At 32.0% G+C, this 133,044-nt stretch overlaps 17 protein-coding genes, 2 long non-coding RNA genes, 2 other non-coding genes and 1 pseudogene across 33 annotated transcripts; 9 read left to right on the plus strand and 13 right to left on the minus strand.

Moving 5' to 3' along the window:
* Positions 1–380: 380 nt before the first annotated feature.
* BNAA08G02240D lies at positions 381–5,146 on the minus strand. The gene is made up of 13 exons (XM_013880390.3): positions 4,734–5,146; positions 4,291–4,660; positions 3,692–3,769; positions 3,404–3,561; positions 2,561–2,636; positions 2,334–2,401; positions 1,952–2,198; positions 1,516–1,632; positions 1,291–1,397; positions 1,162–1,212; positions 982–1,065; positions 718–881; positions 381–640 (listed from the first exon to the last, which is right to left on the minus strand). Exons 2-13 carry the CDS (start codon positions 4,598–4,600, stop codon positions 490–492), a joined length of 1,611 nt encoding a protein of 536 aa, XP_013735844.1. The 5' UTR covers positions 4,601–4,660; positions 4,734–5,146; the 3' UTR covers positions 381–489.
* A 5,199-nt stretch (positions 5,147–10,345) lies between these two features.
* LOC106439047 (receptor-like protein 30) lies at positions 10,346–12,699 on the minus strand. The gene has a single exon (XM_013880391.3). The coding sequence runs from the start codon at positions 12,661–12,663 to the stop codon at positions 10,471–10,473; it is 2,193 nt and encodes a 730-aa protein (XP_013735845.1). The 5' UTR covers positions 12,664–12,699; the 3' UTR covers positions 10,346–10,470.
* A 4,706-nt stretch (positions 12,700–17,405) lies between these two features.
* Positions 17,406–23,450, minus strand: LOC106352146. 8 transcript variants are annotated; one of them, XR_007315292.1, is made up of 13 exons: positions 23,110–23,450; positions 22,893–22,977; positions 22,536–22,716; positions 22,287–22,464; positions 22,028–22,204; positions 21,833–21,900; positions 19,295–21,722; positions 19,073–19,209; positions 18,857–18,991; positions 18,321–18,565; positions 18,053–18,116; positions 17,808–17,961; positions 17,406–17,704 (listed from the first exon to the last, which is right to left on the minus strand). It is a non-coding gene; the product is annotated as an uncharacterized LOC106352146 (long non-coding RNA). The 8 variants fall into 8 exon arrangements; XR_007315295.1 differs by having other exon boundaries at positions 22,887–22,977; XR_007315297.1 differs by having other exon boundaries at positions 23,105–23,450.
* Positions 23,451–32,412: 8,962 nt separating this feature from the next.
* Positions 32,413–35,484, plus strand: LOC106442104 (branched-chain-amino-acid aminotransferase 6-like). Of its 2 annotated transcripts, XR_007315298.1 has the most exons (4): positions 32,413–33,568; positions 33,674–33,805; positions 33,892–34,289; positions 34,371–35,484. XR_007315298.1 is itself a non-coding variant. In XM_048737550.1 (3 exons), the coding sequence occupies exons 1-3, from the start codon at positions 33,473–33,475 to the stop codon at positions 34,006–34,008; spliced, it is 345 nt and encodes a 114-aa protein (XP_048593507.1). In that variant the 5' UTR covers positions 32,413–33,472; the 3' UTR covers positions 34,009–35,484. The 2 variants fall into 2 exon arrangements, 1 of the variants encoding a protein (XP_048593507.1); XM_048737550.1 differs by having other exon boundaries at positions 33,892–35,484.
* TRNAL-UAG lies at positions 34,754–34,833 on the minus strand. The gene has a single exon. It is a non-coding gene; the product is annotated as a tRNA-Gln (tRNA).
* A 1,689-nt stretch (positions 35,485–37,173) lies between the features above and the next one.
* On the plus strand, positions 37,174–41,815 carry LOC106443896 (putative branched-chain-amino-acid aminotransferase 7). The gene is made up of 9 exons (XM_013885445.3): positions 37,174–37,899; positions 38,062–38,239; positions 38,453–38,629; positions 38,717–38,848; positions 40,669–40,764; positions 40,872–40,988; positions 41,103–41,198; positions 41,286–41,398; positions 41,512–41,815. The coding sequence occupies exons 1-9, from the start codon at positions 37,697–37,699 to the stop codon at positions 41,636–41,638; spliced, it is 1,239 nt and encodes a 412-aa protein (XP_013740899.2). The 5' UTR covers positions 37,174–37,696; the 3' UTR covers positions 41,639–41,815.
* Positions 41,816–41,985: 170 nt separating this feature from the next.
* TRNAL-UAG lies at positions 41,986–42,065 on the minus strand. Its single transcript has one exon. It is a non-coding gene; the product is annotated as a tRNA-Leu (tRNA).
* A 1,545-nt stretch (positions 42,066–43,610) lies between these two features.
* On the plus strand, positions 43,611–45,281 carry BNAA08G02310D. The gene is made up of 4 exons (XM_013880393.3): positions 43,611–44,211; positions 44,356–44,582; positions 44,676–44,783; positions 45,007–45,281. The coding sequence occupies exons 1-4, from the start codon at positions 44,022–44,024 to the stop codon at positions 45,127–45,129; spliced, it is 648 nt and encodes a 215-aa protein (XP_013735847.1). The 5' UTR covers positions 43,611–44,021; the 3' UTR covers positions 45,130–45,281.
* A 223-nt stretch (positions 45,282–45,504) lies between these two features.
* Positions 45,505–47,797, minus strand: LOC106439050 (tubulin alpha-2 chain). 2 transcript variants are annotated; one of them, XM_048737552.1, is made up of 5 exons: positions 47,519–47,797; positions 46,863–47,097; positions 46,400–46,770; positions 45,867–46,325; positions 45,505–45,781 (listed from the first exon to the last, which is right to left on the minus strand). In XM_048737552.1, exons 1-5 carry the CDS (start codon positions 47,609–47,611, stop codon positions 45,602–45,604), a joined length of 1,338 nt encoding a protein of 445 aa, XP_048593509.1. In that variant the 5' UTR covers positions 47,612–47,797; the 3' UTR covers positions 45,505–45,601. The 2 variants fall into 2 exon arrangements, with proteins under 2 accessions (XP_048593509.1, XP_013735846.1); XM_013880392.3 differs by having other exon boundaries at positions 45,505–46,325.
* Positions 47,798–50,524: 2,727 nt separating this feature from the next.
* On the minus strand, positions 50,525–53,754 carry LOC125577435 (annotated as a pseudogene).
* A 4,255-nt stretch (positions 53,755–58,009) lies between these two features.
* LOC106442107 (jacalin-related lectin 34-like) lies at positions 58,010–60,005 on the minus strand. Its single transcript, XM_048737553.1, has 3 exons — positions 59,274–60,005; positions 58,688–59,161; positions 58,010–58,601 (listed from the first exon to the last, which is right to left on the minus strand). Exons 1-3 carry the CDS (start codon positions 59,343–59,345, stop codon positions 58,158–58,160), a joined length of 990 nt encoding a protein of 329 aa, XP_048593510.1. The 5' UTR covers positions 59,346–60,005; the 3' UTR covers positions 58,010–58,157.
* Positions 60,006–67,510: 7,505 nt separating this feature from the next.
* Positions 67,511–69,331, plus strand: LOC106439052. Of its 2 annotated transcripts, XR_007315300.1 has the most exons (5): positions 67,513–67,715; positions 67,841–67,961; positions 68,316–68,437; positions 68,522–68,664; positions 68,945–69,331. It is a non-coding gene; the product is annotated as an uncharacterized LOC106439052 (long non-coding RNA). The 2 variants fall into 2 exon arrangements; XR_007315299.1 differs by having other exon boundaries at positions 67,511–67,715; positions 68,316–68,664.
* A 1,451-nt stretch (positions 69,332–70,782) lies between these two features.
* Positions 70,783–73,628, plus strand: LOC106439053 (ATP-dependent Clp protease proteolytic subunit-related protein 1, chloroplastic). The gene is made up of 9 exons (XM_013880395.2): positions 70,783–71,096; positions 71,782–71,897; positions 72,007–72,216; positions 72,302–72,406; positions 72,492–72,554; positions 72,654–72,765; positions 73,004–73,065; positions 73,149–73,331; positions 73,427–73,628. Exons 1-9 carry the CDS (start codon positions 70,862–70,864, stop codon positions 73,505–73,507), a joined length of 1,167 nt encoding a protein of 388 aa, XP_013735849.1. The 5' UTR covers positions 70,783–70,861; the 3' UTR covers positions 73,508–73,628.
* Positions 73,522–77,175, minus strand: LOC106439054 (nucleobase-ascorbate transporter 4). 2 transcript variants are annotated; one of them, XM_048737555.1, is made up of 13 exons: positions 76,526–77,168; positions 76,150–76,247; positions 75,882–76,058; positions 75,703–75,803; positions 75,537–75,612; positions 75,380–75,439; positions 75,098–75,282; positions 74,918–75,014; positions 74,683–74,828; positions 74,508–74,599; positions 74,252–74,329; positions 74,000–74,160; positions 73,522–73,927 (listed from the first exon to the last, which is right to left on the minus strand). In XM_048737555.1, the coding sequence occupies exons 1-13, from the start codon at positions 76,611–76,613 to the stop codon at positions 73,709–73,711; spliced, it is 1,578 nt and encodes a 525-aa protein (XP_048593512.1). In that variant the 5' UTR covers positions 76,614–77,168; the 3' UTR covers positions 73,522–73,708. The 2 variants fall into 2 exon arrangements, with proteins under 2 accessions (XP_048593512.1, XP_048593511.1); XM_048737554.1 differs by having other exon boundaries at positions 73,522–74,160; positions 76,526–77,175.
* A 2,378-nt stretch (positions 77,176–79,553) lies between these two features.
* LOC106439056 (telomere repeat-binding factor 1) lies at positions 79,554–81,578 on the plus strand. 2 transcript variants are annotated; one of them, XM_013880401.3, is made up of 7 exons: positions 79,554–79,718; positions 80,024–80,194; positions 80,277–80,455; positions 80,597–80,681; positions 80,763–80,852; positions 80,948–81,269; positions 81,346–81,578. In XM_013880401.3, the coding sequence occupies exons 2-7, from the start codon at positions 80,045–80,047 to the stop codon at positions 81,366–81,368; spliced, it is 849 nt and encodes a 282-aa protein (XP_013735855.2). In that variant the 5' UTR covers positions 79,554–79,718; positions 80,024–80,044; the 3' UTR covers positions 81,369–81,578. The 2 variants fall into 2 exon arrangements, with proteins under 2 accessions (XP_013735855.2, XP_013735856.2); XM_013880402.3 differs by having other exon boundaries at positions 81,349–81,578.
* Positions 81,579–81,630: 52 nt separating this feature from the next.
* Positions 81,631–84,116, minus strand: LOC106439055 (mitotic checkpoint protein BUB3.2). Its single transcript, XM_013880398.3, has 9 exons — positions 83,889–84,116; positions 83,691–83,821; positions 83,392–83,474; positions 82,968–83,234; positions 82,800–82,875; positions 82,631–82,711; positions 82,228–82,306; positions 82,036–82,136; positions 81,631–81,940 (listed from the first exon to the last, which is right to left on the minus strand). Exons 1-9 carry the CDS (start codon positions 84,000–84,002, stop codon positions 81,853–81,855), a joined length of 1,020 nt encoding a protein of 339 aa, XP_013735852.2. The 5' UTR covers positions 84,003–84,116; the 3' UTR covers positions 81,631–81,852.
* Positions 84,117–90,106: 5,990 nt separating this feature from the next.
* LOC125576983 (UDP-glycosyltransferase 79B5-like) lies at positions 90,107–92,209 on the plus strand. The gene has a single exon (XM_048737556.1). It carries the CDS (start codon positions 90,760–90,762, stop codon positions 92,113–92,115), a length of 1,356 nt encoding a protein of 451 aa, XP_048593513.1. The 5' UTR covers positions 90,107–90,759; the 3' UTR covers positions 92,116–92,209.
* A 975-nt stretch (positions 92,210–93,184) lies between these two features.
* LOC106439058 (QWRF motif-containing protein 2) lies at positions 93,185–96,587 on the minus strand. The gene is made up of 6 exons (XM_013880403.3): positions 95,177–96,587; positions 94,701–94,820; positions 94,129–94,245; positions 93,956–94,045; positions 93,694–93,801; positions 93,185–93,598 (listed from the first exon to the last, which is right to left on the minus strand). The coding sequence occupies exons 1-6, from the start codon at positions 96,341–96,343 to the stop codon at positions 93,530–93,532; spliced, it is 1,671 nt and encodes a 556-aa protein (XP_013735857.2). The 5' UTR covers positions 96,344–96,587; the 3' UTR covers positions 93,185–93,529.
* A 5,725-nt stretch (positions 96,588–102,312) lies between these two features.
* Positions 102,313–105,668, plus strand: LOC106453334. Its single transcript, XM_048738949.1, has 6 exons — positions 102,313–103,152; positions 103,232–103,921; positions 104,202–104,509; positions 104,592–104,673; positions 104,973–104,985; positions 105,085–105,668. Exons 1-6 carry the CDS (start codon positions 102,313–102,315, stop codon positions 105,666–105,668), a joined length of 2,517 nt encoding a protein of 838 aa, XP_048594906.1.
* Positions 105,669–116,182: 10,514 nt separating this feature from the next.
* LOC106443899 (FAD-linked sulfhydryl oxidase ERV1) lies at positions 116,183–118,034 on the minus strand. Its single transcript, XM_013885450.3, has 6 exons — positions 117,763–118,034; positions 117,327–117,404; positions 116,965–117,012; positions 116,707–116,771; positions 116,546–116,623; positions 116,183–116,415 (listed from the first exon to the last, which is right to left on the minus strand). The coding sequence occupies exons 1-6, from the start codon at positions 117,955–117,957 to the stop codon at positions 116,310–116,312; spliced, it is 570 nt and encodes a 189-aa protein (XP_013740904.2). The 5' UTR covers positions 117,958–118,034; the 3' UTR covers positions 116,183–116,309.
* Positions 118,035–123,548: 5,514 nt separating this feature from the next.
* Positions 123,549–126,875, minus strand: LOC106439059. The gene is made up of 5 exons (XM_013880404.3): positions 126,640–126,875; positions 126,224–126,364; positions 125,968–126,143; positions 123,901–125,884; positions 123,549–123,797 (listed from the first exon to the last, which is right to left on the minus strand). Exons 1-5 carry the CDS (start codon positions 126,754–126,756, stop codon positions 123,750–123,752), a joined length of 2,466 nt encoding a protein of 821 aa, XP_013735858.2. The 5' UTR covers positions 126,757–126,875; the 3' UTR covers positions 123,549–123,749.
* A 1,561-nt stretch (positions 126,876–128,436) lies between these two features.
* Positions 128,437–132,438, plus strand: LOC125577436 (meiosis-specific protein ASY3-like). Its single transcript, XM_048738950.1, has 4 exons — positions 128,437–128,448; positions 128,553–128,909; positions 130,302–130,658; positions 132,046–132,438. Exons 1-4 carry the CDS (start codon positions 128,437–128,439, stop codon positions 132,436–132,438), a joined length of 1,119 nt encoding a protein of 372 aa, XP_048594907.1.
* The last annotated feature ends 606 nt before the right edge of the window (positions 132,439–133,044 follow it).

A 133,044-nucleotide genomic window follows, 5' to 3' on the forward strand; every position in this document is an offset into this window, starting at 1 on the left:
GTTAGTTATGATTGGTGAATTAATATGCACGATTGTAATTAGGCAATAGCAGAAGGTTGTAATTATTTTGAAAAAGCAGGGGCAAAATCTCTGCTGAGATTCTGCTTAAATAGCATACATTTCTTTTAACACTCGAAAAGAAGAAGATAATTGATAGAAATAATAATTAGCGAATTGATAAATAAAATACTTGAAAATTAAAAAAACTAATGTAAACCAAAAAAGTCAACTAAATCAAATTTTCTGCATGAACCGCTAACACCTATGTTATTCATTTTCTCGACTAGTTTTAGAAAAAAAAACACTTATTTCAGATTCTGCCTGAAATTGATGAAATATTGTAGTTTATGCATTTGTGTTCATAACCTTGCTCTCAAACCAGACGAAGATGGTTTTTTATTTATCAACTAGTATATAAAATGAAAAACAAAAGTTTGTGGTAAATATTCGAAAAGAGAATTAAAAGAAAATCACATTGCATGAAGTGGTTTAGCTGCGTATCCAAGAAGGCTCCAAACCATATAGCTTATCGCCTCGGTTTTGAGCAGGTGATGATGTTCTGGGTGGTGGTGCATGTACCGTTATCGGAAGAACCCATTCGCTTTTTTCCCTTTCCGGGACTAACAACGGATGTTCATACCTGTGTATTCAAACACAACCAAAAGAAACTGACTTCAACACCTTGATCACTTCAAAAGACTGAAAGAGAATTAATACCTGCTCAAGTCTACATCCTTCGGGGTGATTAGGAACTCGAACCGAAGAATCCATTGCACAGAAACACGGGGTGTAGTAAACGACATTGGACCATCCGTGGGAATCGAGAAAAGAAAGCTTGTCTGAATAAGGTCTGCCACCACTTCATGGTGATCGCTTTGGACCTATTGTTGAGAGAAGACACAACATTATGCAATGTAGTAGCAAAGCTCTTCTTTGCAGAAACGAAGTCAATCACCAGAGTAAACTCTGTTGTATTTGTACCTTAGTATGCGTTGGAGAACTTCTCCTCGACGGATGAACAAATTTCCTGTTTATCGTCTCTGAAGTTTCTAGTGTAACCGAGACCTGAAATCGGATACCGATAATCAAAATCAACAGACCTTGATATGGCCTCATCAGATTCAGATTATACACCAGAAAATAAATACTTTGTGGATTTACCTCAAGGCATCTTCTAGCTCCTTCATGGAAGAAAGTAAGAGTTCCACCAATCTACAAACAATTTTACCACTGGAAGTTAGTAAGGTAGGATTATGAAAGAAATGTGAAATGACATGAAAATGCCATTACGTTATCGCTGAAGTAATAAGTAGAGTCTGCATTCTTCGGAGAAAATCTAAGTAGGACTTGGTCATCCATTCTGATGTTGTAAGATCTTCCTCGTGTGAATCTTTCTGCTGCAAGAAAATGATTGCACTGGATAAGTTGCTATTTGCAGAATCCACAGTCAAATGAAGCCTACAACATGTGAAATATTTAAAACTTCGAGAAGGTTGAGAGAGTAGACTAGTTTACATGGAATTGGTTCTCCAGCTCCAGCTTCAGGTGAGTTTGATTCTCCTGGGCCATTTGTCTGCTTGAGTTGCTGGCTTGGAATCACGGAATTTGATGATTTACCAGGAGAAAAGCCATCTATTAGGAAAAAGATGGAAACATTCTTTAGTAATCCTCTCCTTGCTCACCAGTTATAGAGCTAATAAACAAAATGGATAACGGGGAATATTCCGAAGTAGCATCAATCAGTTATTATTGTTATTTGAGAACGATAATATTTTCAGATTATCTTTGAAATCAGCCTTCTACTGAAGACAGAAACACTTGTGTTAGTGAAGTAATCCTTTCACTTCTTTTTCAGCACACAACAGAGGTGTTACATGAAGTGGTTGACATTCTCAGTGACCCAACAAAAGAAATTGATGTTTCAGGCAATTACGTGCACAGTAACACTTACCAGGTCCAGAGTCGTAAGACACCACAGCAGCTGATAACTGAGAGACCAGTTCTTTTGGAGATGATCCAACACCTTCAATATATGACGTGGCATTCAAAGATAATCTTGGTCCAGAATTCAAGGACACTGAACTACCAAAAGCTCTGTTTAGATTTCCTTTGTTAGGATAGGAAGAAACAGAGGAGATCTCATCGCGTGAACTGTCATATCCATCCTCGCCATTATCATATGCGTCATTTGCCCTAGTCTGCATTAAATGCAGTTCGTTAAGTGTTTTTATGTTGACCGGCATGCAAATGAAACCAGTAGGTATGCAAAAAGCTGTACAAGCAGTAGTAAAGTCGATTAACAGTAATATGATACAACTGTGAGCATGACATACCCATTCCGAGTCCCCATCCATCCCTTTCCAGTATATTTCTGTCTGGATGGTACTGGTTGGAACAATCCCTGAAAGAAAACGTAAGAGTCTCATCAGGTTGCACTGCTAATGCCGTCCAAAAATAAGGAAAAAAAACTTGCAAAGTTATGTAATTTATTGGCTTATGAATAAACATTTTTGAAGCCTAAACTAAAATTCCTCATTAGAAACTTGAGAACAAAGCTTACCATCGGTTTGACTTTCCTCTAAAAGTAACCCGTTGTTCTTCTGAATTGCCCATACTTGTATCGGGACTCGAGTCTCCTGTTGATATATCAAACAGGACCACGGGTCAATATTATGCCAAATTCGAATAGAAAAATCCAATTACAAAAGGGGGAAATAACGATATTCAGAAAAACAAGAGTCCTAAGACCAAATGCATCCACTTAAATATTTTCTATAAAGCATCATGACGCATAATTATATAAGGCATGTAGATTGAATTTCATTGAGCCATAACTACTCGTACTCCCACTTCAGAAACATGGCATCCAATTTTTGGGACAAAGTTTTATTAGGATGCCAAATCAAAAAAGCGACACAATTCTTCTTGATTAAAAGGATATTACAATTAGTTGACCGAACTACTAAACTTACTCCGGTGACAAATCGGCCAAAGATAACAAGTAGGCTCATGTGAGACCTATTTTTTTTTCCAAGAACATCTAGACTAGCCTAGGCTTTATACCTCATGCTTCAACCTCTTTGTTTGAACATAAACCCTGGTGCATCGCCATTCGATTGTCACAGAGAAACAACAAGTAGATGATTTAAGAATGTTGAATTACTCATACAAAGTTCTTTGATTGTCTTATCAATTAGGCATCAAGGAGGCTAGAAACCAAAGGACGCCTAGCTAGCACTATACTAAGAAACATTATGTTCCAATCTCATACTCTCGTCTACGAAATCAAGTTTTCACAAGAAAGGTACAAATTTTTGGGTTTACCCCAGTTTAGTCTTCTAATAAAACACAATGTATTTCTCCTATAGCACCTAAGAGAACAGGGAAAGTCAAGTAAACTAACCACTTCGATGAAATCTTTTGTCGAGTCTTTGTAGAATTGGCTGTTTTCTAATGCCATCAATCTTCCGCTTAATGTGCTCTTGATATAGTAATGGTAACGTAAAGTAGCGCCCTTATATGAAGGTGGTATAATCTGTGGGAGTGCAGCTCGAACCATTACTGTAGATGGAATTACAAACAAAGATGGCTGTGAGCTCAAAGATTGACATTGTGAGCCCTAACTGTCGCCATCCAGCATAGTCTACGTTATTATTCAATAGTATTAAAGAAAGGGATCAGGAAAGATTACATGTCATCTTAGCACCGGGAGATAGGAGTTGATTAGAGATCAAGGATGGTGTTGAACTGTCTAGGAAGATGTGTTCACCTGAAAACTCCAAAAAAATACACGATTAGCACATCATCACAAAGGTACACACATACAAGGCACATAACCTAGTATCATTTTCTTTCCTCAAACTTGTGAGGATCAAGAACATGAAGCACATCATTTTTTGTAATATAATACTGACGCAAGTACAGCTATAGTATATACATCTAGAGGCAATTAAGTTCCATAAATGCTATAAAGGTGCAATGAACATCATTTCTTGAATACAATATGCAATGTTTCTAAAGAAAGAACCATGAAGGCTGAAAGTCTAGGAAGTTAAAGAAACACAAAAAGAAATATCACATACTTTCAATGCTTAGTTTGATAGCCGTTTCCCCTTGGATATATTTTTCTTCATTTTTCTTAACTATTTCATTTTTATTCCATAGTTATCCTCACGGGATAGACCACATACGTTAACAACACACAAGCCTACTTTCCAGAGTGTGATAATCTCCACAAACTGATATAATAACATATAATAGTTTCAGTTTAAAAAAAAACTCCTTCAGTACCTCTTCTTCCTTTGCTTCCTGGTGATGGCTTTTGAGCAGAAAACCACTGAACGTCCAGTTTCTCAACTCCCTTAACCTCAAAACTAAGCTTGTCAACCAAAACCGAGGGGCTAGCCCCGTTCTCATGATCCCTCACAGCAGAATAGCCAACCTCAAGAGTTACAAAAACGAAATCTCCAGGCCTGTACACATCTTTATCCGTCTGCACACTTAGAGATGGCTTAATCTTGGTCCCAGAATCACCCAAAGAGTCATTAACCTCGCTGGAACTACTGCCGATCCCCAAAAATGAAAACCGTGACGATAACATCGCTTCAACGGCTCTGTGTACAACTATTCAGCCAGAGGCACCAAGCAATGCATAGAAACCCTGAGAGCAAGTAAAAACAATCATAAGGTACAAAGAAAGGCTATGAAATCCACAATGCGTGTTGATGACTTACGCGTGACTTGAATGGAGCTGGAGCAGCGAGAAACCCCCGATTCGAGGTTTCACAGATCAATTACGTCAAATCAAAACTCAGATCCAGAGAGAAGACGACGCGGATCGGGCAGATCACAGAACCAATTCGCGAGAATTTCACAGATCTCGTTGACAGTCAGATTCAGCAGAGAGACTGAGCTTCTGCCTTGTGTTCGTGACGGCAGAGAAACAGAGATGTACGGAGGACGACAACGCCGGGGGGTAAGTCCTTCGGAGCCGAAAGTCCGGCGATAGAATCCTCCTCCGTCGCTAGAATCGAGAGAATGTGGAGGAAGGCAGCATTAAGGTTGAGATTTCTTCTAAACCGGGAATGATCAATTCAGCTCCTGATCTGATTTTTCTCGTTTATTTCCCCCATTTGTTTAATATTTTATTTAACGTTTAATACTTACAATTTTCAGAAAAAAATACTCTAGGATAATCTTTATAAAAATTACAAATATAGCATATAGATATCGAAATGACCAAAATATATTTTATTAAGTACGTAAAAAACATTTATACTCGTATAATTAACTTATTTAAATTTGGGATTTAGATTTAAAGAAGAAGTTAGAGGAGAGTAGGCTTACGATTCAATATACATATATATATATATATAATTAACATTTCAAATAATAATTTTAAAAATGCTTTCAAAAAAGGTTTTGGATTTTAAAACAAAATTTCAAAAAAGGTTCGAACAAACAATGCTGACAAGAAAAAAAAAACAAAAAGTTTTGAATTGAATAAATGTTTTTTGAAAATAAAAATATCCTAGGTAGTCCTAAAAATGTTTTACAGCAGATAAAACACACAAAAATTAAAATAACCAATATAAGTTTTTATTTATATATATTTATATATTTATAGAGTAGTATAGGTGTCATTTAGTTCTTTAATAGAACTTTTTTGTGTGTTCTTTTGGTCAAAAACCATTTTAGATTTTTTTTGAGAAATTTATGTTTATTTTCATTTTATAAAAAATTTCCATGGTGTAGAGAAACTAAATAAAAAATAATAAAAATAAAATTATTTATGAAAAATATTTTTTTTTGTTTGTTTCATGTATTGGTTCAATATTTATAAAAATATGTCTAATATTGATGCTTCGCGCATGATATTATTTTATTATTGTTAAATATAATTTTTAGATGATGTAATTATGTGATCAATCTTTATTTGTAAAGAGCATTATTTAGTGTTCTATTGTATCATGTAGTAGTAGGTAATATGTTAATATATTATGTGTTTGTTTTTTTTCAATAATATATTGTGTATATAATAGTATTTGCTAGTGGTGAATTGAGTTTCTGATGTAAAGCATATTGAATTTCAATAATTTTTCACTTAGGCATCTGTTGATCCTAAGATTGACGTTTCAGCGTCAAATTTCTATTTTATTTTTTTTTACATTTTTTTATCATTACTCTTTTAAGATGTGTTTTGCCATCTCGCCATATTTTGACCTTAAACTGCCAACATCTATGTATTTTGTTTTTTTTTCCGGTGTACAGTGTTTTTTATTATCACTGGGAAAATACTCACATTCGTGCTCTTGTTTTTTCCTACATTTTTTTCTTGTTAGATTATCTGGTATTTGTTATAAATCAAGCTTATAAATTTTCAGTTGTGCGGCTGTTTCTCACGGTGTTGTAGGCTGTTTCGGTTAATATTTGACATTTTCTTCTTTAGATTTTGGCTAATGTTAGAAACTACATCTCGTTGGATTGTGTCAGAGTTTAGTTGTTTTTGATATTATCTTCCTCATCGTTGGCTTGTCGTCGATAGTCTTTGCTCGTCTTGGTTTTCAAAATCTGATTTTTGGTGATTTGATGCTTTTCTCTGGTGGCTCTTCCTTTCGTCATATTTGCTACTCAAGATTTGGATAGTGCATTTCTCTGTGTATGCTATATGGACTTGGAAAGTTGTTTCTGGTCTCAATCTTGAGCTCTAGTTTCTCGGTGATGGTTGGCTTTCATTCTCCCTTCCTCAGTTTTTTTTTTTCTCTTTTTCTCTTCATCTCTTGGTGTAATTGTCTGGAATTAGTCTTTTGGAGCCTTGGTCCCTTTTTATTCAGAGTTTTGTAGTTCTTCGCTGGCATAAGCACCTTGTATGTGTTTGTTTAGTTTTTTTTAGGTGCTTTTTACCTTTTAACTAGTGGTTGTACTTCTTGTTTTATGGTCCGATGATTATTATTCCTTTAACCCATTTTATTGGTTTTTTGAGTTGGTGTTTGATCGCCTTCCTTTTTGTTTGGGAAATTGATTTGTCTCAAATTTTATCTTTTTAATTATTTCTGACATCTTTTTGTTCTAGCTAGGGTATTCTATGATAAGGTAAGTTAGTCTTTTTTGTTGATATTTTTCCAGCTCAAAACGTTTATTGAGTTAGTGTAATTATGGTATTTTTTTTTCTGTGATTGTGGAAGTTTTAGGTTAAGATTATTGTACTCTACCTTTTTTATTTGTTTGGTTATATTATGATTTTTATAGTAAAATAAATATATAATTTGTAAATAAAATTAAAAAATTGTAAAAACAAAAAATAAAAAAAAATAAGTTTGTCAATGTTATTGGTTTACAGGTATTGTCTCAGCTAGGGGCAGACACGGATAGAATTTTACCATAATTTCCAGTAAATATAATTTATTTCGTATTTAACGGATATCTAATTTCTGATTTGGTTTGAATACCGGGTTTTTTAGATATCTGAAATTTTATTAGATATTTATGGATATCTCATTTACTTTATTCAATACAAAAAATGTAGAAATAAATTTACGAGACTATTTTAAAAAAATATATTATTTTACATAATATAAAAAAATTATTTAAATTATTTAAATTTCTTTATAAAACATTAAATTTTAGAAAAATTATAATCTTATAAATATTTTATGCTCATTTCTTAATTTAGTACTCTTATAAGTAATATTATAAATAACATTAACAAAATTATATGTTAATAATAATTATATAAAATAATACATTTAAAATTATATATTTAATTATAGATATATATTTCGGGGCGGTGTATTTTTTTTCCTTTTTAACGGATATTAGTTTTTAATATTTATAAACGAGTAACAAATCAAATCAAAATTAACAGATAACGAATCAAATCAAAAATTTTAATTTCAAATCAAATTGAAACGAAGAATGAATCAAATAAAATTTAATGGATAAAATGTCCAATCCTAGTCTCAACCACCTTTGAATTTTAGTCCTATGTTTCATATGTCATTCTATTTACTTATTAATGTATGGTATTATGTAATGTTGTATGCAAGTGATAAAATTTATTCCCTCCATTTTCAAATATCAGATATTTTTGAGCATTTTTGATGTTTCAATGTATAAAATATTTTTATATTTCTAGATAACATTTAATTTTATTAAAAACTCTATAACCACTGATAATTTATTGTTTATATTATAATTTGGTTTTAATATATGTTTTAATGATGATGTTTTGGTAAAAGAACTTGTGAATATTTCTGTATATATCTATACTATTATTTGCGAAGTAAATTTTTGGAATCGAGCTCTCACGTTAAAAGTTAGAGCGGTTAATATCGTTTATACCCTTAATGAATATACTATCTAAATTAATCAAAAATTAAAAACGAATTTCAAATATATCTGAATAAAAAGTGATTAAAATTAATGATAAATAGTTTATACCCTTAATAAATAAATTAAATAAATTAGTCAAAAATAAAAACAAATTATCTGATTAAATAAGTGATTAAAATTAATAACAATAAGAATTATCTAAAAATTAATAACAATAATAATTATCTAAAATATAAATAATTATAAACGAATTTCTATTAATAATATTATATTTATATATTATATTAGATAATTGACTATAAATAAATATAATAAATTTTCAAAAATAAAAACATGTTTTAAAACATAAGATAATTCTTAGATATATTATGTTGTTATCTGAAAATAATATTTTATTATAAAATTTATAGTTAGATATAAAACAATTTATAATTAAATGCTAATGATTTTCTAAAATAATTCTAATATGTGAATGTTTTTAAAATTTAACACAACAATAACCATTTATATATTTTGATAAAAACTAATGAATATATATTAATAATATTTTACTTATATGTTATATTAGATAATTGACTATACGTAAATATAATAAAATTCTAAAAAATAAAATATATTTTTAAAACATAAGATAATTCTTAACTAAGTTGTGTTTTTATCTGAAAATATTTATTTTTATTATAAAATATAAATTTTAGTCTTTGATTTATCTTTTAAAAAACATAATTAATAATTTATTATGTTGGTTTTGATTTAATAGTTATAAATAGATAAATATTTATAAGAATACCATGCCCGCATATGTGGGCAGTACACCTAGTATGTTTAAAATATCATCTATTTTTGAACAAAAGAAATATCCTTTATTTTTGGATTAGTAAGTGTAATTTTTTTTTATTGTTGGGCATTTGTGTTATTTTAAAATATTTTTGGGCTTAATGAATATGTTGGCAGAATTTACAAAAAACAAAAATTGTTATAAAATTAAAAAAATAAAGTTTTAAGTATGAAAAATCAATAATTGTTCATTTATATATTTATAAGTCTATTATCACTATATATCCACAATAGTTATATAAACTAACGATTTTTTTTTATTATAAACACACTACTATTATATAAATATATTACATCAGAAATATTTTCTAGTATTTGATTTTTAGTATCATTTACTATGGATATAAACTAATTTTTATTTATCAATATGATCAATTATATTTATATTATAACATTTTTGGTTTTACCAACCGTTCACTAGCTATTTCACCTAATTACTCGGAAATTAATGGCCAGTCACATTTTGTTCAACAAAGAACCGCCACTTTAGTTTATAGTCTTTAGCCATCACTCTTTTTTCAACACCTATAGTTGAAGATTCTACAAGTTATGCACTAGTAACAAAACACTACAAAGATTAGACATAAGGAGCTTGTTTACTTGTTGTCGCTATAAAAAGACGGGTGTGATAAACTGATGAAGGAAAATTTTTATAAAATAGAACTAGAGATCCGTTGATTTTGAAAATTTCTGGAAAACTAAAATAATCACAAAGTTATTTGTTTAGTCTTAAAATTTCCAAATAAACCAATTTTTTAAAAATTCGTTGAGATCATCAATGATCTATATCGAGAACAAGAAACAAAGAGAAAACTCTCAATTTTATTAATCAAATAATAAACTCACTACAAACTTAATCATATACCTATATATAAAAAACTATAAAAATCCTAAAACAATAAATTAATTATCCTATTAACAATAAACTAGATAATAATATTGAGAATATTTTCCAAATATTCTATCTGCATCATAAGCCATCCTCAAAGCAAGTGAAACAATCAACAATTATCATTAAAGCTAATCCAAATCAAAACCAGTAGCAAATTAAGTAACTTGAAGCTATTCTAAAACAACTACAACTCCTGCTCCTACACTCGAACAATTCAAAATTATATTTTACTGTCGAGTTAAGATCAGAGTTGAAAGAAGTTTCTAAACAAGTGCATATTTTCACTGTCGCATACCACTGAAGACGTTTATTACAAAGCCTTATATTATAAAATTACAAACACAACAGAGTTTTTCTAAAACACACCTGAATAATACGAATATTCATGCCGATCAGAATGCTTAGAGAGACTATAAGAGATGACGTTCGGTAAGCCACTTGTGTTTCTGTGACACAAAAATATGTCCAATCACCAGTCCACAAAACACACCAGGTCCATAGGCTATTGCTGCTGCTATCCAGTTAATTACTCGTTCTTCTTCTCGCTCAAACAAGTCTTCATAAGCTTGTGGTGTAGGATTAGGGGCATGATCAGTTTCACGGCATATTTCTTCGAGACCGTAGAGTTTGTGGTTGTCCATGAACGAAGAACAGTTCTGGCTTTGAAACTGTGTGCTTCGTGGTATTGGACCTTGGAGATTGTTGTGCGAAAAGTCCATGCTCGACAGAAACGAGAGGCTTGCAAGACCTCCAGGGATCTGACCAGACAACTGATTCCAAGACAGGTCTAGTGTCTCGAGCTTTGTCAAATATTTCAACGATTGAGGAATATTGCTTGTGAATGTATTACCCGACACGTTGAGAAGATGCAACTCTTTCAACAATCCAATGGATTCGGGTATACTTCCACAAAAATTGTTTCTCGAAAAGTCAATGGCTCTGAAGTCTTGTCGGATCCGCTCAAATTCCGTATTTACCCCTTTATTAACCATTTCCATGGAATTATAATAAACAGCAGCATAGTAGACGTAGTATTCCATGTATGAGTCATCATAGTTCCCCGTTAATGTAGTCATTTCATGCCAGTTGGAAAAATAGAAACTGGGCAAGCTTCCACTGAAATGATTGTTTGAGAGATCAATCACTTTTAAAGCTTGGAACCCAATGGATAGGCGGTTGTTGTGATACAACGGCCCATAGAATTGGTTTGATCTGAGGATGAAGATATTTAAAGAAGGTAGAGAACCCAACCAAGATGGAAACTCGTCCTCGAATCTGTTGCTTTCCATATTTAGAAGTTGCATGGCTTTGCAATTGATCAAAGATTTGGGAACTTTTCCTTCCAGCTGGTTGTGGCTAACGTCAAGTGAGATTAGCTGTGTCGCGTTGAAGAATATGTTTGGGAGAATGCCACTGAAACTATTGTTACGCAGAACTAGATAGGTAAGAGAAGCAGTGGAGTTCTTTAAACATTGAGGGATCGAGCCAGTGAAAAGATTGTCGGACACATCTAAGAACCGTAATGATCTAAGCTTGCATATCCAATAAGGAAACGTTCCTTGGAATGAGTTCGAACGAAGATCCAACGCCTCCATGTTTGTTTCGTCGAAAACTTCCCATGATTTTTCAAAACTGTTGAAAGAGTTTTGAGAAAGCATTACCTGTTGCCGTTGCGAAAGCCACCCTGGCACTTGGCCTTCTAAGTTATTGTTGGAAAGATCAAGATGAATGAGGTTGACTAAGTTTGATATAGAGGTGGGGATTGTGCCTTTGAATTGGTTATTAGCAAGAAATAAATATTCAAGCCTAGACGACGATGAAATGTTTCCAAACTCTATCGGCCCTTCCAAATAGTTTCCGCTAAAATCAACCCATGTCAAGGAAGGAATCATGAATAATGATGTATGAAGAGGCCCAGACAATGAGTTGTCATGCATATCAAAATTCTCCAATTTGGATAGTCCACTCACCCCAAGTGGAAGTCTATACAAACTGGTTACATTTGGCAGTATAAAAGGAAAATTTCCACCCGTGAATTGATTGCTTGAGATGTCTAAATTGACCAGCTCCTTTAAATTGGAAAAGGACACAGGAATATTGCCACTAAGGTTATTTTGGGAAAGGACAAGGAATCTTAGTTGGGTTAGGTTTCCCATTGACGGTGGAAGTTGACCTACTAATTTATTACTGGAAAGCTCAAGCGTTATGAGTTGAGAAAGGTTTCCTATTGAAGAAGGGATGTTTCCATGAAGACAACAATTACTAAGGGTTAGGTTTTGAAGATGTGTGAGTCTAAAAAGGCCACTATCTTCTTTCAGAGAGTTGTTGAGGAAAATTGAATAAAAATAAAGCGAATTCACCTCACCAGATTTGCCATCGCATGTGACACCCTCCCAAGAACAACAATCCATGCTCTTGTTCCATGAGCTTAATGATGTATTACTCGCTCTTGGGCTATACTGAAGATTTGGAAACTCATCTTTAAACTCCAGAAGAGCATCCCTCTGGTCATGGCGGCAAAGATGGGGTGTAGAAGAAACAACAAAGTATAGTTGGAGAAAAATAAAGCAGAAGAAATAACAATAACTTTGTTTACGAACCATTATGCCTTTTTATTTGTTCTTTTGGGTGGAGTAAAATAGATTATGTAGTACTTCTGCATGTGCGTCCTCATTTATATAGAAGGAGCTAATTAATTGGTGGAGCTGATTACTTGGGAAGTCTTGCGAATACTTGTCAACTTGGTAAATAGTTTTGTATTTTGTTGAATGTATTTTCTAAATCGTCCCCTGAAAAAATCCAACGAAAATGAAAGGGAAGAAAAATATAAGTAAACCACTCGAAGCTTTAGACTACAAAAGATTTGAAAAATGTGACAAATGGAAATGACTTTTTTGAGAAAGGACAAATAGAAATGACTTGATAGCAGAATGGGTTTTGATCTGAAATCAGTTGGCACTTTTTCTCTTATAGCCTGTTTAAGTCAATAAATTATGTATTTTTTAATGTCTTCCGGTTGTCCAAGTATGAGCTCTCTTACAGATTCCATCGAATCGACTTATTTTTTATTACCAATCAATTTTTGCAAATATAGATCATTTGTTTTGGAGGGTTTTAAGCCACATATAGATAATCATCAGTATGCATGAATCCTATTGTACATTTAAAAATGTAGAACAATATGGTTTTTAGAAATATAGATATCGATCTTAGAGACACTATCCAATTGGCAGAAATTGAATCAACACTTCGGCATGAGGCACCAACCAACATCACTAGCACAAAGGGTCGCCCAATCTAGGGAGGTGATTTGTCAACAATACCTCAAATACGGGGACAATAGTATTTTACAGATGGATCATGGAAAACTCATGATAATTTCTCGGGGCAAGAATGGTACAGTACTTTGGAAGGTTTTGATAACCTAATGGAGACAAGGAACAAGAGAGCCAGCATGTCACACTTTCATTCTGAACTGGCCCTCATCTGGGAAATAGAAAGTACGAAGAATTTACGATATTTACATGTGATGTTTACAATATATTGTTCTCAATTGGTGAAGATGGTAACCAAACCAGCATAATGGTCTGCTTTTACAACTTATTTGGAAAATATTCAACTCCTGAAAGAGAGCTTCAATCACTCAGAGTTCATATATGTACCCCGAACTGAGAATACAAAACAAGACAGTCTAACGTATAGTGCTCGGAAACAACTATCCTTAGTTGTTTATATAGACACATAGCTACTAGGTGATTTGAAAAATCTTAATTGAGTATGCATCTCGATGATAAAAAAATGGTTAACACTCCTTTTTGGTTAAATCTCTATGAAATATTATATAGATCATAAAGGAAAAAATATCTGACTTTGACTTTGAAGTTGCTAAACGGTAGAAATTGAAGTTTTTTTTCTTTCAGTTGTTATATGAAATTAAAACACTGATTCTCATTTAATATTTTTTTTTATCATTTCACGTTATTGTATACGAAGATAGATATATAAGAATTTGTTATTTATATTGGGTAACCTAGTACACATTATTACACCACAAACACCAACAAATTATTAATACTTTAATTCTTTTCATTGATAAAAGCGCAGTATTATTATAAATATTATTTGAGTTTCAAGTAGATAAAAAATCAGGGACGGCAGCAAGGATAAGCGCATCTGCATTGCATATATCCTTTACATGTATCAATGCAACTACCTTGCCCATTTTTCCTACGTTTGGTACATCGGGATTTACATTGGTCGAGATCACATTTTCCAGCTTTGTCTGGGTAATTTTCAACACAAGTTTATGGGATTATTGGTCCTCCCTTCTGAGCAGTCGCCATTACTCATGTTTTTAAAAATCAAAACATACCTTTACTTTTCGTATTTGGAATAGGAAATTATTTTATTTTTATTTTGAATAAATATGCTTGTGTTTTTTTTTATTTGTAGACTAATTTAAAAGTCTAAACATTTTTTTTCTTAATCATTATTTATTCTTGGAAATTAGTAAACTCAGTATTACATTATAGACATACAAGTTATATAAGTATATTAAATAATACGGCATCAAATTAAATTTATTTTAGAACAATTATATAATATATTAGTAAAGTTGTAAATGTAAATACAAACCAAGTAGAAGAATTGTGAGCATGATGAGACCAATAAGTAAAGATCGAAAATAATTTTTCATCTTAGATAATGAACTAATGATGTTTTAAAGTTTAGAAAGACAGAGAAGTATATTAATATATGAATCACAAATTGAAATACATTTAAATTAAGCTATGTGTCTTTTAAAATTCCGATATAAAAGGATCAAGTTTGACCCACAAAAATTCACAGTTTCTTGTTTATTTATTTATTTAATAGATAAAAAGTTTGACTCAGTTATTTTTAATTTTATTTAAAAGATTCTTGATATACATAAAAATCAAATTCTATTAAGTCACAAATTCAGAATTTATATAATACATAGTTAGAAAAGAAACTGAAATATAAATGAGAAATGGTAATTTGGTCTAATAAAGTAGAAATACATTTTTAAAATGAAATAAAAAAGAGTTAGTTATCTTTATTTACATTTTTAACAATACTAGATCCTTTCTCCGCGCTACGCGCGGATAATATATTTTTAAATTTATTACATTTATCATTTTTATTTGTATGTGAATTTTTGTATATTAAATTATATATAACTAATTTCTAAATTTGATTTTTTATTTTTAGTTTGAAGTAAGTATTTCTATTATATGTAACACAATTAACTAATAAATATGAAGAATCAAGTCCGAGATTTATGTAAAAAATATATAATTATGTATAGAACATAAATTATCTTAGTTTAAATGATCGGAAACTCATCTCGAATAAATTCACGAAAAGAAAAAGTACTCCAATAACCTACTTAAAATATAAAACTCTCTTTAAAAAAAAACCGTACTTAATAGTATTTTTAACGTGTAATAGTTAAAAACTTACAATTGAATATCAATCTATAATATTATTTTAATATATCCAATGCTAAAATATTAATTGTAATAAAATTTGTTTGAATTTTGTAATATTACATGAATTAGAAGTCTTTAAAATCTAAAATCTATTTTATTAACATAATATATTTTTTATTCATTTATTATTTTTGATGTTACAAAATATCGCTTTAGTTTTATTTGTATATTAAGTTTTTTAATAATTTAGTTTATTTTTAAGTAATTTTAAAATTTCAAGAATATAATATGTTTAAAACTATTTATTTAAATATATCCAGATATGATTTCTCATTTTTATGTGTGTTTACGTTGAGCATATTTAATTTGTAGTTTATATATTTAATAACACTTTGTTGCGTGCCGTTCTATGGTTTTAATAAATGTGTTGTCATTTCATTTTTATTTCTACTAACATGATTTTTTAGTGATTAGTGATAATGTATTTTTAATGTTATGTATTGTATTTTATCATATATTTTCTAATCCTTCATGGTGACACTTTTTTAGAATTATTTTAATTAGATAATAGGTTTAAAGATGTAAATAAATTGTGTATGTTGTAAATTTAGACTTTTTAGTGTAACTAAGCACTATCAATTATGGAAATTATATTATATTTTATTTTACTAAATCTTTCTTCCTGTGTATATTTTTTGTTTTATTTTGTATTTTTACAATTTTATTGCCTTATTCTTTAATTGCAAAGAATTGTTATTTCCAATTTTTGTTTCATATACCTTAAAAGTCTTAGGTTGATTTTTGTTTGTTTTCTTTCTCCAATTACAATGTGCAGTTCGACCATTTTTTTTGGGATCAAACTACTAATATCATCAGATAGAAAAGCTTTAAACTCCAAGAATCGAGTGAGTATTTGTGCTAGAGAAAACTGATTTAACCACTAATGTGGTGAGATATTATAATATTAGAAGGTATGAAAACTCTTCTCTGTTGTTCTACGCTGGACATAATTAAGTTGTTGTCAATTGATTATATATTTGTGATAACTGGAAATACATCTTTATGTCTTCCTTACATCATCTTTAATTGGTTTACAGTTCGACAATTTCTAATATACTGAGAGTAGCATAATATTAGATGTTGATTATCTCCTTCCAATTAAGAATGCACAAAATGAAAGAAATTCAAGGTGAGACCACTTTACAATTTTGTCGTCATATCTATATAGAGTTAGTTTATAGATTACTGTATATGTTTCAAAATGTAATTAGTTGTAATTAAATTTTTTTATATTTAAAAGTTATTACTTTAAAAAACTGTCATTTAATATATAAATTTAATCAATTAAACAGTAATTTACATAATTTTATTGGCCACACAATATCCAATAAATATAAAGTTACATTAAAATATAAAAATAATTTATATAGTGAAACAAAAAATACTTTTAAACCATTATATTATAAAATAAAGGAAATATTCAAATTATATTGAAACATTAGAATATTAAAAATCAGAAAAGCTGAAATCTCAACGTCGATCATTTACGTCGGCCATGCCTTAGACCATCTCCAATGTATTCCTCTATTTTTTTCTCTAAAATAGAAGACTTTCATAATAGATATGGATTTGTCTCCAATGTATTTTTCTATTTTCTTTCCTAAAAAGGAATATTCTTGATATATTCTTTTCTAAGTTTACAAATAATATTTTTTATTTAAATTGTTACATTTATCATTTTTATTTGTATGTGAATTTTTGTATATTAAATTATATATAACTAATTTTTAAATTTGATTTTTTAAAATATTTTTAGTTTGAAATAAATATTTCTATTATAGGTAACACAATTAACTAATAAAATATGAAGAATCAAGTCTGAGTTTTTAGAGTTTTGTAAAAAAAAAATATATATATGTATATAACATAAATTATTTTAGAGTTATTCTTTTCTAAGTTTACAAATAAAAGTAGTTAGGATTTTCCCTGTTACATAATGATTAGAAATATTAAAAAAGTAAATAACATAAGAAAGAGCTCTGTTTTAAAAAAAAAGAAGCAAAATTGCTATATTTTCACCCATTTTGGCCTTCCACCCAATTCGTCACTTTCACTACATCTAAGCATTCTTTGTGCAGGTCTCCAACGTTTCCATGCCGCAACATGTTGATTTCTTCGATTCAAAATAAAACTGTAGGCAAAAAGATAAAGAGTTTGGCTTACTTTTCCGAGAAGAAACTGGTTCACCACGTATAAGAGTAATCATATATCATCATCATGAGAAGAAGACATACATTGTTTTAGGGGAAGAGAAAACTCATTGATTTCATGGTTAGTGATGATGGGTCATAGTCATAATTGTCACCAGCTTTTACGAATCTTCCTCTCACTATTTTTCTCGGGTAAGCTCTCGCTCTGCGAGATGCATATCGAACCTTTTTCCCAATACTACAACTCAAACAATTAAATCTTGAATCATTTTTTTTGTAAAAACTATGTTTTTAACGCTTTTTAATAAGAAAAGAAAAAAAAAACTCACATGTGCTTGAGTTTCTTCTCTTTGTATCTCAACTTAGCTTCATTCCTTGCTCGTGGAGAACCAACTTCAATATTAGATTCCCATGGCGAATCAAATAAACAGAATTAATTATGAACAATTAAATAATATGGATGCCTTCAATAATACCCCAAAACCGAGCATGATTAATTAAAAGAGGCACCCTGGGCTTATTGCCTATAAAGTGTATCTCAAAACCATGCCCAACCAATTATCTGAATAGCAAATAAAACCTCAAATTTAAACACACCTGTAGACACCAAACCAAATGGAGAGCTTGGCTTGATTGGGTATAGACCGTGCTGCGACTTTGCATTTCCCGGTTGATTTATGATAGTTACGTTAGGACCTGATGTATCCGCTTTCTCCCCAATATGACCCCCATGAGTTACAAATAATAATCCAGTAGTCTTCACCTCCGACTGTTGTTCCATGCCACACGGCTAGCACATCATGGTTTCCAAAGCCATCCTCACATGGACCTGTACACAAACCCTGAGGAAGCACAAACACAAAAATTCATGACAATGTTCTTAAAGAAAATGAATATTTTTGGTGACAGTGTCGAATGGATATACAGATTTGTAGAATGTCAAGACCGTCTGATTTATACAATTTCATGACAATGGTTTCAAAGACAAAGTGATTCATCTCGTTAACTAAAAAAGCAAACTGAAACTATGACTCCTCACATCTTAGTCTACAATCCAAACTTTGAAAAATGTACAAAGTGATTCATCTCGTTAACTTGAGATAAATGAACTTAAAAAGTGTTGGCTGATGTACCTCCATCACAGCCACCATTGCCGTCCTCTCTGTAGTAGTCTATGAACTCTTGTTCCCACAAATATATCAATTCTCGGGTCTTGATCTTGTTTATACCATCCACCGCTCCAACCACCGAGAGCGCCCAACAACTTCCTATTTTATCAAAAATAACTGCAATCTCAACCGCAATGGCGATGCACAAATCCAATCGTGCAAAGAAATAATGAATCATACCACATATGTGTCCCTGATTTTTGACTGGAATGACAGCTCCTTCCTCTCTCTAATTAACTTCACGACTGAACCTCCTCGCAAAGACGGACGGTAGTAAGAGGCGCGACCAGCAGGATGAATCCATGTATCACCGAATTCTGCAATCAAAGATTGAATATTTAGATCATCGGCTATGGGAAAAATAGAATATTTGAGAAAAAAGAACGTTTGTAGTTATAATACCTTATCATCAAGAGAAGTAGAGTGATTTCCATGAATTAACCATGTTTTTTGATGTTTTTCAAGTCCCAAAAACAGATTAATTTGGCAACAATGAACTGGCCGGATCTTCAGAGGCGGAGAGCCTCAAACGCAGAGTGCAAAAAAACAGCATCGGAGGAAGACATTTTTGAAAATTTTTCTAGCTTAATAAAATGGTAAACTGACAATCGTGCTGAGCATCCATCATACTCTCAACCTGCTTATATTTATAGATTTGAGATGAATGAAAGGGAGAAGACGACATGGAATCTGGATTCAATGGGATTAACAATTATGGTAGAATTAAAACAAATACATTGAACCATAGGGAATGTGAAGAGATAACGAAAGGGGAGGCGAAGAGATGAGACTCTGAAAAGCCGAGACGGCCACGTTGAGTTCTGGAAGAGAGGATAACATGGAAGCCGTATCTACCACATTTGGGCTGCCCGAAACCAATCAGAACCGGGCCGGCTAAACTTTAAGCCCAGATAAATTTACGGACTGCTGACGTGGCAAATTTCAGACACCTTATTGGCTGATTTTAATTGATGACGTGGATAGTTTCACAAGGCTTCATATTCACCTTTTAGTATAGGTTAGATATACTTGTTTTTCTTTTAAAATAACAAAAAGACAAAAACTGACGTGGAAATATTAGCTTTTCGTTTTCTGACTAACAAATTATTATTTGTTTGTGGTCACTCAATAATAATCATTTATCCTACTATTTTAAACAAAATTTCCGATCATATTGTTTATATATATAATATATTGAATTGTTAAACTTATAATTAAAAACAGAAGAAATAGAATTCTAAATTAAATAGAAAAAAAATAACGATTGAAAAAATCATTGTAGTTAATGCAAGTAAGAGTTTCATAAGTAATACTAATAATTAACAAAAGAAAATTACAAAATATAAATTTCTAGTTTTTTTAACAGAACCCTCATTTTATTTTTGGTATAAATAACTTACATAATAATTACTGTAATATTTTAACCTGTAGTTTTATAATCTATCTGCAAAATTTTGGTAGAAAATATTCACTATCTTATGATCAGAAACCCTATGGACAGGTGGGTTTACACTGAAACTATTTTATATTAAAATATAATATAATTTTATAAAACATTTGGAAATTTAATTTATATTGAAAAAAAAATTATAATAGTTTTTTATTCTAAGATCAAATTGTATATTTTATTAATTTTTTATTTAAGTTGAAAAGATCATTAACATAAGTAACAAAAAAAAGACCACTAACATTGTTTTTTTTTGTTAGAAGAACACAAAATTAAAAAATTATGTAAAATGTAGTGATTTCTATTTTTTTATATTTGATTTGTATTTCAATTTGACATTGAAGAAAATCTAAAGTAAGAATAACTAATATTTTTATACTGTTGTTAATTATTTGTCTTATTGATTTGGCCTTCATGTGTTTTTCTTTATGCAAAGTTGGTACGATGATTTAGTGTATTTTATTCTATAGTACTGCCATGTCTGTTTTATTGTTATGTGTGTTACATTTTTTCTGGTGATTGTTGATGATCTATTTTAGTTTTATATAGTGATTTTTTTTACTTGAGTTTGATGCTTTCAAAGGTGTTGGCCCGAGGAGCCTTCTTCACCGTGGCATTTGGGTGTAGGTACGTCTAATAGCAAGCTCTGTTTCACCTTGTTAGGGTGTGTGCAGATGAGTATGTTCTCAAGTGTGCAGGCTGAGAGTTCCTTAAGAGTCAAGAGAAAAGTTAAGAGGCGAAGACATAAGGTAGCAACCGTTACGTAATTCCTGAAAACTTAAAGTCTTTGCTATTGTTTGTTACGTTACTGATTCAATATTAAAATTTAAAAGTATGTATATGTTGTTAATGTGAGGTCGGCAACTTTACGATTTCCATTTATTCAAAGTGTGGTGATGACTTCTTTGTGAAATCACATTCTTTTTTGGTGTGTTCATTATATCCAAACTTATCCACTGAAGTTAATGGCTTCACTTTATAGGTGAGTACATTTCTTAGTCATGGCAACAGTTGTTTCAGGAGTCTCTTAGCTTTAAATCAAGAACAGTTAAAGTTCAGATGAGCAAACATCTTAACTAAATGTGATAGTAGTTACTAATAGTTATCCTTTATATAAATTATATGTAGTTCTTCACATCTTTGATTCATCAGGACCTCAAAAAAGTTAAAGTTCTTCTCACTCTTGTATTATAAAAAAAATAGGGTACAATAAAACAAACAGAAATGGAGCAAAACTTCTTGTAGTAGAAGCCATTACATAACTTGAGATTCAGAAAAATATAAGTACCAACTCTTCATTAAATCCTTATGACAGCCTTAAGGGATGTATTGCCACACCATTCTGCACAGATTTTATGCATCTCCATCTTCCAAATCTCGTCTCTTGCAACATATTGATATCACAAAACCCATAACAATTCTGAAATTAGCATTAAAAAAAAACACAGCATAGATCAAAGAAAAAAGGAAGATAAGAGAGAATGATGGCATACCTGTCCAACACCAACAATCAAAAATTACCAGATTTTGCAAATGCCATAGAGTTCACAAATCCAGTCTTCTAACATGATAAAAGAAGCACTGTGAGATTACTACTTGGTGAAGTGAAATGCTTTTCTCTTAACCACTCTCAGAAACAACAGATGCATCAACATAATATTAGAAAACATTAAGGAAATAAACTTTACCAGTGGAAGCTTGAATAAAGATCCAAAGGGCACTTGCTTCAACAACCATCAAATGCACAAAACCATTACCAGCTCCAGATGCGGCAAAGTCACTACCTCTTCACACAGCAGCTGAACTCACCCAAGAACTCGTTGTGGAAGAGTTGCTATACTCCACACAATCATGATCACCATTTTCTGGTTTAGGAAAAGAAGAAAGCATTAAGACTTTTCAGAGCATCATGATCTCTGCAACTAAATGATGTTAAGATTCAATTACCATTAGTGGTGATTCCACCAGCTACAACGGAATGTGCATTCTTAAGGAGAAACACTGGTATCTTTTTCAACAGTCCATTCTTGTCCGAACCAGACAGGTACTCAGTATCATTGATGAAACAACAGCTCTCAAGAGACGATGCAGGTGCACGGTAAATCGTACAACTTGTCTCAGACATCTAAAACACCATATAACAAAAACTTACATATACAGAACAACAGAAACCATATGATAAAAACAGTCTATTACCTTGTGTAATAGCATGGTTCTATCTCTTCCAAGAGTAAGTGCACGCTCCTTCCTCAGCGCATCAATGGCTAGAATCTCATCCTGGTGTCCGAAACTGTCTTGCACAAAAGCTCAACCTTGTACATTCCACGCCTTGACACTCCGATCAAAAGAACCAGAATAGACTTCTGAAATCCCGTGTCTGAAACATAGGCAAGAAACAGTGTTCATATGACCTGGAAACGCCTGCAAACACATAACTATACAAAAAGCTGAGACTTGACGGAAGAAACCACAAAACAAAACAAAATAAGAAAAAACTCAGAACCATATGTTCCGAAAACATGATTATGATAATTGAATTAAACAAACTTTTACGGAAAACAATAGGATGTATCAATGACTATGAACAATTTGGGTCTTGATGGATCATGCGAACTGATAGAGCCACGATCCTAGATTCCTGCAAACAACACATGGCTTGACCAAATGAAGGTGTGAGTTTGAAAAAAGTAATCAGAAACAGATGATATATATATATATATATATATATATATATATATATATAAGGTTGTAGAGGGAATCTATACGTTACCAAAGTTAACAGACAGAGGATGCAGAAAGGTCGAGACTTGAAGCTTTCCAAGACGATGTGGGATTTCGCTGGTGTTTCGGTGCTCGAATTTTCCGGAGAAGTGGATCTGGCAATCATTGCTTTGGTTATATTAAAGCTGCATATTTGGCCACCGGCGATTAAGTACTCCCAAGTAGATGTGAATTTTCGAGAGGTTTGATTGCACAGAGATGGAGTAGTGTGTTAATTAGTTAGAGAAATTGAAACGACGAAGAACAATACTAAAGGGTCTGGAGTTCATCTTTCATCGTTTCTGGTTTTTAGGATTTTTTTTTATGATTGAGCTTAATGGGCAACATATATCAAACAAAACGGATTTTAAAAAATTAAAGCCCACAATACACAAACCAGTATGTGACGTGGCAAAACGAAATGTTTTGATTGGATGATTATTTATGCCGACGTGGATAGGCTCAATGGAGCTTATATCCAACTTTTAGTATTGTACTAGGGTAAACCCGCCCTACGGGCGGGGGGTCGAATAAATAAAATAAAAATATTAATTTATTTTAAATTCACTTTTAAGTAAAAGTAGTATTAATTCTTTTTGTCAGCACTAAAAACTTTCATAATCTTTTACAATAATCTTAACTATTTATTTTACTATTTATTTTTAAAATTATTTATTTATCTAACTATAATAATTTCTTTAAAAAATAATTATTTACTAAAATAATTTCTTTAAAAAATATAATAATCTTGACATGTATTTTATTACGTCTTTTTTTGTGCAACGTTTTTTGTATTTGAATATATATAAATGTGATTTTTAAACCATTATAAATATAAATTGATAGATATATTATAATTTATTTTTAACTTATTCATGGTTTTATTCAAATTTGAAAGGATTAAAACTTACAATTTATTGTTTTTATAACTGAAAATCCTGATAGAATTATGAGCAAGATGATCAAAAGTCGAATTAAATCTTAATTATGATCTAAATACTCTTCTGTGTCGGTTATTTAAGTTCTTATGCAAAATAATTGTTAAGTTTACAATTGATTTAAGATTTGTTTTGGTTTTAGAATCATTTAGTTCTAAGGTTAAAAAGTTTGTTTATACACTTCTAACTATCTTCCTAGTTGGGTTAGAGTGTGAATCCCAAACAACATTTAAACCACAAATACTGTATATTCATAAATAATTATGACAAAGTGATTAATGTTAGTAATTTACTTTAGAAATTTCTTTTTTGTACCACTATGACAGTTATGAAATTATGTGCAACTGAATATATCAAATTAAATTCATTTTCATATTTGCGACTTGAGAAAGAGAGAAGATCGATCACCCAACCCATAAATGTGCATCTTTTTTTTTGTTTTTACATTGAAGGATTAAACGCCACAAAAACTTCCCAACACATATCAGTTACTTGTGTCCAAAGAAATCATTTGAGTGTTATATTTGGTGTCTCGTTACTCTGTTTTCTCTTAAAGTCCACCGCCAACTTTAATTTTAATCCCAAGTTTTGGTGAAGACTGATTCGAATCACTTTCTTTCTCGTCGGCCTGTTCATATCAGGCATGGTGCGAGAAACGCTGTAATTCTCTAGAATATATTGCAATATCGGTTTGAAAGAAAACAAAAGAAACCATCTAGTTCCAGGAATCAGGATCATAAGTTCCTGAAAATAGTAAACCAAAATTAAGAACAATCATGTCTTATTCAATCACCTTGCCAATCTCTCTGCAAGACGCAAAAGAATCTATGGTATCTCTTGACCTTCTTGGTTTTCCTCTCATGATACTTGGCCACCCAATGGTGTCTCTCTGTCTCTATCTCTGATCGGAATGTTCTATGGAGCTGAATGAGTACCAGAAGAAGCGTTGATGAACAGCCTGCCTGCAATCAAAGAGGTTATGTGTCTGATGATTTTGCCAATATTAAACGTGGTTAGGCGTCAATATATAGCAACTTAGCGTGAAAGAGGGGCTTCCTCAAACTTAGGGTAGACATTTTTTTTAAAAATTTGTTCACTTATGTATTGAACACAACCACAACTTAACCCCAAGACCCTAGTGTACAAATCCTAAAAGAGAGTTCGTTCTTACCTCCAACAAACTTTGGGTATATATATTTGTTCCAACAACAAACTTTGGTTCTACTCTACATCAGAGTAGCGCCTTTTTTTGTCCTTCTGCCCAGCAAGCCCACCAAATACACTCAAGCAGACAGTTGAGTGCCTGCGGAGGGCCGGAGGCCAAACACCATGTTTTTCATCCTTGAACAAACGTGCAAGTCACCAATGTGTGTAATGGGGGAAATTAAAAAAAAAAAACACCAGGGTTGTCATATACCTATCAAGCCTTGTGGTTCTCATGAGACGTTAAGTACTCTGGGTCTCTTCGTTGTAAATCGTTTTAATGCCCCTGACTTCGCCAACCAAGTCTGCTAACCAAAGAAAATATTAAGGCTACTTGGCAGTGAAATTTATAATTTGTATAGCAGGGTTAACAATTGAAACCTGGAAAACCAGTGTTTGTGTTGGCAAGTGACATGAGATGGATCAGCGTACAGCAAATCATTAATCTGTTCATCTGTATTTACAGAGTTAGAAGTATTTAAGAAAATAAGAGATGGATCAGCGTACAACAAATCATTAATCTGTTCATCTGTAATACAACAAATCATGAGATGGATCAGCATACAACAAATCATTAATCTGTTCATCTGTAATACAACAAATCATTAATCTGTTCATCATGTAATCTGTTCATCTGGATTAAAGCTCCATTGAAGAAGAATTAGTGGGTGAACTTGATTGCATGAGAAATTGATAGCTCTATTCACAACGACCTATCTATCTATGCATGTACTTACAAAAATTCAAGAAACAATGCACATCAGCATCTAAAAAAAATTAAGGAAATTTTTAAAAGTAAGACACGATCAGGTTCACCGGAAAAATATCAAACATATAAACAGCCTAGAGCTCACAGAGAAAGAATAACGGCACAATTGTTAATATTAACCCAGAACGCTTGATACAAAGAAGAGAACAAAAAACGACTCACGTTAACATCCACCATGAGCAAATCCATCCACATAGGCTCTCCACCACGCTTAACATTCCTAGCCTCCAGAATCGAAGCAGTCTGGCCTCTACAACGGATGAGCACCGCCCAGACTTCAGATCGGAAAAAAGCAGTCGTGTTAGCCATTAACAGAGATGAGCACAGAGATATGAATATAAGTAAGATGTGTAGAAGAGAGATGTGGAAGTCGTGGTTAGCATAAGAGAGATATTTATACACGATTTAGTCGACAAACGACGCAATCGAAAGGTCTGGTAGTGGGTTTGCAAATTAAGAGGATTTATGGGAGAAAATCACAACGCATAACGTTAAAGAAATCCAAATCGTCGTCTCCGCCAATGAGAGAAGCGAAGAACACGGAGGCGCTCTCCAAACCGGATTAGGGTTCTTACCAAATTTGTTTGTCGTCGGGCCTTAACATCAAATTGCATGACAAAGCCCACCGCAAAGCCCGTAACCATATAAGAACGCTTTAGTGAAACGGTGAGTTTCTGACGTGTCGACGCGGCAGGGCTTGGATTTATGACGTGGCGTCCTCGTTGGCACACCCAGGAGAGAAACAAAGTCTTTTATATATATAAAGATTTGGCCCCCCTACGTGTATTTATTTTTACTTCGATTATATAAGTATATGTTAAGTGTATTTTAGATAGAGACGTTATAGTGGTTGGTGTTGACTATTTATAAAGCACTAGATTTTTTAACCGCGCTACGCGCGGATAAGATATTATATGTATTTCTCAATTCTAAAAAATAATGTATAATATTGTATTATATTATTTAAAGAATAGAAAATAAGACTACATAACATAAATATATTTTTTATATTTTCTTTGTGGAAATCATTATGTTGTTTGATTGTTGTACTTAATTCACATATTTGCATAGATATTTGTGATAGATGAATAACTATATTTTTATTATCAGTAAATAATATATATTTATTATATAATATAAGAAAAATGAAATTATTTACTTTTTAATAAACTTGTCTCATGTTGGGGACTCGGTTATAGACATATCATATTCGAATGAAACATTTTTACACTTATCAATGTTCTTAACAATCAATAAACAAATCTGAATATTAAAACAATATCTCATACGATCTCTTTGTGGAATAACTGCTTTGAAGAAATTGAATTTATGCATAAAAAAAGGACTGGAAATGGATATGCATATGGGTTATCTAAGTCAGCTTTACAAAAAACTATTTATAGTTCATATATCATTTATGTCCATCCTATTTTTTTGTCCATCATTTCTTAAACATCTTGAAATAAGTAATGCTAATTAATAATAAACTTTTTGCTCACAAAATAAAAATAAAATTTGTTTAATTATCGCTTAATTTGTCTAAGTGATATATGTATTTCTCAATTCTAAAAAAATAATGTATAATATTGTATTACATTATTTAAAAAATATAAAATATGACTACATAACATAAATATATTTTTTAAATTTTCTTTGTGGAAATCATTATGTTGTTTGATTGTTGTACTTGATTCACATATTTGCATAGATATTTGTGATAGATGAATAACTATATATTTATTATCAGTAAATAATATATATTGATTATATAATATAAGAAAAATAAAATTATTTACTTTTTAAACAAACTTGTCTCATGTTGGAGACTCGGTTATAGACATATCATATACGAAGGAGATATTTTTACAGTTATCAATCTTCTTAACATTGAAAAAACAAATCTACATATCAAAACAATATCTCATACGATCTATTTGTGGAATAACTACTCTGAAGAAATTGAATTTAGGCATAAAAAGGACTGAAAATGGATGTGCAGATATGTTATCTAAGTCTGCTTCACAAAGTACTATTCATAGTTCATATATCATTAATGTCCATCTTATTTTTTTGTCCACCATTTCTTAAACATCTTGAAATAACTGATGCTAATTAATAATAAACTTGTTGCTGGAAAAAAAATCAAATTTGTCTAATTATCGCTTAAATATTTTATTAATATGGTCAAAGAAGCTTTTAAGTGATATCATAGTTTAATTTATTAGTTTTTTTTGTTAATTTTTAGAGGTTTTTGTATTTAATATTTTTTTTCATATTAAGCTTCTATTTCTTTCACAGAATTGATATATATATATATATATATATCATAAAAATTACCATCAAATCAGTTTTACTAATTTATTATTTTGTTTTAACGAAAATACACTTTTTAAATAATTTAATTTAAAATAAAATTATATATTAATTTGCTGTATTTTAACAATTTCATTGATTTAATTAATTTGCTTTGGTGGATAACTTAAAAAGTTTTCATATGAATCGGGAAAAGCAAGTTTATGTTGTTATATTATATTTATTTTGTGTATATAGAATCTATATATAATGCTAGTGTAATAAAGAAAGAACATTATTTTTTTGTAACTTCAAAAATATACATTATTACAATTTAAAATGAATCAAAATTGAATAAAATGGTAATTAAATATTTGTAAATCTAATTGTTTAGTTGGATTCTCATGAAAAAAAAATCGATTGGTTAAACAAATGTTTCAAAATTTGTTGTGGTATTGTTTTGTCTATAAATTATAAAATTTATTGAATTAATATATTTAATTATTGCATCCTTAAATAATATTTTATTAAGACATTATAAAAATATGTTTTGAGTTGTTTTGTGAAATTGTACAAAAATCTATGCTTTTTCATATGTGTAACTTCAAAAAGATACATTATGATAATTTGAAATTAATCGAAATTGAATAAAATGGTAACTAAATATTTGTTAAATCTAATTATTATTTTTATCTTGTTTAGTTGGATTCTCATGAAAAAAAAATTGATAGGTTAAACAAATGTTTCAAAATTTGTTGTGTTATTGTTTTGTCTATAAATTACAAAATTTATTGAATTAATATATTTAATTATTGCACTCTTAAATAATATTTTATTAAGACATTAGAGAAGTATGTTATGAGTTGTTTTGTCAAAATTTTACAAAAATCTATGTTTTTTTCATATTTGTCACAAAAATTTATATGTTAAACTTACTTTTACAAAATTCTTAACTTTGTCACGAAAACAAAAATCTATGTTTTTCATATTTGTCAACGTTCTCACAATTTCTAAGAATATATTAGCTTAGTCACTTACTTATTTTTTTACAAAACAAAGTATCGGAGTCTTGAAAGTTGAATTCATATTATTGTAAATGTACATAAGAATTTGTGATTATATACTTAGTGGTTCTTGTATATGTGTCCAAGAAAGTTTCAATGGCTTAGTGGTAACTGTCCTATATATATATATCATACTAACCCGGGTTCGATTCTCACCTTCGCATTGTTTTTTTATTTTTTACGAAAAATAAATGAGATGACATGGCAATTTCGGATTCTTTGATTGGTTGATTTTTCTATCCTATGTGGACACTCTCTCCATGGCTTATATCCCCCTTTTAGTATAGTATAGATATTGATTACATATATGAGTGACACATAAGATAAGTCACATAAACAAATTCAATAGATATATGAAGGCTGGGTTTAGCCTTGTGGTCAGATGCATTTTGGATCGACCACTAGACGATGCCAGTTTCGTATTAGCATTAACGTCATGCTATTTTAGAATCATCCTTAAAGATGTGCGGATTTTATCCTGATCTGTTAGTTCTACTGGTAAACACTTATGTTGTTTTTAACCTTATGGTCGGAGGCATTTTGGATCGACCACAAGAAGATGCCAGTTTCTAGGCCAGGGAATTTTATCCGATAGCCGAACCCAAATCCGAACCCGATCCAAAAAATCCTAACCGAAATAGCAAAATTTCTGGTTCGGATTTTGTATTGAACAAGTTTGGATATCCAAACCCGATCAGATGTATCCAAAACCCGAAGTACTACCCGAACTCATCCGAACATATATCAATACTATTAAAGCAGAATTCTTCTTAAGATTATGCCCCTGACTTTTCCAATTAATTATAAAAATTTACATTACTTTTTTCAATTGTTTTTAATGGTTTTCGGAAATTAAAAGTCCAACAAATTAGAAAGTAGCATGTTTCTGTCCAACTAAACAGCCCAATAATTTAAACAATTTATCCATCATTTTTTAAGCCCATTTCGTATGTTTACTAACCCATCCATATTCATTTGTGTTCTAACCCTATACCCTAAAACTCTATTCAAACCTTAACTTTATTCAAACCCATACTAGCCCATTTCTTGTATGTTTACTAACCCATCCATATTCGTTTGTGTTCTAACCTTATACCCTAAAACTCTATTCAAACCCTAACTCTATTCAAACCCTATTAACACCATCAAAAATCCGTTGTCCAAAAAACTATACCAAATATATTGGAATTTATTATAATGCCTATGTCTTATTTAAAATTTTCTTATATATTATATTAAATATTATTTTTAATAATATTAATTATACTATTATAGTATAGGGTTAGCATATTTTAAAATCATTGGTTTTCAATGTTATTGACCTTTTAAACAGCCAATAATATTTAAATAATTAAATATTTATATTTACCAAATTTGGTATATAAATATAAATATAAAACATAATAAATAGAAACTCATAGATTTTCGGATTCAAATCAATTAAATTCCAAGAATATTCTCTATAACATCCATTTTCATAATTGCTACATACAATAAATTCAAAAGATAATATATAGAAACAAGTTTTTCCGATTTAACTAAATTAACTTGATGAACACGCAGAGAATATATTCTATTTGACATGGTAAGTGAATTTTCCGAATACTAATCTTAAAAGATAGAGAAAATCGATAATAAATAGAAGATCCCCCAACTTTCTGTCCAAGTTTCTAAAACCTAAGCATTCTCTTTTGTCGGTTTTTGGATACTTAAACATGTTTTGGGTTGGGTTATAAAAAACAAAAGTTGGTCGTTGATTTGTATGCCCAATTTACCAGTAACCCTTCCTGTAATTTTTGATCCAATAGGGTTTAAAGCTCAATTTTTACTTTTTTATATTTGTTAACATAAACATGGATAATTTTGTTCTTATTAAAAATGGTTATTTTTATGAATTAATTTTTAAATGGTTCTTATTTTCTATTACAAATGTTAATTTAAAAAAAATATTGATAGTTTTCGGGAAGTTATTATATTTTGTAAGAGTTTTAAATATAATTTATTTTCATTATTAAAATCAACTTCAATATAAATAGATTTATAAAAGATAAGAAATATTACTATGTAAGATAGGAATTTCTCAATACAGCGAAATTACAAGAATATTATATGTTAAATATTTAAATCTAGCAGATTTTGTTCTAAAATACAAAAATGTGATTTTTAACCGTATTATCCAAAAAACAGGTACCGAACCAGCACCAAACTAAACTCGAAACTTTATCGAGTTTTTAATATATTTATCCCAATCAAACTGAGAGCTAAACTAATAAATCCGAAACCAAACCTAAATTCACAAATAATTGAACAGTCCCTATATTTTTAATTCGAAAAAAAAACAAAATCACAACCGAAACTGAAAACACAAAAAGTAACAAATTACAGTCAAACTGAAAATTGAACGCACATGCCTAAACATATTAGTGAACAAATATATGGATTAATAAAATTTTCAACGAAAAATATCTCGCACTTTCAAAGCGTGTGTTAAAATTTAGTATACTTTAATCTAAATAACATCTTTCTCCAATCTGTAATGACCGGTTTTCCTTAACCAATTTTTATTTAGTTAATATAATATATAAAATCAGTACCAAACCCCTATTTTCCTTACCTAAACGTGTGCACATACATGTATACATATATGAATACTAGGTGTCTTCCTGCACCATGTGCAGTAAAAAAATTTAGAATAGTTTATAACAAATAAATATAAATTATATTTTAAAATAAAAGTTTATTAATATTGTAAATTTTCTTTTTCATATCAATATTTTAATATAAATTTTATTTAATTAAACATAAAAATTATATTTAAGAATATGCATGTATATATTTGAAAATTATAATCTTAGATAGATTTTTCTATCTATTTATTTTAATTATATATATTAAATAAATTTATAAAAGTTGCATAATTACCAAAAATTAAAATTAAACAATATTTAGAAAATTTGTAGATAAATAAGAAAATAATGATTTTATGATTAAATTTTTATAATTTTCTAAACAAAATTGTATACATTTTTGAAAATTTTAGTAATAAACTTGTATAATTTAAAAATATATAATTAAATTATATTTCGAAATTTATAATGCCATATTTGAATATATTTGTTTTAATGATGATTTATGAGTTATTCTCATATTCTAAAAAAAAAATCAAAAATATAAATTGACATTAAATGTAATATATGAGTTATTACCATATTTTAGAAAGTTTACCAAAAGTATAACTTAACATTAAATGCAATTGTCCATGTCATATTAAGCTATAAGACACGTCATCAATTTCAGTAGCCATATCATATTTGTTTTGTGAAATTATTTGTAGAAAAGACATGTGGCAAAATCACTTCGCAAATATAGTCTAGGAATGTATCTCCTTCGTATTAACAGGTGACAAACACAACAGAGAAACTCATGACTAAACTCTGAAACAGTTAAAATACAGAGAAACTTTTGAATAAACTCTGTTTTATTTTGTCAATGTTAAAACGTTGTAAGGGCAATTCTTATTCTCCAGATGAACAACATACTTCATCGTTTCATCTTTAACCTCAAACCCACATCGATCTACTTGGTAAACTTTAAGCTTCATTTCCGCTTCAAACCTGGATACCAAATTCGTCACCACTACTCTTGGTGTAACTAGATGTTCATGTTTTGCAAGCAGTTTATCGGCGTTCAAAAAAATAGTTCATGAATGTCAGTTTAATTTTCTCAAGGGGGAAGATTAATGGCATCTCAAGAGGCATTCTCAACAATTATCTAAGAATAATTCATAAAAAAAAGTCTCAAATAGCTATAGTAGGTTTATAGATTTTTTTGTTATTTAAAAAAAATTATTAATAAAAAACATAAATTAGAAATACTGATAACGACAATTACATAATAATTTTAATTTATTAAAAATATCAATGTAAACGATGACCATGAATCTACTCATAAAAAATTGACTTTTCAAATAATATTATAGAAATGAGAGTTTGAGAGAATAAGTTTAAGGTATTGGTTTGGCTGCATGGATTCTTTGAAGGTCTTACAGCTTACAGGACGAGAGACGGTCGGATTAGGCTTTTCTGACCTGACCAAAACGCTCTTCGTATGCAAAATGGATCGGAGAGGCTTTGTATGACACCTGCTTCTCTGGAGCAATTTGTTGAAGCAGTCAAGAAAACTGTCCTTGCCAACAACAAAAGGGTAAGGATTTGCGGACTAATGTTTCTCTTTTCAGTATGGTTCTTGATTATAATTTGCTCTAATAGAAGTTCTCTAAACGGTGTTATCTTTTTTATTGGGTCGAAGGTTCCTCCCCCGGGTAAAGGAGCTTTGTATATAAGACCTCTGCTTCTAGGTAGTGGTGCTATTCTTGGAGTAGCTCCAGCACCTGAGTACACGTTCCTCATTTACGTGTCTCCCGTTGGAGATTATCATAAGGTGAGTATGTGTGTTCCTCTTTTTTGGATATATAACTCTGCTAAAAAGACTATTTTCAAGATTGAAATGGTTGTCTTTGTGTTTAGGTGAGCTCAGGCTTGAACATGAAAGTTGATCATAACTATCACCTAGCCCATTCAGGTGGAGCGGGTGGTGTCAAGAGCTGCACGAACTGTTCTCCAGTAAGTAAAGAGACACCATAAATACATAATACATGGCAACAAGTTCACTGATTTCTTCTTGGATAAATTTTGAAAGATTGTGAAATCATTGGTAGAAGCAAGGTCTTCAGGTTTCTCTGATGTCTTGTTTCTAGATGCGGTAACTGGCAGAAACATCGAAGAGGCGTCTACATTTAACATCTTCATTAGTAATCAATCATTTTTAGGGGAACATTGTTTCTACTCCACCAACTTGAGGAACCATTTTACCAGGAGTCACAAGAAAAAGCATAAGCGAGCTAGCTCGTGATATTGGTTACCAGGTTCCAACATTCAGTTCACTTAATCATGTAATATTGTATAGACATTTTTGATGAAATCAAGATTCAAGAAATGTTTGACAGGTCCAAGAACGAGATGTTACTGTGGATGAGTTATTAGAGGCAGAAGAAGTGTTATGCACGGGCACTGCAGTGGTCGTTTAAGCTGTTGAAATCGTGACCTTCCATGACAAAAAGTGAGTGATTAATACCAAGACCATTTCATCAAATACAGGACAGGAGAAGAGGCATTGTCTACGAAGCTTCATTCAATGCTGATGCAAATTATCTTTTCTCTTCGTGTTTTCTTTTATGAGACTTGCAATGAAGACCCTCTTATACAATAGGCAGAGTTGGTCACAGTTTGAAGGTCCTATACGATATCGTTCAATTAGGAAGACAAAGGTCGTAGCTGTTTGAATAAAAAGCGAAGGATGCATTTAATATTAAAATTGCAAAAAAAGCATTGACAGCTGTGGGATTTGAACCCACGCCCTTTCGGACCAGAGCCTAAATATGGCGCCTTAGACCACTCGGCCAAACTGTCATTGCTGACTATAAATTCTTGATCTACATTAAGCTCATTTTCTCGCACACAACGTGATAGAAGACTTCGATTAATTGCTTCGCTTGCACTAACAGTCTTTCAGTAGATAAGTTATTTTCAGGAATTAAAAAAAAAACGTTAGTTTAAGGATGAACTTGTATATTGTCCTCACCAGGCTGGTCCGTCTAGAGATATCATGGGTTTTTTAGCCACATGGCTGTTTGATCGGGAAACAGTACTAAACGGTGAGACATTTAGTTTTAGATGTGGATTAAGCGGAGACGTCTTATTGATATAGTCGGAAAAGCGTTTAGATTAGGATTTTACCTTTATTCTCTCGCCGTATAGTACCTTCCGGCAAAGCTCTTTGAACTCCGGTTTCCTTTATTTTACCCATCTCCTTTTTTTTTAACCAATTAAACGTTTTTCCAACCACCAATAAAACGTCTCTGCTTAACCCACATCTAAAACCAAACGTCTCACCGTTTCCCGATCAAACAATGGCCGATTCTAAAATTATAAAGTTATAAGCAATTTAATAAAGGAAAAAGTTTGTCATGTTTAGCCATATATATATCTTCAGCATATCTCAATCTATATGCATAATATTAACACTCCATCTGAATCAATATATAATTTTGAATTTTCTGAACTCCAAACGTACACTACATAGACACCTTGAATTTGTGGACCCGCCTCTATATCATATGGTCTTAAAATAGTAAGATATTAGTAATATACTAGTACTAATGTACTATCGCTTCTAAATTATATTTAGTTTTAAACAGATACGACTTTGCCAAAATAAAATTATTCTGTAAAAGTTGCATGTGAGGGACAGACGATTCTACGTACTATGTATTTCTATATAAACAGTAGACCCGCTTGTGTTTGGTTAAAAGGAATGGCCACTAGTTAGACAGATTTTTGGAAGTCTTTTTGCTTATATTCAAAATCTATTACTCAATATGTATATCTCTTCTATTTGTATTGTTTTGAAAAGTTGGGTTATTTTAAGTTCTCTTTTTATCATACATGCATGTTGAGTATATTGCATTTTAAAGGCAGAGTTGTATATCATGAGCAAATGAATCAATATTTGTACAATTTCCTAAACTCCTTAACCTGTAAATAGACACCTAGTATGTGGTGTTTGGCCTTCAAGATCGGCCACTTTAATCATTTGGTCTTAAAATAGTACGAAATTAGGTAACGTCCCATTTTCATATCTTATATATTTAGTTTTTAAAAAAATCGTAGACTTTGATACATAAATTCTATACAAGTTGCATGTGATGGACATATTTTTCTAGTAGGTATACATAAACTAAGACTGGCTTTTTGGTTAAAAACGACTGAACAGTCGTGACTGGCGATTGATTAACATGTAAAACTTGTGTGTACAGTTGCATGTCTCTTGAGAACATTTGGAACCAATTCTCTCAGTTTCTCAAACAGTGCCATCTTGACATTTTCATATTAAGAAATAATTATAATACATTTATGCTCTTATTAATTAATTACATCTATTTAACTAATATTATCTGAGATAAATAAAATTATTTATAAAACCAATGTATTTTGTAATTAATATTAAATTTTATAATAATTATAATTTTTACTGAATTTTTTTAAAATAACACTTTATATTTAACAAGAAAAAGTGTCAAAATGATACTCTTACGAAACAAAGGAAGTACATGTTTCGAGTTAATCCCTCAGATTAGAATATATAAATATTGATAAAACTACTATATTTTATTTAGAATAATATATTAATATTGTTAAAATGGCGCAGCTACTGTTTAATCACATTATGATCTACTTTTAAATGAAATTTTTCATTTTTCTATGATAAAAATCTGTTGTATTTTATAAATCTATATATCCCAATGCTACAAACGTGTGTTTACAAACACATTTACTTATATTGGCTTCATCGATTAGTTTTTCTTAATAATGTTTCATAGCATCTTAATAATGTTTCATAGCCTACATTTCATAGAATCGAAAGCGGTTATACATAAGCAAAATTGTATGAAAATGTGCAAATGAGATGTTCTTTTTATTAAAAAAAAAAACCAAAATTGTGTGAAAGTTATATATATATATATATATATATATATACAATAGTAAAAATATAAGATAATGATATTATAAAACTCATCAATAATAATTATATGATTCCAAATAAAAAATACAAACTATTATATTCGTTTTTAATAATTTATAGAAAAATAATCGAATTGTAATATATTGTGAAAAACTAAAAAAAAAATTTTTAGGAATCAACTAATCAAATTAATTGTTTTTGATATCTAACAAATGATTAATACAATCTCTGAATCTATATATGTAAAAATTCTTATAAAATAAATTATTATGCACAATATAGTAATTTAAACTATGAGTTTTAGTATTTGTATATTATTTTATATCTGATATGTAAAATAAGAAACATATAAAACATGATTTGATTTTTTTTGTTTTTGGGTTTTTGGGTTTTTGAAATGGAAAAACAAGTTTCAGTCCGGAAGCATAAGCTTCCAAAGTCTTGATAAGATGGTTTTCTTGAAGCATTTTGGAATCCAGATCACGAAAGTTTCCATAAGTTTCTCATTTCGCTTTCGAAGTGAAGCTTTTGTGCTATGAAGTTTTTTATTTTTATTTTTAATTGATTACAAGCGTGTATTATCAATTCAGGCTTTTGTACACAATAATTACAGGCGTGTGTTTTCGTAAACTCCGCGGAAAGCACATGCATCTTCCTTCACCTATTGCTTCTAATCTAGCCCTTGACCGTAAGCTTTTTGTTTGTCAACTATAAAGCTTTTAGTCTTTAAAAATATTTTTAAAATGACGGATGGAATTTGTGTACCAAACAAGCGAATGGGATTCCAAGAGTTTGTTTGTTATTGTCCCTATAAAAAGCCAAGTGTTAATTAAGTCATTCTCAAAGCACATCAACCCTCCAAAGCTCGGAACCCCTTCTTGCTCTCGTTGTCATCATCTATCCAAAATGGCTCCTTCTGTGCCCCATTCTTCATCAGTACCTCTTCTCACAAGGTTCGACGCTATCATCATCTTTTTTATAAAACTGAATTCTTTTATATTTCACATAACCTTTCTTTAGTCAAAAGAGTCCTGATTTGAGGTTCCCATGTTCATCTAACAACCCCTTTTCTAGTTATTGAAAACTCTTTTTTTCTGTGGCATTCATTAATACAGTGAAGCAAATGAAAAATATGCGAACGTGAACTGGGAAGAGCTTGGATTCTCTCTGATTCCAACAGATTATATGTATATGTCGAAATGCAAACAAGGAGAGAGCTTTTCAGAAGGAGAGATTGTTCCTTATGGGGACATTCCAATTAGCCCTTGTGCTGGGATTCTCAACTATGGCCAGGTTTTTGTTCTCCCTCAATAAATAATTAAATATAAGAAGTAAACCGTTTAATCAAAGTTAAAACTTTCGTTTTCACATATTTTCCTTATGAATTCGGTTATGTTCATTTTTATCTTATTAAATTCTTCTATAAGCAAAATATTGTAGTGTTAGTGTTCATATAATATTCTTGAGAGAAATCATTTAACTTGATTGGCTTTGTGTAATTTGTAGGGACTATTTGAAGGGCTCAAGGCTTACAGGACTGAAGACGGACGGATCACACTCTTCCGGCCTGACCAAAACGCTTTTCGTATGCAAACTGGTGCAGACAGGCTTTGTATGACATCTCCTTCTTCCGACCAGTTCGTCCAAGCAGTTAAGAAAACTGTGCTTGCCAACAAGAAATGGGTAACTAAGCTCTCTAATTCCATAAAGCCACTTGTTAATATTGATCTTTATATGTAGCTAAAGTGTTTTACGGTTTTTGGGCTATAGGTTCCTCCTCCTGGTAAAGGATCTTTGTATATTAGGCCTCTACTCATAGGTACTGGTGCTGTCCTTGGAATAGCTTCAGCACCTGAATATACATTCCTCATTTACGTATCTCCTGTTGGAAATTACCATACGGTGAGGCTTTTTGTTATTCAAATACTCTGTGTAGCAAACTCCCTCTAACAACTGATCGAATAAATGTTGATCAGTTCGAACAGCTAAATGTTTATCGAATATATGTAAACTAGGTTAAGATCCGCGCCTTGAGCGAAATGAATATATTATATGTTTATAACATATTATGAAATAATAAATATATATTGAATAATTAAAAAGTTATTATCTACTACTTATATAATTAAATTGGTGCGAACATATAAATAAATTTTATAAATCGAAAAAATATTTTTTCTATTTGATATGATATATAATTAAATTTAAATGATAGTAATATATATATGGTATATTTTAATATTAATATTTATTAGGTGATGCTTTTTGCTCATATTTTTTTTATCATTTGTATCTGTTATAGCAAAAAGTCTAAATTAGTGATAACAAAATTTTCACTGTGGGATTAATGGTTTAAGTTATTTATAATATTTTAAAACATTAAGTTGTCCATATTTTTTCAAATTTTTTATCAAAAAAATGTTCAAAGTAAATTTCAAAACTAAAATATTTATGTATTTTTATATGTCATATAGTTTAATTTAAAATGATACATATATTTTTATCTTTTATTTTTGATACTTATTAAATGAGACTTTCAACTTATATTATTTTTTAATTACTTGTATCATTTTATAACAAAAGTTTTAAATCATAGATCACAAAATTTGAATATGAAACTTTTAACAGTTTTAGTAATTTATACTAGTTTTAAAAAAATTTAAATATAATATATAAATAATTTTTAAATTTTTATTATATGGTTACTATGATTGTTTAATTTATTTTAATAGCTTAAAATTAAAAAAAAATATAATTATAATACACACTTATTTTTATCAAATCTTTATTTTTCAAAATCATTAATTGTCATATATACTTTAGCCACATTAGGCAATTTCGTAATCTTATTTAAGGAAATATTGAAGCACATTAATAATGTATTTATTGTGATTTAATAAAAAACTTATTATATATTTATATGCAACAATCTATTTTTCTAAGAATTCTATGAATCATTCTAGTGATGACACGTGGCTACAAAAAAATGTTCCAATGCTTCTCAAATAATATATAGGGGATATTCTTTCCTTTCCATAAAGATGAATGTTTTAGAAAAAAAATGTTTAAAAAAGATACATGTTTAATATTAAACATATTTTTAATGCATTTTCAGTCAATTAATAATCATTAATTGTAAACTTTCAAAAAAATAATTACATTTACTAAATTATTTTTGGTTTAGAATTATAGGAAATAGATAATAAAATAACATGAATTTAATACTCAAATTTAATATATTTTATTAATATGTGTGAAAAATCTAAAATATGCATCATTTTGAAACAAAAATAATATTTTGCAAGAGAATTCAACCCAACATATTTTGAAAATATAACATTCTTCTATTATAGAAAAAAACATTGGAGTCAATATCCATATCTATTTTATAGGACCTCTATTATAGAAGAAAAAATAGAAATAAGTTGGTAAATAGTCTAAGGAACAAAAATGGACTCTAAACATCAATAAAGTTATTCTTTTTGTGGAACCATATGCACTATAGGCGGTGCTGACTCTTGCCATGTGCACAAGACACATTTGCACAGAGTCCACTAAAAATTAAGATAAATTTAGTTAGAATTTAGGGTCCAAAGTTGTATAGGGTTCTATTTTGCAAATTACTTTTCTGAAAAGTTAGAACTTGCACAAGGTCCACTCAAAAATTAAGCCGGGCCTGACTATAGGCTATAGCACTTACAAACTGACTGTTAACTTTGTAGGCAAGCTCAGGCTTGAACCTTATAGTCGATCATACGTATCGCCGTGCCCATACTGGTGGAACTGGCGGTGTGAAGAGCTGCACAAATTATTCTCCAGTAAGAAACACCAGAAATAAATACATAAGGCGCCAAGTTATTAATGAAGTGATTCTTTTATTTTCCTCTTTACATATCTAATCAGTTTTCTTTTCTTGCTGAAAAAGGTTGTGAAACCTTTGTTCGAAGCAAAATCATCAGGTTTCTCTGATATCTTGTTCCTGGACGCAGCAACTGGCAGAAACATTGAAGAGGTTTCTACATGTAATATCTTTATTACTAAGGTAAAGAACATTCAAAACTAATATATATATATATATATATATATATATATATAAGTTTCCAACCTTTAGATTATACTTGTGCATAAGCTCATTAGTAATCAACGGTTTTTATAGGGAAATATTGTCTCTACTCCACCAACTTCAGGAACCATTTTACCAGGAATCACAAGGAAAAGCATAAGCGAACTAGCCAGTGATATCGGCTACCAGGTTCCAACTCTTTATATTATATATAATACCTTATCACGTATTCGCGTATTCAAGATTCATGGATTGTTATTTCAAAATGTACCACAGGTTCAAGAACGTGATGTTTCAGTGGAGGAGCTATTAGAGGCAGAAGAAGTTTTCTGCACAGGGACTGCAATGGTCGTCAAAGCTGTTGAAACCGTGACCTTTCATGATAAGAAGTAAATAGTTTTTGATGATATAACTTACAATACCCTTTCATTAGTTCTTCAATCTTTCCAACTCTAGGGTTACTTAATGTTTGATTTTTGTTCATATCTACTTTTGACCGCAGGATAAAATACAGGACAGGAGAAGAAGCATTATCTACCAAGCTTCACTTGATGTTAACCAATATTCAGATGGGCATTGTTGAAGATAAGAAGAGTTGGATGGTGGAGATCAATGGTTGTGATGAATAGATTATCTTGCTAAAAAAAGGTGAAGACAAAGAAAATCAAAATTAAAGAATAAAGAATAAAGAAATCAATCAAAAACAATGAAAAAAATTTAAAAGGAATAAAATTGTAACATTGTTGTTCGAAAAAATATTAGTCTCTATATATAGAGTTCTTGTTTTAAGAGTTTTAAACATTCAATGAGCTGTTACAAAAAAAAAACATTCAATGAGGAAATAACATAGGCCGTAATAAAAGTTTTAAAGTACCTTGTTTTTCATATATCGATGTAATTAGGTTTGACTTGAGTGATGTGCAAGAAATCAGTGGTTTGGTCACTAACGACGATCAACACAAAAATCAAAATGTTATGACAGCTGTGGGATTTGAACCCACGCCCTTTCGGACCAGAGCCTAAATCTGGCGCCTTAGACCACTCGGCCAAACTATCATTTAATGATCATTGACTACTAGTTAATGATTATATTCTTATTATAGTGTCTCCTTTCCCTATCTTCAGTTAACTTAAGTTTAGTTGCAAATGTTTTCAATATGTATATCTACAATTTCAAAACAAATTTAGCATGTGACTCAAAATTACCTCTCGCCGATGCTTATAGCCCCAACATTATATCACCACCACAATTATTATCTGAATTATATTTCAATAGACGAATTATACTAATTAGTAAAATATAACTTTTTTTTATTAGTACAATATAACGATAATGGATAAACAACATGTTCTATAAGTTTTTTTTTTTGAACTGAATGTTCTATAAGTTTATTGGGATTGTTTTAGTATTTGCCTTTTCCAGATCTCCCTTTACTCGACGATGATTTAAACATATTCAATTCTGGACTTATTGATGAATGTATCTAAGTTTGGCCAATTCAATATTGAGAAGATAGCCCCAAGCATAAACCTAACACGTCCATCTTTCCATATCATGCATATTGATTTTGGAGAATATTGTTTTGAGGCGTCAATGAATAGAGAGAAGTTTCCTGAAAAAGGTAATTAGCTATAATGTTATCCACATATACTTGTTTGCAAGAGTTGTGGGTTTCGAGAATTGATATAAGGATAGACTTTTTATTAGTTAACACCCGAATTAGTACCCAATTTTAGGTTCCGTTCGCCAAAGAATGCTTGTCAAAGCAATGGAAGTTAGTGGCATCGAAGGAAATTTCCGCTCAATATGTGAAAATGTAATGCAAGTTCTCAGAACCAACAAAGGCAGTGTAATAGCAATGATGGAGGCGTTTGTGCACATTTTTGCAGGTGGTGGCCGTTTCTGGTGAGATGGGTCATCTGTACATTTTTAATTGTAATTTTCAACCAAGTTGCATTTGTTTGGATTTAATTCGATAATAAAATACGTTCTTTTTAATGTTAAAATTATATAACTTAATAAAGATGTAGGGTGGTAGAATAATGGATGTGTCACATTCTTTACATTTATATTTTTCATTTGAATTATGTCATTTTCACCTGCTAAAGCATTTTATGAATCAACAAGAAAGAAAGAAGAGAAAGAAGGAACCTCTTATGTATTATATAAATTTATTGAAACATTGATATTATTGTTCATGAAATTCATTCATCATTCAAAAAGATCTTTTATGGACTATTGAATTTCTTGTTTGACTCCTAACTTAAAATATCATAAAATAAATTTTAAAATTTTAAAAGCTTGTGTTGTTTCTTTAATTTAGAAAATATGTATCATTTATTAAGTATGTTTTTAAAATATATTTTTAATTTTTAGAGAGAATACAAGTTTATTTACCTGTGATATACTAGTACATTAGCTAGTATTAACTAAAACTTATTGTTTAAGCTTTTATCCTTTAGCAATTTTGACTTAAAAGGAGAGTACAAGGATAAATTTCGAAATCTTGTGTTGTTTGTTGGTGGAATCTTTAATAAACGTACCCGAAAGTGACAGTATGTATTATTGAAACAAACATGTGATAGATGGTACATTACACATTGGTATCAACTAAATATGAATGATTTTTCTCTTCTATTTTTGGTGACCAAATAATTCGGAGAAAAAGGACGAAACATAAACGAGACGTGGAGTCTCGCGTTACGTTACCAACCTCGTTGCGGCAATTCAGCAGCCACACACCACACATGACATACCCTGAGAGTTTCGGTGCATTTTAGCAAAAGTATGCAGTATTTATGCTAAAATACGCATCGATAGTTAAAGTTGATAACTTTCACCCCCTCTCTCTCACCACCCACCACTTGCTATGAATATTCCGACACATTTCTCCATTTTGTCCGAGAAAAAATCGAATCTCTCCTGTCTGAGTTTGTGTAAGCTTCTCTTGAACATGATCCTTTCCGGGAACTGAAGAGGATAATCGAGTAGTAAAAGAAAAAAAACGAAAGATGGCTTCGTCTCTGGAGATTGTTAGACTTTGTGCTTCTCCTGTATCGATTTCCCGCCACAAATCTCCAGTAAAATTGGAATCTAGAAAAAGGATTTTCAGATTAGCAGATTCTCGAAGTTGGGGTCGTCTTGGTCGATGTGTTAGGGTTCGTTCATCTGCTCTTAACAATGGAGATAACCAGTCAAAAGGTCAGCTCTTTCTAAGATAGGAGTGTTTGTGATTGATTAGCTCTTTAATCTGTGTTTAATCTTTGCTTTAGTATCATAATGGTGTTCATTGAATCTGGAGTTTGATTTTGTCTTTTTGTTGTTGTTGATGATGATGTTTTGTAGGTGAAGAACCACCAGAATCTTTATTTATGAAAGAGTTGAAGAGACGAGGTATGACTCCTACTTCCTTACTTCAAGACTATGAAGTAGATGTTGACGAGATCAAAACCGGTGGTAAAGACACTAGAAACAGCTCCTCTAAGACGACTGCAACTACTACTCCTCCCTTTGACCAAAGCTTGTTAAACCAGAGAGAGAGATCCTTGGCTTTAAACAGCGAAGGGCTTGAGGTCAGAGATATAGGAATTTACTAGCTCCTTCTCATAATAACTGTCAGAGATTGTGTTTAGTTGGGATCCTTTTCGTTGATTTGTTGTGTGCAGGGATTGATTCCACGTGCTAGGATCTTGCTGACGATCGGAGGGACTTTCTTCTTGGGTTTTTGGCCGTTGATAGTCTTAACCCTTGGCGCCTTCTCTGCCCTTTACCTTGTAAGTTGATAAGGTTCTTTTCTTCATTATCCTTGAATTAACGATTGCAATGAAGAAGAAGAACTAGTGATCATACATTGTGGAGATTAGTCTCTTTAACTATCCCAAACAACTAACTGCTTCAGTCTTCCACATTGTGTCAATTGAGTTTTATTATTTCTTTTGTAAGGTCTTGTCGCTACTTATAGACTGATGGTGTTGTTTTGTTTGAAAATTGCAAAAGTACTTTGGAGCAGATTTCATTCATGATGGAAGCAGAACTCCGGTTTCACCACCACCTTACATCGATCCATATACTCTCTTGGAGGATGAGAGGATCTCTGGGATCAATCCTCGTCTTAATTAGCACCACAACGTGTTCTCTCTGCTCCACGCAAGTAGTAGTTAAATATATTGTTGCACTAAGTATATATATCTTCTTTTCTCTGTTCCTTACGGTTGTAAAAAATAATAATTTTACTTCTGTATTATTGCACCTTTTGAAAAGGGTTCACCTCATTGTAGAAAAAGTGCCAAACTTTCTCATGAAAAACATGGCAAACAACCAGACAAGCCACTAAATCAAATATATTTTCATAGTGAATAAAATTAGATTAAAGTTAAATAAAAATTCAACTCAACTTCAAGTTTGAGATTCTTTGTAATGTTTTTTTAAACTAAGATATTTATTTATACCGAGAACGCAACTAAACTAGATACTGATGAGAAAACAGAACGAGAATTAAAAACACAAATAGAGATGGATAGTAATAAGTAACCATAATAATAGAATTCAAACAGCAAGCGACGGATATGAGAAAAAAAAACCAAAAGACTCGTCACAAGAGTGTTTCGAGCACATTCACGCAAACACAAAAGGATAACAGGAAACCACACGAACCAATCTTCTCAGTACTCCTCGCCCTCATCATCCTCATCGTCACCACCTTCAGCCCCAACCTCCTCATAATCCTTCTCCAGAGCTGCAAGATCCTCACGAGCCTCAGAGAACTCTCCCTCTTCCATACCCTCACCCACATACCAGTGAACAAAAGCACGCTTGGCGTACATCAGATCAAACTTGTGATCAATCCTCGAGAACACCTCAGCAACACTCGTGGAGTTGGAGATCATACAAACAGCTCTCTGCACTTTCGCAAGATCACCTCCCGGAACAACAGTCGGTGGCTGGTAGTTGATACCGCACTTGAACCCAGTAGGACACCAGTCAACGAACTGGATCGTGCGCTTGGTCTTGATGGTTCCGACAGCTGCGTTCACGTCTTTGGGGACGACATCACCACGGTACATCAGACAGCAAGCCATGTATTTACCGTGACGTGGGTCACACTTGGCCATCATGGACGCTGGCTCAAAGGCGCTGTTTGTGATCTCAGCAACTGAGAGCTGCTCGTGGAAGGCTTTCTCAGCGGAGATGACTGGAGCGTAGGAGGAAAGCATGAAGTGGATTCTTGGGTACGGGACCAAGTTGGTTTGGAACTCGGTAACATCCACGTTCAAAGCACCATCGAACCTCAAAGAAGCAGTCAAAGATGAGATAACCTGAAACGAAACCACATCAGTAATGAAGCAACATCAATTACTATAATTAGTGTTAAAAGAGTTGTTTGTTATACCTGAGAGACAAGACGGTTGAGGTTGGTGTAAGTAGGCCTCTCAATGCTGAGGGAACGTCTGCAGATGTCATAGATAGCTTCATTGTCGAGGAGGATGGAGACATCAGTGTGCTCCAAGAGCGAGTGAGTGGAGAGGACACTGTTGTAAGGCTCAACAACAGACGTAGAGACCTGAGGAGAAGGGTAAACAGTGAAACCAAGCTTGGACTTTTTCCCGTAGTCCACAGAGAGCCTCTCAAGGAGAAGAGACCCAAGACCAGACCCAGTTCCTCCACCAACAGCGTTGAAGACAAGGAAGCCTTGGAGACCAGTACAGTTATCAGCGAGCTTTCTGATACGGTCCAAGCAAAGATCAACAATCTCCTTCCCAACTGAAGCAAAAGATTACAATTAGTAAACAGTAGAGAGAGAGAGAGAGATAACAAAAGATGAATCTTAACGAAGGGGATGAGTGTGAATTTACTGGTGTAATGTCCACGGGCGAAGTTGTTGGCAGCGTCTTCTTTACCGCTGATGAGCTGCTCAGGGTGGAAAAGCTGACGGTAAGTACCGGTTCTGACCTCGTCGATCACGGTGGGCTCGAGGTCGACGAAGACGGCACGAGGGACGTGTTTCCCTGCGCCGGTCTCGCTGAAGAAGGTGTTGAAAGCATCGTCACCTCCTCCAACGGTCTTGTCACTCGGCATCTGTCCATCAGGCTGTACCAAATCCAGATTCCAAAAACAACAAACATCAGTACATAAGAAGTATATACATAAAGAGGATCCACAGATGTACGGACTTTAAATCAATACAAATAACATTTTACAAATGGATATCGAATCAACCGATGCAATAAGCACAGATCTAAACAATTAGGTCGAACAGATCTACGAACTCTAAGCGTAATCATATACGTCAGATCTAAGGACACCAAATCGACGCAAACAACTAATCAATAAAAGATCTAAGCCACGATATATATATAATAAAGCTCTACATTTGAGAAGGAGAAACGGATCTCGAATCAACCACAGAGGTTTCACAAGATATTGAAATCAAGCATACAGATCTACAAATTCCTGAGAGCAATCAAATACGTCAGATCTGATCTAATGGAGGGAGAGGGAAGAAGCGAACCTGAATGCCATGTTCGAGGCAGTAGAGCTCCCAGCAGGCGTTTCCGACCTGGATACCAGCTTGACCGATGTGGATCGAGATGCACTCCCTCATTTTCGTTTAGAGATTCGCAGGGAAGACGACGATGAAGAAGAAGATGAAATCGGAGGGCGTGTATGAAGACGCTCTCTCCTGGGAAATAGATCTGGTTTAATTGATTTCTAAGCCTCACGGATGATGTTGTATTTATAAGTGAAACCAATCCATCTTTAGGGTAACGGCTCGTATGGGACACGTGTGACGATGTAACTGGGTAACTGCTAACCACGGTTAGATGACAGGGTGTTGTTGCGTGTTTTCTAATTTTGAATTTTGGTTGTTTGGGATAATGACCGTTTCTCTCTCTCTCATTTTGAAATCCAAAATCCCTTTAATTGCGGATAAGAGGAGCTCAACCGGAATTAAACCGGATCAGACCAATATCTACTGTAAACCGAAGCAATAATGAATCGCCACGGCCATTGCTATACCGAGTCTTGCTCGCTTATATGGAATTAATCTCGTGCTCGTGGTGGCCTCTCTCGATTCCCTTGCAGCAATCCAATCAAAGTTAGAATGAGAGTAACTACTTAGGACTTTAGAAATGTCTGCTTATTCACTGCAATTCTATCAGATTACAGTTCTAAGTAACAGCTGGTGATTTTTTTCTCTCATTTGAATGTTTTTTTCTTTATTTGCATCCTAAGAGACTGAAGCTATACGTTTTATTAGCTCGTTTTAACTTTATACTGGTGAAATGATGATACTAATAAGTTTCTCTTTTTGTAAATCAATTTTGATTATAGCGTGGAACTGTGAGTTTTGTGGCATATGGCTGAATTACTAAGATTGTAAGCTGATTAAAGGTGAAGCTACGTTCAGTTTTGCATTAGAATTGTTCTTAGTTTGTTTGCTAGCTTTTAATGTAGTAACCATTTATGCGTCTTCCACATGATAGGTTCGTTGTAACTTAGATGAGACTAGGCCAACGGTTTCCTTTTTTTTTCTTTTTTTTTTTTGGCCAACAGTTTCCTTGGTTTAAGAAATTTTTAGTGAATGTAAGTAATATGCATAAAAATAAACCACCATTTTCAAAGAAAGATCAAAACCTTCCCAAAAGAAATATGCATATTCACATAAAAAGAAAACCAACAGTGCCCTAGTATGGGCTTACTAATAGCAGCTATAAAAATAGGTCTCAACATCTGGTACCAATTCAGCTCTTGAGACATAAGAGGAAACGAATACAGATGCAGTCACTACAAGAGATGCCTACCAAGAATCAAACGAGTATAAATTACTAAAACTGTTAAAAGTCTCACATAAACTTTTGTGATCAATGTTTAAATATTTTTCTATAATAAGATACAATGATAATAAATCATATAAATAAATAAATTTATTTTAATAGGTGTTTATGTTAATATATATACTTTATATTGTTTAAATTTAATTATATATCATATACGATAGATAAGATTGATTGTTTTGATTTATTTATTCTAAAATGATTGCGAATAAACAGAGCGGTCATTTGATTTATATATGCAAGCCAGTTTATTACATAATAGCAACTGATTTCTTAATTATTTAATATATAATTATTATTTTATTATTTCATAATATGCAGAAAAATATAAAATAAGTACTTATTCTGCACAATATGCATATCTTAACCTAAGTATGTATCTCTTTAATAATTTTGAATCTTAAACATTTTCAAAATCTCATGCCAAAATAAAAGAAAAAAAATGAGAATAAAGTCAAAAATCAATATTTATATCGAGCAATAACAAAAATGACACAAAAATGAGAAAAATATCGAAGATAGATAGGATTCGCACGTGAACGTAAACTTCTCATAATCATAATTAAATTTTAAATTGCTAAATCATGATATAAAACCGAGCTAACATAGTTTCATTGTAATCAAATAGTAGGCATGAGATTCTTTAGCCTAAACGTTAGGTTTTTATGCGATAAATAATTTTTTGACCTAAATATTTTTTAAAAATGGGATCAATTCATTAGTAAACAAATTATGTAATTAACAAAAAAATGTTATAAAAAATTGTTTAAGAGCCAAATATATTAATTCGATCAATACTATAAATTTTTTCCATACGATATTTCTTAAATAATTTTCATATGAATTTACTATGCACAAGGCGTAGGTATTATCCTAGTGATTTAATAAAGAGAAAAAGACTAGGATAGCACCAAACCAAGTTTTTGTTCCCAAACTAGCACTCAAGGCTCAAAGTCACAAAAATAGGTTTCATTAAAGAGGTAAATATACACTTATATCTCTTGGGTTAATTAATCCAAACCTTAGGGTTTAAAGTTAAGGGTTGGGTTTTGGAATTAAGGTTTAAAATTTTATAAAATAAAAAATAAAAAATTTAAAAAACAGTTTCAAAAAGTATTTTTGAATTATAAAAATAAAATTTGAAAAAAAAAATTTGAAAAAAGAAAATTCAAAAAAAAATTATAAAAAATTTTGAATCTGAAAACATATAATCTGAAACTATAAAAAAATTTTATTTGTTTTTATTTATTTTTGTTTGTTTATTTAATTTTAAACCAATGGTATTAGAGATATTTTACCCTTTAATGAATGTTATTTTTGTGACTTTCTCTTTCTAATACCATTTTTGTGACAAAAACTCAAAAGGTGCTATTATTGACAATTGCCCTTTAATAAACCTTAAGTGTCTTTTGGAGTGCTATATATGGTTTAAGGAGCTATAAACAACTGGAACAAATTTCCTTTATTAAAATGAATAAAAATCCATCAAAAGAGAGTTTAACAACACAAAGAAAAAACTTAAACCATTGATGAGAAGATGAAACAAACAGGAAAAAAAGAAGAAAAGTAGAATCAGCTTATTCAAACGTTCAAATATCATCAAGAGAGAGACCCCAAAGTGTGACAAATTCAAGATCTCTACGATCAGTTGGTGATGGGAAGGACATGGACTCCAAATTTTACGAATTAAAATCACCACCCTTAGCTTCAACCTCCTTCGGGGTAACGATAGGAGGGGCGGTGGCGGAGGATAACGGTGCAAAATAGGCTCCAAGGGAAATTAGCTGGTTGGTGGCGAAACCGTGAAACCCGATAATCTTCTTGTCTTGAACTTTGAGAGTAAATTTTGTACCAGTACCGTCAAATTTATAGCCCATGTAATCATAGATCTTTTGGTTAGTTCTGAATCGCACTCCGCAGATGACATTGGCGGAATCATACCAACCCTCTACTGAAACCACTTGCTCGTCCGGATGGTTAATCGCAATCTGCAGTGATTCACAATGTCATCATCCTAGGGAGAAAGGAAAAAAGTCAAACTCCATTAAAACCTTACCTCTCCTTTTGATCCTCTACTACCACTCCCACCGTGGTGGGCTCCTTGTTTCGGCTGTCCAGCTTTCAAATAGTCGAAGCTTACGTATTGAATGCCATCCATGTTTGATCTTACGTACATATTTGTCACGCCGTCGTGATCAGATCCGTCATCCCATTTCGTTCCACCAGTGCCACCTTGTGCATCCAATTTTTGGACGGTGGGTATGGGAGCGTAGTGAACCTGGATGGAGTTGAGGACATTGCCGCCCGTACCATGAAAACCGGCGATCTGTTTTCCGGTCTCCTCGGGAAAAGGAAACAGGAAACCAGATTTATTTCCATAAGGTCCATAAGTCTTCTTGTTCGTAGTGAAAGTCAACGACGTTATATATCTTGCGTGCTCAGCGTTTTGGTGTAAGCAGAAAGAGCCGTTACGTACTCGTACGGTCCCAAAGTGAACTATTAAGGTAATATAATAAAACAATCGTTCTATCAAAAACAGAAAATGTATAAAAAGGAGGTTTCTTGGAGTGCTATATTATATATTTTGTTTTAACGTACCTCCTCGAATCCAAGCAATGTTGGTGTTCCATGTTCAACTCCATTAACCACTCCAGAACCATTTATGTATTCAAACTTGACAGATGCTATACCATCTTGGCCTAGTCCTACAAAGACCTTTTTCACTTTGTCGTGAGTACGATCGTCCCACACAGCTCCAAGCTTCTTCGGCGGAACGATAGGATTAAGGGTGGTGGTGGTGGAGGGTAACAGAACGAAATAAGCTCCAATGGAATTGAGATGGTCGCTGGCGAAACCGTGAAACCCGATGATCTTTTTGTCTTTAACTTGGAGAGTAAATTTAGTACCAGTACCCTCGAACTCATAGCCTAGGTAATCAGAAGTCTTCAGGTTAGTTTTGAACTGGATACCCAAGATGACATTGGAGGAATCATACCAACCCTCGACTGAGACCAGATGCTCGTCCGGATGGTTAATCACAATCTGTAGTGGTTCACAATGTCAGTACAAGAAAATCCTTCTAGTGGATTAAAAAGAAAAACAAGATCAAACCTTCTTGAGCTTACCTCTCGCGTTGAACCTCTACTACCGTGCACACCGTGGAGGGTTCCTTGTTTCGGCTGTCCAGCTTTCACATAGTCGAACTTAACGTATTGAACCCCTACCCCACCGGTTCTTACGGTTATCTTTGTCACGCCGTCATGATCGGATCCGTCGTCCCATGCCGACCCACCTGTGCCACCTACTGCAACCAATTTATAGGTGGGTATGGGAGCGTAGTAACCGCTGATAGAGTTGAGAACATTGCCACTGGTACCATGAAATCCGGCGATCTGTTTTCCAGTCTCCCCAGGAGAAAAAATCTGGAAACCAGATTTGTTTCCATAAGGTCCATAGTTCTTCTTGTTCGTCGTGAAAGTTAACGACGTTACAACATCTCGCGTGCTCAACGTCTCGACGTAAGCAGAAAGAGCCGTTATGTACTCGTCTAACCCCAATTCCAAAGTGAACTATTAATGTATATATATGGAAATAGAAATTCGACACGTTAGGGCATCATCATCTGTCAAGAGACTATATAAGTAATACTAATACTCTTTAAGTATCTTAGTTAATTTATAAATCTAATACTAATACTCCTTATACAGTTTAATTATCTATAATTCATCTGTTTCAAAAACGTAACTAGCTTTTGTTAAAAGCACTGATATTAAAAAAGAACAAAATTTAGGTTCACCCCTAACCTAAGTCTTGTTCTTAAAAAGAATGTTACATTTAAAAAAGTATCATTTAATATACAACTTCAACTAATTATAAAAATGTTTACGTTTATTTCGTTGTTCACACAATATACTTGAAATGTAAAAACTATTTATTGTTTGAAACAAAAAAAAAAAATTTACAACTACTTATATTATGAACGAGAGAGAAAGTAAAAAACAATGGTTATTAATGTAAAATATGAAGAAATATTATATTATGACTTAGAATGGCATAAAAGATTATAAATTAGTTATACATGTTTAAAGAAAATACAATGATTTTTAAATTTCTACGAAAAATTTAACATATAAAAAAGGACGATGAATTAGTCATCAAATTGTAAATAATTTCATAATTTTATTAATAATAAATTATTTATAGTCTATGTTTTTCGTCAAGAAAATTATTAAATGTCCATAACATTAATATGTTAAAAGGCCTTATTATGAAAGCTCATGTTGTAACTGTTTTTTCCGGAAAGTGTAACAAAAAAAATTACATTTAACTCTTCATTTTGTTTAAGTTCTGTGTCGGTAAAAGATTAAAAAAATCTCTCTATCTTTTTTAATGTTCAATTTGAAGCTTATTATGCGAAAATCATATGCAAATATAGGCAATTGGTTGGAATCTCTACATCTTTACATTCTTACAAATTTTAAATTTATTGTTTTCTCTTCTGCAAGCAAATCAATTACTGAAGTAATAGATCAATTGGTTGTAATCAAATCTATTCTTATAATTAGTGTAATTATGGTTACAATTTCTATATTTAATAGGTACATTAAAGATACGACATTGAAGATATTCTGTTTTGATTAATAGAAGATATTAGATTTTGAGTTTGTATTTATTGATTTGTTTTTTATAAAGCTTAGAAAATCAATAGGATGATTGGTTGGTTGATACATCCTATAAAGAAAACGAAAACTATAGGTGGTTTGAATATTGTACATCGATCGATGCATGATGTAAGTTGGCTATATAAAACTTGAGCATGATCATTTCAAACTAAAATATAAGAAGGTTATATGCATTTGTTATATTGTAGTTAATATATTTTAAATATTACATACGTCAAGTGATTCATGTTTTCGTAAAAATAAAATTCAAGTTCATTATTGGACCGTACTCGTCCGTAATAAGCTACATTAAATATGATATATTTTTAGGTTCATTTAATGACATTAAGTTTAAATTTGATTAAGGAAAACTCATTAATTTAACTGAAAAAGACAAGCATTAAAATATGTAGTTTCATTTAATGACATTAAGTTTAAATTTGATTAAAGAAATTTCATTAATTTAACTGAAAAAAATAAGCATTAAAATAGGTAGTTTAATTTAATTCTCAGTGGCATGGAAGTGTAAATAAGTTAGAAAACTTAAGAGTATTTTTTAATGAGTACTTCTCTTTTAATAATATAGATGTTTGAAAAGATACAATAACATATTTACATTTCGCTTTAACAAATTAATTGAAGCAGTCGGTATACATGTCATAAACGTAGTGTATGTTAATGAACAATTGCTTTAAAATGTATAATAGAATCATATTTATTTATTTTTGTGTGAAAACTAAAATGGATAATATAATGAATAAATTTTTAAATTAATAATGAAATATTTCAAGTCTAAGTTTTGTGCAATATCCTCATTTATATTAAGTTTAGTTAAATAATTTTTTTTTGTCAGGATATTATTGCTTAAATAAAAACATACATTTGATAAAGTTTCTAAAGGCTATTCCAAAAAAAAAACACATGAAATAAACCATGAATTCTATTTTAGTAGATATAATATTTTTATTTCATAATTATAATATAAATTAATATTTTTAATCAGAATCTTTTAAAATCTTTGATAAACTTCGTAAGGAATAACCTGAATAAAAGAATCACACATAAAATAAATCATGAATTCTATTTTAATAAGATATATAGATGTTATATGTATAATAATCTATATCAAGATTTAGTTAAAATATATTTTGTTTAAGATTTTCACTATTAAAAAATTGGGAAAAATATTCTTAAATAATTTCTTTGCAACTAATTTTTATATTTCGCAAAGTATTGTTAAGATTAATATATCGAATATGGTTTTGGTTTTTCAATTTTGTGAAGAAAAATAATTTTTGAAAGAATAATCCTGTTACATATTATTTTTATTGAGATTTGATTACTAATAAAATTGGGTAAGAATGTAGTTTGAAAAAATTCATCGTCTATTTATTTTAAAACATATTATGTCAAATATCATTTGAATATACCATATATATTTTAAATACATAATATGCTGTAAATATAGTTTATATATGTAATACGTTGTGAATATAGTTTAAATATAATGCATTTGTATAGGTTAAATACGTAATATGGTTTTGTTATAGCTCGAGGTTATTCGGCGGTCGGTTGAGGTTCAACCAGTGCCGTGCGAAGGATTGTGAGGGCCCGAGACAAATAATATAATTTTATCTAGGTTTAAATTTCTTAAAAAAAATATTAGTAAAATAAAATTATACAAGTTTTTATATTTGTACCAAAAATTTATAATTTTATAATTATAGAATATAATATATATATATATTGAAAATAAAAATAAGATATTTAAAATATATAAATATTTATAATATTTATTTACAAACATGAAAAATAAAACTTATATCTATTTATTAATTGCTATCTTTAATTCACAATATAAATAGATAATATTACCGTTGCAAATTCAAGAATCCCAATTCAAGATACAAATTATCATGTGATATAACAATTAACTAAATAATAAAATTAAATGTAATTAATATAACTAATTAAACCAAGTACTAGGAAAAAAGGGCTCTAAATTTAATAGTTTTAGAGGGGGCCTAAGGCAATTGCCTCATTTTGTATGTTTTAGGCACGGCTCTGGGTTCAACTGACAAATTTTATTGGGTGTCCCGGTGACATGAGTACTATCTGGTTGTTGTAATGAGAATTAGATATCCATTTCACATGATCACACAATATGGTAAATCTGAGATGTTAAATTTTAAATCTAGGGACTTAACACCTTTCCATGTGAGTGTTATTACTCGACCACACTTGTGTGGTTGAATATGTAATATGTTATGAATCATGTTTGCTCGTCGTTTATGCTTTGATTATGTCAAATATTGTTTTAAGTTTGCTTTGTATATACTGTGAAAACACTGAATTTAATTTAAACTAGATATTAACCCGCACATCCGTGCGGATATATTTATATTTTTCAATTAATATTTAAAATCTAAAATATATTATAAAGATATATATCTAATATCAATTTTATGTATATAATTTTTATTTTGAAAATTTATATTTGTTAAAATTGTTTGATGATATTGTACAAATCATATATTAATGAAGTATTTTTGTTTATTTATTTAAACTGCAACATTAATATTAATAGTTTAATTTTGAAAATTAGTTTTATATGAATTAGAAAAAAATAGGTTCTTTGTTTAGAAACTTTTATTCTCGAAATGTTTTTATGTGAATAAATTAAATTATTTTTGCTATATTTTAAAATATTATTTTATTTAATATATTATATTTCAGTTTAATTTTTTTATTTTTACTAAAAATATCAACATAAAATGTTACAACCAATAAAATTTATTTATTTTGTTTTATATAATAATTTAATTTGATCATTTAAAAAGAATTGGGCTATACTATTTAATTTCAAAATTAGTTACTGGAATATATAAAATATGGTCTATATTAAATATGATAAACAATCAAATGATAATTAGCTAATGAAAATATATTTATCTTTTTTTAAAAATGTTATTGTTTAGATGTATATTGTTTTTGTTAGGAAAATATCATATATGAGTAATTTTAGAATGTTTAATTAAATTTCTAATGAATGGTCTAACATAAACTTGTGTATGGTAGATAAAAAATAGGACTCTATTTTAATAGAGTAGATATAAGTAAGTTAAAACTATGTAAATCTCTCCACATATTATACGTAATATGTTGTGAACGATGCTAATTTTTTTTTTTTTCATATTGAGATGAATGTAAATTAATTAGATGGAACATCGTTATCGAGAATTTGACCAAGATCCCTAAATAGTTGAGTGCAAATTAATAACTAAGGAAGAACAAATATTTATAAACCTACTAGTATCGGTCCGTCCTACCGGCGGGATGTTAGTTAATTTGATATTCACTAAATGCTCGAGTTGAAATTTGTTTTAAGATTCAAGAATTTGGTTTTGTTATGTGTTACTTATTAGTATGCGGTGGTATAGTTGTTTTTCGATTATTCTTGATTTGGTATTGTATCAAATTAACTAATTGTCCAACTCATAATTATAGATGTACAAATGTAGATTTGTGATAAAGTTTGATGACAATACTGTTTTTTTTTTTTATTTATAGTGGAGTGTGCATGTGTCAGAAAGATGTCTATAACAACTTTTATGTTTTTGCGTATAGATTTTAAATATATATTATTTTGTATAATGCATACTTGCTCTACAACATTTGCTTGTAGACTAAAAAAACTGTTTTCTATATTTTTAAAAGAGAAAATATTTAGTCTAGAATATAACATGGACATATGTATTGACTATATATAGAAGTTGGGTGTTATTTTAAAATGACATATGTATAAAGATTTTTCAACCATTACTTCACTGGCACAAAACATTTATAAGTGCAAATACTTTTTTTAAAAGCAAAACTAATAAAAGCGTGTACAACAAATGTATTTTAATATATATTATATGCATCAAGTTATAAAGGTTGGAAACATTGCAAAACTGTTTGGAGCAAAGTTTTTAACTTCACGATCTTCATCTTGACGTCAGTCAGTGCCGGTCCTGGCCACAAGCAGAAGAAGCATGGGTTTCCAGCCGACACGATAATAAGTATTTTCGCAGCCACATATTTATAAAAAGTGACTTTAGCCTAGTGGTTCTAAGAGAAATTATCAGTGCTGGAGTTGCTGGGTTCAATTACCCCTGACTGCATTCATTTATTCAACATTTTGTTATATTTTGACCCCAAATATAAAATGAGACACGTGTCACTCTTATAACGCACGATTTGATGACGTGGCATTACAGGAAAGAAGCGAACATATTTATAGATATATAAACCATATAAGATGTGATATTTAATGGGATATGCAATTGTTTAAGAGACCATAAAAATAGAATAATAAACAATGGACTATAAAATGAAAATAGAACATACGATATATTAATATTATATATAAATATATATATATATATATATAATTTAGTTGGTTAAGTTGCTAATGAATTGGTCTAATTATAAACATAGTATTGTGGTTGTCGAACCATCTATGTAATTTTTCTCATAATTGTAATATCATAATAAATCAGCATTAAAAAAAAATTATAGATTTTTTAGGAACTTTATTTTAATAGAGTAGATTTTTATTATCTAAAAAGTAAAAACTGTCTTAGATGCTGAGTGTTATTATATGTTTGTTTTAACGTACCTCCTCGAATCCAAGCAATGTTGGTGTCCCATGTTCAACTCCATTAACCACTCCAGAACCATTTATGTATTCAAACTTGACAGATGCTATAACATCTTGGCCTAGTCCTATAAAGATCTTTTTAACTTTGTCGTGAGTACCATCGTCCCACACAGCTCCAAACCTCTTCGGGAGAACGATAGGAAGGGTTGGGGTTGAGAGTACTGGAACGAAATAAGCTCCAATGGAATTGAGATGGTCGCTGGCGAAACCGTGAAACCCAATGATCTTTTTGTCTTTAACTTGAAGAGTAAATATAGTACCACTGCCCGTGTATTCATAGCCAATGTAAACAGAAGTCTTTTGGTTTGTTTTGAATCGGATTCCACTGATGTAATTAGAAATATACCAACCCTCGATGGAAACCAGATGCTCGTCAGGATGGTTAATCACAATCTACAGTGCTTCGCAATGTCAGTACCAAAAAAATATCTAAGGATAACGAAAAAGAGAAACTCGATTAATTAACCTTCTTAGCTTACATGTTGCGTTGAACCAGTAGGATCACCTGGCGCACCGTGAACTGCTCCGATATCGTTGTCATAGAAAAAGTTAACGAACTGAACCCCTAGCGTACATGTTCTTACGACTATCTTTGTGACACCGTCGTGATAGGACCCGTCATCCCATGCAGATCCACCAGTGACACCTTGTGCACCCAACTTTTGAGCTCCTGAACCACCTGTTCCGATAGGAAGGGTGGTGGTGGAGGATAACGGAGCAAAATAAGCTCCAATGGAATTGAGATGGTTGCTGGCGAAACCGTGAAACCCGATGATCTTCTTGTCTTGAACTTGGTGAGTAAATTTATAATCATTACCGCCCTCGTATCTATAGCCCATGGAAGCACAAATCTTGTAGTTAGTTTTGAACTGGATTCCCATGATGAATTTGGAGCTGGACTCATACCAACCCTCGACTGAAACCAAATGCTCGTCCGGATGGTTAATCACAATCTGGAGTGATTCACAATGTCAAACCTTAATTTTAAAAATGGCATTACAAATAAAAAAAATCATCCTAGGAAGAAAAAAAAAAGACAAACTCGATTAAACCTTCTTAACTTACCTCTTGCTTCGTAGGGTCGCCACCGTGGTGGCCACCTTGTTTCGATTGTCCATCTTTCATATAGCCGAACATTACGTTTTTAATGCCCAACAAGGTGCTTGCTACATATATATTTGTCACGCCATCGTGATCAGATCCGTCGTCCCATGCCGTTCCACCCACGAGACCTTCTCCAGGCAACTTTTGAACCCCTGAACCGGTCTCTGAACCGCCGGTTCCAGTGGGTATGGGAGCGTAGTGAACGTCGATGGAGTTGAGAATATTGTCTTTGGTACCGTGAAAACCGGCGATCTGTTTTCCGGTCTTCTCAGGAGCAGAAATCTGATAACCAAATTTGTTTCCATAAGGTCCATAAGTCTTCTTGTTCGTTGTGAAAGTCAACGACGTTACAACGTCTTGCGTGCTCAACGCGTAACCAGAAAGAGCTGTTATGTACTCGTCCGATTCCAAAGTGAACTATTATTGGGTATGTAAGAAAACGAAAGTTCAAATTACTGTGTTACATATATTAAAACTGACAATATAAAAGACATTTGTATGTTACTCTTTCAATTAACCTCGACAGACATGGGCCCAACAGAGCCACGACGCGGGGCTTGAAGTGCGGTTCCGTACGTAACCTGGACTGAGTAGATGACGTCATCGTACGTAATATGAACTTTCTTCACCTTCCTGGCCGTACCATCGTCCCAAGACATCGTCGCCTTCGATTACCTGTTCATATATTGTATATAACCAACCAGTAATGATCAACCTCAACGCAAAAATACTAAAAATAGGTTTCTTAACTATATAACTAGATATTGACCCGCCCTCGAGAGGGCGGGTATATTTTTTGCTTTTAAAATTATTGCCTAATATAATTTATATGTCATATTTTTGTATGATATGAATTTAATAGAATAGATAATTTTTGTAAGTATATTAAATAAATCAAGTTTTATAAGTATGTACTTGTGTCTTTCCTTGTATCATATACGTATTTTTTTGTAATCATATTTGTATTTTTATCTGTGGTCATAATTGCGTAATATTTTTTAAAAAATGATTAGTAAAGTATTTTGATAATTGTAAGAAATTTATTAAATTGTTAAACTATAAATTTGTGCAATAGATTCTGATCCGCCCTTTCAGACGCAGACACATTTTTTGTTTTAAAATTTATTTTGAAAATTTAATTTTTATAATTGTGTTTTTATTTGTAATTATAATAAACATGTTAATTTTCAATAAAATCAAAGAGAATAATAAAGTCCCTAAAATAAAGAAAATACATAATTGGACATAACATTTATCAATAAGTTATGATTTTGTTTTAATAGATTATAAAAACACAAATATAAAAATTCAATTTCTCAAAAAAAAATTAAAACTAAAAATCGGTCATGATCCTAATTTAATAGACCTAGAGCTATGATTGAACAGATAAATCGAGTGATCCGTATATAATCTAGTTCATATTACTGAAAAATCTGTTTATTAAAAATCTGATAAAATTTTGTAGAAATTCAAAATTCCCATGTTAACCCGTAGTTGGACGCCGATTGATCCGATAAAATCCCGAAAATCTGATAGTATATCTTTAAAAAATTGATTAATTTTTTATATATTTTTAATATTACGTCTATTTTATTAAACTAAAATTGACATAAAATTGAATAAATTTGTGACTTTACAGATTTTGAAAAAATAATTATATTATTTAAAAATGAAAAATATTTTCAAAATTTTTTTTATTAATAAAAAAGTATTATTAGTTTATTTTCGTTTTTAACAACTTATTATAAGTTTGCATTTTTATTATTTTTAAAATTATAAATTTAATTATCATATTTTGAAAATTTTTGGTATATTTCTATATTTATAAAAACTCTAGTAATATTGTCTGAATTTATTTCTAATGTTAGTAACATGGTCGTTCTCAATTTTCATATTATCAAAATTTATATAAATGTATTAATAATAGTAATTTGGTCGGCCATTGCATTAAAGTCCAAATTAGTAAAAGTCTACAAATAGCTTTGTTTTTGAAGCCCATGTCTTTAAGTTTTACAGCAAAGCAAACCCATTAACCTATCTCTAATTTGCACAACAAAAAGATAAACATAAGTTTTTAAAAACACGTGTGTTACACTTACACGTGAAAATAAAGAAGATAAGCCGATGAACATATGCCGTCTGGTTCTGGTTTCCGTCGCAGCACCACCAGTGACGATTTCACTGTAATGGTTAAGGTTTTTGAGGCTAATCCATCAAAATCGCCAAAATCCTCAACAAACTACTTTAGAAATCCCTTAACAAATCAATTCAGCCATCATCTCATAGGTTTGCCTCCTTCTTTCATCTCTAAACACATCTCAAATCATATTCACCATCGAACACTTCATCCGACATGGAGGACCGAAGGTATTATTACTCCTATGAAATAAGACCGATCACAAGTTCCATAAACACAACTGCTTTATGTAGAGAGAAATGTAACCGATCAACTTTGCGAGAAACAGATCGTGGTTATTCATTTAATTAAATAATACAGTTATAAAATAATCAATTTTTTTTTAAATTAGTTGGACCCTACTTTTATCAATGGGTCACACTGCTGTTTTAATAGAATAGATAATACTATTTTTATTAAGTAATTAATTTTTCTTTTCTTTTTAAAATTTAATCCATTCAGAAAATAGCACTACAACAGCTAGTTAATGGAACTTTTAGAAGGTATCTTGCAGACTCCAAACTGAGGATCGATATATCTGACTACCTCCACTTTTCCAATTTTTAATATTTTTTCTTACATATACTCCTTGTTCTAAAACGCGGCGGCTTGGTCCGCAAACGCGGCGGATAAACGTTAAACGGCTGTGGACCGTGGCGATTTCAATCTAATCGGGTAAAAAAATCGGATGGTAGAAGAAATCTCAAGTTTTTGTTCTTTTTAACCCAGAAACCAAATGTTCTACATAAGATCTATGACATAGGTGGTAAAACACTAAGAAAAACCAAAGAGATGATGGAAAATCGAAGAAAAAAAATCAGCAGCCGTCGTTATTGAAATTGCAGAGAAATAAACCCTACAGGAAGAAGATGGCTTATAAATGACGAATTTGCCCCTCTTTAAATGAAAACTCGAAAAGACATTTAATTCGCACCAAAAGTGTTTTGAACCTAAGTTGGGAGGTGTTAATAAACATCTCTAAACCACCACACCATCATGAATCTCTTATAATCAGTATCAATATATTAAAGATATACAAAACAATACAAAAGTGCCCTAAAATAAATCCCCGATTAATCCCCGTATATTCTCCGATTTATTGATTCGGCGCTAGGCGTCACCCGACCGCACGCGTTACGCCTAGCGTAGTTTCGAACATGGCATATACTAAATGAGAACCTATACATTGGAGTTGCTCTGCTTTTCTTAGCCTTGAAGAGGCCTGAGACAAAACTTATAAAATATGACATTTATTAAGAATTATTATAAAAGGATACAAAAAACTTAGAAAGTTATGCAAACAACTGTTAATAAATAAATCTGAATTATTTATAAAGTACAATATTATCTAATAGTGTTATGTACATATTTACAAATTCAATATTAAAAGTTTACCTATTTAGATTATATGAATTTTATGATTTTTGATTATTTCACGAAGCAGGTTAATATACATGTATATATATATGAAATACCTGATTGTATTGTACTGATTATGAATCTGATGATGAGGATGAAGATCAGGTTTGGGAGAAGAGTCTAATGATAGGATTTATATACAGCGAGATTTGTTATAACTTAAGACTTTTTAACAATATAACAATAGATTCCCATCACATGGCCAACATATAAGATATTAATGTGTATCTACCCACAAGTATGTAATAGTCTCTTGTCCCTACGCATGAAAATATAAACACTGACTCATTTTTGTGTCCCTTACTTGTATTGAGATAGGAAAAAACGAATCAATTGATTATTTCAAGAAGCAGGTTAATATACATGTATATAAAAATGAAATACCTGATTGTACTGATTGTACTGATTCTGAATCTTATGATGAGGATGAGGATCGGTGTGGGAGGAGAGTGTAATGGTAGGATTTATATATACACCGAGGTTTATTATAATTTAGTTTTCTTTAACATAACAATAAATTCCCATCACATGGCTTGCATATAAAATATTAATGTGTACAACTATGTAATAGTTTCTTGTGACGTTCCTACGCATGAAAATATAAAAGATTGACTCATTTTTCCCATTGACTTTTTGCTCTTCCTATTATTGTAAACATGTGACAACGTTCAGAAGTCTAATGAGGAGGATTCCTAGGATTTTTATACAACGAGGTTTGTTATTATTTAGTTTTTTTTAATCATAACAATAATTTTCTCATCACAATGGCCTACATATAAAATATTAATGTGGATCCAGAAGTATGTAATAGTTTTTTTGTAAGAGCATGTCAATGGGTGATTTTTTTTTCACTGGACTTTTATTAAAGAAACAAGGCCCAAACGAACCGAACCCAACATAAACAGAACAAAGAAGCCCAACCAACGGGCCAAAACTAAAAGCGAACACCTTGGACCATAAGCCTAAGGGAGAAACCCGTTGAGGAAGATGCTGGGTCATCCCACCACGTGGACGAATGCCCTGCCCCCTGAGACACACGTCAAGGAGAGAAGAAGCAACCTTCTACCGGCGCTTGAGTGGAGACTCGACGGAACTCCGCCGCCAAGCAGAGTCAGGCCGATGAAGAAACGACTCACAACGGAGCCATGTTCACGGCGGAACAAGTCACACACCGGATCTGCGTTTCCAAAAGACAAATCGTCTTTAATAACAGGCCCAAATTAAACCTATCATTTATCGTCACTTCCACTTTGCACCTTGCCGACAAAAGTTTCAGGTTTTGTGTTCGTCGATCGCATTTCCTTCTTCTCTATAACGTCTCATTGATTTTACTTGGGACCGAGCTTATGCCTAATTAACCCACTGATCCACTGTCCAGCATTCAATCCCCCTCATCGAATTCCAAAGTAACCATCTGGTCAGCAAAGCTTCGACGAAATCTAAGCAAATTCTCTGTTAACTTGAGTCAACTCAGAGATTATGGAAGGATCTCTATCTCTGGTGCTTGCTTTGATGCTGGACAAGGCATCATCCTCGTTCTACAGGTAAGTATAGCTCTCTTTGCTGTGTCATTTCACTACATACCAATCTTTGTGTGATGTTAATTTGTTTTTTTGTCTGCATATTAAAGGAACAAACATACTACAAGACCCTTCAAGGAACTTGCATAACTAAAGCTCTTAAAAAGCCTAAGCCTCGCAAATTTGGAATCTTCGATGTTGGTACCGAGAAAGGTATGCAACTAGATTCTTGGCAACTACTTACGGGGAAAGAGGGAATGAATTTTAGAGAAAGTTGTGTGTATTTTTGTCGTGTGAGCAGGTAGGTCGGTGAAGGAGATCGTTGAAGTCGTCTTGCAAGAACCATGAGAAGGAGTTTAACTGGAGAAAGAGTTCCTTAATTATGCTTTGAATTTCTCGATGTTAACAGAAAATCATCATTACATCCAGCAGCCCCACTTCAAGACTCACTTATCCGAAGGCTTTAGCTTCAAAAACCCATGTGGTATGGTCCACCAAAGGTTGTTCTTTTTATATGATTGCAACTTGGCTTGAACTATAAAAATATCCTTGTTTCTACGAGTATATCCAATTTCAATCATATGATTTCAACTTATTTTTTTGGCTTACCTCCTTTGCAGGGCCTTAAATGGAAGAAAAACGTATATCTTCCTGGTGGATGGTGGACTTAGGCGAAGATCTCCAGGTCTCCTCCATTACTTCTCTTTTTATCACATCATTTGTTTTCGTAAATACACATGGAGTCCAAGAACTTCATAACATGAGTATCAGAAAACTTATTTCGTTTTTAGTTTGATATCTAAGACCCTAACCAGCTGAGTATTGTGGGATGCAGCTTATGTGCAGCTACTACACTTTCAGACGATGGGTCAAGAGCATACGCTAGGTCCTGGAAGTTTCAGGTATCTTATCTATATGTTTAACCCTAGACTTTATGTCTTATTAAGATAAGCACCTTAGGAAGATTGTGTGTGTCTTGATGGGTATGAAGCGATCAATGGATGGGAAAACATGGACGGACTTGAGAACTCTACGGTTACTTGGAACTCTAGGGTTACTTCCGTTGGAAACTACACTGCTATGAAATGGCCTGTTGACTGTCTCCACTACACACATGTGCCTTTCGATTACCATATCTAGACACAGTGAAGGAAAGTTTCCAAGTATGGCTTTTTACTTCTATCTCTTGTGCTCAGTGAACTGTCTTTGTAATCTTACTTGAACATGACATGGTGTGTTTCCAAGCAGGAGAAAACATTTATAGAGCAGGTGGTAGCAGATGAAATCGATATGGAATGTGTTCCACCAGCTTGCTCGAGGATACTGAACTGGCATCTTCACTTGGCTGCCCTAGATGTCCCTTATCCACAAGGGTGGGCGATCCAAAATAATATCAAATCTGTTATAACTGTGAGATAGTTCCAAGATACAACTTTTGACTGGTAAAGATTTATAGGGTTCATGAACTTTTGAAGTGTCAGGTGTTCAGGAACTTATAAGCAAAAAGTGAAGTTCAAGACTCTGATAATTTGGTGTATTTAGTATGAGATGGTATATTTTTCCCTTTGGACATTATTTCAATACACGGTCTGAGTCTAGACCACAATGAACAAAGTAATGAATCCTTCAAAATCATTGCATAACTGTTCATATTCTGTGTCTAGAAACGGTTACAAGTATTTTCGAAGTGAATGGTCTTTCAAGATTTGATTCTAGGCTGGTTTAGTATGCAATCTAGCAGGGTGATAAGCCTTGGGAATATGTTTATTTATGTGTGTTTGTGTTTTGTTAGTGAAATAATTAGGTTATTGACTTATTGATTGATTTGTTGAAATCATCTTTTGTTATTTTTTTTTTACTTATGTGATGTTGCTCGAGAATTTCTCAAAAATTTTGTTTCTCGAGATGTTGGAATGGTGATTAACACAATGGGATGGATCTTAGGTGAGAGTTAAATGATCATTTGCATTTATAAACTGATTTTCATAGCTTTTTTAAATCTCTTTTCAACCAAATGAAATTTTAGAATTTAATTTTCTTCTTCGCTATAAATCAAAACACTATACAAACTCCCACCTAGATATCACTTCAATTTCTTTTTTTTTTGGCTTGCTAACTGATAAACCTGTTGGACCAAAGCTTTACTTTAAAAAAAATATAGAAGTTATCATTTATTAGATATTTCTTAGGCATATTCAGATAGGTTCGGAAATGATTGTACAAACTCAGCTCCTCATCGATAAATTAGTTTACAAATAAACACAAGCAGCTCCAATAAAAAATGAATTTTAAAACTCTTACTTCTTAGTTAACAAACAAGAAAGAACATGATTTCTGAAAACCAAAATGGAGCCACCAAATTTATTAGAACGAGAACCTATCTTCTGATTTCTTGATGATCAAGCAAATAAATTGTCTATCAATTTGGCTCGGTCATTTCAAACACATTGAAAAGTAACATAATCCATTTGGTAAGAAATTATACATCAATTGTCATTTAAGTGAAATGCATAACGTCCACAAAGAAACCGTTTCATCCTAAACGGATCTCCTATAAAAATGTCTGGTTTATCAACAACATATTGGTTGAGTTGATCGGAAGTCAGCCTTACTGCTCAACTTAAAGAAGAGACACACAAATATTACGCAACTTACTGATATAGGGCAGATTTCATTACACAAATACGAAATATGGTCAACCATTAATCTAAAACATAACACCAAAAATTACTAGTTACAACAACAAATGTGACAAAAAAAAATATGTTGGTAGACAAGAAAAAATGAATCTAAACAAAAAAAAGTTACACGGAAAAAAAAACTATCATTTTCTCCTCGGCATAAAACTATAGAAGTACACATCTATTGACCTTAAATAAACCTATAGTTATCCCATCTTATACTATAAAGAAGAGTCTCCCTCCTTCTAAGGAGTGCCACGTCAGAAATTCAGAGACTCTGGACGCGCCACGTGGCAGGGATATGCGATCCGCAGCGTTTCAGTAACGTTGTGTCCAATTCCTTTGGGCTTTTGTTCTAACCAGGCTTTGTATGAACTTCCTAAAGTGCAGCCTGTTTATTATTAGATGAAACACGGCGTTTCCATTTAGGTCAGACCCGTGTTCTTCTTCGCCTCTACCTCTAGAGAGCTCATGCGCAGGCAAATCTTTTCATCTTCATCCTCAGAGCACGAAACGATACCAGTTACCGAATAATCCTCTTGAAATCCTCCATTAATCAATCACCCACTATCTATATTCAATGCAAGTTCTGAATCTGCAAGGCGGTGTAGGTTCATCTATAAAAACGTATGTTTTTACTTTGAGAATCATCCTCTCATTCGTTTTAAAGTAACCAGTAAACTAATACCATGAGCTATGGCTAACGTTTCGGTCTTCTTCTCTAATTTGCAGACTAGCTGTTCCTCCTCAACTGTTCTGTTCAAGCCCCGTTGCTCCATTTTTCCGAGAGGATATTAATATAAGCCGTGGTGGAGATCTCATGGGAGTGGATATGTTCCTACTAGATTCTCAGGTCTCTTATTTAACTCTTCCTTTTGTTCATAAACAGGGTTATTTCACCGGTCTTTAGACATCTCAGCCGTCATGAATCCATATTACAAAGTTATTTTTTTTTTAATGTTTTTGTTAAAACATTTTTCACTGAGACATTTTGCCAATGAGACTAACCAGACTGTGTTCCATTATATTTCTCTTTCAAATTTGAAGAATTCATTGGAAGATCTGTTCATTGATTTTGCTAACTAACCATTGCTAAATGCTTCGGTAAAATCCTTAGGACTGTTTGTGTCTGGATTGCACGTGTATCTCCAAGCCAAGAAAGAAGCCATAACTCGCATGATTTGATAGTGAGCTCTCTGTTTTGTAGATATCACAGGTTCATCTAATTACTATAGCTAATGGCCAGGATGTGGTTGTTCAAGTTCAGCACAATGGTATTATATACTATAGCTAATGGCCAGGATGTGGTTGTTCAAGTTCAGCACAATGGTATTATAGCGATCATTGGAGGTATTTTAATTCTTTTGAAGCCTTTCAAATGACTAGAAATTTTTTCCACTCTTCTCTCATCAGTTCTTAGGATGATCTGAAGAATGCAAAGTCCATCGTTAACTGGGTTCTGGATTATGTAACGGGACCACAGTTCGATTTTGACCCTGTGAAATATGAATATTGCAAGCAATCTCCAAGACAACTATACTTCAGTATGAAAGACGGTATGACTCACTTGCATAGATAATAAATAGTCGTACATTTGCAGTATACTTTTTAATCGGTTATGTGATCAAGTTCTTGAGATGAGATAGTGATTCTATTATAGACTTTGCCGGATTGATCTTCATCTCCTTTGGTATTTCTTGGTAGTTCTTATGATCTTATCAAACCTTTGGATTGTAGATTTACAATGTTCTCATCCTTCGCTCGATTTAACCGTCTCTGTCTCATTTGTCTGTTTGTTAGATTTGGTTCTCATTTTAATTGCATTATGGATTATAGGTTGCTGACTACTATCGAGATAAACTCTATTTTGCTTGGGCTGAAGAGATCGCATGAAAGACGAGTTATGCAAGAGGAGCACATGAGAGTTTAGGCAGTTCCAGTGGTAGAAAATCTTCTGTAGCTGTTTTCTTAGCGTTGGTGGTGAGTTTGGAAGAGAAGCCGGCAGAGCTGCTGCTATAGACAACTTTACATAAGACATATTTGACAATGATTATATACTTTTCCAAATAATCTGATATAGAGTTATATCACCTTTGGTATTATTATGCATATAACCAGTATGCAACTTCCAGAGATATAATGTGTGTTCAATTTATATTATTTTAGCAATAACCAACAATTATTATTTTCATAATTATCTATTTTCCGTTTATCAGTAACCAACAATTATATTTTCTTTATCATAATTATGTATTCTGTATGTATCTCTACAATTTATATAAATAAAATAGTTGATAAAAAACATAATGGGATGATAGAGAAGAAAAAAAAAACATAAATTGAGTTTTAAACAAATCGGCTTATAAAATAAGAAAGACCTAATAAACACCCAAAACTACCATCAATGGTTAAAATTTTTAAAATGAATAGTAAAATAAATAGTTAAAATTGTTGTAAAAAGTTATAAAAGTTAATACTACTAAGTTAAAAATAAATTAAATATTTTTTAAAAATTAAATTATTTATTTATTTACTTGCTCGCCCGTAGGGCGGGTTTACCCTAGTTATAATAAATTTACAGTTCAAAAATCAGCAACAAAACAAATGAAGACCAACGTTGGGAATTTAGAAACAGAAACCTATCCTTTCTACTAAGATGCTTTTGAAGATATAGTACATTAATTGTATAATGTGACATTTCCTAAAACAAATTATTAATTTACTATTTAGTAGAAACAATTATATATCCTAATGAACAATCAAAAGAAAAAAAATACCCAACAACTAGAAAACATAAAAACATAATATATGTTTGCTAGAAACCCATATCGACCATCAAAATGTAACATCTCCAACAACATCATACAAAGCAGGTAAAAGAACATACACACACAATGTAAGAGCTTATCCACATATACTGGTGATTCAAGGATTATGAACGATTTTGAACTCATTAGAGAATAAAACATACGAACCCGACGCGTAACGCCGGAATACCACTAGTTATTAATAAAGTTAAGTTGTTAAAAAGGCAAATATCCACCCAGAGATATAGAAGTGACATTTGAGAAAAATAAATGCCAACTAATAATAAAACAAACAAAAAATAAGTTTTGTTTAATTAAATAATTTATCTAATAGGTCTACCAAAAAAAAATGTATCTAATAATATATTATTTAATAAACTATGTATAATAAACGAAACTAGGTTGTTAATTAGGTAACCAGATTGTCTTGATATATTTTTTTTTGTCAGCAAACAAAGCGGACTCATGTAGACTCTGCAAACCACTCCGGTAACTCTGCATCCATATGAACGACAAACGACGGTTGCTTTCTGGCACTGCGTACGAGATTGTCCGCTTTTGAATTATGTGTCCGTGGTATATGAATGATCTCTGAGCTGTTGAAACTTCTCTTCAAAACTTTCATGTCTTCCAAATAGCTTAATTAAGGAATCAAATCTTAATTGTTATTAATATCATAAAAGAAAAGTAATTTCTTAAGCAAAATCCCTGATTAATAAAAATAGATCTGAAACCCGGACAGAAATTTATCGAGACGGAGCCGGTTAAAGACACTGATTGATCTGTACCGGTACCAAGACCAAACCGATTCTGGTTTGGTAGAGATTTGACTGTGCTTACTTCATCTGACGACAGCAAAAATGACAAGCAATCCCTAGTTTCACCTCAAACATCCCAAAACAGCACATCCTTCGTTTCAATCAACTTCTTCTTCATCGGATCAAATATGGCGACTTCGATGGTCTCTCCTCTTACTTCGCAGCTGAACCATGAATCTGTCTGTTCCAAGTTCGTGCTTCCCAAATCACCCTTCATGTCGGGATCTAAGCTCTTCTCCTCGAACATGCCTTGCTCTAGCGTTCCTCGACGCACAAGACGATCGAATTGCTTCGCTTCTGCTAAAGATATGAGCTTTGACCACATCCCCAAACAATTTCGTGGAGACAATCTCAAAGATGGAGGTTTTTTACTTCTCCTTCAGCTTTGTTGGTATAGATTTGTTATTAGATCTCAACCTTATCCGTTCTTTGGTTGAATTTGATGATGAATTGGGTCACAAAGTTCTCTATTTTCCTCTGATTAGCTTATACGAAGTACCAAAGATTATGTCTTTGGCTCCAGCAGTTTCAACAAAGTGAAAGCCTTTTGTCCTTTATATGTTGTTTGTGTAATGGAATTTTTGAAATATTAGTTTGATTGCTGCAGTTCTTGATTAGTTCTTAGGTCTCTCAACCTTCTTCGGTTGTATATGGTGATTAAATGGGTCAGAAAATTTGTTATTTTCCTCTCGTTAGCTTACACGAAGTACCTTAGTACCAAATTCTGTAACTGATAGGACTCTGTGACCCATTAAGCTTCAATGATGATGCTAAGTATAGGACGATGAATGTAATAAATATTATTTCTTTGGGGTTAAACTATGTGATCCACCATTGTATGAAGCAAAGAATATGTCTTTGGGGTTAAACTATGTGCTCTTACTAGTTTCAACAAAATGAAAGCCTTTTGCCCTTTATATGTTATGTTGTCTGTGTAATGGAATCTTTAAATGTTAGTTTGATTGCTGCAACTCTTTGTTGAGATTTCAATTCGTCAACATTTGCCTTCAACTTGATCTGACATTCTATGTTACTTGCCTTTTGTTAGTGACGCAGAACTTCAAGAATGTACCACAGTATTTCTACGGGCTTAATCCAGCTCAAATGGATATGTTCATGACAGAGGACAGCCCTGTCCGCAGGCAAGCGGAGAAAGTTACTGAGGTTAATATTCTCTTTTAATCCATCTTATCATTCCATTTTACAGTTACACAGTTTCTTCTCTAATATATGAGTCTTTGTCTTTTTTGGCATGCTTCTTTGTTGTTAATAGGAAAGCATCTCATCTAGAAGTAATTATCTAGACAACGGAGGAACATGGAGTATGTCTGGCATGAATGCAGCAGATCCCAAAAGATACAGCATGAGTGTCCAAATGTACAGAGGTGGAGGCGGCGGAGGAGGATCTGCAAGACCAAGAACCGCTCCTCCAGATTTGCCTTCTTTGCTCTTGGATGCTCGGATATGCTACCTTGGCATGCCAGTAAGACTTCTCCATGTGTTATTAACTTACTGTTACTATGTTTCCTCTCTTCTCAGACATTGATCTTGCTTCGTTTTACTCGCAGATTGTCCCTGCAGTTACTGAGTTACTCGTCGCTCAGTTTATGTGGTTAGACTATGACAACCCATCAAAGCCCATCTACCTATACATCAATTCACCCGGGACTCAGGTCAGTTCGAGAAGTCTTTTGATGGAATTATCTGGACAATCTGTTTGATCTAATCTGCTATTTTCCTTTTGCTAATGCCATGTAGAATGAGAAGATGGAGACTGTTGGGTCAGAGACAGAGGCTTATGCCATAGCTGACACCATTTCTGTAAGTCATCTCACTAAAAGAATCTGTGCCTTTTATCTTTATTGTGATGATTACAGTAATCATTTCATTGTTGCTATAATTTTTTGTGTGGGTTAAAAGTATTGCAAATCAGATGTATACACTATCAACTGTGGCATGGCCTTTGGTCAAGCAGCAATGCTTCTTTCTCTGGGGAAAAAGGGTTATCGTGCCGTTCAGCCACATTCATCAAGTATGGTTCTCTCCTCTCAAAAGATATCTACTTTTAGACTTCAAATGCTAACGGACAAAACCGCACCGCAGTTAATATTAAAAAAGTCTCTACATTTACGTTTTTGTTACTTTTAGAAACCGCACTTTAGTTGTTGTTCCGCATGTTACCATTTGGAGTCTTAACCTTGCTTTAGATCATGACATGCTTATTAGTACCTCTTGTGGAAGCTTCTAAGTTCTGATGTTTTATGGTGCAGCAAAATTGTATTTGCCAAAAGTAAACAGATCAAGTGGAGCTGCCATAGACATGTGGATAAAGGTGCCCCTCACATTCTTGTACTCTCTTATGTAATCCCTTGAAATTTTCTTCACTTGTATTGTTAATGAATATTCCTCTGGCAGGCTAAGGAGCTTGATGCAAATACTGAGTATTACATCGAGCTGTTAGCTAAGGGAACAGGTAAAACCAAAGAGCAGATCAACGAGGACATCAAGCGACCTAAATATCTCCAAGCACAAGCAGCCATTGACTATGGTATCGCAGACAAGATAGCTAACTCGCAGGATAGTTCCTTCGAGAAGCGGGTATGTTTCAAACTATACTTTATATCAACCTAAATCCAAGTTTTCTTTATGTTGGCTTCATTCATGCTGAATTGGAAAAAACGTTTTGTGTTTAGGATTATGATGGGTCTCTTGCCCAAAGAGCCATGGGAAGACCTGGAGGAGGCAATCCAACATCTCCAGCCGGACTAAGATGATCAGTTACTCGAAACGAAAAGAAAAGAGTTTGAATCTCAATTTGCCTAGTCACTCTGGAATATGTAGCTGTTACAATCTCTAAGCAAACACAAGATAAAAGAAACATACAAAAGTTTTCTAGTTGGGATCTTGTTTTGTGGTACATAGATCTCTCTCGCTAGATACAGGTTTCACACACTGAAAAAAACTGAGTCTCAGTCTTAGAAAGAAGGGAAGAATCGGTTGAGGTTATAAGGCAATGCGTAGAACTCTTCAGTTCGAGTGTCAGTGTAGTAGACTCTGAACTTCTCCCACCAATGTCTTCCACTGTCCCTCCTCACTGAGGCGTGTCCATAGCTATGAGTACAGTCCAGCAAGAACGCCGCCATTATCCCAACCGTTGCAGCCGAAGAGAATATCACTTGCATGATCACATTGAACTGCGTCCATGACAAACGAATCATTACACTCAAGACACAAACAAACATAAAGTGATGATGTAACACACTTACAGCAGAAGTGCGTGTGTGAACGGGTCCACGACCAGAGATAAATAGATATTCAGTGAAGTATTGTGCGACAGAGAGACCAATGAAAATGGAGAAGCCGAGGATGAATTTAGTCCTGAAGCTGTTTAAGTTGCAGAACTGAAGAAGGCCAAGTCCTGCAGAAGCTGTTCACAAGGTCCACTGCCTGATCTCAATCACATTTATAGAAAAAGCTAAAAGGAGTAGGAAAGAGTCTAGTTCTTGAGATATACATACCAACATAGGCGAATAGAACACAGTACAATGCTGCAAATATCGGTAAAGGTATCGATGCAAGAACAGCCCCAAACTTGCCTGTATTTTTCACAAGTTTTGTAATGGTTAAGACTAATGTTCTAAAAATCGGTGTAGGCGGCAAATCGTATCTAAAAGAAAATCGTGTCCGCCTAATCATTAATCTCCTATAAAGTATATAATTACTGCCTAGCGATTAAAATTGTTTCCAAGTAATTTCACATGCTTGGAGTATTACCAAAAATGGAGAAGAAGATCATGAAACCAGCAGATATCTGAACCACTCTTCTGCTCCCAACCTTTGTTAGTCCAAGCAGCCCTGTATTTTCACTACAAGAACAAACAAAAAAACAACAAAGTTTAAGATCCAGCACCTGAGAACGTTCTATATTAAAGAGATTTGATTTCATTACACCAAAGCTGTTGCACCGGTTGCAGTTCCAAACAGTCCATTCAGCAAAACGCCTATGCCCTGCCATCCGATGCCACGGCTAAGCACCGAGGGAGGTATATGGGTCGCACTACCAAATCTTGAAGCAGCGATGAGTGAACCTGTCGTCTAACAAAGATCAAACATAAAGACCCTAATCTTTCAGCAAGATCATCCTTTTGTAAACCAAGAATGTGAGCTGGGATGTTGATCAAAACCTCGACAATAGCCACGTAAGAAGCAGCTATCATTGCGAATGCATCGCTTGCATGAAAGCTTGGGCGTCCCCACTGCAACGGATATGGAATTCTCACCCTGAGAAAGAAGGAAGAAATCTTCAGACAGATCCTCTGTTTTGATCGGGAAACAGAGGAAATCTAAATGAAAGATGAGCAGACCATGGGGAAGCACTAATGAGACCGGACCGGTCTGTTCGACAACTGAGCTGTGTACTGTCAGGTCTTTTATTGTAAGCTCCTGCTGCTGTTAGAATCTCTGCGTAAGCCCATACGATCGCTACTGTGAACAGAACAGCAAACTGCTCGCATATTGATCTCTTACACTTGAACAAGTGGGGAAGATACTGGTAGATTGTGGAACACGCAACAACATACACACAATCATTGTCAGAGATTCAGAACTTATGGTTTCATATAAAATCTCATAAAATTGAATTAGACCTGAGATAAAATTATGAGTATGATCAACGCTGGGAGTCCAATCTCTACACATCTTGCAAGCTGCACAACACAAAGACTATTCTTAAAGCTCCACGCTAACCAAAAAAAACCCTAAACCTAATTGATGTTTTCTGGAGTTAATCTTGAATCATTTTACCTGAGGAAACGCAAGGACGACAAGGCCTACTCCGGTGAGAATCACGAGGGGAGCTGCTGAGAGAGGGGTGAGAAACCTATAACAAAGAAAAAACAAAAGATTAGGGTTTTGAGATTCCTTGTTACACAAGTATATCACAACATGAGCTCTATGTCCCCTTCCTGACCTGACCAAGATTCTCCACAAGCCAAAGAAACCCATTACCATGTGACTTATAGAAGCAATGATTAGAGCTCCTTGAATTGCTCTCATTGTCTCCTCAAATCTCTGTATTAACAACATTTATTTTCAGGACTAAACTCTCAAATGTTTTCAAAAAAAAGAAGAAGTGGGTTGTCATTTAACCACGTGAGGATGAAGATAGTAAGTGAATCGGTAAGAGAAAGTTATGTAAAGAGCAGGGATGACGTAAGCATAAGAAGCTCCAATGACGACAGGAAGTCTACTTCCGAATAAACTCTGCAGGAGCGTGTTTATTCCCGACACGAACAGTACTGTGTTTATCACTTCCGCTTTCTGCACCTGATAATGACGTCATAATCTCTCAGTTTTTATCCGTTTAAGCAAAATTAGTGCGTCATAGTTAGGAGTTGAGATTAACGTTAATGCTTACATCACCACCACCCATGAGAGGAACGAGTATGGAAGGTATTATTACAGTAGTTCCTAGCATTACAATGTAATGTTGAAACCCTTGAACTATTCCTTCAGCTGCATCATCAATCATATAAACACAAATAAACAAGTTTTGTAACCATTTATCACCATTGAAACACACATGAATTCATTCGGTTAGACATTAAACGTAACTTGACGGCTAATATAGCGAGAGTTATTGATCTATTTTCCACGAGAACTATCAAATCATATGCATTCCAAGCTAAGACATGGTGCTGAATCTCTCTTTTTTTTTTTTTTTTTATGGTGCTGAATCTCTTTAAGAAAATAACATACAAGTAACTAAATATAATGAAATTTAACAGACATACGCCAATTCGGAGAGCTGGATACACAATATTCAACTCCGGGAAGCTGATCTTTAACTGGAAATGGCGCAAAATCATCAATTTTTGCCATAACTCTCTGCAACTTTCTTTCTTTGGTTAGCTTTTCGATAAGTTCTACAATATTTGTGAGAGCTATATATTCAAAACTTTGCTTAAAATGGCTTCGAAGGGGTTAATTAAACGTTAGGCGGGCAACTATGTTGACTGTTTCTTTTCTTCTTCTTATTCTACCTTGTGCTCACGTGCACGTAATTAACACTAATGCAACATGTATATAGAAAAATGAACCGGACTAAAGCACTGGTTTGACTTAACCAGATTTCCCCATTTTGTCATATTAATGTCAAGGATATGATGTGTGAGATTACAAAGTCCAGTAAACTTTTCCGAAGGAGCAAATTATTCTCAACTTAATGCCCCAAAAGTATACAACTAACTCCATCAACCATTTAAACATTCTCCTCTCTCCTTTTTTAACCAAGATTGAGCATAATAAATACTTCTTGACCAATTGGTATGACTTATTGTTGGCTTAGCTTAAAAATTTAAAATAATAATATTATTACTAGTACTAACATGCTCAACATTAGGGGTGGCCGTTCGGGTTCGAGTCGAGTATTTCGGATTTTTGTGTATTTCGGTATAGAGGTGTAGAACCCGTTCGGGTATTTCTGTAATTCGGGTCGGATTCGGGTATTTTTAGTTCGGATTCAGTTATTTTGGATCGGGTTCGGATATTTAGATTTTGAAATTTTTTTTTGAATTTTTCATTTCTCAAATTTCTTGTATTTAAAAATATAACTTTCACTTAACTATTTTTTATTTTTAATAAATTGAATGGTTAATAGATTTTGACATAACATTTTGAAACTAAAAAGATATTAATTTGATTATTGTTTTTAAATTTTGGATGTAACTTTTTGTTAATTCTTGAAATAAAAAGTTTGACATGCATTTTAAATGAGTAGCAAATTATTTTCTCCGTAATTGTATGTATATCATATGAACTCAAAATATGTATAGTATCAATATAAATATTTTATATAAAATGAGAGATGTAAACTAGAAATATAAGGTTAATTATACATATGTTCGGTTATCTTCAGATATCCATTCGGGTTCGGATATTATCCGTTCGGGTTCGGATATCCAATCTCGCCTAATTCAATATCTGTTCGGATATTTTGCTACTTCGGTTTGGGTTTTTCAGATCGGGTTCGGATGCAGCTTCGGATATCGGGTAAATTGCCCACCCTACTCAACATGATGCAGAATCTTGAAATCAAAATGTTATTTTTGAAAGGACAAAATCAACTAGAAATGCCAGTTCGTGCAATTTCCCCACCCGTTTTAAAGCCCATTACAGTCAGTAAGATCATCTGTAGACCTCGAACCTTCAAATTTTGAGGTTTTTGGCTTTCTAACAGACCAACTCTCAAATTGAAAGTCTAAATAGTTAAATTTCAAATTTTAGGTTCAACTATTAGAGTCCTCAAAATACTATTTACTGTTCAGTTTAGTCCTTATAAATTTATAACTAACATATATGTAGAGTAGTATTAAATTTCTTATCACTTTAATCCTTATAACTATGTTTCACTTAAATATTTAAATATATTTATGTGTTTAATAAATATATAACTCACATATGTTTATGTGTTTAAAAACTAGTATTGATTTTCTTTATCGATTTCAACAATTTCTGACTCGTAATCTTCAGATAAAAACTCAAGAGGCTCATTTCTTACTTTAAAATGCGTTGATTGATCATATATGGGAATACTATGGAAAATGGAAATAACAATAATGAGTAATTTGTATTTTTATATATTTTATGACTTGATGTGTGTTTTATTATTATTTTATGTAATTTTGTGTTATAATAAATTGTATTTATAAATATTGTGTTATAATTATGGCCTAGTTATAATATATCTATCTATGAAAATATAATGACTATAGTTAAATTATATAAAAATTGAGGACAAAAATGCAAATTACATAAAACTTTAAAGATAAATTTGGGGATCCTTGTTGGAGTAACCAACTGGTTTAAATGCAACGGTTGCGGTTGCGGGTGCGGAAGTTTGCGGATGTAGGTGGTTGCAGTTTCAAGCGTTATTAAGCGTTTTGTATGACTGATACAACGTTTGAAAATTGTTGTATTTGCGGGATATTTGTGACTGGTTGATTATAAGATATCACAGCGGTTTAATAATAAATTATACATATTAACATATTATAACATTAAAAAATATAAAAAACATATTATTCTAATAAAATATAATAATTATGAATATAATATGATTAAAAAAATATGATGTTTTTTATAAAATTTAAATTAGTTGAAAGTTATAATCTTAATAAAATTTGTTTTGAAGATTTATATTAAAAATATTTAAAAAATATTTTATTTCGTTTTGTATATGTGTATATCTTTTTATATATGTGTATATAAATGTTTAAAATTTCTAATAAATAGTTAGTTTAAAGTTTTTATAAAGCACATTATGATATTGTTTATGAATTTTAATTAATATATAAACTATATCTATATTTTTATTTATAATATTTTCATTTTAAAATTTTTATTTTAGAATTTTAAAATATTTGTGAAAATAATTTTATATTTATTTTTCCTTCCGCAACCGCAAACGCTAGCTGGAACCAGCTTTTGATTTTAAGATGTTCGTAGCGGTTTGGATCGATTTGTAGCAGTTTGTATAATTGTTTCAAAACGCCGTCAACCGTTACCAACCGCAAAAGCTGCGTTTACGGGTTCTAGCGGGAAAATCAGTCAATCCCTTACTTGTAATTTGTAGTTTGTAATTATCTTTAAAAATAAAAAATAATGCATATGATAAAACACGAAGATAATGCATTAATGCTGTTACTAGCACACATAAACGACAGATTTAAAACCACACAATATACTTTTTTGATTCTTTCATTTTCTTTACGACACCAACGTTTAATATTCTTCCAAAACCCCATCCGTTAACTTCAAATGATTTATTAGTGTTAAAATTATTAATCCACAATTATAAAAACACGGACGGATGTCCGTTAGTAAGCTGTGTCTACTTCAACCCTAATTTTTATTTCTTCAGAAGACTCACAAAATAAAAAGACACTGAATTGTTCTCGCAGTGATCACATTCCCCTCCGAAATCTGGTGAGTTCATCTTCTTCTTTATCAACATGAGATTAGGGTTTCAATCTAAAGGAGGAATCTTTGTAAGTTTTCTAGGGTTTTGGTATCACATTCTAGGGTTTCCGCAGGAACAGAGGTTTTAGGGTTTTTACTGCAACTAGAGATTCTGTAACAACTTTTGGAGTTTCAACTGTTAGTTATGGTTGCGTGCAGAGAGGGAGTTGTGGGTTACAGTGAAAGAAATGATCTTTTTATCTTAGAAAAAACGGTTCCGACAAAGACATTTTCTTTCTTACATATGCTTGTTGTTATTATGGGGTTTGCAGAATCAGAGTTATAACATCGTGATGGGTGCTCCTAAGCATAAATGGAGTCAAGAAGAAGAGTCAGCTCTAAGATCTGCCGTTTCCAAGCACGGCCCTGGTAGGTGGCGCACCATCCTCAAAGACCCTGACTTTAGTCAAGTCTTGTTCCTTCGTTCCAATGTAGATCTTAAGGTCATCTCATCACCCCTTCTTGATCCTTTCTCTCAACTTTATAGTGATTCAGCCTTGTTTTGTTTTTGTTGGACTGAGACAGGATAAATGGAGAAACATTAGTGTCATGGGGTATGGATCCGGATCGCGTCCCAAGCCTGTTAAAAGGACGCTTGGCTCATTGCCAAGTGATGAAGAAATCTTAGAAATGGTGGATGCTAAGAACTTTTCTACCACCGGCTCTTCTGCACTGCAAGCTTCGTCTCCAAGGACACCTAATTGGTCAGCAACATCATCTAATCTCTGTTTCTTTCATTGGAGAGGAGATGCTTTTGTTGCAATGTTATGTTAGCGTCTTATCACACTTACTGTATGAAACTTACTGTTTCAGAGTGTTTGTAACTTTTGTAAAAAACATTGCAGGCTGGATAGCCTTATAACGGAAGCAATATGTACCATGAAACAGCCTGGTGGTTCTAGCAAAACAGCAATTGGTAACTACATCCAGGTACTCACTTTTTATGATGTACTGTCAAAACAACTGGTGCCTACATTTTCAATGTGATGATTCTCAGTGGGTTTGATATAGGAACGATATGAGGTACCGCCGAACTTCAAACAGTTGCTGTCTTCCAAGCTAAAGTACTTGTCTGCTTTTGGTAGTGGCAAGCTTATCAAGGTAAGAGTTAATAACAATCATGTGCATATAGTCTTTTATGCAATCAACTTGCTTCATGGTTGTATTGATCAGGAGTTTTCTTTCTCTTTTTACAGGTTAAACGCAAGTATAGAATTCCAAACTCCACTGCTTTGTCATCCCACAAGAAGAGACATTTGGGGACATCGTCTGATAAAGATGAAGTGAGTGTTCAGAGACAGTCAGAGGTTGATGGAGAGTTAGCTAGAATGATGATTGTGAACATACATGAGGCGGCAGCAATTGCAGCACAGGCAGTTGCAGAGGCAGAAGCAGCCATGGCAGAGGCTGACGAAGCTGCAAAGCAAGCAGAGATTGCAGAAGCCGAAGCAGAAGCAGCTCAAGTATTCGCTGAAGAAGTTTCAAAGTCCCTGAAAGGAATAAAACAACTGCAATGTGGTAAAAACACACAACACATGAAATCTCTGACAAAGAAAATACCTTTTGTAATGGATGTATTGAATTTTTGGTTCAGCAGATGATCCTTACTTGAGGTGACTGAGAGAAGAGGAAGAAGCTAAATGTGTTGCAGGTGAACTGAGAGAGAGAGAAGCGTTAGAAGTAGTGTTTGTGTGTTGATTACTTTTGTCTACTTGTTCCTTTAAAGTTTTATATCCATTTTGTTTAGATTCGTGAACTTAGAAAAAATTTAGTGAGGTTTTCGGACCTTCTATGTACATATATATGCCTGAGCTTGACTGAACTAAACGCTGATGCATTATTACAGACAAAACTCAAAACCATAGGAACACAACAAAACTCAGTTCCAAAGCCATAGTTATTTTTTCTTACCACCACAGAGTAAATGGACTTTACTCAAAACCAAAAGAACACAACGTCAGATTCTAATGCCAATGTATTGTTCACATACTTCACTTTACAGCCAAAATAAGTTTTTAAAGCTCAACAAAGATAAAATGCTACAATCTTTTCTTTGGGCAACACCAAGTCCAAATAACTCTGCTCATTCCATAGTTCGGGACTATGCAGGAGGATTTGGGTATACTTTAGGCTTGGGCTTCACTTCAATTTCATTAACATTCCGAACAAAGATTGTGTCCGGTTCATGCCTACAAAAGAGAGATCAATCCAAAATCAAACACAATAGTGTGGCCGTATGGATGTTTCTATATGCCTGATGAGATCTAACTAAGAGATCACTTACGGTTTGTCTCCCTCTTCAAACGTGTAACTAGAAGCAATAGCCAGTAGTCCACCATCTCTGCTGAATGACAGCGCCGCAATACTCGTTGGATACTTTGAGTACTACGAAAAAAACAGAGCAGTTAATGATGTGTCTTCGTTACCAAAAGAACACTGAAAGAAATCGTATCAGAAGTTGTTGTCATTGCTAAACCTGATATAGCCTCTTCTTGTTGTTACCATCCCAAACGTTGACGAAACCATCACAACCTCCGGTAGCAAAAGTGCCATAACTACAGTTACAAAACCATTAGGTTATTAGAACCGATATAGCAACAGAACTTAAAATTTCAAACTTTCCCCTAAGGTTCCTTATATCTAGTGGATTCAAGAACAAACATTTTAAGACAATATGTTTGAAACCAGGCATTACACAGTTAATTGTTCTACTCGGCACTAGATTTTGATTTTCAGCATTTAGACTAACAATTTTATGCCCCCTTCTTATTTTAATAAACCGTAATTATCTGCCCATTTCTGTAAAATGTTAGCTAAGACTAGAGGCAACCGTATATATGAAAGGAGACAATTAGGTTCCTTCTAAGATAAAGAGTTACATCGGATGGAAGGCAATTGCATTTACAGGGTAGACAATGTCCCTTCCATCCTCGGATTTCCGGTGACATTTGAAAGCATATCTGAAAAGAGGTAGAAATATAGTTGTCGGATCAAACAATGAGTAAAATTCGTCATAAAGAGGTAACAGGAAAAGCATTATGAACATACTTTTTAGCTTGAGCAGCCTCTGATAGATCGAAAAACTCCATTGAAACCCTCCCTTCAACAGAGCTAAGTGCATATCCTGCAGAGTATTAATAAAAATCATAAGCGTGGAGGCTACTGAGTATACTTGGAACAAGAAGGTAGCAACTTGCAACATGTGAGCCAATTAACCTGTTCCATTGGGATAACAACGCACACATCTGGTCTGGTACTTAAGTGAGGACTCCCTTCTCTGCTCAGGCTGGGACATATTTCTGAGATCATAAATGTTGACATGTCTTCCTGCTGTCGCCACAACCAAATGATTTCCAACGAGAGAAAGAGAGTTGACGCGCTCAGGTTGCTTATATGTTCCAATCTGTGAGCGCTCCGGTCCACTTGCAGCTCTTGGGTCCCAACATTTAATCGTTCTATCCCAGCTTCCAGTGATGACTTGCCCTGTATTCATAGTGTTCAATTAAGACTGCGGGGACAACACTAAGCACCAAAATGCTAAAATCTGAAAGAAACTCTATGCCCTCAATTAGGATGACTATATCTAGTTATCAAAAGAATCAAGGTAAGCAACTTAGAAGATGAATAGAAGTTGACCAACCTGCAGCATAAGAATACTCAACGCACCGCACTGGTTCATCATGCATTCCTAGAATGTCCTCTTTGCCAGCACTGAAGTCAATTCTGATGCACAACAAGAGAAACAAGGAACAACAATCATCAAGAACTCACATTAAAATAGGCCTTACTAACTAACCGTAGTTGAGAAATAAAAAAAAAACTTCAAAAATCTGACATGTCATTTTCAAGATTGAAACTTTATGCGTTTGTGACAGAACCCAAGTAAGTATACACATTCAAGAGAAGAGACTCCATTGGCATCACAAAATAACAGCATACCGTCGAACTTTATGATCGGCAGAGGCACTGAACCCAGAAGAGTCGTCATGGAAGCAGCAATCGAGCACCGCTCCTCCATGCTTGAACTCCCCTCTCATCGAATCGGCGTTCGCATCATACAGTCTCACACTCTTCGACCAAAGAATCATCGGATTAAGAGAGAGAGATCAGAGTTCAAATGTACTAGTAGATTCTTACCTTATCCCATGAAGAGACGAGTAGATGATCGCTGCTGTTCGAAAACCTCAGATTAGATATCCCATCAGACGGTGGCTTTGAGAGCTCGCGACCGATGGATGGTACCAGAGTCATCCTCAAGTATACAGATTGAGAGAGAGAGAAGAGAGAGAAAAGGAGCGTTTGATTTGAATTTCAAATTTTCTCCCAAGAGAAGAGAGGATCGGATCTGTGTTATCTAGGATTCTGCCCTTAAATTTTCAAGGTATTTACAACTCTCTGCCATTAGTTATTTTCTTTTAAAAAAATAATAATAATTTGTGACTCCATTAATTCGACCAATCAAAAAGAAGTTTTTATTCCACTGTTTTTAGTGACAAAAAAAAAATCCCAATGTTTTCAAAATTCAAAACGAACATAAATTATAGCCCAACCATATTGCAGCAATTGTTTCCTAATTGTACGCATCATTTATTTCCTAAACCTATTTCAACATTAATGCATTAAAGTTTTGCAATCAAAAATCTATATTATTTAAGGAAATATCATTACGAAAATATTCAGTTTACATCTGTCATCTGTGCAAGACTTTACCATAGACAAGCTACAATATCTCACTTAAGTTGCAACTCCTACGAAAGTTCGGTTTCGTGTTTATACCAATTTCAGAACAATATATCTTCCTATAACATAGCTAAAGTTAGATCTGCCGTAAATGGGTTTATGACCTTACAATATATACATATGAAATCTAATACATTTTATTGTCAGATTTTATTGTCAGACGAAACTATGTAAATCATCTTTGCAAATGAGAATGTAAGTAAGAATCAGTTCAAGAAAAAATGAGAATACAAATATTTTATGTCTACTTATATACTCTTATACAATATGATAAGAGAATACTATGACTCTTTTGTTCTAACTATTTTAAATTTGGTATATCTAACATGTAAAAAGATAAAAGTTTCATGACTCATATGCAAGAAGGTTAATCCCGCGCTTTCAAAACGCGGGTCAAAATCTAGTCTCGGTTGAATGTGGCTTCCTAACTTTTCTTGTACAAAGAGCTTAACTGGGCCGTTAAATATCTCGTAATGGGCCATAATTTAGGCCCATGTATTTCACCATCCACATCGAATAACTAGTGAAAAACGGCAGAAAAAATCAGAAACGCCTGGTACCATATTCATTTCTTTTTCTTTCGTGTTTGATTTGGATGGGATTTTTCTCTCTTTTTTTTTGTCTAATAATTATTTTATTTAATATTATCTATCAAAGACAATCGGATGATTTGTTGGGGCGTAGTTGTAAAAATTTTACTTTAGAATTTTGTCGGTACGACTTTTTAATGTTTATACACCAATATTTTTAATCTATCATTTTTCAAAATAAAGCTTTAGAAAATAAGGTTTCTACAACCTTTTTTATTTTAACTTTCAAACCTAGATAAAACATGATAAATAACTTTTATGGTTATAGATATTATAAATTAAAGTTAAATTCACTTGTTATAATCTAACCGGCCTCCCCCTAATAACATAAAAGTTAGATTTGATACATCGCATCAATAAATTCAAAACAAGTTTTTGTAAAATAATTTAAGTTTAACCCATTGGAACGAATACAACTACAAAAAAAAAATCAATGATGAAGTCCTGACCGAAATTTGGTTGGATGTTGCCAATACATTGATATCAAAATGATCTTGTTCCATAATGTTTAACAATCAAAGTACTTTTTTGCATTACAACGGACTCCAGTCACCTTCATTATCTGCCTGATAAAAGTTCTCCATATAATTTTTTTTTGTTGGTTAAAGTTGTTTTACGTATTAATTCAAGCACATGCACAAAACCTAATACAAAATGAATATTATTATATTATATAGTTTCTCAAGCAAAAAAAGAGTTATTATGTAAAGATAATATTCACATACTAGGTTAAGACCCGCGTCTTACGCGGGATGAACATTATATATATAAATTATTTTATACATTATATGTTTATAACATATTATGAAATAATAAATATATATTGAATAATCAAAAAGTCATTATCTACTACTTATATAATTAAATTGGTGCGAACATATAAATAAATTTTATAAATCGAATAAATATTTTTTTCTATTTGATGTGATATATAATTAAATTTAAATGATAGTAACATATATATGGTATATTTTAATATTAATATTTATTAGATGATGTTTTTTGCTCATATTTTTTTATCATTTGTATCTGTTATAGCAAAAAGTCTAAATTAGTGATAACAAAATTTTCACTGTGGGATTAATTTTTTAAGTAATTTATAATATTTTTAAAAATTAAGTCATCAATATATTTTTCAAATTTTTTATCAAAAAAATGTTCAAAGAAAATTTCAAAATTAAGATATTTATGTATTTTTATATGGCATATAGTTTAATTTAAAATGATATATATATATTTATATATCTTTTATTTTTTATACTTATTAAATAAAACTTTCAACTTATATTATTTTTTAATTATTTGTATCATGTCATAACAAAATTTTTAAATCATAAATTACAAAATTTGAATGTGAAACTTTTAACAGTTTTAGTAATTTATACTCATTTTTAAAAATTCAAAATATAATATATAAATAATTTTTTTAAATTTTATTATATGTTTACTATGATTGTTTAATTTATTTTAGTAGCTTAAAATTAAACAAATATAATTATAATACACACTTATTTTTATCAAATCTTTATTATTCAAAATTATCAATTGTCATATATACTTTAGCCACATTAGACAATTCCGTAATCTTATTTATGGAAATAATGAAGCACATTAATAATGTATTTATTGTGGCTTAATAAAAAGCTTATTATATATTTAGATGGACCAACTTATTTCTCTAAGGATTCTAAGAATCATTCTAATGATGACACGTGGCTACAAAAAAATGTTGCAATAGTTCTCAAATAATACGTAGGGGTAGCATATTTCTTGATCGGATATCTTACAAGATCTGTATCACAATGATCGATGACATTTGCACATGATACACATTCAATCCACTAATTATGACTACCTAACCCAACAATTTCCAAAAAATATACCTCCCATGCCCAAAGATAATGTTTTGGAGAAAAATAGTGTTTCAAAAAGATAAAATTTTGTGTGTTTTCTATAAATTTTATGTTATTTAATGATAATAAATTATAACTTTTATTGAATTACTACAGTTTAACTTTATTTAAAATTTATAATCATAGAAGATAATATATTTACATGCAAATTTAATGTGTTTTAAAAATACTAGATTTTTTAACCGCGCTACACGCGGATAAGATATTATATGTATTTCTCAATTCTAAAAAATAATGTATAATATTGTATTATATTATTTAAAGAATAGAAAACAAGACTACATAACATAAATATATTTTTTATATTTTCTTTGTGGAAATCATTATGTTGTTTGATTGTTGTACTTAATTCACATATTTACATAGATATTTGTGATAGATGAATAACTATATTTTTATTATCAGTAAATAATATATATTTATTATATAATATAAGAAAAATTGAATTATTTACTTTTTAACAAACTTGTCTAATGTTGGGGACTCGGTTATAGACATATCATATTCGAATGAAACATTTTTACACTTATCAATCTTCTTAACAATCAAGAAACAAATCTGAATATCAAAACAATATCTCATACGATCTCTTTGTGGAATAACTGCTCTGAAGAAATTGAATTTATGCATCAAAAAGGACTGGAAATGGATGTGCATATGTGTTATCTAAGTCAGCTTTACAAAAAACTATTTATAGTTCATATATCATTTATGTCCATCCTATTTTTTTGTCCATCATTTCTTAAACATCTTGAAATAAGTAATGCTAATTAATAATATACTTTTTGCTCACAAAATAAAAATCAAATTTGTCTAATTATCGCTTAATTTGTCTAACTGATATATGTATTTCTCAATTCTAAAAAAAATAATGTATAATATTGTATTACATTATTTAAAAAATATAAAATATGACTACATAACATAAATATATTTTTTAAATTTTCTTTGTGGAAATCATTATGTTGTTTGATTGTTGTACTTGATTCACATATTTGCATAGATATTTGTGATAGATGAATAACTATATTTTTATTATCAGTAAATAATATATATTGATTATATAATATAAGAAAAATAAAATTATTTACTTTTTAAACAAATTTGTCTCATGTTGGAGACTCGGTTATAGACATATCATATACGAAGGAGACATTTTTACAGTTGTCAATCTTCTTAACATTGAAAAAACAAATCTACATATCAAAACAATATCTCATACGATCTATTTGTGGAATAACTACTCTGAAGAAATTAAATTTAGGCATCAAAAATGACTGAAAATAGATGTGCAGATATGTTATCTAAGTCTGCTTCACAAAGTACTATTCATAGTTCATATATCATTAATGTCCATCCTATTTTTTTGTCCGCCATTTCTTAAACATCTTGAAATAACTGATGCTAATTAATAATAAACTTTTTGCTGGAAAAAAAAATCAAATTTTTTCTAATTCTCGCTTAAATATTTTATTAATATGGTCTAAGAAGCTTTTAAGTGATATCATAGTTTAATTTATTAGATTTTTTGTTAATTTTTAGAGGTTTTTGTATTTAAGATTTTTTCCATATTAAGCTTCTATTTCTTTCACAGAATTGATATATATATATATATATATATATATATATATATATATATATATATATATCATAAAAATTACCATCAAATCAGTTTTACTTATTTATTATTTTGTTTTAACGAAAATACACTTTTTAAATAATTTTATTTAAAATAAAATTATATATTAATTTACTGTATTTTAACAATTTCATTGATTTAATTAATTTGCTTTGGTGGATAACTTAAAAAGTTTCATATGAATCGGGGAAAGCAAGCTTATGTTGTTATATTATATTTATTTTGTGTATATAGAATCTATATATAATGCTAGTGTAATAAAGAAAGAACATTATTTTTTTGTAACTTCAAAAAGATACATTATTACAATTTAAAATGAATCAAAATTGAATAAAATGGTAATTAAATATTTGTAAATCTAATTGTTTAGTTGGATTCTCATGAAAAAAAAATCGATTGGTTAAACAAATGTTTCAAAATTTGTTGTGGTATTGTTTTGTCTATAAATTATAAAATTTATTGAATTAATATATTTAATTATTGCATCCTTAAATAATATTTTATTAAGACATTAGAAAAATATGTTTTGAGTTGTTTTGTCAAATTGTACAAAAATCTATGCTTTTTCATATTTGTAAATTCAAAAAGATACATTATGATAATTTGAAATTAATCAAAATTGAATAAAATGGTAATTAAATATTTGTAAATCTAATTATTATTTTTATCTTGTTTAGTTGGATTCTCATGAAAAAAAATCGATAGGTTAAACAAATGTTTCAAAATTTGTTGTGTTATTGTTTTGTCTATAAATTACAAAATTTATTGAATTAATATATTTAATTATTGCACCCTTAAATAATATTTTATTAAGACATTAGAGAAGTATGTTATGAGTTGTTTTGTCAAAATTTTACAAAAATCTATGCTTTTTCATATTTGTCACGGAAATTTATATGTTAAACTTACTTTTACAAAATTCTTAACTTTGTCACGAAAACAAAAATCTATGCTTTTTCATATTTGTCAACGTTCTCACACTTTCTAAGAATATATTAGCTTAGTCACTTACTTATTTTTTTTTTACAAAACAAACTATCGGAGTCTTGAAAGTTGAATTCATATTATTGTAAATGTACATAAGAGTTTGTGATTATATACTTAGTGGTTCTTGTATATGTATCCAAGAAAGTTTCAATGGCTTAGTGGTAACTGTCCTATATATATATCATACTAACCCGGGTTCGATTCTCACCTTCGCATTGTTTTTTTATTTTTTACGAAAAATAAATGAGATGACATGGCAATTTCGGGTTCTCTGATTGGTTGATTTTTCTATCCTATGTGGACACCCTCTCCATGGCTTATATCCCCCTTTTAGTATAGTATAGATTTGTGAACAATGAAAAAATATATCACAATATTGATCACATTTCAATCCTAATTAATAACAGTAGTACTTGACTAAAAGTGGTGCAAATGGTTCTCATAATATATCAAGTCCGTCGAGAATATAGACCTTGTGTCTTCCTTGCCAAGTTTCTTCCCAAGTTCGCTTCCAAAACTTGACTCATGATTTGGTTTCCATGATTTGCTGTTGCTAGTTCAGTGATATGGTATAGCTTGGGAACTTCACACTATCAGCAAAAGACAAAAAAAAAAACCAACTAAGCAAAATATGGACAAAGACATATTCCTTAATTAACAAAAGGAACATGCAGATGCAATCCAGCAATTACCACTACCTAACCTAACTAATCTCAATTAATAATATAATGACACCTCACCTAAAACAAATCATGTTAAGCTAATTACTGTTAGATATATATAGATAAATAAACTGAGCACAGGAAGAGCATCTCGGTTCCTAGAACATCTAAAGCATCATGTTCCCTCTCTCTCTCTCTCTCACATACTTCACCAACTATCTTTCCTTCCTCACGTGATTCACCTGGATTCACCTGACATTTAACACATGACACATGCAAATCACCAATTAGCACCACCTAACCGGACTAAATATCAAATAAAAACTACACATCCTTTAAAACTGAGGTAAGTTAATAGATATATAGAGAGATAAACAGAGAAGAGGAGGAGCATCTAAAATCAAAAGAAGCGACTTTTCTTCTATATAATTTGGGAAAAAGACTCACAAATTTCTTCTTTTCCGCTCTCTTGAGAAAATGGGGTCCAAGTTTCATGCTTTTATGTACCCATGTTTTGCTTTTGGTCATATGATCCCATATCTTCATCTAGCCAACAAACTAGCTGAGAAAGGTCATAGCATAACCTTCTTGCTTCCCAAGAAAGCTCAGAAACAGCTTGAATCCCTTAACCTGCACCCAGAGAGCATTTGCTTCCATCCTCTTACTCTTCCTCCTGTTGAAGGTCTCCCTGTTGGCGCAGAGACAACCGCAGATCTCCCACCAAACACAACTGGGAAACTCATATCCGATGCCATGGATCTATTACGCGATCAAATCGAAGCAAAGGTTCGTGTTTTGAAACCAGACCTAATATTCTTTGATTTAGTTCCTTGGGTTCCAGAAATGGCCAAAGAGTTTGGAGTCAAGAGTGTGAGTTACCAGATTGTATCCGCAGCTTGTGTAGCTGTTGCTCTTGCACCTGGTGTTGAATTAGGGTTTCCTCAACAGCCTGGTTATCCTTCTTCGAAAGTGGCTTTTCGTGGGCACGACGCCAACCTCTATTCTATCTTCACGAACTCCCACAAACGTTTCTTTAGTCGGATCATTACAGGGCTTAAGAACTCTGACGTAGCTTCCATAAGAACATGCGCGGAAATCGAGGGTAAATATTGCAGTTTCATCGAGAGAGAATGTCAGAGAAAAGTTCTTTTGACCGGTCCAATGTTCCCTGAGCCGCAAGAAAAGAGTGTTAAACCATTAGAAGATCAGTGGAATCAGTGGTTAAACCGGTTTGAACCGGGCTCGGTAGTGTTTTGTGCGTTGGGCAGCCAAACCATTTTAGAGAAAGATCAATTTCAAGAACTCTGTTTAGGGATGGAGCTAACTGGTTTACCATTTCTGGTAGCAGTTAAGCTGCCAAGAGGCTCTTCAACAGTTCAAGAAGCTTTACCAGAAGGGTTTGAAGAACGGGTTAAAGGGCGTGGAATCGTTTGGGGAGGATGGGTGGAACAACCTTTGATATTGTCTCATCAGTCAGTAGGTTGCTTCGTGAACCATTGTGGATCCGGTTCAATGTGGGAATCTCTGGTTAGTGATTGTCAAATTGTGTTTATTCCTCAGTTAGGTGATCAAGTTCTCACCACAAAATTATTGAGTGAGGAACTAGAAGTTTCTGTGAAAGTTCATAGAGAAGATTCAGGATGGTTTTCCAAAGAGAGCTTGAGAGATGCAGTTAAATCCGTGATGGATAAAGATAGTGAGACTGGGAATTTAGTGAAGAGGAATCATATGAAACTGAAAGAGACTTTGGTTAGTCCTGGATTGTTGAGTGGTTATGCTGATAAGTTTGTTGAAGCATTGGAGGCTGAAGTCAACAACACAAAATCGTCTTGAATTGAATACTTTTTATATTCTAATGTAACGTTTCTTATGTATTGAAATAAATGTTTTAATGGTGTTTTACATTCTTAATATGATTTTCGAATAATTTTTCCCTTTATTAATTAGTTTGAAGCAAATATAGAAATTAACAAACTTTATATATAGAGACTTACTTTGGATACCAAAGATACTTTCAATTAAAATATCATAACATTTGAATTTAGAGTTTAGTGACTATTAATTAGTGTTTAGTATTTAAAGGGTGAAATTGAGTTTATAAACTTATATAAATGTTTATATCAGTGACGATTAAATACTTTCAATCAAAGCTAATTTTTTATTTGGTTAAGTCTTTTAATATATGTAACTAAAAATTAGGTCATGCGAACTACAAATTGATACAAACTTAGTGAATTTAAATCTAATCCAAAATGCAAAACAAGTAAAGAACAATGTGAAGTATGCATACATGCTAAACTCACAAAAACTTTATCACTTCATGTCGAAAGAATAAATGAACGTTTAGATTTGATTTATGTGATTTAAAATACATACAAACTGTGAGAAAATGTACTTTATGACTTTTATAGAAGACTGCACAAAATATTGTTATGTATATTTATTACGTAATAAAGATGAAACCAGATAAATTCAAAAAATTAAAACTCGATGTTGAAAATCAACTTAGAACAACTATAAAGATAGAGTTAGAAGCGATAAAAGATGTGAGTATGATGATCCATTTAATGCATTCTATAAAGAACATAAAATTAATCTACCAAACTATTGCTCCATATTCACTCGAATCTAGTGGAGTTGTTGATCGGAAAAAATCATATATCCTGAACAAAATGTCATACAAAGTAACCGGCAAAACACCGTATAAATTATAGAAAGATAATGTACCTTTATACAAATATTCAAAATGTAGGGATGCTTGGTATAAATTATGGTACCATCTTATAAAAAGATCAGGATCTAAAACAGTGGACTTCAAGGTTAATCAACAAACAAGGCGTTGAGGCACATAAACTAGAAAGACAAGACCGCTTAACATTATAGAAACGGCAACAAGTCTATAACAAAATCAGTGATTCATTACATTACTACATCTGTTATATGTACACAAGAAGAAAACTTTTGTATACAAAACTAAGCTTACTTACTTTAGAGGAATTACCTGCAAACTTACATAAGAAAAACAAAAAACTACGAGAAGCAAGAGAGAGAGCAAGGGGAAAGAGAGAGAGAGATGGCGACAATAAACCCGCGAACCTCATCCTTAATCTTGGCTTGAAAACGATAAGGTCGAGATACGAGGAAGAAAAAGGCCCCGTGTTAGCAAATTTGTTCTTGGTGAGAATTGTTGTTGTTGTAGTCAAAATGAACAAATATATTCTCTTGAGGAAGATCAGTTTTTCTAGGGTCATGAAGTCAAGCTGCTTGTGATTGGTCTTAGTTGTATTATGTGCGTCTTCACGCTACAGTCTGTAACCTGTTTGTTTTGTGTTTACCCCAAATCAATGTCAGAATATAGACATTGCAGATAAATCTAAACCTGACAAAAAAACAAGAAGAAAATTTGTTTACCTGCATTGCTGCTACTCTTGATAAGAAACCTTGACATCTTTCAAGCAAAACCTTTTCCTTTGCAGTTACATTCACCGTTTCCACCATTACAGAATTCATTTCATCAACCTAACCATAATAATAACACAAATGAGCTTAATCCATAAACACACAAGGGTTGTCCCAAGACAAATTACATTTCAGACTGAAGACATGTGTTTTTAGCTTTCAAAAGACAGTTTTTAAGTTAATCGCTGAGATAGAGAGACAAAGAGCATTTTACCTTCAAAGTAAGCGAGAATATGGAAGATGACATAGCTTGCATTACATCAACAGCTGAACTAACAGCATGCTTAAGGTCTTTGATATCAACCTAACCCAATGTTTTAAAAGTTAAAAGCCAAAACAATCATGTCAGGGCTATTAGTATATTATTATGTCACATAGGTAACTCACCACCGTTTTTCCAACAATAGGTAGACGAAGCGTGCTGGCTTTCAAGGCTTGGGTTGCTCCAGACAAAGAACTTGAATGATCTTTGTCTAGAAGAGACCATTCTTCTAGATATCCCATCTACAATAACAAATACACAAGCGAGTTATTATTTACTAATATCAAAAACAACATCCATACTATTATTCTTTATTTTCTATTGCACCACCCAAGGGGGATTCTAGTGCTTCAGTTTCAAAATAAATAAAATCTTATGTTTCCTTGTCAAAGATTCAGAATGTTGTTGTGAAATGAATCTAAGCAAGTAAGTATACCAACTTCTAGTGGTAGATCTAACAATTTTACCTACCATACAAACAATTTAGCTAGAGTCCAGATTCATTTGCTAAACCTGTTACAGTACAATTACCATTCTGCACTAAATTAAGTTATATCCAAAACTTTCTTTTCTCTCTATAGCAAGAATGAATCACTAAGCTAAATTCCACAGAATAATCTGTCTTCTTTCCCAAAAAATTGAAAGAAACAAATCTTAATCAAGACAAATCTTAATAGAAAGAGGTTCACATTCTTACCTGCCCCCTCAGAATAGAAGCCAGTTTCAGTTTCTGCCTTAGCAAAAGTAATTTGATTCGCTTTAATGTAACGCTGTGGTGCAGTTCAGAGATTGATACCCATGCATTCCACAGGTTTTTCTGGCAAAGAGAAAACAAGAAGTGTTATCACATTCTATGTTATACCATAAACCCCCAAGAAACAATGTCTTTCAGTTTACACTTACAACCATCTTCTTGAAAGATTTCAACTAACTATACTTCCTATGCAGGCTACTCTTCCACTATTCTAGTTCTGTAAGATTAACACATTCATGCTTAAACTCCACCTAGTCATGGTGTTGGCACCTAGAATGAGACTTAACGATATGCTTCCACAAATGCTAATAAATCTTGCACCCATCTCACCTAGATCCTAAGCAATACCCTTTTCTAAATCTGCAGCAGGTGGCTAAAAGCATCTACAATCCAATAAAAGGAAATCTCATAAGCCATACCTCTGCGTTCAATCTCTGCACCATTAAAGCAGAGTCTGCCCTCGCATTAACAAACCTCCACTGCAAGTAACGGTTATACAGAAGCCTCAGCAAATGTGCATCCACAACACGATCTCCCCCAATCTTCCCTCTCCTAATATCAGCAGAGAAGCTAAGAATCGAAGGCGTGTCCTTGCGGTTATTCATCTGATCAGACACTCGACAAGGACTCGAAAGAGCCCTAGCTGGAGATGAAGTCGTAGTAGTAGTAGTAGCCCAAAGCTTACTCGGTGAAGCAGAGCGAATAGCAGCAGCAGCACCACCTCTTACAGGAGAAGAAGCCATACCACGAGGAGATGACACACTAGGCGAACCGGGATCCTGCAACCGCCTTAACCGGGTATTAGTCTCTTGCCAGAACCTAGCAGAAGAAGCCAAGCTCCTTGACTTGGAGGTTTCGCCGTTAGTGCTACCAGAAGAAACACTATCAGTATCAGAAGCAGTGACGTCACTAGAGGTTAATAAACCATTGTTTGGTTTTCTTCTTCTTCTTCCACTTTCCATATTTAAACTCAACCTTCCATTAATAGAAACCCTAGGACTCTCACCAAAGAGCGGATTCGGCCCCAAAGGTTCGGACTTTCCTCTCCGGGAAGCTCCGGGCCAGCGATGCTGGTCCACCGGCTTCGAGTTCTCCCTCTGATCTCGCACCGGCGTCGATCTCCGGTGAGAAACCGGCGGAGAAGCAGGCTCCTTCTTTTTGCTAACGGGAAGCGAAAAGGCTTCGCCTTGGAAGGAAACAGACAAGCTCCGAGTGGAAGTGATGAGCATCTTCGTCGCCACCGACATTTCGGCCGGAGCTGCCGAGGGTCGGCGACGGTCCGCCGATTGCGAGCGTTTAGGTAGAAACGACGGCGTTTTGATGGGATTAGAAGCGGAGTTTGTAGGGCGAGGGAGTAAGGGAGATGGGTGTCGTTTAGCTGTCTTGAGAAAGGCGGAGGAGGAAGAAGAGGAAGAGGATGAGGTTGTTGTTGTGGAGGAGGAGAGGGAGTGAGAAGGGGAAGGAGATAAGTAGCGAGAGGGGACCTGTTTGCCTCTTGTTGGTCTTCTTTGTCCGCTTCCGACATTGTTGGGCCGATCTCGAGGTGCGTTTCTTGGGTCAGTGCTGGAGATTACTCCAGCTACCATTGTTTGGTCTTCTTCTTCTTCTTCTTATTCGTTGATCCTCACATTGCGTTCAAGAGATTTGACTCTTTTTCCCACTCAAACTCATCAAAACCGAAACTTTTAGAGATTGGTTTTTGAAAATTCTGGGATTTAAGAAGGAATTTTTGCAGTTCTTGTTGCAAGAGGAAGACGAGAGAGAGAGAGAGAGTGATGGGAGATGGGGGAGAAAATGCAAGTGGGGGTTTGTGGATTTGGGGTAGAGGTTTCCTCAAAATCTTTTTTTTTTGTTTTGGGTTTTTATGAGCTCTTTAAATTATTATTATTATTTTGGCTTTTTTTCAGAGGTTTACATCAACTTTAGAGTTTGGCATGTTTATTCCTAATTTTTTTGTTTGTTATGATTTGTCAGATGTTAGTTTAGTTTCTGACCTTTCTACAGTATAATAATATCTCCCTAAACCATGATTTTCGCATTATTATTTAAAATTACAAGAAAAATAAGGTAGTTTTTTTTCTTGCGATTTTGCTAATTCGTAGTTACCTGAATAAATGCAGTTTTCATTATCAGTTAATTCAAAGTTTTAGTCCGTTAAATTTTCAGTCTTGGCGAATTTGTGATCTATTATGGTAAGTGCAGCCATTAGCTAATTAGCATAATTTAAATTTTAAAATTGTGGTTTGTCAAATTCTTTTTTTTTATTGTGTAGATTAGGGGTGGGCGTTCGGGTACCCGTTCGGGTTCGGATCGGGTATTTCAGATTTTTGGGTATTTCGGTATATAGGTGTAGGACCCGTTCGGGTATTTCTATACTTCGGGTCGGGTTCGGGTATTTTTAGTTCGGTTTCGGTTATTTCGGATCGGGTTCGGATATTTAGATTTTGAAAAAAAATTAAATTTTTCATTTTTTAAATTTCTTGTATTTAAGAATATAAATTTTACTTAACTTTTTTTTTATTTTTAATAGATTAAATAGTTAATAGATTTGGACATAACATTTTAAAACTAAAAATGCATTAATTTAGTTATTGTTTTAAAATTTTGGATGTAACTTTTTGTTAATTTTTGAAATAAAAAAACTTGACATCCTTTTTAAGTGAGTACCAAATTATTTTTTCCGTAATTGCATGTATATCATATGAACTTAAAGTATGTGTAGTATTAATATAAATATTTTATATAAAATAAGAGATGTAAACTAGAAATATAAGGTTAATTATACATATGTTCGGTTATCTTCGGATATCCATTCGGGTTCGGATATTATCTATTCGGGTTCGGGTATCCAATCTTTCCTAATTCAATACCCGTTCGGGTATTTTGCTACTTCGGTTCAGATTTCGGTTCGGGTTTTTCGGATCGGGTTCGGGTGCCACTTCGGATATTGGGTAAAGTGCCCACCCCTAGTGTAGATTATAGATCTTCCAGCTATCGTGGCTGATTTATATAACATGGTATTTAACTATAATGTTTACACGAATTCACATAAATAACCAAAATGATACTGTCTCTCCTCTGATACATATATTTGGCCACCATGAAATCTTATATTATCATTCTTGAGAATAATTATCATCAGAAAAACATTTTAGGAAAAATTGGTTTATCTTTAAGCTTTTTATAAAGTTGATTGAACATTTGCATGTGCTTAAATTGATTTACTTTTTTGAGAAAGACTTAATTGAATTGATATTCTTCTTATACTTATAGTTTCCATATATTAACCCACAAATTAATCTAGCTAACAGAACCAACACGTAAACTTTTCTGTTTTAAAAAAATAATTGCAAATATCATTTTTGAAGTTTTCTATGCTTTGATACTAGTAATTTCTATAATAAATAAATTTATTGAATTACTATTAATTCCTTTGACAAAAAAAAGAATTACTATTGACTCAAATTTATTGAAAACAGTTAATCATGTCAATAATGCATTTGTAATCAAAGAATATTATATATATATATATATATAGGGAGAATTTGAAAAATACCCTGTTTGTGATTTGAAATTTGAAAAATATACCTTATTTTTTTCTTTTTGATAATTACACTTTCTCATATGTGAAAACACAGTTTTACCCTAATTCAATATAAAACTTAAAAAATCAAAATTGTTTATGTTTTGAAATAATCATAACTTTTCTAGCATTATATATTAGATCAATAATTTATAAAAAAAATTTTTTGTCATACCTAACTTTAGTTTGTAATGCAAAAAAACTCACGACTAAGAAACTGATGTCTACAAAGTTAATAAAACAAAAACTCAAGACTCCAAAGAAGTTAATAGTATTTTTATATAATCATTTTTTAGATAGAATGTTGTCACAATGTTCTTGTGGCGTTCATAGACACTTAACTATTACTCAAGACACAACCGCGCGGGTTTTCGTTTTCATTTATTTTTATATAAATATTTTGTTTTCAATTCTAAATTGATATATATTATAATATATATGTGTCTATCAATTTTTAAAACATAATAAATTTACGGTATATTTTTTCATTGAATAGATTGTTTCAAACTTTCACATGTATTTGTATCTTTTTCTATATATATATTTTCAGATTATTATTTTCGCATTATTATTTCATTATTAAAATTGTAACTATATATATAAAGATTAGTAAAATATTATTTTATTGTTATATTCAAAGATATTGTAATATTTCACAAATTTAGAATTTTTTAAAAAAATTAAACTTTTCGTTTCATAGATTTATATTATCGAAATTTATCGAGTAAATAATTAAACATTTAATTTTTGTTTAATTTTTAAAATAAACTATATAGTTTAAAATTTGTTTTCATTGGTTTAAGGCAATAAAAATTAATTATTGTTTGATAATATAAATTTTGTTATTTAAAAACAAATCTTTATAATTTTAAAAGTTAACATAGACAAATATTTAAATATTTAACATATGGAGGTATAATATTAAAACATTAAATTATATCTATTTAATTTATATTATCTAAACTCTAATGGATCACATATCGTTTAAATCTAATTATTGATAGCCCAATAAATATTTCTGGTATGCCCAAAATTTAAATGATAAAATTAAAGATTAAATGTAACATGACTTTCTATGAATATGTCTATTAAGTCCATTTTTTAAAAGATTACACATGAATCAAGATTGTGACTTTTGTTTTAATATATAATTTTTTTCAGAAAAAATAAAGATATACTTAAAAAAGATATTATTTAGATTTAGTAGTATTTTCTGAAAAGAAAATAAATAAAAATATCATTCTTGTGAAATTTTTAGTTTAACTATTTAAATAACAGTTATGACAAAATTATATAACAATAATTTTAAATATACAGATTGGATAATTGAGTCAATTTACATGTACAAAAGTGTAGTTCTCAAAATAAATAAAGAATTGTGTAGTTTTCAAATTAAATCTCATATAAATGTATTTTCCCAATTTTCCCATATTTTTTTAAAGAAAAATTCATATGCTATTTTATACCTTTTTTCCTAAGATATGAGCTTTTACGTTTACTCTTGATTGTTGGGGAAATTACATGTTTACCACTTTCATGGTACCACTTTTCATTTTTACAACCACTAAAGAGATATTTTTAAAAATACATTTCTTCATTAAGTGGCAAAAGACTCTTATGCATTTGTTATTATATATATAATAAATCATTATTTAAATAAAAAAATAAAAAAATAAAAATAAAAAAATAAAAAAAAATAAAAAAAAAGATAAAAAATATAAAATATAAAAAAATATAAAAAAATGAAAAAGGTAAATTTTTTTTATGTTTTCGAATTATACTTTTTCAAATTCGAATTTTTTTTATAATTTTTTTTTGAATCTTTTTTCGAATTTTTTTTATTTTTTTCAAATTTCTTTTTGAAAAACGAAAATTATGTTTGGAACTATTTTTTAAAATTTTTATATATTTTTTAAGTATTATATATATATTTATTAGAATCTTAAATTTCACATTCCAAAAACCCTACCCACCCCTCAACTCTAAACCCTAAGTCTAGATTAGTTAACCCTAAGGGTATAATTGTCTTTTATCCTTCATTAAAAGTGAGGGTAAAAGTGGTTATTGTAAACATGAAAAGTGGTACTATGAATGTGCTATTTGTGGCAATTTCCCTTGATTGTTTCGGGGGACATTTGCTAAAACCAACTCAAATATTCAAGTCAAATATAAAAGTGTACCCCACTTTCAGTCAAATGCAAAACCAACCTAAAGGGGTAGTGAAAGTACTATTTAATCCTTATGACCAAACAAAAAAAACAGAAATGTATTTTACGTTTTTATCCTTTGGAAGTCTACACGTAAAAAACGAAGTCTACAAATGTTTAGACTTTCTAAGAAGTCTACCTTATAGACTTAGTTTGTAGTCTATACTCTAATTTGATCTAAAAATTTAATTTTGAAAATGTATAAAAATAATTATAGTGATATTTTTAACTAATCATCAATATAATGGATAATATGAACTAAATAAATTAAAATTTCATATAATTGAACAATTTTCAAGAATATATACTAATTTGGTTATCATGTGTTAGACAATGTTTATAGTTTACAAACAAAAGTTTATAACATGTTATGTCTTTTAGTGGTGGATTTCATAGGGTTAGATTTTAGATTTTGTTTTTTTTTTGTTTTATTAACTTAAATCTACATATTAATGTTTAGTAGTTTATATTTTGTATAATTGGAACTTTTTGATTATCAAGCAAAACATTTAGGGTTTGATATTTGGGGTTTAGGGTTTCGTAGACCTACAAAAAAGTCTATTTAGCTGGAGACGTCCTTTTCAGTTTATTTTATTGGTGTTTACATAAAATCTTTTTATTTTAAATTAAATTTACATATTTATGAATAAGAATGTTAAATCATATATTATAAATATTAAAAATAAACAAACAAAGTTTGTAAGTTATCTTTTTAATTTTCGCAAATAATAAAGGGAAAGAAAAAAATCGTTGTAGACTTACAAAGAAGTCCACACATCAAATTTAACCTAACCGGATTTAACCAATATAATATTAACCAAATCGAATTTAAACCAAACCTCTTTTAACCTAACCAGAAAAGTTACCCAGAATATAAATACGATTTGTTAAGCTTTTTGGGGTAAAAAAAAACCCTAATCCCCGCCGTTCTCTCTCTCATGCGATTTTCGGGGAGATTTCCGGCGAACTCTAGCCACACCGTTTCCGCCGCTTAAACTAGTCGTTGTCCACTCCGTCGCTCTGGTAAGTTAAATGTCTTCGGCTTGTCTTCGGCTTCGTCCGCTCCGTTGCTAAAAGTAACCACCTTTACCTTTTTCTTTTTCAGATCTGAGCCGGCGACTTCCAAATCTCTGCTTCCTGTCAGTCTCACGGCTTCTACTCTAGCGAGCGAACAAACTGTGTTTCATCTTTCCAGGGAACGAACGGTACTTCATCTCTCTATGTCTTCTCTCGTTTAACTAATAACCTAACTAGTTGACTTATATTCCTGTAACCTCTCTCCTAGTTTGTTAACTAACCTATTAGTTTCTTCTCTAATCCATTTTCTGCTTCCGGTCAGTCTACTTTAAGGTAGACATCATTGTTGATATGTAGACATATTTTTTGAATTGTTTTATACTGTTTTTGGCTTCCGTTGAAGGATGACAAATTTAGTTTGGTTAGATGGTTTCGTATTCTCGATTTATGATAGAGTTTGGGTTATTAATTTAGTTTGAATGGTTAATTCTCGTGTAGACTTCATTTTGATTTGTAGACTTCTCGGGTAGACTTCATTTTGCATTGTAGACTTCTCGGGTAGACTTTATTTTGCATTGTAGACTTCTCGTGTAGACTTCATTCTGCATTGTAGACTTCTCGTGTAGACTTCATTTTGAATTGTAGACTTCTCGCATAGAATTCATTTTGAATTGTAGACTTCTTTTATTCGTTTGTAAACTTCTCTTGTGTAATTTTTTGTTTGTGCTTTTTTGCTGCAGGTTTCAAAATGGATAAACTTGATTTCCCACAAAGGCTGTATAGTGTAGGCCATGAACCTTTTCCGAATAAAAGCATTGCCTACTACAGCAATGACAGCAAGCTCTTCCCTGCTCTTAAAGAAGCACTCGAGGCAGATGAATGGGAGGAGCTCAAGAACTCGAAAGTAGGAGTGTTCTTAAAGTTCCACGAAATGAAGTTTGGATGGGCTTCAAGGCTGGTGCACTATATACTGTGTTTTCAGCTTGACTGCAAGAAGAAGTTTGAGTTGTGGAGTCTCGTAGGTGTTGAACCATTGTGGTTTTCTCTGCATGAATTTGAAGAGATAACTGGCCTGAACTGCGAGTATGTGAAGAATCTCGAGAATCCGTTGGTTGAGGTAACGGCTGACATGAAAGCATTTTGGGCGCAGATGGGAGTGAATTTCGACCGGGGCCCAAGTATTGATGAATTAACTACAGCGTGTCAGATGTGCAGAACATGGTCTCGAGATGATCGGCTGCGTTTAGGGTATCTAGCCATCTACGCTGGCTTCATCGAAGCAAGAAGAACCTCGTCACCCACACGGGCTAGCCTGGCTAGGTTAGTGATGGATCTAGATGCTTTTGAAGATTATCCGTGGGGAAGAGTAGCCTTTAAATTCTTGATGGAGTCGGTGAAGGGTGTAGACTTGACAAAAACATATGCTATTGAAGGCTTTGTTCAGGTTCTTCAAGTCTGGGTCTACTGCTGTCTCCCTGAATTCGGAGCTGGGTATGGTCTCCCTATAGAAGGTTCTCCGACCCCACCTCTACTTGCCTTCTTAGGTGGCAAAGGCCAGAGAAGGCTCCAGGAGAATATGCTGAAACAGGTATGCTTCTTATGTTTATATATGCATTAATTTGATATAACGTGGTTTTATACTAACTTAATAGTTTTATCTTCTGCAGACTAGGACTAAGAACTTTACTATGAAGGATTACTCTGAAATGTTCCCTCGCTGGGATGGTGAGCTGGAAGATGAGAAGGCTGATAACATAGTGAAGGCAATGTTTTCTTCAGGCTGGGCGTGGGAACAAAGTCACTGGCCTCTTGTTGGAACAAAACTGTGGACAAATGTGAAGGTGGAGATTCATCCGATGAAGACAGAAGCTGGTCAGATGATGCGAAGCTTGAAGACAGTGTCCCCTTCTCGCACACAGTCTGATGCAGAATCACGCAAAAAGGCTCGTGAGTCCCCTGGCCTGGATGTGGAGACCATGAAAGGAGAAATAGTTCGTTGGCTAACTGGCCTGACTTCTAATATGGTTGAGGGGCTGAGCAGATGCGAGAACACTCTGAAGATACAATCCCACATGATTGAGGGCCTTACAACTCAAGTGGGAGCTGTTGAGAAGATGGTGCGTGAAGGTTGGAAGGAAGACCACACCAAAGCTGGTTCATCTACTGATGTACCTGAGGCAAACAAATCTGATGAAGACAAAGCTAAGAAGGACAGCGCTGAAGGAAGCAAAGGTGATGAAAGCAAAGGTGAGGAAAGCAGAGCCGAGGAAAGTAGAGCCGAGGAAAGCAAAGCTGCGGAAACAGCTCCCAAAGGAATGACAACAAGAGCCAAAGCTAGAGACACCCAAGCCACTGTGGTTAGTACCAAAACATCTCCCAAACCACTCAATCCGAAAAGAGGAAAAAAATCAGTGAAAAAGAAATAACTTGTTTGCATTTGCATTTGGATTTGGAACGGTGGAACCTTTTTCATGTTGTGTGGAACCTTGGAATATTAGTCCTTTTTCATGTTGTTTTGGAACCTTGGAATATTAGCTTGTTTGGTTTGAAAAACGTGTGCATTTGTATGTTCTCTTTTGGTTTGTATAAAATTTGTGCCTGTTATTAATGTGTTATTTCTACTGAAAACAAATGCAGAGTGAGAGTGAAAATGAGAATGGAGGCATAAGTGTGGTTGTAGTAGATAAAGAACAATCACACATTGATTATGGTTCTGTGAAAAAACTGAAACAAGTTCGTAAACTGAGAGCTGCTCGCATTGTGGCCCGTGCTAAGAGTGAGCGGCAACGTAGGCTTGCTGCAACTCAGCAGTCTCCTTTTGATGGAAACAGCACGGCAAAGGTTATTATACCTAACCAGCCGAAGCAAGGCCAGAGATATAACCCATTTGCTAATCCTGATCGCCAAAAGCTCTCTGCTCTTCTTGATTGGGTGAAACTTGACCCGTAAGTCATCAATTTCCTAAATTAATTGCTCTTTATATAAAGACTTTGTAGTGTTTTATTTATTTAATTTGATTATTCACAGCAAATGGCGACAGAAGGTCAAAGGTTCATCAAGTGATTGGTTCTACATACTACTAACTCCTACAAAATGGTTGATTGACACGGTATGTAGACTTCTCTCTCATGTAGACTTCTCTCGCATGTAGATGTCTCTGATGTAGAAGTCTCTAATGATTGGTTCTACATACTACTAACTCCTACAAAATGGTTGATTGACACGGTATGTAGACTTCTCTCTCATGTAGACTTCTCGAAGGTCAAAGGTTCATCAAGTGATTGGTTCTACATACTACTAACTCCTACAAAATGGTTGATTGACACAGTATGTAGACTTCTCTCTCATGTAGACTTCTCTCGCATGTAGATGTCTCTGATGTAGAAGTCTCTAATGTTGTAACTGCAGCACATGGATGCTGGCATTAATCTTTTAAGGCTCTGATACACAAAGCACCCTGAATGGTTTAGGTCGGACAGAATTTGCATGTTGGATGCTGTATTTACTCAAATGTGGACAGCAAAGTACTCAGAGTTTCTGGCCTCTCCTGCCAATCCTGACGGCTCAGGTAAACTACTCCCTCCTGGTGCCTTAGACTACTACACAGGCGAGGAACCAGCGTATAGCAGATCAAATAAGACATGGGCACTGGAGATTGATGATATATATGCGCCATTATTGGTCAAGAACGATCATTGGGTAGCTTGCTGGATATCAATCCCGAGGAGACGCATAGTCATTTGGGATAGTGATCTTGCTTACGCTACGGATGCAGAAATTGCTAAGGCCGTGAAGCCTATTGCACACATGCTGCCGTACATGCTGCGTATGTTATCTACCGGTGCGGAGAGGGAGTTGTACACGGTTGATTTCACACATGAGCGTGAATCTGGGGTGCCACAAAACAAACAAAGTGGTGACTGTGGAGTGTATTGCTTGAAGTATATAGAATGTCATGCACTTGGCATGCCATTCCCACCTCATGAGCTGTGTGATAAGAAGATCAAGACAATCAGGTCTCAGATGGCGAGTGAGATATTTGATGAGACCAGGATAAACGGCACAGAGAAACGTGATTACAATCATCTCGGTGTCTATGACTAAGGTTAATCCACTTTTTTGGGTAGAATTGAGGGAAAGTATGAAGTTTTTTGGTGACTTTCCTCATCGGATATATGTAGGTTGATTTAGTAGTCTTTTGTACCAGACTATTGTATTGTGCTGTGAGTAACAGGCTGATGTAGCACACTTTTGTTTGTAACAAAATTATGTAATTTGCTTGCAGCAGACTTAAGTATTAGTCTTCTTTTACAGAAGACTTTTACAGAAGTCTGCTACTCGACTACTATCTAGACATCATCTTTTTATCAGTATATTAGTCTTTCTTAGCTCATCTTCGACCAAAAATACAAATTCGAGACAACTCAGAGACTTACGTATTAGTCTTCTTTTCAAAAAGACTACATAAGAAGTCTGCGGTAAGTAAAAGAAGACTATAAAAGAAGTCTGCGTTCTGTAAAAGAAGACTACAAAAGAAGTCTGCGTTCTGTAACAGAAGACTAACACAATAAGACATAAGACATAAGACAACATCCAAAGCAATAAGACAACTGATAAGTTTCACACATAAGACATAAGACAACATCCAAAGCAATAAGACAATATCCAAAGCAACAATACAACTAATAAGTTCCACACAAGACATAAGACAACATCTAAAGCAATAAGACAGACAACACCAGTTTAACCTGGACAGTTAGGACGAGTGTGACCCGGTTGTTTGCACTGGGAGAAACTATAATCCTTGTGCCGTTTTCGCGGTTGGTTTCCCCTCATCCTGGAAATTTCTAGCCAAGACTGCCACCTCAACTTCTTTTGCCTACCCCTTCCACGCTTGACCTCTGGAGGAAGACATTTACGTTCCTTATCAGCTCCTTCTTCATTAGCAGGTGTTGTGTCATCAGTGTTATGAGCTTCTTCTTCATTGGCAGGTGATGTGTCATCAGTGTTGGGAGCTTCCAGAACGTCACTTTTGGGATATATATTTGCCGCGTATGCTGCATAAAGATAATTCTTTGAATAGGATGGGCATACAAGCGTAGAGACATGAATATTTGCATCCTTTGCAGCTGCAATGACATGTGAACAAGGTATCTTCTCAATATCAAACACACCACATTGACACCTCCGAAGTTCCAAGTCAACAACACAATCTCGATGTCCTCCTCTCACAACAAATCGCCAACCATCAATACGCTCCACATTCATCATATCTGCATACTCTTCACGAATAGCCAACAAGTTTTCGACTCCCCGACTATGATGTGAAGTGAGACTCAAAGCATCTTCTCTCCTTTTAAAGAACCACCTTCCTAGCTTCTCGCGTATAAATTCAAGAAGGAATGAGATTGGGAATCCTTTGGCTGGCTTAAGTGCAGAGTTGATGGATTCTGCGATGTTGCTAGTCTTTATGTTGTATCTGTCACCTTGAAAGTGAACTCGTGACCATAAAGAGACGTCAGCATTTTCCAAATATGTTGCAAGGCTTGGGTTTATACTCCGTATCTCATCCATGTAGCGGTTAAAATCGAAAAGCGTATGTGCATAAGCAGCGCCTTTGACCAAGTACAACATGTGATTTCCCTTGAACTTTTGGACTATGTTCTGTTGTAGATGATAATAGCATATTCCTCGCCCTGCCCAAGGAAAAACCTTCTCACACGCCTTCTTAATGGAACCGTGCCTGTCAGAAACTATCACCAAAGCATACTGATCTGAAACACATCTCCGCAATTGGGTAAAAAATCATTCCCATGACTCATCATTCTCCGCATCCACAATCGCAATAGCCAATGGAAAAATCTAAAAATTACCATCTTGGGCAGCAGCAACTATCATAACTCCTTCATACTTTCCACATAGATGAGTCCCATCCACCACAATAACCCTCCTAATATAGTTAAAACCAGCTGTCGAAGCTGCAAAAGATAGGAATAGATACTTAAATCTGTTTTCACTATCTTTCACAAGACATGTGACAGTTCCCGGATTCGATATCTCGATCTGACGCAAATAAGAAGGCAGATTCTCATATCCATCTTCTGCTGTTCCTCTCACCAACTCTTGCGCAGATGACAAAGCTCTATACGAAGTGTTGTAATCAAGCTTCATACCAAACATGTTCCTCATCGCGTCTATGATATGCTTTGGTGTAAGCCCATCTATGATCCCAACCCGTTCTATAAATAGTCTTGCAACATATTTCGGAGTAAAATGTTTCCGTTGAGCCATTCGATCCGCCACTGAACATGTATGAGTTTTTGAATATTTTGTCACCCAAAATGTCTTTGGCCCATGCTTCACACTCGCTCTAAGCTTCCAACCACATCCTTGAACACGACACTTAGCCACATACAGAGTTTTCGTTGTCTTATATGCTGAGAATGTAAATTTATATTCCACAGCCACCGACTCCAGCTTTGAAACAAGCTCAGCCTTACTAGCAAAACTCTGACCGACATATATATTGTCCTTTAAGGACAACGATCTTCCTTCCCCACCAGAGAACTGTGCTTTATAACCATCATAAAGCGTTTCATTTGCATCCTCGTCAGAATCCTCATCTTTCACTTTCCCGTAATCACTGTAGTTTACACCATCGTCAACATCAACATCAACAGTTGCTTGAACATCATCAGCAGTTGCTTGAACATCATCAGCATCGTTACTATCTTCATCCCACTCTGAATCAGTATCTTGACCAGTATCTTCATCAGCAAAATTACTATCATCACCATCAGACACATCCGCATCATCATCAACTCCAACTTCTACTTGGCTCTGGCTTGATACACAAAGGCGTACAAAGTGTGTCTTGGCCAACTCGATCAAGTTCCGCACTTGTCTATCATTCGTGACATGCATAGGAGGAGTATCCGGAGTCATTTGCTGTAGAATGACATCTGGTAAGGAATATGTTAGCTCCACCTTCTCGATTTTCTTGTCCAGACCATAATCTTCTAGTGCCATTTCATGAAGTTCACCATGTGTACAACCATCTGGCACAAGTAACATTCTCCCTCCTTTCCGATTATTGACCACAAACTCCCACAAAGAGCCTTTCACCACTCATTCTCCATATACAACAGGTATCTGAGCCATATCCTGCAAAAAAAAAATACAGGTTTACATAATCAGCAAAGAAATATTTCATGTTTCATAAAACTATAAACGAAGACTTACAAATACGTCTACAATTATTAACTAACAACATTGTCAAATCAAATGAATTATACCTTCATAATTATAAAAAAAAATTCTTTTCAAAATCACCCAAACCCATTAGGATTAATTAACACACAGTTTCAAACAAAAAAAACTAGAAAAAACCTAATGAATAATACACAAATTTGCATTTTTATAGATTTTTCTACGCAGACTTAATATTCCGTCTCTGACAATTTAGACGTTCGTTTCAATTTACAGACGTAGACTGTCAAATAGGTCTACGATTTGGGTTGGTTTTTGCAATTGACCATTTTACGGGTTGCTTTCTATAGTTGAAAAAAAGTTGTGATTTTGTTCATGTAGACTTTCATTTCAGTCTACAATTTAAAAAGGTTAGTTTTTGCAATTGACCATAATTCATCCAAGATTTGACTTTCAGAACTAGACTTCATATGCAGTCTACATGTTTGCATTTTTTTGAAAGAGGTTAGTTTTGCAATTGACCAAGTTTGACTTCCAATCACTAGATCGAAATGAATGTCTACGTGTGTGTAGACTTTTTTGAAGTCTACTTTCAAATCCGACGGGTTGGTTTTGCATTTGACCAAAATAAAAAGACAGACTTTATACGCAGTCTACAATTTTTTTTTTCTAAGATAAGAAGACTACATATGAAGTCTACAATTTAATAAATTTTTTACTGCTTTTTAAACTTTTTGGTCAAACACAAAACTAACCTATTTCACGAAGTCAAAGTTTTGGTTAAATGCAAAACTGACATTTTATAGACTTCGTTGGCAGTCTACACTTTGTAGACTTCCGTTGAAGTCTATTTTGAAAAGTCAAAAGTTCGGTCAAATGAAAAACTAACCTCTTTTAGGTAGACGTCTGAGTAAGTCTACCGAAAGTTTTATTTTTGTTGTCAAAGGTAAAGACAGAGACTATTGGGGAAGTCTGCGTTAGAAAAAAAAAAATTTCTGGTCAATTGCAAAACTAACCCGTGTGTTGACAAATAGACTGCATCGTAAGTCTCTACGGAGGCGTAGACATACAAAACAGTCTACCGTCGCGACACAGATCTGAAAAAGAACGAAAACCATGTAAATAGTTACATTTTTCCTATGTAAAGCTCGTTTCCAACCTTTTCAACCGTCCAAACTCCAAATATGAGCAAAAAGAAGCATCTTTAACAATTCACTAATGAAGAAACTCGAAAATATGAAGTTTGTGATTTTGAAAATGAGAGTTATGAGAGTTTTTTAGATGGAAATGTAGAGGAGATGAGAGGAAATGAAGTTTTTTTGGGTTAGAATGAGAAAAAAAAGTGGTTGAAAATTGAATTCTAGAGCTTTAGAGCTCAAAAATGGTGGTTCATGGTGGTTGAAAAAATTGATGATGATGGCATTTTTGTAAATAAGAAGAAATGGTTAGGGTGTATTTGGTTTTTTGCTAATTTCGAAATTAATAAAAAAAATAAATAAAAATGGCAATTTTGTGAATAATTCAAAAACATAAAGATAGTATGAAAATTTTATTGATGAATATATGGACAAAAAAAAAGAGGTTGGTTTTGGATTTGACTTGAAAATATGGGTTGGTTTTGAAAAACACCCTTGTTTCGGTCGTATACGGTCAATATAAAGCAACGAGAGAGAAAAGAATGGGTCAATTTATGTAGGGATTCCTAAATTTTATTCTCAAGGAAAGTGTGTACGTACGTGAGAATGAGATAATATCACTACAAGCAAAGTAATGTATTTGCTATTAACGTTAATGAAATATTTATAGAAAATCAAAAGATGTAATGTCACTTTAAGCTTCCATTAATATTTTTCTTGCTTCGTAGTGAGTGTTAGTTAGTCCATGCTTAGTCATTTTTGCTTAGAGTCAAAGCTATCTTAAACCACTCTCTAAATAATACAGTAATAACTAATAACAATTAAAAAAAAATAATAATAATAATAACAATCAGTTTAGAATTTATCAAATAATTAATTAATATTTGTGTCTCGATATTCTATACTCCCTCCGCTTTTTAATATAAGTCGTTTTAGAAAAACTTTTTTGTTTCAAATTATATGTCGTTTTCGGTTTTGTATGTAAAATTTATAAATAATTAATGTTGTATGATCAATGATAAATATCTTCTATTTTTCTATTGGTTGAATTGTGGTTAGGTAAATAATTAATGATGTTTTTGTTTAGAAAATATAAAAAATTAATGGTTTTCTTAATCTACGTGCATAGCTGTAAAACGACTTATATTAAAAAACGGAAGGACGACTTATATTAAAAAACGGAGGGAGTATATAAGTAGTAGTGATATGGTAATAATAGTGAAATGATCATGCTCCTCTTGAACTTCTTTTAAAGAGCTTTACTCAAAAGTTTCAATATGTTAACAACACGAATATTTATCAACAAACAACCATGCATCACCTTTAAAAAAAAATCATGCATCATGCGGGTTTAGCAATACAAACAACTTTTTAAATGATGATTTTTAGGAAAAAATCATCATTTTCCTATATTAGTATAATTTTAAACGAAGAAACATAAATTTTTAAAATATTTATTATTCCATCCGTTTCATAAAGATAATTTTTTTAGCGTTTTCACACATATTAAAAAACACATTAAATCACTATAAGAAATGTATTAATGTTTTCTGCAATTTTTAATTTTAAATATTTTTAACCAATATTAATTGAATAAAATCAATTTTTTTTTGAAGTTTGCAATTTTTTCATAAAAATATAAAATATCTATCTTTGTGAAACAATTTTTTTTTAATATTTATCTTTTTTAAACGAAGGGAGTAAAAGATACATTTATATTAATATAGGTATGTACTAGCTAAAAAGTCTCGTGTGCATGCTCATTGACAGTTCTAATGATATGAGTGTACGAACATGCATCATCGACTAGTACTGTTACAATTTTGTTAAATTAGAGACGAAAATCACCCAATGAAATTGTTTTGAATGCTTAGGATACAGAATACGTATATTAATGATATCAATATATAAAATGTAGTCTTATTAAGTTTTTGGTCTTCCAATAAACAGATGCGTACCTTAATCGATTCGAAAACGGGCAGGGCACACCCCCAAAACTCCGGGATCATTTTCATCATGTATACGTTGATTCTTTCAAAGTTTTTAAACAATTGAAACTTTGAAAGTAAATTGTCTTCTAAGATTTGTAGTTAAACCACTAAACCAAACTGTTAGATAAGGTGTGGGGATGACATCTCTTTGATTGTTAATAATTGGAAAAAAGGAAAAGGCCTTTTAGAGCATCTCCAAAAAGAAACTCTATTTTGAAGTTTCCAAAACTCTATATTTAAAGTTTCAATGTGTTCTTCTCCAAAAGTAAAACTTCAAACCTAACTTCAAAATTATTTATATTTTACACTATGGTCCTTATATTTGTCATAGTTGATGTAAATTCATAAAATTTCTATAAATAACTAGTACATATATATAAATATTACAGAAATATTAATTAAAAAAATCTTACACTAAAATATAAAATTATAAATAAAAGTACATACTTAAATATTAAACTGCAAACAAATATTACATTATTCCATAAAATTATTTCTATAATGCTCCCATATATGATCAATTAGTGCATTTCGAAGTAAGAAATGATTCTCTTTATTTTTTATTTGTAGATTACGAGCCAAAAATTGTTGAAATCGGATATCCTCATAATATGGCTGCTGATAGTTTGATATTATCAAACGAAAAAATCCTTGATCTTTTAAACGAAAGTATAACAAGCAAGGAAAAAGGTCATGAGATGATTGAATTATGACTACAAAATAAAGCAAAAAAGTTAGCTTTTAAAAAAGTAAAAGAGGAAAATAAAATATTGCTAAAAAACTTAGCTTCTATCAATCATGTTAATATTCGTGAATACATTCGATCTAAACAAGAAAGAATCATACGAAAAATGCGTCAAGAGCAACAACAACAATCATCTTTGGTTACACAAAATTTGTTTGGACAATATTTTGTAGATTTTTGAGGTTCCGGAGCAAATTTACCATACTATTAGTGTTGTCATAATATTTAAATTTGAGTAATAATTATGTCTTCATGTGTCTTTTTAATAAGTTTGTATTATGGTTTTTTGTAATATTCTTGTTGTTTAATTCTAGTTTTAAAATATTATAAATCTTGTTTTAAATTTTTTTATTTAATTTCATGTGTAAAAATTAAATTTATAAAACAAATTTAAAATATTTATGAGATATAAATTTTTTAAAGATTAAAACAATAAACAAAAAAATATTTAAGAATTATAAATATGATGTATAATTGTAAGGACCAAAATGCAAATAAAAAGATGAAACTTCAAATTTGAAGTTTTGAAAAGTGAAACTCTATATTTGGAGTTTCACTCTTCAAAACTTCAAATTTGAAGTTTTGAAGTTCCTTTTTGGAGAGCAAAAAACTCTATATTTGGAGTTATAGAGTTTCTTTTGGAGATGCTCTAAATAAGAGTCCATCTCTATCTCACAAACACAAAAGCACCATCTAACTACTTTGACAACTTCATTACACTAACAAAGCAATAGCGTGCGTGTTATTTCCTTTTGAAGTTTCCATTGCTTATTTTTGTGACACTGCGAAGATAGTAATACAAACTACTTGACATATCTTCCTATTATCTGGATGGAGCATGTTCTCAGGTAATAATATAAGTTTATTTCAGATTACTATACACCTAAGATCGGTAACCAAATAGCCAAAAACATTTTTCTGCATTCGTTTACTCAAACATATCCAAACTTATAACGTTATTCTAAATTATTCCTTCTACTAGACCAATCAATCCAGATTTATCATTATATTCAGTTCTTGAAGGCACAATATTTAGCACTATATCGTATTATTTAGTGGAACTTTTATGTAACAAGTTTTTCTTTTCCAACTGTAATATTCTCAATCATCTAGGTTCAAAGTAATTTGATTTATATATTCTAAACACAATATGATATATCACAATGCCTCTTCGTAAACGTCATTATAATAGATGATATATTTGTTGGATAGTAGTTGAAATTTAAAAAGATTTGTACTTGTTTAACAAAAAAAGTTTAGAAATGTACATCCAAAAAGACATTAAAGAATTGATATAAAGTTCAAATGTTAGGTCTAATATATAACTACATGCATGAGGCATGTATTGTAGTAGTGTTTTATTAGTATGTTTGTAAGGTCCATGTCCATTACTGTATATAAAAGCTCTTTTAAAATCATTATAGATTAATATTTTATGAGCGAAGTTTCTTAAGATATGTGACTTGAAGCATACTTCATAGTTTATGGCTAGTCATATTTGTTCGTTCACTAGAGAGACCAAAATATATTTGTTGGCCAACTTTGAAAGTATTTAAAATATTCAAAATCTTTTTTGACAAATAAGTAATGATCATTTAATACTCTCACCTTTCTATTTTCCAGAACATCTTTTTCACTTATGTCCCCAGGACATTATTATACTTCCTTTGTTTCATAATACTTGATGTTTTGTAATAGTGCACAAAGATTAAAAAAATTACATTTCTCTAAAAAAATATTTCAAGGATATAATTTTAAAATCAGTTAACTAATCATAAAAGAGATTGTAAAATCTAATTGGTTAAACATTTTCAAGTAAAGTTAAAGTTAATTTTAAAATCTCAAAATTCTATGTAAATTAAAACAAAATAGTCCGTCTAAAACACTTTGGTGCGATTTTTCTTACATTATCACTGTGTATGTATCTTATATATTCTTTCCTTTTCTATTTCTCTTAATATAATTTTTGAGTGTAAAAACGAAGTAAGCTTCTATTTGTAAGTCATTAAATAAATTGTTTACAAAGTTTTTTTTGCTAAACTGTAAATATCATATAATGATAGAAATATTTTACAAAGTAATCTCTTAAGTTTGAGCCATCTTGACAAAAAGAAATAAAAACAAGATGGACCACGAGAAAAAGTTTTATAAGAGACCTATCGCAGCCACATCGACATGAGGGCGTTGAAAGGCTTTCTTATTCTTCTCGCCGAGATGATATTTCTCAGCTGTTTGTCAACACTATGGAACACTGTTGCAGGTGGGATGGACGTTTGATTGTGAATGAGGTTATTCCTTTGCTTCCACAGGTTGAAAATGACAGTTTGAACCGCAAGCTTCCTTAGAAGAGTAAGCTTTTTAGAGGGTGAAGACCGGATCCAGGAGAGCAGTTCCGACCAGGTGGTGAACATTGTTGACGGAGGATGGCATCTGAGGAGCACCTCTCGCCAAACCTCGTAGCTGTAAGTGCATGACAACATCAAATGGTCTCTGGTTTCATCAAAGTCTGAGCAGAAAGGGCAGGTGGGCGAGATTGCAAGACCCCATGCTGCAAGGCGGGAACGGGTGGGAAGTCTATCATAATTTGCAATCCACATGGTGAATGCGAGCTTAGGAATTCCTCCTTTGAACCAGACGACATCCACCCAATCTTTAGCTTCCTCCCGTGGCCGCAGTACCTCTCAAGTGGTAGATGACCTGAAACCACGCAACGGAGAATCACCAACTATCCATTCATATTCATCATTTACATCATTCATATTCATCATTTACATCAATAGGCAGAGGATAATTGTTTACAAAGTTTCTCGCATGTCTACCAATTTTTTCAGGAGTTTTAAATGTGTTGTTTCTGTGGTGTAGTCATCACTACACAAAATTCCAAAATAGTTTGTCTCGAACAAGTAGCTTCTGTGACAAGTGTAATGGAGAAATGCAAATTTTAGTTAATCCCCAAGTAGAATATTCTCTATATTTAACTGCAAGTATAGTTCTTACTTTAAGACCAGTGTCAGTCCTGAGCATATAAAAATCTGAAACAACTAAGAAAAAAACTAATGTTTATTAGTTAAGAACTATTCTTTTGAAAGAATATAGATTTTAAAAATAGAGATGAAAAGGAATGAACTGCTAAAAACTTTTTCGTACCAGCTACATTTACCACTAAACTGCTTGAGCACTTTAATTTTATTTAATTGCCGATGATTTAAATAAATAAGTCTGGAAATCCAAGCTTTTTGTTTCTCTCAAGGCCGGTCGACGGTTCTGTAAACAGATCAAAATTCAATATTACTCGATTATTTGAAATATGGGGTTTGCACAAAACATGATACACATGGGGAACTGTTTGGTGTATAATATTATAAAATTATTTAGCATAGCCAAGTAATTATTCAGTATATTTATCAAATCATGAGTGCCCTTGAATCAAAACCAATATGTAATTTAAGTACTTGATTTTGGTTGTTCACAAGTTTCGTAGAGGCGACGTTGACAAATTGCAAAAAATGAAGGACACTAATTTAAGCACGATCTATATGTTTTCCACCATTTATATTATTTATTTATTTATTCATTATTTGTAATTAATACAACCTAATTGGAATTGTCTTTCCATAAAATAGTAAATAAAATCGGTGGTAAATTTGTAAAAATATAATGAGGTCTAGAAGTCCATAGAAGTTCCATGAAGATCACAACTTTTCTGCTCGCACTCTAACTTGCCCCATCTTGCATCCACTCTCTCGCAAGGGAACACCAATTTCCCCAAACTGCAAAATATTATAATTGCACATATGTATCATAAGTTTCTCAATTCTTTCTCTGACTATGCCCCACAACTGTGAGATGTATAAAAATGTCCCTCCCTATAACTTTAACACTACTCTCCTTTCAGTTTACCTTCTATTTACGGTATTGTGTACATGGCAAAGCCACTGCGAGAACTCCTCCTGAGATCCAGCTCGTGGAGGATTCGATCTATCACGAACCAAATAAAGAAGAGTGAACTAGTGATGAAAATCAACTCTAGTAAGATGCAATGAGTTACAAGATAAGTTTACCTTAGGATCTCTTTGAAGTGATCTGCACATTCTCTACAAGGGTACATTCGAGAAAGTATTGCCATCTACACCACCGAAAAAATGTTCACTATAAGCTTTCACATGAAGAACACTTGAGACTGCTGGTCGAAAAGGTCAAGTCTTGATATATTTTTAAAAGTATCAAGATGAAAGTTCTAGCATTAGTATAAATTTCAACTTGATCTAATAAACTAACTTATATAAATTATATATAGACTAGGGTAGGAAGAGTTGTACCAGTTCTTTAACATCCTTTTTTTGCTGCCTTGTTGGTTTTTCTGGATACTGATGAGAAAAAAAAAAACATCTGATTCAGAATACGTACCTGAGATTAAGCAATACACAAACATCTACTTATAACTTGGTAGAGGTCTCATTAGTGTGATAAACTGAACCAGAACTCTTTATTTCACTGAACAGAGGGCAATCTAAAGTGAATCAAAGAACACTCTCAGCTCTCCCTAATCTCAAAGAGTTCCAACCAAAAAATCTAAACCCAAAAGACACCTCTTAAGCATGTTCATCTCTCGGGTTTAAAGGAGGATAAGTATGGTTACTAAAAATACGATTAGAATTTAAGAAAATCAAGAAACCCCAACCTGCGCAGCAAGAGTGTGGAGAAATGTCCAAGTAGCCCTTCCGAGATCTTCTTTAGTCACAGGACCAATAGGCTTGTCCTGAAAGAAGACAGTGTAAGCTACAAAGGGTACCAACATAATGTAGTGCAGTATAATGAAGATGGGCTTACATACTTACTCATGAAACCCTTTTTCAATAAGTGTCTAAAGGTGAAACCTTTAAGCAAGAAAATCTTAAAATATGGAAGCAGGACACAGCTTTTCATGGCTAGTTACACTATTTTCATACCACAACATCGTAGAGATGGTTCAACTACATGTAACCAAGGTAAGGTAGAAGTGGCTCATTGGGGAATTTCATCGAACACTTGGTGGTGAATGTATTGAAGAGTGTAAACACTAACAAATCCTAAAACTAATTGAATCCCTAATTGTATTTTGTGAGAAAGATTCGAACCTTGAGGGGAAGTTTCTGAAGATTAGAACTGTTGATTGTGATTGTTGGGGAAGAGTCTGAGGAGATTGGGTTTTGGATTGTGGGTGACGAACGAGGAGTGTTTTTGATGCCGATGAAGTTGGAGAGATGAATTTGGACGCAATTCGATAGTTTCTCGAAGGTATGGAGAAGAGGCTGCCATGGATTCTCAGCCATTTTCTTCTTTGTTGAAGGACAATGTTACGAGGAGAGAGACGGTGGATAGTTTAGAGACCGTTGCTTTCCTTTTTGTGTGCATATTAAAAATTGTATAAAGACAATAGTTAATTTGCTTAATGCATAATTGCATTTACAGTCCTACATATCATGAAATTACGTGAGCCAATAAGTCTTAAAATCTTTACATGTTTGTCCATCTAAATATATAATAAGATTTTATTAAACTTAATATAAATTCATAATTAATGTTTTTTATTCTTCCATTAAATAAAAATTACAGAATTTCCTAATGTGACTAAAATATATATGAAAATTAATGATTTTGAATAACTAAGATTTGATAAAAAAATTATTGTATTCTCTATCATATTTATTTAATTTTAAATTAATAAAATAAATTAAACAACTACAATAACCATATAATAAAAATTAGATTCTTTTGTATATGTTATATTTTTATTTTTAAAAATGAATATAAATTAGTAAAACTGTTAAAAATCTCACATTCAAATTTTTTGATCCATAATTTAAATTTTTGTTATGATAAAATACAAATGATTACAAAATCATATAAGTAAAAAGTCTCATTTAATAGCTATTAAGTGTAAAAGAGATATATAAATATATATATATATATATATATATATATATATATATATATATATATATATATATATATATATATATATATATATATATATATCGTTTAAATTAAATTATATACCATATAAAATATATAAATATTTAAATTTCAAAATTTGCTTTGAACATTTTATTGACAACTTAATATTTAAATCTTAAACTTAGCCTTGAATTTTTTTAAAAATTTAAAAATTACTATAACTACTAATCACACAATGAAATTTTGTCATCAATGATTTAAAGTTTTTTTTATAAAAATATACAAATTATCAAAAACTATATGAGTTGAAAGCATCATTTAATATATATCAATATTAAAATATACTATATATATTTTAATGTCATTTAAATTTAATTATATACCATCTAAAATAGAAAAAAAGATTGTTTGGATTAATAAAATTTATTTTTGTGTTCACACTAATTTAATTATATATGTAACGTTTACTTATTTTTAATTATTCAATATGTATTTATTATTTTATAAATATGTAAACGAACATATAATACATAAAAATAGTAAATATAATGTTCATGTACAATGTGCAGATCTTAACCTAGTTGGATATAATATTCTGTGTAATGTATAATATGTACATTATAAATTAATTAACTCAAAAAACAAATGCTAGAAATTATTTAATATACTGTGTGTAATGTATATTACATGATTCCACATGGTTTCACGAATACATCGATTTGTTTTTGTCATGAGTCCTGTGACTACTGTTATATCCATCTCATCCATTTTTTAATGTTTATATTAACTAGTTTTTTTTTCGGACTCACGGATTGTATGTTTTAAATTTGTTGAATTTTTACTTTTTACTACTACTGTATGTAAGTTTTTAATCTGAGTTTGTATTCTTTTTTTATAAATTATTGTTGACTGTATTTTTGACAAAGTTCAAAACAGTTTGTTTTATTATTGTTGTTTCATTTTTAGCAAATTTGGAGTATGACTTATAGTTTTTTTCTACTCTGTACACTTTGTTATTAAAAGTAGTTTTACGATTTACGAAAATAAAAATAAGTTGCACATTTATATACTGGCGTCACGAAAATAAAAAATAATACTATGTCCTAATATTTACACTTGAATCTTAACTTGTGGTGGTTAAATTATAAGCTTTACTCACACAAACCTAGACTATGAATCTTGTAGTTTCATATTGTATTTTTCATTTATATACTGGCGTCCATATGTTTTTTTCAGTTACATCTCTTTGTAAAATTTTAAGTATTTTAATAAGAAAAACACACATTTTAGATTGTTCCAAATTCACTCTCGTGTTTTTATTGATAGAAAAAAGATCGCAATTATTCAAGATCCTGTTAAAAAGACATACTGGATGATTTTATTCACTAAAACATACACATCAGGGAGATAAACAAAAACTCACTATTTTGAATATTTTAATTTTATTCTGAAATTTTATAAAAATATTATTTATTTATTTTTCTTTTATTTTCTTTTATTTTTCTTTTATTTTCCTCAATTTATTTTTGATTTTTCTGAATTTTATCTAATTGTTTCAAGTTATTTCAAAAGTTTATATAACTTTTATTTGTTATACTGTTTTATTTATTAAAATAATGAAACAAAATTAAAAAAAGTAACTGCCACGTCCCCTATTTTACCGACAAATGAAAAGTACCGGTTGTAACTTTTACTTGACGATTAAGTAAGCTAATTTCAATGTTTAATGCATTACTAAAATTAGTTTCATTGTTTAGAATGTTAGATGTCAAACATGAAGATTTAAAATGTAAATTTTTACCAACTTCATGATTTCAAATGTGGTTTTTCTCAACATATTTAACCATTGTGCTTATTTACTCAACAAATAAGATCCAACTACAACCTCAACACTTATAGGCCGAGGTATAACAATCATGTAAGGGTTGACATAAGTCATTAGAATGGTTATCGTAAGAAGATAAAATCCAAACAAGATCCCATCAAAATACTTCCCGCTAACGAGATCCCATCAATGTACTTCCCTAAAGTATATAGTTTAACTGGAAAATTTCATATAAAAAAAGGCCAACATAGCAGCACAATGCCTTAGATAAAGTCTTTTACATAGTAACTTCTTGGAAGCTTACTAGTATATCATTTTATATTGTGAATTTATTTTAGTAAAGAGTTTTACTTTTCTTTTTTTTTTTGCTAAATTTTTTTTCTTTTCCAACTATAAAATATTCTAAATCATATTGCTCCAAATTAATTTGATTTGTATATTTTTTAACAATATATGCTATATCATAGTGACTATTCGTTGGACGTCCTTTCATGGATGTAGAATTGTTGGGTAGTAGTTAATTTTTTATTTTTTTATTTAAACACTAATGCACTTGTTTAACAAAGAACATTACTGTATATAATTGTCCTTATAAAATATGTATGATCTAATATTACTTTAGGGAAGTATTTTGATGGGATCTTGTTAGGATTTGGTCTTGTTACGATAACTATTCTAATGAGTTATGTTGATGTTTACATGATTGTTCTACCTCTGCCTAGAAGTGTTATGTTCTTGGACTTCATTTGTTGAGTAATAAGGCATAATGGTTAGATATGTTCATATGTGTTTTTTCTAAAGTAATGAGTTTTTGTCCATCTCCCTAGTGTGTATGTTTTAGTGGATAAAATCACCTAATATGTTTTTGTCCAAGTGATGTACAAAGAGGCACTTTGTCCAATTGATTACATAATATCTACACCAACCTAGACTGTGAGTCTTGTAGCTCATATGTTATTTTTCATTTGTATTTCATTATTTTGACATCTCTATGTTTTTTTTTGTAGTCACATCTCTCTGTGATTACTTGCAGTATTTTAATAAGGAAAAAAACAGTGTCCCATGTTCCAAGTTCACTCTCATCCTTTTATTGATATGATAAATAGCAATTGTTAATAATATGCTTTTATTTGTCAACTTTTACATATGTCTCCGGTTTTGTGATCTATATTCACAACTTGACCGCATAAATCAGAGATACATATTCAGTTCAAACTACATTAACAAATGAACCTTGAAAATATTAAAAAAAATAACTACCTTCACATTATTCATATTTTTCTTTGATATAAAGTAACTTGAAAAGGCTTCCAGTTTTCTTTAAACAAAAAATTGATGAATAGGATCAGCTTGAGGGTTTTACTCATTGGAGTCATTCCCTTGTTCATTTCATCGGATCAGTGTAGTATGCAATTTTGCTTTGTCTTACAATATTTTTTATTATTCGTCATCTTTAGATAGACGATAGCCATAAAACGCTACAAATATAAACGTCAGTAGTAAGGATATAGAAGAAACATGACGAAGATACCTAGAGATAAACTATAAGGCAATTAAGTTTAACATATTAGCACGTTTTCTCGAACATTCCTCCTCTGCAACTCTGCAAATGAAGTATACCGCCACTTCTTAGTATAGATTTCATATATTTATCTGTTAACAAATTTTCATTTCATCAATTAAATGAGAAAATCTTATATATTAAAATAGAAGTCATGACTTCTTTCATGTGTGATTTTTAATTTGGACCATCACTTAGAAATTTTATTAAATGTATTTTATTAAGACTAATAATACATATAATCTTTAAAATACTTTAATCATAATATCTTTTGATATCTTTTCATTTTAAATATAAATATATTTATTTTAAAATCCCAACAAATCTATTTTAAAAGATTTTTACAAGATCTTCATTTTCAAAATTATATTTATATATTTTCACTAATTTTGAAATTAGTTTGAAATATTATTATACATTAATACATTCAGTTATCATTTATAAAATGAAAAATAAAAACTTCTTTAATACTTTGTCTGTTATATAATCATAATCAATCATATTAAAATAAATTATTATATTGAGCTAAATATAATAAAATTGTATTACATTTATAAATTTATATATTTTATTTTCGTAAGTATAAAATATTTATGTTCAAAAATAAATATAATACATTAGTAAGACGGGTTAACATTAGCAAACTATATAATACATGTATAAAAATTAACATCTTTTTCTTTAAAGCTAATAATATAAAATCTTTGTAAATACTTTAATCATAATATATTTTCATTTGTATATATTATATTTAATTTTTTTAATAAATCTGTGTAAAAATATTTTAACAATAACTTAATGTATTTTAAGTTATCGTTTATAAATTAAAAAATAATTAAATTATATCCTATTTTATCTACTTTATAGTCATGATCATGTTAAAATATAATTATTATACTTAAATAAATATGATAAAAGTATATTCAATTGATAAATTTATAATTTTTATTTTCATAAATATAAATATTTATTTTAAATATATAATATGATGATAGAACGGTTTAAAATTAACAAACTATATAATGCATGTCTAAAAATTAACATATCTAAGACTTTTGTATAGACAATAATATATTATTTAAAATGAATAAGCATAAAAATATTAGTAAAAAGAAATCCAGCTTTGAAAGATGGGTCAGACATTATCATAAATAAAATACAAAATAATTTTTAAATATGTTTTCTCATGAATATATTAATTTTCTTAATAATTAAATACAAATACAATAAGATAAATATATAATAAGAAGTGACAAATATATATGGTTTTTAAAAAAAATTGATTAATTATAACATTTAAAATATACAATTATTGTATTTGAAATAGCTATATAAACATTTAAGTATATGATTAACGTTAAAAATATATACCACTTATGTTATGTTCTAAAACAATAATTTATGTATAGAAAAATGAAAACAAACACGCGCGATTGCACGGATCAAAATCTAGTGTCATCTTAAATTTGATAATTTATTTGGTAGATATAGTTTAGTATTAGTAGAATAAGAGTTTTGCAATCTTTTTGCGCAAACTTTGATTTTCAATGATGTTAAAGTATTTTTGCCCATGTCTTATATTCAGCAACCATTAATGTGAACATTTTAAGTTTGTCGCACACAAAATAAATTTTCTTACAATATTCAATGTTCCACGGTTCCAGTGTTACCAACTGAAATTTACACAATAATCTTGAAACTAGCTAGGTCCGTACGGACAATGAATGACTTTTTGTTACCATTGTTCTTGATTATGTTCTGTTCCATTGAGTTCAGTGCCATTAGTTTCCTCGAGTCCTTTCTTCTTCCTCGGCTTTAATCCACGCAGCCTGCAAATAAGAGAACATAAACACAACCAATACAAGATCAACTGATTAGTTTGCTAATAGAAAGAAGTGTTTTGAAAATATGCAAGAAACGTAAACTACGAACCTTTTCTCTTTCAAGTTTTGACAGACTCGGTCGAATAGCGTTCCCAAGGTCTAAACCACCCCAAGCTTCTTGCATTTCTCTATCCCTTGCTTGTCTTCTTGTTAACACTGGTGCTGTTGTCTCCATCTTCTCGCTTTCAGGTTTCCTTTTATGCTTATTGTTAACTGTTAACAAGCTTGAGTCACCAAGTCCTAACCCACCCCAAGCTTCCAGCATTTCTTTGTCCCTCTCTTGTCGCCTGGTAAGAACCGGTCTTGTCTCTTCTCCCAAATGCTCATTAACTTCTGTTTTCTTGCTTTCGGGTCTTTTTGACTCACCAAGACCTAAACCGCCCCATGTTTCTTGTATCTCTTTATCCCTCATTTGTCTTCTGGTCAGAATTGGTTTCACCGTCTTCATGCTCTCTTCATTGTTGCTCTTTGAATTCTCCTTCTCTTCTACTACAGTTGTGGTCGCTTCCCTTTCTGCTTTGAACCTTAGCTTCTCTTTCTCTAGCTTTGGCACATGTTTCACAAGAACTTTGTCCAAACTCTCATATTCTGACTCTTGTTTTCTCTGTTTGATCCTCAGGTTTCCATAAACTGCTTCTGAAGCGGCTTTCTCTCTTTCCAATCTATGCACCGGCTTGACCAAGATCTTGTCTAGGCTTTCTTCTTGCCCCTTAGTTTTCTTGTTCAAATCCATGTTCTCTTTATCCATCTCTTCTGTCAGCAAACTAGAACTTTTCTCAACTTTTTCCAAATTTCTTACTTCAAGATCTTCTTTGTTTCTCTTCTTTGCTTCTTGGACTTCTTTCTCTAGCTTGGAGACATGTTTAACCATACAACTCTCCAGGCTGGAACCTTCAGGCACATCTTGTTTCCCTGGTTTCTTCACGTTCTCATACATGTTCCCGCAGTTCCTTATAGTTTCTTCAACATCCTTCTCTAATCTTGAGACATGCTTCTTCACTAGCAAACTTTTCAAGTCTGGGACAGGAACCAGTGGCGCTTTGCTTCTTCTTGAGTTCTTTTGGTACGTCCTAAGATTTGCTCCAGGGTTCTTCTTGGCTTCTTCGATCTCTTTCTCAAGCTTTGAAGAATGTTTCACAAGGATGCTTCCTAGATCTGGAACAGTTTCACTTGCAACACCTTGTGGAACGTTTCTGCCTTTTTCAAATACATCCTTTGAAGCCCTTTTGGCTTCATTGACTTCTCTTTCAAGTTTGGTCATGTGCTTGACTAGATACTTGTCCAGACTCGGAATCTCTGTCTCTTTTCCATCGCTTGTTGTTTTTCCTTCAGTTAAAGACCCAAATTTAGAATCTCTTCTCAATCTTGTATCCGTTGAAGTATCTGAAACAGTTGGTTCAACGTTTGTGGTCTGCAGCCTCTGATTACTAACTTCAGCCAATGCCTCACTTAAACCACAAGTTGCAACTATAGAGGCAAGACTTGAGAGTTGATCTTCTTGTAAGCCCTGAAGCCTCTCAAGCATCATATCCACTAGCTTCTCCCTGTTTAACTTCCCAAAAGACTGCCGCCTCTTGACTTTTAGCTGTCTCATTTTGAAAGATGAAGTCTCCTCACATTCAGCCACTTCCTCATCAACCTTGTGTTCAGAATCAGACTCTGTGTCACATTCTGAAGACACCTCAGTGATTTCATGTTGATTATCACGCAGATCAGGATTCTCGCTGATTTTCCTCAGAAGATCTCTAATCTCGGCTTTGCTGAGAGAGGGACAATTTGCAAGCTTAGCAAACGCAGCCTTAACAGCAGCTGCTACTTCTTTATCTACATCAAATGCAGTTTCAAAAGAAGCTGTGACGGTATGAGTAGGAGAACCCCCTCCATGTGCTCCTGATGATTTGATTTTATATTGCTTCCTTGAGCTGTTTGGTTTATCGTGCATTATCACTCCCAAAGCAGACGCGGCTTCAAAAGCTTCCACCGCAGCCTTTTCTGCATTCTCCATCAAAGTTTCTGCTTCTAAACTTGGTATCCTATGAACCGGAAAAAAAAATATGTTAAAAGAGAAGTAAGTAGCACATAATAATGTAGATGGATGCTAAAGCCTTGAAATTACCTAGCAGCTCGGAGTATTCTAGACCAGGACGCTTCAACAAGAGCAGCCTTGCGGAGCTCCATGGCTTTACCTGCAGCCTCTCTAACAGCCATCTGTTCTCTTACGATTCTGCAGTAGTGTGGATTAGAGTCGCCAAGAGTCTCATCAAGAGTCTGGTTCATTCCACCAACCTCCTCCTATACACAAACACCTTACATTAACATTCCAGGACATACACTGCGTTGTAGCTAATCAAATCAATAACAGTAAGCTTTACCTGTAGCTTCTTGATCTTCCTATTCAAGTAAGAATCCCCTCCTCTTCTGCGTGGAAACCAGCCAAGAGGTGAGGACTTACGTTGAGAAGACCTCTTTGAGTGTGATTTTCTAAGAGTTGATATCTCTCTTGGTGATTTTTTCTGCATAGATGTATAAATGGACATAAAGCACCTTAAGCAGAGGTTTAACACTAAGTAGTCAAACATAGCAAGATCCAGCTAAGTTGGTATAAAATTATTGATTCGTCGAAGGCGAGCAACTACAAACCTAGATCCGATTCGATTCCACACCATAACCCTAATTTCTAGAACCCGAATCAATCAAAACCCTCACGTCTTCGATTCAGATACATTCGATTACAAAGCCTCAACGGGAAGAAACTTCAAACCGATCTCGAATTGAAAACAGACATTACCTGCCCAGACTTCGAAGGGGAAGACGAAAACTGAAGAGGATCGGCGCCGCTTCTCTTGTCAGAGACTGAAAGGCATCCCAAGTCCAAGCAGCCGAGATCCATGGCGGCTTTGATCATCTCTCCTCAGATTGATTACAGTGAATAAAGATTCAGAGAAGGAAAGAGTTTCTTGGTGTCCTTCTCTTTTCTTCTTTTCTTGAGTTTTGGGGGAAGGAATATACAAATGGGGAAGTAGCCGTTACAAAGGATCTTCTTACTCTTTTCTCTCAACGGTTCGTTTCGGAGTGAGTTTACGAATTACGATGGGCTTTATCTTATGTGTGCGGGTGCACCTTAGTAATACTAGTCTGAAGACGTGGCCACAGAAGAACATTCCTCTGCTTTGTGGCCTTTCTCGTACAATTTTGGTTTTGAATGATATGTACATCAAGAAAACGCAGATCAAACCTAAAACAAAGATCAAACATAACAAATGCTGATCAAACAGATAGTACAGAACAAATGCAGATCTAACTGGTTAAGCTAATTTATCGAATTAGTGTATTTAACCAAATGTTAAAAATAATTTTGTAAATTAAATATCTAAAACAAGAATACAAATTCTTATCAATTATTTTTTATTAATTTAATAAATACAAAGAAAGTTTAAACATTATATAAAAGGTAAACACAATTACAACAAAAAACCGTAAAAACAATTATCATTCTAATAAATATATTGAAATTTAAAAAGTATATAAAATTAATTAAAATGACAAAGAATATTTCATTTCCCTTTAGTTATTTTTATAGTCCAAATTAAGATCTAATTAAGATCCAAAGACGTTAATTAGGGCTGAACATAAAATCATTAACCTGAATTTGGAACTGAACCCGAACCAAAAATTGACTTGTACCAAGTCCACAATGTAAAAACAAATACCTGAATGGGGGTTTCTAGGGTCTTATAAAACATATCTAAACCAAAAGTGTTATTAACTGAACCTAAATGGGTGAAAATCTGAAAAATATTTGAAAAAATGATCTCAATGTCCAAATTATTATACAAATTATTATATAAACAATTATTATTATTATTTTAATTAAAAAAGAAGCATTTTATAGAAAAAATCATTAAACATATATATAATCCATTCATGCGTTATATGTTAACAAAAAGCATTAAAATATATATGAATGAACAAAATATATACATAAGACAATATATTTTATTTTATAAAAATATAATGTGATTTTATGAAACTTTATGAATATACAAACTAAATATATTTTATTTTGTATAATTATATTTATAAAATATAATATATATAAGAAAATATATATTTTATACATTATTTCTATAAATAAATCCATCTAACAATAAATTGTTACATAAGAATGAGAAATAAAAATGTTAAATTATACTTTTAAAGTGATTTATGTTTGGTTTAAAAGTTAATGAATTTAATGAAATAATCTATACAATTAACAATGATGACAAAAAACTATACAATTAATAAAGAAAGAAATAAAGTTGTGTGTAGTGTAGTATTTATAGGTAAAAGCAAAATTAAAAAAAAATGGCTCATTTGACGTCTATGTTTTCCCCGACCTCTTTTCTTCCTTTCAAGGAGTACAATTTTCTTATCACATAAAATGATCTGCATATTAATGTGTGAATGGGGAATAATTGCAGATAGAACTGCATCACTTTTGGTTATGCTATTCTTCTGTGTTGCATTCAAACCCTTTGTTTTTTCAGCTTCATTCATAATCTTCGGTCCCTAATGGATAAACCAAGATGCTCTCATGATTAAAATGTATGCTATTGTTAGAATTTTTTATTTAACACGTATTTTATTAGGTTTAGTTTAAATTTTCTACACCAACCCTATGTTTTTTTTTGTCAACCTGACCAAAATGTTGCTTCACAGATAGAGGAGACGGATAAAAATGGAAGTACTGATGTTTTGAGATCAAAGCTGAGGGAAATATTGGGGAGACCTTCGCTGGAACATATTGTAGACGTCAACTCTGAGACCACCCCACAAGTCGTTAAGACAAAATCCAAGTTGAATCAAGAAAACAATGATTCTCATCCTAAGCCTACAGAAACTTCAGCTTCGGTTGCAACTACCAGAAGGGGGTCAGTAACTAGAGCTATGTCTCTGAAGAGAAGCAAAACTGGTGCCGACAACTCTGAGACCACCCCACAAGTCGTTGAGACAAAATCCAAGTTGAATCAAGAAAACAATGATCCTCTTCCTAAGCCTACAGAAACTTCAGCTTCGGTTGCAACTACCAGAAGGGATTTAACCAAATATTAAAAATAATTTTCTAAAAATTGAATATCTAAAACAAGAATACAAATTCTTATCAATTATTTTTTATTAATTTAATAAATACAAAGAAAGTTTAAACATTATATAAAAGGTAAACACAATTACAACAAAAAACCGTAAAAAAAATTATCATTCTAATAAATATATTGAAATTTAAAAAGTATATAAAATTAATTAAAATGACAAAGAATATTTCATTTCCCTTCAGTTATTTTTATAGTCCAAATTAAGATCTAATTAAGATCCAAAGACGTTAATTAGGGCTGAACATAAAATCATTAACCTGAATTTGGAACTAAACCCGAACCAAAAATTGACTTGTACCAAGTCCACAATGTAAAAACAAATACCTGAATGGGTTTTCTAGGGTCTTATAAAACATATCTAAACCAAAAGTGTTATTAACTGAACCTAAATGGGTGAAAATCTGAAAAATATTTGAAAAAAAATGATCTGAATGTCCAAATATTATACAAATTATTATATAAACAATTATTATTATTATTTTAATTAAAAAAGAAGCATTTTATAGAAAAAATCATTAAACATATATATAATCCATTCATGCGTTATATGTTAACAAAAAGCGTTATAATATATATGAATGAACAATATATATACATAAGACAATATATTTTATTCTATAAAAATATAAAGTGATTTTATGAACCTTTATGAATATACAAACTAAATATATTTTATTTTGTATAATTATATTTATAAAATATAATATATATAAGAAAATATATATTTTATACATTATTTCTATAAATAAATTCATCTAACAATAAATTGTTACATAAGAATGAGAAATAAAAATTTTAAATTATACTTTTAAAGTGATTTATATTTGGTTTAAAAGTTAATGAATTTAATGAAATCATCAATACAATTAACAATGATGACAAAAAACTATACAATTAATAAGGAAAGAAATAAAGTTGTGTGTAGTGTAGTATTTATAGGTAAAAGCAAAATTAAAAAAAAAAAAGCTCATTGGACGTCTGTGTTTTCCCCTACCTCTTTTCTTCCTTTCAACGAGTACAATTTTCTTAACACATAAAATGATTTGCATATTAATGTGTGAATGAGAAATAATTGCAGATAGAACTGCATCAGTTTTGGTTTTGCTATTCTTCTGCGTTGCATTCAAACCCTTTGTTTTTTCAACTTCATTCATAATCTTCGGTCCCTAAGGGATAAACCAAGATGCTCTCATCATTAAAATGTATGCTATTGTGAGAATTTTTTAATTAACACGTATTTTATTAGGTTTAGTTTAAATTTTCTACACCAACCCTATGTTTTTTTTGCCAACCTGACCAAAATGTTGCTTCACAGATAGAGGAGACAGAAAAAAATGGAAGTACTGATGTTTTGAGATCAAAGCTGAGGGAAATATTGGGGAGACCTTCGTTGGAACATATTGTAGACGTCAACTCTGAGACCACCCCAGAAGTCGTTAAGACAAAATCCAAGTTGAATCAAGAAAACAATGATCCTCTTCCTAAGCCTACAGAAACATCAGCTTCGGTTGCAACTACCAGAAGGGGGCCAGTAACTAGAGCTATGTCTCTGAAGAGAAACAAAACCGGTGCCGACAACTCTGAGACCACCCCACAAATCATTGAGACAAAATCCAAGTTGAATCAAGAAAATAATGATCCTCTTCCTAAGCCTACAGAAACTTCAGCTTTGGTTGCAACTACCAGAAGGGATTTAACCAAATATTAAAAATAATTTTGTAAATTAAATATCTAAAACAAGAATACAAATTCTTATCAATTATTTTTTATTAATTTAATAAATACAAAGAAAGTTTAAACATTATATAAAAGGTAAACACAATTACAACAAAAAAACCGTAAAAAAAATTATCATTCTAATAAATATATTGAAATTTAAAAAGTATATAAAATTAATTAAAATGACAAAGAATATTTCATTTCCTTTAGTTATTTTTATAGTCCAAATTAAGATCTAATTAAGATCCAAAGACGTTAATTAGGCCTGAACATAAAATCATTAACCTGAATTTGGAACTAAACCCGAACCGAAAATTGACTTGTACCAAGTCCACAATGTAAAAACAAATACCTGAATGGGTTTTCTAGGGTCTTATAAAACATATCTAAACCAAAAGTGTTAATAACTGAACCTAAATGGGTGAAAATCTGAAAAATATTTGAAAAAATGATCTGAATGTCCAAATTATTATACAAATTATTATATAAACAATTATTATTATTATTTTAATTAAAAAGAAGCATTTTATAGAAAAAATCATTAAACATATATATAATCCATTCATGCGTTATATGTTAACAAAAAGCGTTAAAATATATATGAATGAACAATATATATACATAAGACAATATATTTTATTCTATAAAAATATAATGTGATTTTATGAAACTTTATGAATATACAAACTAAATATATTTTGTTTTGTATAATTATATTTATAAAATATAATATATATAAGAAAATATATATTTTATACATTATTTCTATAAATAAATTCATCTAACAATAAATTGTTACATAAGAATGAGAAATAAAAATGTTAAATTATACTTTTAAAGTGATTTATGTTTGGTTTAAAAGTTAATGAATTTAATGAAATAATCAATACAATTAACAATGATGACAAAAAACTATACAATTAATAAGGAAAGAAATAAAGTTGTGTGTAGTGTAGTATTTATAGGTAAAAGCAAAATTAAAAAAAAATGGCTCATTGGACGTCTATGTTCTCCCCGACCTCTTTTCTTCCTTTCAAGGAGTACAATTTTCTTAACACATAAAATGATCTGCATATTAATATCTGAATGGAGAATAATTGCAGATAGAACTGCATCACTTTTGGTTCTGCTATTCTTCTGCGTTGCATTCAAACCCTTTGTTTTTTCAACTTCATTCATAATCTTCGGTCCCTAAGGGATAAACCAAGATGCTCTCATCATTAAAATATATGCTATTGTTAGAATTTTTTATTTAACACGTATTTTATTAGGTTTAGTTTAAATTTTCTACACCAACCCTATGTTTTTTTTGTCAACCTGACTAAAACATTGCTTCATAGATAGAGGAGACGGATAAAAATGGAAGTACTGATGTTTTGAGATCAAAGCTGAGGGAAATATTGGGGAGACCTTCGCTGGAACATATTGTAGACGTCAACTCTGAGACCACCCCAGAAGTCGTTAAGACAAAATCCAAGTTGAATCAAGAAAACAATGATCCTCTTCCTAAGCCTACAGAAACTTCAGCTTCGGTTGCAACTACCAGAAGGGGGCCAGTAACTAGAGCTATGTCTCTGAAGAGAAGTAAAACCGGTGCTGACAACTCTGAGACCACCCCACAAGTCGTTGAGACAAAATCCAAGTTGAATCAAGAAAACAATGATCCTCTTCCTAAGCCTACAGAAACTTCAGCTTCGGTTGCAACTACCAGAAGGGATTTAACCAAATGTTAAAAATAATTTTGTAAATTAAATATCTAAAACATGAATACAAATTCTTATCAATTATTTTTTATTAATTTAATAAATACAAAGAAAGTTTAAACATTATATAAAAGGTAAACACAATTACAACAAAAAACCATAAAAAGAATTATCATTCTAATAAATATATTGAAATTTAAAAAGTATATAAAATTAATTAAAATGACAAAGAATATTTCATTTCCCTTTAGTTATTTTTATAGTCCAAATTAAGATCTAATTAAGATCCAAAGACGTTAATTAAGGCTGAACATAAAATCATTAACCTAAATTTGGAACTAAACCCGAACCGAAAATTGACTTGTACCAAGTCCACAATGTAAAAACAAATACCTGAATGGATTTTCTAGGGTCTTATAAAACATATCTAAACCAAAAGTGTTATTAACTGAACCTCAATGGGTGAAAATCTGAAAAATATTTGAAAAAATGATCTGAATGTCCAAATTATTATACAAATTATTATATAAACAATTATTATTATTATTTTAATTAAAAAGAAGCAGTTTATAGAAAAAATCATTAAACATATATATAATCCATTCATGCGTTATATGTTAACAAAAACCGTTAAAA

Source organism: Brassica napus, chromosome A8 (assembly GCF_020379485.1).
Source record: "Brassica napus cultivar Da-Ae chromosome A8, Da-Ae, whole genome shotgun sequence".
Classification (NCBI taxonomy): Eukaryota; Viridiplantae; Streptophyta; class Magnoliopsida; order Brassicales; family Brassicaceae; genus Brassica; species Brassica napus.

Excerpts from the sequence above, each read along its gene's own strand:
- BNAA08G02240D (XM_013880390.3), bottom strand. The coding sequence starts at position 4,600 with ATGTTATCGTCACGGTTTTCATTTTTGGGGATCGGCAGTAGTTCCAGC. Across the intron at positions 2,402-2,560 it reads AGAGGAAAGTCAAACCGATG|GGATTGTTCCAACCAGTACC; the intron begins GTAAGCTTTGTT and ends GTTTTCTTTCAG. Across the intron at positions 1,398-1,515 it reads AGCTGGAGAACCAATTCCAT|CAGAAAGATTCACACGAGGA; the intron begins GTAAACTAGTCT and ends ATTTTCTTGCAG.
- LOC106439047 (XM_013880391.3), bottom strand. The coding sequence starts at position 12,663 with ATGGTTCGTAAACAAAGTTATTGTTATTTCTTCTGCTTTATTTTTCTC.
- LOC106442104 (XM_048737550.1), top strand. The coding sequence starts at position 33,473 with ATGCAAAATGGATCGGAGAGGCTTTGTATGACACCTGCTTCTCTGGAG. Across the intron at positions 33,569-33,673 it reads TCCTTGCCAACAACAAAAGG|GTTCCTCCCCCGGGTAAAGG; the intron begins GTAAGGATTTGC and ends ATTGGGTCGAAG. Across the intron at positions 33,806-33,891 it reads CCGTTGGAGATTATCATAAG|GTGAGCTCAGGCTTGAACAT; the intron begins GTGAGTATGTGT and ends CTTTGTGTTTAG.
- LOC106443896 (XM_013885445.3), top strand. The coding sequence starts at position 37,697 with ATGGAATTTGTGTACCAAACAAGCGAATGGGATTCCAAGAGTTTGTTT. Across the intron at positions 38,240-38,452 it reads GGATTCTCAACTATGGCCAG|GGACTATTTGAAGGGCTCAA; the intron begins GTTTTTGTTCTC and ends TGTAATTTGTAG. Across the intron at positions 40,765-40,871 it reads GCTGCACAAATTATTCTCCA|GTTGTGAAACCTTTGTTCGA; the intron begins GTAAGAAACACC and ends TTGCTGAAAAAG.
- BNAA08G02310D (XM_013880393.3), top strand. The coding sequence starts at position 44,022 with ATGGCTTCGTCTCTGGAGATTGTTAGACTTTGTGCTTCTCCTGTATCG. Across the intron at positions 44,583-44,675 it reads TAAACAGCGAAGGGCTTGAG|GGATTGATTCCACGTGCTAG; the intron begins GTCAGAGATATA and ends TGTTGTGTGCAG. Across the intron at positions 44,784-45,006 it reads CCTTCTCTGCCCTTTACCTT|TACTTTGGAGCAGATTTCAT; the intron begins GTAAGTTGATAA and ends AAATTGCAAAAG.
- LOC106439050 (XM_013880392.3), bottom strand. The coding sequence starts at position 47,611 with ATGAGGGAGTGCATCTCGATCCACATCGGTCAAGCTGGTATCCAGGTC. Across the intron at positions 47,098-47,518 it reads GCCTCGAACATGGCATTCAG|CCTGATGGACAGATGCCGAG; the intron begins GTTCGCTTCTTC and ends GATTTGGTACAG. Across the intron at positions 46,326-46,399 it reads TCAACCGTCTTGTCTCTCAG|GTTATCTCATCTTTGACTGC; the intron begins GTATAACAAACA and ends GTTTCGTTTCAG.
- LOC106442107 (XM_048737553.1), bottom strand. The coding sequence starts at position 59,345 with ATGTTCGGCTATATGAAAGATGGACAATCGAAACAAGGTGGCCACCAC. Across the intron at positions 59,162-59,273 it reads GCGACCCTACGAAGCAAGAG|ATTGTGATTAACCATCCGGA; the intron begins GTAAGTTAAGAA and ends GAATCACTCCAG. Across the intron at positions 58,602-58,687 it reads CTACTGGTTCAACGCAACAT|ATTGTGATTAACCATCCTGA; the intron begins GTAAGCTAAGAA and ends GAAGCACTGTAG.
- LOC106439053 (XM_013880395.2), top strand. The coding sequence starts at position 70,862 with ATGGCGACTTCGATGGTCTCTCCTCTTACTTCGCAGCTGAACCATGAA. Across the intron at positions 72,407-72,491 it reads TCAATTCACCCGGGACTCAG|AATGAGAAGATGGAGACTGT; the intron begins GTCAGTTCGAGA and ends AATGCCATGTAG. Across the intron at positions 72,766-73,003 it reads CGTTCAGCCACATTCATCAA|CAAAATTGTATTTGCCAAAA; the intron begins GTATGGTTCTCT and ends TTTATGGTGCAG.
- LOC106439054 (XM_048737554.1), bottom strand. The coding sequence starts at position 76,613 with ATGGCAAAAATTGATGATTTTGCGCCATTTCCAGTTAAAGATCAGCTT. Across the intron at positions 75,283-75,379 it reads TACTCATAATTTTATCTCAG|TATCTTCCCCACTTGTTCAA; the intron begins GTCTAATTCAAT and ends ACAATCTACCAG. Across the intron at positions 74,600-74,682 it reads ACCGGTGCAACAGCTTTGGT|TGAAAATACAGGGCTGCTTG; the intron begins GTAATGAAATCA and ends TTGTTCTTGTAG.
- LOC106439056 (XM_013880401.3), top strand. The coding sequence starts at position 80,045 with ATGGGTGCTCCTAAGCATAAATGGAGTCAAGAAGAAGAGTCAGCTCTA. Across the intron at positions 80,682-80,762 it reads CAATTGGTAACTACATCCAG|GAACGATATGAGGTACCGCC; the intron begins GTACTCACTTTT and ends GGTTTGATATAG. Across the intron at positions 81,270-81,345 it reads AATAAAACAACTGCAATGTG|CAGATGATCCTTACTTGAGG; the intron begins GTAAAAACACAC and ends TTTTTGGTTCAG.
- LOC106439055 (XM_013880398.3), bottom strand. The coding sequence starts at position 84,002 with ATGACTCTGGTACCATCCATCGGTCGCGAGCTCTCAAAGCCACCGTCT. Across the intron at positions 83,822-83,888 it reads TCGTCTCTTCATGGGATAAG|AGTGTGAGACTGTATGATGC; the intron begins GTAAGAATCTAC and ends CTTTGGTCGAAG. Across the intron at positions 81,941-82,035 it reads TTTGAAGAGGGAGACAAACC|GCATGAACCGGACACAATCT; the intron begins GTAAGTGATCTC and ends TCTCTTTTGTAG.
- LOC125576983 (XM_048737556.1), top strand. The coding sequence starts at position 90,760 with ATGGGGTCCAAGTTTCATGCTTTTATGTACCCATGTTTTGCTTTTGGT.
- LOC106439058 (XM_013880403.3), bottom strand. The coding sequence starts at position 96,343 with ATGGTAGCTGGAGTAATCTCCAGCACTGACCCAAGAAACGCACCTCGA. Across the intron at positions 94,246-94,700 it reads CTTCTATTCTGAGGGGGCAG|ATGGGATATCTAGAAGAATG; the intron begins GTAAGAATGTGA and ends TTGTTATTGTAG. Across the intron at positions 94,046-94,128 it reads CTATTGTTGGAAAAACGGTG|GTTGATATCAAAGACCTTAA; the intron begins GTGAGTTACCTA and ends ACATTGGGTTAG.
- LOC106453334 (XM_048738949.1), top strand. The coding sequence starts at position 102,313 with ATGGATAAACTTGATTTCCCACAAAGGCTGTATAGTGTAGGCCATGAA. Across the intron at positions 103,922-104,201 it reads GAGACACCCAAGCCACTGTG|AGTGAGAGTGAAAATGAGAA; the intron begins GTTAGTACCAAA and ends AAACAAATGCAG. Across the intron at positions 104,510-104,591 it reads GATTGGGTGAAACTTGACCC|CAAATGGCGACAGAAGGTCA; the intron begins GTAAGTCATCAA and ends GATTATTCACAG.
- LOC106443899 (XM_013885450.3), bottom strand. The coding sequence starts at position 117,957 with ATGGCTGAGAATCCATGGCAGCCTCTTCTCCATACCTTCGAGAAACTA. Across the intron at positions 117,405-117,762 it reads TTCAGAAACTTCCCCTCAAG|GACAAGCCTATTGGTCCTGT; the intron begins GTTCGAATCTTT and ends GTCTTCTTTCAG. Across the intron at positions 117,013-117,326 it reads TCCACACTCTTGCTGCGCAG|TATCCAGAAAAACCAACAAG; the intron begins GTTGGGGTTTCT and ends TTTTCTCATCAG.
- LOC106439059 (XM_013880404.3), bottom strand. The coding sequence starts at position 126,756 with ATGATCAAAGCCGCCATGGATCTCGGCTGCTTGGACTTGGGATGCCTT. Across the intron at positions 126,144-126,223 it reads GGAAGATCAAGAAGCTACAG|GAGGAGGTTGGTGGAATGAA; the intron begins GTAAAGCTTACT and ends GTTTGTGTATAG. Across the intron at positions 123,798-123,900 it reads CAAAACTTGAAAGAGAAAAG|GCTGCGTGGATTAAAGCCGA; the intron begins GTTCGTAGTTTA and ends TCTTATTTGCAG.
- LOC125577436 (XM_048738950.1), top strand. Across the intron at positions 128,910-130,301 it reads CTACAGAAACTTCAGCTTCG|ATAGAGGAGACAGAAAAAAA; the intron begins GTTGCAACTACC and ends GTTGCTTCACAG. Across the intron at positions 130,659-132,045 it reads CTACAGAAACTTCAGCTTTG|ATAGAGGAGACGGATAAAAA; the intron begins GTTGCAACTACC and ends ATTGCTTCATAG.